Source organism: Cyanistes caeruleus, chromosome 8 (genome assembly GCF_971803275.1).
Source record: "Cyanistes caeruleus chromosome 8, bCyaCae1.hap1.1, whole genome shotgun sequence".
Classification (NCBI taxonomy): Eukaryota; Metazoa; Chordata; class Aves; order Passeriformes; family Paridae; genus Cyanistes; species Cyanistes caeruleus.
Window position 1 is genome coordinate 25,226,684 of NC_141708.1, and position 142,436 is coordinate 25,369,119.

Consider the following 142,436-nt stretch of genomic DNA (forward strand, 5'->3'; position numbering starts at 1 on the left):
GTTTCTAACATGAATCTAGAGTATGTAAAAGCCTAACAAAAGTCCTCAGAACCTTCACAGGAATTCAATTCCACAGACTCACCACACAGAGAAAAAACTTTGAACAGCACTAAAAACTGAAAAAAATTCAAAAAAGCCCCACAAAACACAACAAAGAGGTACAGCTACACTTCTGCCTTTGATAGTTCAATAGTAAATAAAATAAACATTGACCACTTGAAATGTCAAGGTTAGTTTTCTTTAAACCCTGAGATCATCAACATTAAATTCAGTATTTTTAATCATATGTTATTTTTATCAACAGAAAAAAATTAAACTAGAATGTAAATTTTTATATTCAAAAAAGGGCAAACTGAGCAATTCTCGGTATTCTGGTAAAAAAAAAAAAATAACAGGGAAGAAATGCAGATACTTATCATAAGCATTTCATCAAAAAATCAGCTTTCCAACAAAAGATTTTCACTAGAAAGTCTTCAAATACCTGTATTGTGCTGTACATTTTTCCTATTTTAAAGAACCCTTGAGGAGTCCTTGTTGATAACTGCAGTGCTACTGCAATATTAGCAGTGTTCAAATGCATTGTACATCTGTTTTCCTTGTTCTCTGCACAGTTTACTGAAACATCATTAAATATATCTAATATTACTAGTATATCTATATTACTGTGTATCATTAAATATATATAATCTTAGATATAAGACATGCTGGACAGATCTGCATTTTCTGGGGAGATTTTCCTTCATTATTTTTTTTTTCTGTGAATATCTGCAAGATAAACATATGCTTTTAATATGGTTGAAAAGATGAGGGTGCTTTTAGAAGATGTTTGGTCTTATATTTTTAAAGAGATTTCTTGATACTTTCTGGAAAACTGGATGGCAGTAAATTTGCAGCCAATTCCACCTGAAGCCACATTAGATAGGGGAAGAAATTACTCTTTGGTGGTTTGACATCTGTACAACATTGTGTCTCACAGAAACACACGATGTTTTTCAAAGCACCAAGAAACCTGTGCAGCATGACAGACACTGCTGGACTAAGGGAAATGGAGCAGTGACAAAATACAGCTACCAAAAATTAAAAAAAAAATTAAAATAAATGTATTTTTTCATGCATCTGTCTGTGTGCTTTTATTATTATATGGAAAGGAAGAAGTCATGTGTAAGTCTTCAGAGAGTCTGGAGTTTATACCACTACATGACTAAATGATTCAAGATCTGAAAGGAATTCCCAAATGTTATACCCAGGGGATTTTGAAGAATCTGGAGTGAGTAGATGGCATAAACAGTCTTCTATAATATCTTTGGGGAGCACAGGTGATATCTGTAGGTTAATTATTGACAGCTACTTCTTGCTTCTATGGAATCTGGACTTCTCAGTGACAGCCAGCTCTGGGCATTGTACAGACACAAGGCAGTTCTCTGTACACTCAAATAAATAAGCATGTAATTTCTCCTGCTTTGTGCATTAAGAAGGTCTCCATTAAATATAATCAGACATTAAATATAATCAGAACAATTCAAATTTCCACCAGACAAAGATCTGGTTCAGGATCTTTACTTCACATAATACCCTCTAGCAAAATTCACATACGGAAGAGAAATAATCAAGAACACACAAATTAGCCATTTTGTATAAACAGAGGAAACCAAAACTCACAATAAAATTCTATTGCTACAGATAACATCAGAAGCCCAACTCCAGCCTCAGGCACTGGGCCTCATTTTAAGAAATAGCCAAGATTTTCCTGGGTGATAAAATCCTAATGGCATGTCTACACCTCTTGTGCAAAACCACAGAGGGGAAAAGCGGGGCTTGGCCAGGATGTAGGGGTGATCAATTTGCTGTCAGGAGCCAGAGCTATCAGTGAGATGATTGAGATCCATTGCTGATGCTCAGGAAAAAAGAATTTACAGGACAACCCAGAGTTACTTACTGCCAGCCTGTCCTCCTTTGATCTGGAAAATCTCTATCTTCCCTTTGCCATAGGCATCAGGGTTTCCAGTACCCTGTGTGAAGGTCTAGGCTGTTTAAGAAAGTGTAAGCATCACAGCCTTGAAAACACACGGGTAAATCTCAGCTTTCCTCTGACTCTAAAATAAACCTCCCAGGTTGGTACTTTGTATCTCATAGTAGCCAGAGACCCAGCAAGATATCCACATGGTAACTGCGTTTCTCCAGGGCCTGCCAAGTATTTCAGCACCGGAGGAGAATAACATCCATGGGGCTTACAAGAAGGCTGCTGAGGGCCAATAGAGGGTTTGGAAATAAAGGAGGGAATGTGCATAGGAACTAAAAAATTGGTCAAATTCTAAAACAAGAAATAAGATAAAGAGAGGACTGGTAAAGGAAAGAAAACCAAGGGACAAAGCTAAATCTGGGGACTCAGTTGAACTCTCTGCTCTGAGACTTCCCTGTTATTGCCCCAAGATGATGAAAAAATAATGATTAGAGTAGCATAAATTGTGACCAGTTGTCTTTGGAAATAACATCATCCATGTACAATTACCACACTGTATTATGTTATTTTTCCCATGAAACTACATAAGACTACAGGCACTGGATGCAATTATATATAAATTTGACATGGGACATATGCTCCAAGGACAAAACGTGGCTGTCATTTTCTGACTGTGTTACATCAGAAAGAACCCAAACTGGTTTAACCTGATGTAGTTGCCTTCACATTGATGGAGATGTACTCAATTGCATCAGCCATGGACTTGATCTGTAGTAATAAGTTCGTATAGAAGAGTATCAAATTATAAAGTTCTCATTGCTGACCGTTTTATCCTCTGCTGTAAAACCATTCCACCCATTTATGATTTACCCACATAACATGAATACAGACCTGAAAAGCCTTATTACAGCAGAAAGTACAGGCCACCAAATAGGCTCCTAAAACAAATACACTTTTCAGGACATCAAATAGCCCATTGTCCCCCGGCCTCACTTGAGGGAACAGTTGCTGTTGACATAAGGTGTATGTTTATGGTGGATGAATATTTGTTTTCAATAAAATTGAACTAATCTCTGCTGACCATACATAAAGTTTAGCAAATAACTGTCCACTCTTTGCTTAAGCAATTCCATATATTGCATCAGATGATGGAAAGGGGTGGGAGGCGGGGGGGAAATTGGTGACTTTGCCACATACAGCTGCTGGGACCACTAAAAAAAGGCTCTATGATAGGCTACTTGGGGATATTCCTGTCATGGGTGACAGTCTTAGAGCACTCATATGTGCTGGACAGTTTCACAGAGCCCATAATGATATGGAACCTGAGAAGCAAGCAATGCATTCTTATCCGTATGTGAAACTTGAGCCTGTCAGAGATACACTAGTGTCTCCACAGGAATACTGAAAGAAATTTAGATGAAAAGGAAGGAGCAGCAACCAGAAACCTCATTGCCTTCCTCAGCTGAACACACACCCTGCAAAAGCACATAAGCTCCTGTTGGAAGCACTCTAGTTATAGCAGTTCTACAGTCTGTATGGACAAAGTCCTGTAGAAATAAAGTAGGAAAAATGTTACACCTAACTTCTCCAGTGAGATTAACACCAGGTGAATTCCTCTTTAGGCTTTTAAAACACCTCAAATGAAAATATTGTACATTTTGGACTTTTACCAGAGCTGGCTTCTTACCTGGATGTCCTTCTCCCACGGACTCCGACGTGAACATGAAAGCCCCTTCATCATCAAGCGTGTAATCACATAAACCATCCACTGGCCCATTCATGGCTGTGATGCTTTTCCTGGTGGATTATTATAAATGGTGGTTGAAGAGCTCTACCTTTAGTGCCTTCTGTTTAAAAAGGCTCTTTATCAGCAGGACTGTGGCTGTCTTCACTTACTACCTCTTGGGCTAACTGGAATTTCAGTGTGTGAGAGCAGCATGTGCTTGCATCCGTGCCTGCATGCAAGGAGTATGCATGTGCCTGAAGTCTGTATCCCTACCTAGCCTGATCTGTCAGTCCCTGAGCTGCTCCTATATATGGAAAAGTGTAAGTGCCCAGATAATCATGTGAGGAAAATGGAAGAGCCCATTTCTGGGCAGGGGAGTTAGTTAACTTTAGGATACTTCACTAATTAACTCAGTTCTTGGAAACACTCTGGAGCCAACCTGTGCAAGACTGGTTATCTTAGCAGCTCCGCCGAGCATGAAGTAATGCAGGAGTGCTAGTGACAGGTCAGATCAGCTGCTTCTCTCTTTGGCTCTCCCCTGATTCTGGGATCTATGGTGTACTTCCAACTCTGTGTTGTGGTTTTGCAGGGATAGATACAAAATGTGTAAACACACGTCTTTCATAAGGAAAGACTAGAAGAAATTTGCTCTGCATCAGATAATCATATTTTCCTTTTACCTTTTCATTTCTAGAAAACTAGAATTCCCTCGTGATTTGGGTTTTGTTTTTTTCATTTTCATTCATTTTCTCAGGTTTGAGAGACAAAACATCTGATAAGATCTAGCACCACGGCTGCTTCACAGTCTGCTACACAGAGCTCACCCTTCAGCTTTTGCCTTTCTTTTCCCCTGTCCTTTCTTCTATTAATTCAGCTCCCTTTTAATTATATATTTGTATCATATTCCCATATTATATTCCATAACCCTCAGAAATACAGTAACTGCCACATCTCAGAACTCAGTGATCGGTTCTGATGCAGAGAATTTCTTCTAGTCAGATCACTCATGTCTGGAATATGCTGATGGTATGTCAGGAATGAAGGAAGAGGGCATTTAGTGGGTATTTGTGTCTTTAAGTGAGTATATAAAAAACAAATAAACATACCTGTGGGACAGATCCACAAAATGCCCACCACTTCTGCACCATTATCAATAGGTGTAATTTTCCTTATTTACTTTACAAAAACCATTATAGTATCAATTCCTGACCAAAGCACCAGTCTATGAAAAAAGGGAATTCTTTATCACTCTTCAGTTTAAAAACTTAGTTTACTTCAAAACCTTAGCCAATATTATTATTATTATTATTATTATTATTATTGTTGTTGTTGTTGTTGTTGTTGTTGTTGTTGTTACATCCCCAAGATGGTTCCTTGGATTCAAATTTCTGCACTGCTACATATTTATGTAAGAATTCATTAGATTTTTCACTTTCTGCCTACATTCCTGAAAACAATAACCAATGCCTGTGAATGTTCACCAGTAATCTGCTGCCGCATTGGTTCCTCTCTAATTATCATCATCATGGAATCATTCATTTCAAATACCCTCTCTTGCTTTTCTATTGTACAGAATTCATCTCATGGAATGATGAGCACTGGTTGCACCTAAAAAAAAATCCATAAATTCACACATCAGATACACACTACAAGGCACAGCATCATGAGGTGCCACATTACGAGGCACAGTAAACTGTGGTCACCCCACTGACGTGAAGACAGTATCCCAGCTTGAATAAATTACACATTAACACCACCCAGAAAAATACAATTTGTAAAAAAAAATAAATATATCTATAAGACCAAAGAGTAACTAACCATATTAAACCTAGTTAATATGTAACATTCAAAAATTATATTAACTTTTAAAGTAAAATAACACCAGTGATAAGCGCTCATTCTTAAATGTAAATGTTTTCTTCTTCCTTATGGAGGCACCAAAAGACACAGTAGGAATGGATGAAACAAAAAACGCTTTTTGTATGTATTTTCTTTCTGATTCTACAAACAAATCATTCAACAAAAGCAAACAAGACCCCATTTCATCAGCCTGTGAGCTCCACTCTCCCTTGCTTCTGGTTATGCTTTTTCTTGGTTTTCCATGCCACTTAAGAGAGAAATTGTATTTTGGGAGTCAGCACTCATGGTTTTAAGGTAACACTTCAGGAGAATGCAGGCCTCTCACATAATCCTCTTATCACATATAAAAATAAAAAACCCACAAGCTCTCAAAATGCTGAAGAGCACAAGTATTTGACATACATGAGGAATGAGTTTGCAGGACCATTGTTTATTTTGCTTTCACAGTTCTTTTTGGACTTGCTTCTGTCTAGTTAAATACACTGGGCCTTGTGACCTTTGGAGTCATTTTTATTTCATTAAAAACCTCCCTAGTACTAGTACTCCAGAATTATTGCCCAGCTGCATTTCACATTAACTTGTGTAAAAAATCCAATCTGAACTTCTTCCAGCTGTGATTTTACTATCAAGAGCAGTACATTTGCTTTATGACCATGAAGCACCTCAGCATGTTCTCTGCTGGGACATCTGTGACCAATGCTAAAGCATTGTAGGGTTATGTAATGTTTAATCTGGCTTCTCTTCCCAGACAATTTGACTTTTTAAATATTTGTCAAAAGGTAAGATAGTGCTTTACCATCATGGCTTTTTGGCACAGCACTTCTATCTATGAAAAAAAAAAAAAAAAAGGATGATACTTAGAGAATGAATGATATCAGCATTTTTCCTTATTCCATTTTATTGATAATGACTCATCACTCAGTGTAACAGGATTCCAAATTTTCTGTTAACTTTATTGCCATACTCACCTGGACTGAACCCTAAGGAAGTTTCTCTGTAAATATTTTTATAATTCATATATTGTATTATCATTGTGTTATCTTTTGACCATATTCTACAATCTTTAGTCAGAATATACCTACTGATAAAATATTCTAAATCAGTATGACTCCTGTGCTTTAAAATGAGGCTAAAGACAGAAAAAAACTTGAAGTAAAAACAACACTGCCCCTCTGTACTTCTCTGTATTGTCCATAATGTCAATTGAAACCACTGTTTCAATTGGAATAGCAATGCAAATCTTTCTACTGACTGTAAGAGTCTTCATGTTTGACACCATCTGATAGTTTTGCTGCTTTTGCTCACAACAGTTCTGCAAGACCACCCTTCTTCTAGTTCATATAACGAAGATCAACAAGAAGGCAGAGATTTACTGCAGCCTTGAGAAAGCTCTGGAAATCAGTGAACAAGGCTTAACTGACAAAAACTTTTATAATTATTGCTATTGATGGTGCTGATTCTCTAGAAAGATGACTGATGAATTGTCTTGACCCTAGACCTCTCATTCTCATCACATTGTTTTACCTGCTCATTTTCTCCTTTTCTACATTTATTTGCCTTTCTCCCCCTCCCTCATTTTGTCTCACATTCATTTAGTTAAAACACATTTCCTTTTCTTCCTTTTTTTTTATTTTCTCCTTTTATTTGTGCATTTCCATCTTGCTTCTTGTCACTACTGATATCCCATTCAGGTTATAAGCCACTGAAAATGGAGCTTACATGGCTGAATGATATCTGTAGAAGTGAGAAAACAAGTTTGAGCTAATAAATTACAGACAAAACACTAGGACAGTAGAAGAGGAAAGAAGAAAGCAGGTATCTCTAAGACTTAGGCATCCTCACTTCAGCTGCAGAAGAATCAAGCTTTCCCCAACAAGCAGTACAGGCTCCTTCACTCACACAGTTTCACCACCGTGGTAATTTTACTGTGACTTCTTTTGAGTGAGGGTTCTATCAATAGAATCAGTTATGGGAAGACCATTTCTTAAGCTCTATTATCATATCTTTCAAATATTAAGGATAATGACTTGATATGTAGAGATCACACACTTTTACTACATTAACTTAAAATTACAATTCCACTACATTCAAGAACCAAAATTTGCTTAAATGTAGTAATATACAGAAATACTGCATAGATACAAATAATATGTAGGAAGGTGTTTTTCTAAATGCTTCTGTTTTGTTCTCTCACCTTTATTTTCAGACATGATTTTACCAAGTTATCTGTTTAACAGGCTAATGGTTTATATTTCTTATTTGGCTATTTTATTCTCACTTCATGCAAGGAATTTACTCCTAATTAATGCCTGTGAAACAATTTTTCAGGTGTTTACAAAAACTACTTTAATACTAATTTCACTTTTGCTATTTACTATTAGTAGTTTGTATGATACAAATAATGTGTTTTCAAGGAGTTACTGCAGTCCATCTTTTTTTTCCTATTGGAAATGAGCAATAAATTACGCAAGCCTCGTGGGAATATCCTTGAGGGCTTTTTGGTTGGTTGGTGAAAAGCCTTGACTGAGCCTGTACATTTTGGTTAGGGGGAAGTAGCTGTTTTGGTTTGTTTCTAGAGTTAACATAAGGAAGATTTGTTAAGATGTCTTTATTTCCTTTGCATGAAGAATGACAAACCTGATCAAAGCAAGAGTTTGAACATGGGGAATTCAAAAGTCACTTCCCACCTGCTACAACAACACTCTCACCTCTATCTAGTATTATCTGAAAATGAGAGTGGCTCAAGGCCTCTCAAATGTGCAGGTGTAGATTTCACTGGTCCATAAACATTCAGGGTAAAATAAATATTGCAGAACAGAAAAAAAAGGTTGTGACTGTAGAAGGAAAGAAGGTAGTGTGTGCCCTGCCCAAATCACCCAGCATTTATTCTTTCATCTCACCTTTCACCTTCTCCAGACTGGACTATTGGACCTCCTGCACATGACCATGAGCAACTTTTTCATTCTGGAGGGCTTTTATGACTTTTTGAGTAAATACCAATTCCAGTCAGAGCAATTTCTTGGTGTGCATTCTGTGTAACTCATTCCACAGTAACTTCATCTTCAGAGAGATCCTCTGCTGCATCTCCCATCTGCTATCCCCACCATTTCCTAAGTAGTCTTTCCAGGTTCTTCCATTACTAATATCAGAGAAAATAATTAATTTTGCTTTTCTCCTCTGTGCTTGTCCTTTTTGCATCTGTTTGACTTCAAATTCTCTGTTCCAATACCTCACTGAACCACGATGTTTGAAGCTGGACAATCTCAACTCTCCAACCTTCTGCTCCAAGCAGGACCACCTTGAACAGGTTGCTCATGGCCATGTTATAAAGCAATATGTACCAAATCTTTATACATGAAGCATCAACTTTTAGCTTCTTATGAAATAATTAAAGCTACACTGGGACCAAATTAGACTTACATTAAAATATATCTTGGTGTTATTTTCACTGGGAGCATTATTTCTTTAAAACTAAGCAGAAATTAATATAAAATATTTTTTTTTATTTATTCACTAGTATTAGCAGTTCATTCCTCAACCCTGAAATAATAATAAATTAAAAATTCCTTTTTTCTAATCACTCTTCACAAATAACCCTTGCTGTATCAGAAATGGTGCAAAAATAGATAGATTAGTTGAAGTTTAAAGTTTTCCACTGATTGGTTACTGTTGCTTCATTTAAACAATATTAAACCATACTGGTATATAATTAGTTCTGCCTTTAAGTTATAATCTCTGTAGAGCAATGTACAAGTATTTGTTTGTGTTAGATACTTATATGAAGTATTACAACAGAATCACAAGTTCTTTGTACCCTTCACAAATGATGAGAGGGTAGAAGGGAAATAATAGAGCCCTGTTCCATAGTCACCTCACAAATTAAAATTTTCAGTTTGCAAAGGTAGCAGTATACAACATAAAGATTTAGCATTTTACTCATAAGCCACTATAATAAATTTAGTAAATTCATTGTTAAAATTATGCCTTAGATAGGTATGGAAAAGTCTTCAATTAGAAATGGTCTCCCTTTAACCTTACAAAAAAATCTATATATTGTACTGGAAGCTTTTTTTCCAGCTGCTATGGTCAGTTGTTTGGCTAGGGAAAGATTGTCATCTGACATGTAACAAAGTACAACTCTTAATTTCAATTGCATGGGGTGTGACCACACACGAGGTCCACAGGCAGCCACCATTCCTTTCTGTGGGAGTAGTCACAGGGCTCTTTGCTGTGAATGACAGGTCTGATCACCTGCCCAGACTAAACCCCACTGCAGCCATAGATATCTCAGTTTGTATCTCAGCTTGGCCAGGGAACTTCAGCTGGCTTCCAGCAGCTTGGGCTCTGTACGATCTTCTGCTTTCCCATGTCTTGTGACATTATTAGTGTATATATGTAAGCCATTAGGATTTCCTCAGTACCTTAGGAAAGAGACTGGTGCATTTAAACAGCTATTACCCAAGAGGTTTTGCTGCAGTGTTTCATAGATGTTTAGAGTACAGGTGGTCTTTGGACTTTGAAACAAATATTGACTTTAGTACATGAAGTCAGGTTTCAGAAACCTATCTGCAAGAACAGTTGTGGAATTCATTAATTCTGGCTTCCTGACAAGGAACATTAGGTTAAATTCAGACACATTTGACTTTTTCAAGATATAATACCAGAAGATACTTCTCCTTCATCTGGTATAAAACTGTAGTTACTTCTCTGGACCAAAACCCTTTACAAGTCTTCCCTTTATGTATAGTATATATGAAACAATAACCAATATTTGCAGATGTACCTCTTCTATGCTTGCAATGAAAATATTTACATACTTAAACTGCTTGATACAGGCAAACATCTACTCAAACACTCACTACTAATCTAGTAAATAATGCATAGCATAATTTTACATGCATTTTGCATGACTGAAAATAACTACATGATGCTGTGATCTCAAGAATTAGGCTTGTATGGCTATCAGGAGAAAAAGATACTGCACACATCCAATATCCATTTTATCCATGATTCCCATCCATGGTTATTCACAGCCTTTTCAGAAATTCTCCCACTGTCACTGCTACAGAGCTCAAATGCTCTACTGGTGCTGTGAGGTCCGCAGGAAACTCTTAACTGAATCAACTGATTTGTGACATCTTCCAAAAATCCTCCAGCCTGACCTTGTTACTACAGTTGATCCAGACTGGGAAGGTTGCCACTTAAGTAGCAATTTCACATACCTCACCTGGACAAATACATTAGCAAAGATTATCATCTTTCATCTCTGTCTGAAAGATTTCACTGCAGTTGGTCATTTAGCAATTTCAGAGGGGCAGGTCTGAACTAAAACATGGCCAAAAATATTCATAGATTTCTGTCTAAACAGGGGATATTAAATAATGGATGAAGGGTATGTAGGATCAACTAACACAAGTATATAAACAGGACTACACAAAAATTCATACAGCAATCACAACACACCAATATTTTTAGATTCCTGTTAACAGGTTGAATATGGAATGGAAAAGGGATCTCACCAAAAGATCCTTAGACTTATAGACATAATTACCTTCTCACAGTTTCATTATGAAACTCTCCCTCTTTTTTTTTCTTCCAAGTCCTTTACCCTGAAACAAATTTAAAAGCTCAAGACTTGTGCTGTGTTACAATCTTGCTTTGACCCATAGCAACAAGAACATTTTTAGCAATGAGAAATATCAGTACCTGGAATGTCACATCTTACCCGCTGTAATAAAACATGCAAAATTATTCAAATGACCAAAAAAAGCCCCCAAAAAACCTCCTGGATATGATCATTATTTGCAATGTGAATTAAGACCATAAACTTCAAAATTTTATTCTTAAGGTTTAACTTTTTCATTCTTGCAATGGAGAGTATTTAAGTTACACACAAATCTCAGTACTCCAGAAATTAAGCCAGCAACACTAAATCATCTCAAGGAAGACAGTTTTAGTCCTTTAAGTGGAAACTGAAGCTCTACTAGGCAGGGAAAGAGAAGAACAAACCTATGCTCTTTACCATCTTAAACCCTACCCTACATAGGTATATAGGCTCCCCACAGGTAAAGCTCATAGCTAAACATGTGGAAGAGCTGCTCTTAGGGTGTATCTCTATCTTCTCCTCCAATATTTTCTTACCCCTTGATTCTTCTTTTTTTCCCTCTTCCAGGTTTTCCTACTAATCGATTTAAGGAGCACCTAAATTTCCTACATTTATACCTATACCAATCACTGATTCAACTTCTCTGCAGAGGATTCTTTCCTGTTTCTTGACAGAAGGTTGACAGCTTACAGGTTTCCTGCTACTGCTTCTTTTTTATGTCCACGATCTTTGTTGCTTGTAATTAAACACCAGTGTTGCCTTTGGCCTCTCAACAGTTTGATAATTCAGCCAGAAAACAGAGATTAGAGCAGACCTGCCACAATCAAAACCTATCAACTACTCCTATTGACTCTGAGAAGAAAAAATGTTTGACTCACACATATTAGAAGGTTTATCCAGTGAAGTGAAGCATCTCAATTCTCTGCTTTTGAAAATTGGTATTGAAATCGGCACCTAGCATAAGCCAGCTCCTCTCAGGTATCCTCTTTTCTGTGTTTTTAGAAATCCTGGCTAATGAGAAAACTAATGGCAAGTTTATACTGCAGCTTATTGTTAAATTCTTCCCAGTTGCTACCAATGGCTTAGAATCCCAAGAGCAGCAGTCAGAGGTTTTGGGTAATCAGTTCTAGTTTGTTCCCTCTCCACCTCTGCAGTACCATAAAACATGTCACTGGGATTTGTAAGTCTTTACAGGCAAGGTCAGCAAGGTGACTTCAATGTGTAATTATTTTTAAGACACATACAGATATTCCCACGCAGTTGACATCAGTGTTTTACTAGGACTCGAGTGGGATTCCTGCCAGCAAATTCAGTAAGCACAGACCTGATCTCCTTAGAAACTAAAATATGAAATTCTTTACCAGATTTTGAGTTCAAAAATATGTGAACCTATTGAAAGCTGTAGGTTTCATTTTTATGGTGTTTATAACTATGAAATACTGTAAGCAATAAAAAATTATTTTACTTAAAACTAGGAATTCACTTATCCTACCAAACAAAGCACAACTGAGGGAAGTCAATGGACTTTTCTCTCAAGGTTAGATGGCCCTTTCATTTAAAGAAGTATGAAAAGGAATACTGTTGTATTTCTGCCAGCTGCATGTGCTTACCACACACAAAAGTGGTGACTTTCTTGTAGTCACAGAATAATGAAAGAGTTGTAGCTGCTGGAGAGACTTTTGAAGAAACTGCACCAAAATAAAGAAGCCTGCCTTTGTCAAGAGACAGGCTAAATGTATAAAAATAGAAATATATAGGTCTGGCTGTATTTCCTGATTTTTTGTACCATGCAAAGCTTGGAAAAATTAATAGACAGATAAACACATTGTAGCTATGCTGAGTTTCTAAGCAATAGCTAAAAGAAAACAACCTAGAAAAGTCATATAAGGAGTGCAAGGAGAAAACATGCTACAGGTAACAGTGACCTACATGTGAGCAGTGGAAAAACCATTTATCCTAAAGATACTAAGAGGCAGGTGTCCATAAATACAAACTTTTGAGGTAAGAGAATACTTAAGTGTTTCAGTATAGTGCTTTAGTATATCATCAGTGGTAGTTTTTGTAGGATTCATAATTCTTAACAATGAATCTGACTCAATAGTTTTAAAATAAAAGTAAATACAATAATACTCAACCCAAGTTCAAATGAGAAACAAAATACTGGTGCATTTTCACTAGAGGCTCCACTTAGACACATATGCCCACAGGAAAAAATGTTGAAGAACAGCTGTCTCAGAACTGCACCACAGCCCCAGCCCTAGAAATTTTCAGCTGTCAGGGCCTGAGGGTAACTTTTCAGTGCAGCCTGGCTTACAATGAAACAAACAGATCCTGTTTCCAGGGTTACAATTATCAGCTAAATAAATAGAATTTTTTTAACTTATCTACTAAACACATCAGTGGCAAAACCGCAATTGCTTAAGATAATGAACCAAATACAGGTGTGTCAGTGTGCAGCCAGTCATTTCTGGAAGAAAGTATATCCAAGAGGTGGAGTAGAAATTAAGCAGAATGATTGGAGAAGCCTAACACACTCCCAGGAATGTGACTTGAAACAGAGCAAAAGAGAGCTGCAGTGCCCCTCTGCTGAAATGGGAATGATTTATTATTTTATTATTTCCTCTCTCCAACCCTCCCCACAATTAAGATCTTTTTATTTCTGTGGTATTTGCCTCGCATACAATTTGAGGCAATTAATTCTCTCCTGTTGCAATATTAAGTATGTTAAAAGTCTAATACTAGGAGATGGCTTCTCACAGGTAGAACTCCATGTTAGTTGAGAGCTCAATCCTCTTACGGTTTCAACCACAACTTTTGCAGCAACTTCAATGAGACCAAGACTCTCAGTCTTGGAACACATCTTCAGTGTGCCAAAAAAGGGTTTGCCTCAATTTTTTTTTTAAATAAAACAACAACAATCAGCTCTATAATAGAGCTGAAAATGTGACTCAGCTCATTAAGAAAAATAGACTAACCAAAATACTGATCAAGTTCAAACACACATCCTCCTCCTCCACCAGGAAAAGCCGATTCCTTTATCTGGCATCAACTAGATAACATCTAAATTATGGAGGAACCACTAAATAAAAGAATTTACTGAACCCAAACACCAGTTGATTCTTGCATCAAACTAAAGTCACATTTTTCATAAGTACTTTCCCCAGATTTTTGGAAGAAAAAACAAAAACTTTCATGATGTTGTCCTGGGGTGACCCTTAAACCAGGACAGACATCAACTTCTATTGAGATCCATGAATGACTACATAGAGAAAATGGCAGAATTCCCAAAAGGAGTTCGTTAAAAAATTCCTAAACCTTCTAAATGCCCTTAGAGAAGCTAGGACTATTCAGATAACTTTGGAATGATATGCCTAAATATCAATTTTTATTTCTAAATCAAATCCAAGCTTCATATCATCATTTAAAGTACATTGAAATTTTAAATTGTCATGGATGAAAGTAATGGGGGAAATTTGGAATTTTTAGTGAAGCATGTATTTCTGTAGCAGTATAGAAATGTCAATACAGCCTTTGAAATAGGTAACTCAAAAAAGGTGAATCAACAGGAACCAAATGGCAACCTTCTCTGCTCATTACATCAATTGACAGTATCAATGTGCATTTACTTTCAGGTGATAAAAAAACATGTCCAGTATTAATAATAAAATTATTTGAATTTTTGGGCATTGATTTTGGATGACCTATACCTAAAGAAATAATGGAAGAAATTTTCCAGTATCTTCAGACAGGCTCTGATGAATTTAATTTTTCATGATGTAGTATCTTCTAATATATTTAAAATAAAAAATAGCATAATTACAAAAATTCTTATCTAAGTTAGACACTGATTGTGGTTAATGATGATGGTTCCATGATGTACAAGTTAACAGGGAAGACCCACAGGATTGAAGTTGCACATACATCAGAGAACCCTCAAATTCTGGGCACGAGTCTTCTGCTTAGCTTCCCAAAACTGCTACACTGACACAGCTCAAAAAAAGGGCATCTTCCTATACCCAGCCTTTCTTCCATTCCTATTAGCCCAATGCCTGTACAAATGCTTCTAACAGTGTAACTTCTTCCATTGTATGAACTATAACAAATACACAAGTATAAAACACAATGCCTGCATGAAGGTTTATAATGGCAGTGCCAGAAAACAAACAAAAGCAACAAAACTAAGCAAACAAACTCCTCCACAAAAAAAAACCTCAAACAAAACCCCCCCAAAAAACAACACCTCACAAACAAAACTGAAAAAGCAAACAAGTGTACTGGTAAGTTATTTTAAAAAGTACATCAGTCCTTATCAGCAAATAACAGGCTTAGACTCTTTTCTAGCTGTAGTCAATAGACAACACTGCTCTTTTTCTAACCTAAGTACAGGAAAGTCTTCAAAGAAGTAAAGCAATTAATAACTGGCTTCAAACATGAGTAAGCTGTATTAGCAAAGTTCAGAGGAATTCAATTTAACATTTAATCCAGACTAATTCATCTGGCTCCCATTACAATTAGCAAATTACTGTATAAAACTTTTGCTTACAAAAAGATAACTTAGTTTCTTTAGACTATGAAGGAAAGCCATTCATCATAAAGGGGACTGTAAACTTAATAAAACTTATTTTATTAAAACTTGAAAAGGAAACTTTTAAAACGTGCCTTTTGCAACACATATTTCTCCATGCAAGAGAAGGTTCTCACACTGCTGAGCTGTTTTCACCTCTGTGAGCAGACTGATAGTTAATCTGAATAATTTTGTCCTATTCTGGGCTTCCTATCTGTTTTCATCCTTGTGTTTCAGTATTGCTGGAATGAGAGCAGCTGTGAATGGGCATGTTACTACCAGCATGTTTTCTGAAGGATCTGGACGTGGCCTGCTCACAGCCTAAACAAGACTGCTCTTACTATGAAAAAAAGGAAAAATAACAATTTCATAACTATTCTGTCAGTATTTAGCACCTTATTTTCAGTGACAATTTTCATCATTTGTCTATGAGTTTATCTTCTTCATTCCATAAAGGTTTATTCAAAGGGAGTGTAAACTGCAGATGAAGTTACATTTTATAATTGCTTTTTTTTCCTTCCAACGTACAATTTTACATTTTTTGCGGAGGCTAAATTTTGTTAACACTTCTGAAATCACATCATGTGCAGTAACTAAAATAGCCATCTGTCCTCCTCCAGACTCTAGCTTGCTATACTCCAAAGAAGGTGAAAGTTCAGGAAGAGAAGGCAAAAATTATTTTAAGCTGTCTTAATTTCCTTCCAGGTTTAGACAACCAAGGAGAACTCATCTTTGTTGTGAACTACATTTTTGAGTAGCCTACAGGCAGGTTTGCATCTCAAGAAAGCACTGAGACAAGAACTGTTTACCTCTTGTCCCATATCCAAGATAAGAATTTCTATAAAGCTGTAGAAGGGGAATAATGCACCAGGTCTGTGCACATCAGATCCTGAAAAATATGTGAATTTCTATGAATAATTTTTTAACAACAAATGTTTTCTGTACCTAACAATAAAGAAACAGGTAAATTGGAATCTACCACTTTATTTTGACCTTTGTTCAGTAATTTTCTGATAAAATTTTCCATCCAAAACTTCCTGCCTTGAAATAAATGAGGAATATAGACTGCAGTATCACAAAGAGAAAGTCATAGTTAAAAATAAGCTGAAACAAAATGACAAACAGAAGTTGTAGTTTTCATGGGCTATAATTGACAGAGTTCCCAGTGTGTTTATTTAGGATGCACTCTAGTGGACACACGTATAACAAAATCAAACAAAGATACAAACAGTATGAAATGATAAGAAAATGAAAGCAACATGTCATTAGAATTAATTTCTAGTATATTTTAAAATAGTACCTTACATTTTGAAGGCTCTATGAAAGTTGAAATTTTCATGGTCAACATGACTGGACATTAAATGTAAACGGACAAAGAGTTACCAGTTTTTGGAAGTGTTAATCTAAATATTAAGAATCATATACATATTGGTTTAAAAGACAAACTCCATCTTTTTATCCATTTACTCCTTTGAGATTGGCCCAAGAGGCTGCTGGGAATGCAGTGTTAACAGGTGTAATTAGAACTGTGGTGTCAACGTGTGTCCTTAAATTATTCCATTTTAACTGTTACTAACAAACATAATCGTAAACTGTCAAAATCTGTCTACTAAAACATCAACCACAAGAGTGTATTAATGCCACAGGAAAGGTTTTGATGATCACAAAAACTGCAAACCAATCAGAATTATTGTAGATAACAAAGCCTGAATACTTAGACACAAAAGCAGTTCCATTTTTTCATGACACCAAAAGTTACACAAACATTTCTAAGTACTTATACCTAGTAAGTGACATTTTCCTCTTTTGACTTTAAAGATGCTCATATAGATGTGGTTATTAGCATCCAAAAAACAATGTAGTAATAAAATGAGCACAGGATTCTTTTAATAAAGGTACTTTATCTTTAAGGAAAAAAATAATATATTACTATATGAAAAATCAATAGTGTTCATGTTTTTAAAATTTGGTAAGATTATTCTTAGACTGATCTACATGATCAAAACAAGTTATTCAGAGCAGGAAAATATTTATTATGTGATTGACCCTTGTCTGTTGGGTGAATAGATATTTTTAACAGTTTGCCAAGCACAGCAAACCCCTTAGACTCAGCTATACTATTAAAAAATTGAAGTGAAATTATGAGAAAAATCTCTTTCATCCCAAGACTGAAGAATGCAGTGAATGCATTAACCATGTACTGATTTTGTAATGAAAGGTATTTTCAATATTGGCCATGACCATCTAACCTGTAGCAGAAGACAGAGATGTAAAGGCACATGTTATTGAAGAAGCACAGGATTTCTTAATGTTGATGTCTTTTCCATTTGTCATGAAGAGACACAGAACATTCTTAATAACCTATACCAAGATATCAGTGATTACAAACATCTGTTCTTGTAAAAATGCATTTTTAAGGATTATAGAACTTATTTTTATGGATAACCATGGATCGAGCTAAATATTCTTCTAAATTTTTAGAAATTAAGTTTTGAGAAATTATAATGGTACTTAGTAGAGAACATAGATTTGATTTCTTGGTTTACAAATTCAAGCAAAATGCAGAAAAGATTAAAAATGTTACTAATCAAAACTAATATGCAGACACAGTTTACCTTGTACCACACAATACCTAATAATAACTATAATATTAAATATATTTATCTAATAATAAAGCCTAGAGCAAACACCTCATGTTACAAAGACCACCTCGCTTCTAGGAGACAAGATCTTCTAGTATATACTGAGTCAGAGTGAAATTTACCTCTTTCAAATACATTTGGGAAATCTGATTGGATTTTTGCACCAGGTTTGATGTCCAGAATACTCTCTCCATCTTTTAATCTGTGGAGCATCCCCTTTTTCTATCAGAAACCATGCAAATTTTTGGAAAATCATTTTCAGTAAGATTTTATTCTTTTGATTCAAATTACCATATTGTAGCATCTATCCTCAAATCATATTGACATATTAGTTATATCTGTATTTATTATGGTTACTTTGATATGCAATAAGTAGAAAATATATTTGCTGCAGTTTTCTTCCTGCAAGTCAGCCATGCTAGCTACAATGGTTTAAAAACAAAAAGAATTAGTGTCAGAATTAAGAGACTTTATACAAACACCTTAGAAACAGACACTGGAAAAACAGGCATGTTACTCAGTTCTATTTATAAAATATATAAATCAAGATACTACACTTGAGGATCAGCAAGTAATGAGCAGAAAATATATTTACTGCTTTCAGGTCAGTTCTAACTTTCTTCTTCTTCTTCTATTACTGTTGGGAGATCTGTTTGACTCTGAAAAACAACAACAAAAGAATTCTATCACTTACCAGCATTCACTGAACTTTGTAAAAAGGAACATGGGAAAAAACTGCCCATAATAGACAAGTTGTTACTTATCAGTATAAGCATGTATTCTTCCATTCAATAGAATGAATAAAATGAATGTTATCACCAGATTTCTATTATAAAATCCAGCAAATTTGGATGAAGCATTGTGATTCTGAGGGCAGAATCAATAGTACAAGCCTATATGTCTTATTTTATCAATCTGTTCTTAATTTGTAACAAATGTATCACTGTAAAACGTGAAATAACATCCCCAAAGGCCAATGTAGTCTAATGCCTTTAGGCATGAAAACTTGGCACATGTAGGAAGCAGCAGGTACTACTGACGACTCATTTTCACTTCTGGTTTTGCAATTTTCTCAATAAGAACCCATAAAATAGGCCCAAAGCCTCAAGAATATTTTTAAATATGTAATTATCAGAAAATTATAAAAATTTGGGCTATATGAGATATTGCATACACATCTGATTTACCTCAGTGGAAAAAACACCTGTGAGAAGCTGACCCTAAGAACAGTCACAAGCATTTTCAAAAATCTATTGAGAGAACACTTCTGAAACAGGCTGCTATTAAACCAACCTTAAGAATAAAACATATTAATAGAACAACATAAATTCTGAGCTAGAATTTCACTACTGATACCAGAATTATTTAGTACTCATTGTACATAACTGTTCATACAGCACAGAAAGGCTGCTTCCTCCTTAAAGATATTCATGCTTTAGTCAGTAACACATTTGAATACAAAAGGGTATTTTAAATCTTGAGGATTTAGTAAGCTAATACCACAGAGTCTTCTAGAATGGCTGAACTCCTTTACCAGAATGCAGCTATGGGCAGTTGTGGCCAAAATACCATCCCTTAAACAGTTTTAACCTCTTGATAGGTCAGCAGAGAAAAGCAAATCTGTAACAATCAATCATTAATAATCTCTTTCTAAATACTGACCAGTTCACTTGCATCTGGCCCCTCAGAAGTAGGTGTTCCAGGTCTATCTGTAATTTCAGATATTGTGTTTTCATCTTCCTGTGGCAATGAAAACCAGTTTTCAGTTAAAATGTCCCATGTTATGAAATCACATTTCAGGTGTGTTAAAATGACATTATGTATTAATATAAAGAGAATACTTTAGATAAGTGCTATACAAATTTAGTAGTATGGGAATACAGTCTTTGTATGCTTAGCCCTACTTTTTATATATTTTTTTTAATTAACAGCAATTTAATTCTTTTCATATTCATTGTTTCTGTCGCATTCATACTCTCATCATCCTACAATAACATTCTGTCAGTATTATAAGAGAGTTTTCTAAAAACTTAGTATTTATAAAATACTCTGTGGTCCACAGAGTACTTGAAAGCTTTAGGGAGATAAACATGCCAATTACCCATGTATGTTTTTAAGGAAGCAGCATTTAAAGACCACAAACACAAATATCTGTATATGCATTCTTCTGTTAGTATAAATTCCCATACACCACTAAGATATAGGAATCCAGAGGCACTGTAAATCCAAAGCACAGATCTTTTTCCAGGTACAGTAAATGGATTTTGTGCTAACACCCTGTGAAACATTACTGTCTTGATACTTAAATTAGACATGCTTATTTTATAAAACTTTCTAATAAATACCATCAAGGAATGTGGAAGAATCAGGAAGGAAATAAACTGACCTTATGCTGGATTTTTGCAATAAATTTATGTTTTCTTCTGACCAAAATTCAAGTATAAAACCCAGACTGCAAAAGCCAAGCATAGGACATTTCCCCCTATCTACACTCTTGTTTCTTTAATTATGTGTTAATTCAACACCCATGGGCTTCTGCTTTCTGCTTTGTAACTGATGACTGTATCAGGAAAAAGTGGCTGATAAATGGCATTTTCAAACCACCAACTAAACATTGGGTTAAACCTCTTGATCCTCCTGCTCCAACTGCTTTTCAGCTTCTTCAATCTGTGCTTCCAACTCTGCACGTTCTTTCTCCAACTGAGCCTGCAATCAGTTTAAGAATGGTCAAATTAGAAAGAAAAAAACCCCACATTTATCTTTTTCACCACTTTGTTTACAATGAATTTATTATTGAAATAATAAATAAAAAGTAAGCATAAAACATAGCTGCTATGTTAATAACAAAGTCCTTTCAGTACCATCTGGTTTAACATTTTCAAAGGTTTGAGACTCTTATGGATAAAAAGGCTTCACTACCAAGAGGAAGAATAAACAGTTAACTGAAGTTAGTGTACACCCTTCAGATCCTGTCTTATTACACACACTCTGTATCAGTTATCTCCTATCCTTTGGATTAAGCTCTTTGATACTTTGTGAAGTACCAAGCACAGACGGATGAATCAATATAGAATCAAAACTATAGAAAAATTTGGCAAGCAGTGTCATTAATGTTAATCATGTCCATCATTCAACCTTTTCTATTTACAACAGGAAACATCTAACAGGAAGTGTTTATTAATTGTGAAAGTAAGTCCTATCACATCAAAACTTCAGAAACTGCATAATCTAAGTATCTACATTTACAACTCTAGAAAATACTGTTTGCTCTTACATTTTGTGAGCAGTTACACAATGTAACTGCTTTTCCTTTCTGTTTCTGTTCCTTTTTGGTACATAAAAGCAAAACTTACCTCACTATTTGACAGCCAAAAAAGAGATTAAAAAAATATGCATCTAATTGTATTGTTCAACATCTTTCCCACAGCTTACATAATTTATTTAATCCTCAGTGAATTATCTCTACACACAATCTCTATTTTCATTTACTATTTTACATCACTCATGAAACCCTTAAGCACATTATGTTTTGTTTGCAAATTATTAAACTCCAAATTTTAAAACTGCAAACGAAATAAAATGAATGCATCTTACACTAGAGCTGGGCATAATGTGATCAGCATAAATTTAAAATTAAGCTTTTGATTTTAACATAGTGAAAGTCATCCATACAAAAAAATCCAGTTAGGTCACATCAACATCACCACAGCAACACTGAGTTCACACGACTCTTTTATAAAGAATGGCTAGAAACATAGATACTGTATTTATTTCTCGTATTATAAGCTCAAACAGTATTTTCAGTTACTTCTCACATAAATCCTAAATTGGCTGCTTTTTACCTTAATAGTCATCATTTTTTAATAATATTTTACTACACAGTATGTAAGTTTTCCTACCCATGTGCTGATTAGTAATTTCAGAAAAGTGATATAAAAGTGAGCATTGCCTAGAATTATCTCTTATTAAGTATTCATAACCTGACGTTGTTCTTCAAGTTTCCGCTGCTCTTCCTCCTGGATTCTCAACCTTTCAAGTTCTGCTAGAGCTGCCTCCCGTTCTTTTTCCAGCTCAGCTCTCTCCAGCACTCTCTATTTCAGAGGTAATAGAGAATCAATTGAACATAAAAATGAAAGATATATTAAATAGCGTCAACTATATTGCCGCGATCTTTTTATGCCTAAGTTGGACCTTTTTTTCTTCATCTAAGCTTCTTCTGTAATTGTAAATCCAGTGTGCAAGATACTCGATGGGATCTGCTGGCCGATGCTCTACAACCTCTGCCAGCCCCTTCTTCAAGCAACTTCCCAGGCATTGCTTCAGATACTGAGACTCCATCCAAATCTACAGACAATAAGCAGACAGATATTGGACATCAATATCAGAATTAAGTTAGGGGGTTTAAAAATTCTTGCTTCAGGCACCAAACACTGACTCTGATATTACTTTTACTAAGCTTGCAATTTATACAGGTTATTTTAATAGTGGTTTAGTTCTTAAAAGTTCCAGTGACAGGTCAGTTATATCAATCATTGCAGAAAAAAAAAAATGCTCAAACCCCACCTTACAGTTTAGACATGAATAATTCATAAACTACTTGGAAACATGCTGCTAATTCTAGGTCTGCATGACAACAAAAACAAATAAATTGAGAACCACAACAGGACAGAGAAAACTTTTACACAGATACTCGAAGAACAGGGGAGTAGTTCTAAGGACGACTAAAGGGTTTTTTAGTTTGAACTGTCAAAACAACTTTTAAGATTTGTCTGCAAGGCGAGGGCCTGAAGCACTCACTCTACAGTTCCAAAAAGCACAGATCTCCGTGCACACACTTTATTAGCCCAGTTTAAGTAAACACGAGCCCTCCTTTGCTGTCAAGGGGGCTGAATCCGTGTAGGGCAGCCGTAGCAGAGAGCCCGGGCACTTGGCACAGCAGCGGATCCTGTCCCATCCTCCCCCTTCACGGCGGCCCCGGGTGACCTTAATGGTGCCCACCCCCTTAACCCAGAGCCCTCTTGCCCGGGCTCCACATGAGCACAGGCTGGGCCTCTCCCCTTCCCCTTCCCCTTCGCTCCGGGAGGGGCGGGCCCGCTCCTTATCCCTACGCCTGGTGTTGGGAATCCTTCCAGGGCCCTCTCCTTATCCCTACGCCTGGTGCTGGGGATCCGGGCAGGGCCCGCTCCTTATCCCTACGCCTGCTGTTGGGAATCCTTCCAGGGCCCTCTCCTTATCCCTACGCCTGCTGTTGGGGATCCGGGGAGGATCCGCTCCTTATCCCTACGCCTGGTGTTGGGAATCCGGCCAGGGCCCTCTCCTTATCCCTACGCCTGCTGTTGGGGATCCGGGCAGGGCCTGGCCGGTCAGCCCGTCTCGCCCCGCGCTCCGTGCCAGTCAGTGGCAGCCGGTGCTGCCGCTGCCCTGCTTCTGCCGCCGCGGGGCTGCGCTGTAGCCGCTCGCCTTCGCTCGGAGAGCAGCCCCTCTGCGGCTCCTTGCCGGCAGCAGCTCCCAGAGCCCCGGGACGCAGCCCTCGGCACGGCCCGCTCCCACCGCCCGGCCCCGGCCCCGGAGGCGCGGGGTTGCTCCGCAACAGCGCCGCCCGCGGGAGCTGATGGGCGGGTGAAGGGCCTATCGGAAAGGTCACCGATGGCACAGAACCGGGAGGAGGGGCCGAGACCCCAGAGGGTGTTGTGGCCCTTGAGAGACCTCGTCAGGCTGGAGGGATGGGCAGAAGAAGAACCCGGAATTCAACAACGGCAGATGCAGGGCTCTGCACCTGGGGAGGAACAACCCCGAGCACCGGGAGACGCTGGGGACTCGGCTGCTGGAGAGCAGCTCTGCGGAGAGGAACCTGGGGTCCTGGTGGACAAGATCTCCATCGGCCAGCAGTGCCCTTGTGGCCAAGAAGGCCAGTGGTATCCTGAGATGCATTAGGAAGAGCATTGCCAGCAGGTCAAGGGAAGTGATCCTGCCCCTCTGCTCAGCCCTGGTGAGGCTCTGCCCGGAGCGCTGGGTCCGGTTTTGGGCTCCCCAGTGAGAGAGAGAGATGGAGACATGGAGTGGGTCCAGCAGAGGGCTATGAAGATGATGAAGGGACTGGAGCATCTCTCGTACAAGGAAAGGCTGAGAGGGCTGAGCCTGTTCAGCCTTGAGAAGAGATGATTGATAGGGAGCGTCATTAATATGCATAAATATCTAGAGGGGAGGTGCTAAGCTCTGCTCCGAGGTACCCACCACTAGGACATCAGGCAATGGTCAGAAACTGATGCATAGGAAGTTCCATCTAAACAGGAGGCAGAACTTTATTTTGTGCAGATGACCATACACACTGGAATGGATTGCCCAGAGAGGTTGTGGAATCTCTCTGTCTGGAGGTACTGAGAACTGTCTGGACGCAGTTCTGTGCATGTGCTTTAGAACGACTCTGTTTAAGCGGGGGGGGATGGAGCAGATGACCCACTGGGATCCTTTCCACCTGTTTTAGTGCCATCTCTTCTGTGAGCAGATTCCCCTCACAACTGACCTGATCTTTTCTGCTCCCTGCCACACTCATCGGCTGACGTTCACCTCAAATTTGACCAGCTATTTGTTTTACTGTCAGCTTCTAATCGGGTATTAAAAAGCCCTGAAAACAACTGCAGCTGGAAGAATTAACTCCGTGTGTTTATTAATTCCCACGCATAGGTGCACCGACATTATCTTGGCCGCTCCTTGGCAGAAATGGAAGGCGGGCTGCTTCCCTGAAGGAAAGGCAGCTGGCGGAGGAGCCGAGAGCGGTGTGGAGCCGGCTCCGGCACTCTGGGATGGAACGGGTTGGGCACGGCAGTTGCGGCCGGGGCCGTGCCGGCCGGGGGGTGTCGCTGGCGGCCCGCGAACGCTCCGTGCAGGCCGCAGAGCGCAGCCGCCCGCAGAGCGCAGCCGCGCGGCCCGGCCTGAGGGGCCCTGCGCCGGCGCGGCCATGGCGGCGGAGCGCGGCACGGCGGCCGAGGCCCTCGTGGGGCAGGTGGTGCTGCCCGGGGACCTGCTGCTGCTCCCCGCGCACTACGACGAGGACGCGGAGGGCGAGCGGCTGCGACTGAGCGCGGGCGCGGCGCCGCAGGGGCGGCTGCTGTGCGGGCCGGGGCTGCGGCGCAGCGGGGCCGGGCTGCTGGTGACCAAGTGCGGGCTGCTGCGGCACCGGCCCGCGGGCGGCGGCGCCTACTGGGTGGACTCGCAGCAGAAGCGGGTAGGGGCGCGGTGGGAGCCGGGTGTCCGTGTCCGTGTGTGTTAGCCCCGGTCTCGCCTATCTCCCCTGACCCTCTGTCCCCCTCCCCCGCTGCAGTACGTGCCGGTGAAGGGCGACCACGTCATAGGGATCGTGACGGTCAAAGCGGGGGACGTGTTCAGACTGGACGTGGGCGGCAGCGAGCCGGCGTCCCTGTCCTACCTGGCCTTCGAAGGCGCCACGAAGAGGAACAGGCCGAACGTGCAGGTGGGTGCCCTGGGTAGCTGGCGGTAGCGCTCCAGCCGCCTCGTTTGGTGGCGCTTCTGTTGCGTTCCAGTCGCTTTTCTGTGGAGAAGTGTTTCCACAAGCCCACGTTACAGGAGGTGTGCGGGTCTAGTTGTAATGGTTTCGCCTTGGTCCTCTTCGGAGGGTTTTGCACCATTAGGCCGCGGCCTTTCTGGGGTTTCTTGGGAGGACAAACTGGCGTGGTGTGCCCTCTCTCAGGTGGCTGGGTGCTTCACTCTCATGCTTTCGTTTGCTCACAGTGCTGCCAGGAGCAGTGCAGTTCACAAGTAAGGTGCATCCGAAAGCACACTCCGATGTTAAGGTTTTAAAAGATGCGATGGTAGAAAATGTTAGTTGTGTGAGTTTTTTAACAGCACTATTATGAATGATAGTGTTGCACATGCGTGCCACAGTTTCTGCTCTTGGATGAAATGCCTTTACCAGAATGGAAAAGGAGCTGTAAAGAAAAACAAAATAGACCAGTGTGGTATTTGTTATTGATGTCCTGCTAAATGATTATAAGAGGTTATACTTTTGTTTTTTGATGCTGTTTTGTTTAGGTGGGAGATCTTATTTATGGTCAGTTTGTTGTAGCAAATAAAGACATGGAGCCAGAGATGGTTTGTATAGACAGCAGTGGAAAATCAAGTGGAATGGGAATAATTGGACAAGACGGCTTCCTCTTTAAAGTCTCCTTAGGTCTAATAAGAAAGTAAGTACTGAAGAACATCAGTGGTCGCTCTCACGTGTAAGATTCCCACACCTGTTTCTTCTGAGCAGTGTGGACAGTTTGGTAAATCAGACTGTATAATTCTTGTAGTGCATTTAAACCAGTTTTACTGAATAGAATATGGATTGATCTAGAAGGAAAGTTTACTTTTCCTCTTAAGAGGCTTAGAAGGTCATTTGTATAGTGTTGCATGACTTGTTTAAAAAAAGTGATGTGGTTGCCAAGGCAGTATAGGAAACAGAAGTAGTGACCTGGGGAAGTCAAACATTCGGGATAGTGTTTCAGGTGTATGTATGTAGTACCTTGGAGTTTAAAACTTGTCCATGCTTATTGCCCTTTTTCTGTTTAATGGGGTAGTGAGGGGGTGTATGTTTTGCTGACAGCTGATTAAAGGGATCTTTACATTATTTTCTGATTTCCAAAGAAAAATAAATAGCATTGAAATAAGGATACAGATGAAAATAAATGTAGGATTTTAGTTTAAAACTGACACATTAATCCAGGAACTGTTTCCTAAGATTTTAAATGTGTTATGAATTTGAGAGTTGCTTATGCTGATGTAAATGTAAGACTTTTTTATGACTGTCAAAGAATACCAGATTAGATGGATAAACAGCAGTCAAACTTTGTTGTTGCTTTTTGGGTGGAGTTTTTTTGTTTGTTGTTCTTTGGATAAGCAATCAGGCAATGCAGAGCAGCTTTTCCCTACCTGTAATTGTCTGATTTATATGTCCCGTCAGAAATCAGTGTGAGTTGATACAAAAACTTTTCGCAGCCATTCTGTTTTCCAAATTTTGTCTGAATGAAAGTTAAGGAGTAACAGCATATTACAAGTAGACTGCTAAATCCTGATATGCTTTTAGTTTTTGTGAATACTTGTTCAAGCTTGATTTAATCCTAGACATATTATAGTATTTAGTATGCTGTCATCTAATAAAAATGAAGTAGTCTGTTTATTGCTGTTAATATTGTTTTCTGAAATAGAAGGGTAGTCCTGTTTTGAAAGACATCTCTGGGGCATCAAATTTATAAATAGCACTTAAAAAATGTCATTTTGTTGAACAATGTACTTTTAGAATTTATTAGATCATAGAATTGTTGTAAAAGTATCAACTCACTTAAAACTTGCTAGGGATTGCTTCTGAATCTAGTGAGAAAAAACCTAAATTTACAATGGTTTTATTTTTTAGGTGCATGTATTTTGTATGATAGAAACCTTGAAAATCTGATACTGTATTGCTATTTTGGATGTATATACAGCTTTTAAGTGTTTCTTAAATAGCTCCTATAATAACAGTACTGCTGGAGTTACTGGTCAATAATAATGTGGTGTCTGTAAGTGTGAGCTTACTTCTTCCTCTGACTTTTTTTTTTTTTGTCTTGTTCACAGGCTCTTGGCTCCCAAATGTGAAATAATTCAAGAGCTGTCACAGTTGTACCCATTTGAGCTGGTGCTGGGAATGAATGGAAGAATATGGGTAAAAGCAAAAACAGTTCAACAGACTTTAATTATAGTAAATATTTTGGAAGCCTGTGAGTATATGACTGCAGAGCAGAGAAAACAAGCGCTTGCCAAACTGTCAGGGAACTGATAAGAGAAAACCTTGGGGATTTGTTTGTGATTACTGTAGGATGTTTTGGTTATTTTTGTATTCAGATTTATATTAAAAGCCTTTTTTTTAAGTAAAGTACTAGACTTTGGTTGTTCTTCTTTCCCTTCTTTATCCATTCAACTTGTGTTAAGGAGTTTGTTTCAACTTATCTTTATAGTTATGAAGCCCTGCTTATGTTCATGAATTTTCTGACTAATGGGAAGATGGTCTCTACAAGCTTTCATTAGCTCTGAATTCTGAAGCCTAACAACTTAGGTCTTCTTTAAAAAACTGTTCATTTTTTTTGAGCTGCATGTATTTGTTTTAATAGTTACTAAAATTTCAAACAATCCATGTTTACTTGGGGTATCAAAAAGTATCCCATGAGTCATTAATTTTGGTTGGGCGCTCTATTTATACAGTGACATGAAGTAATGATTAATATATTATGAAATTTGGGAATAGAAATGCAGGTAGAGAATACCAGAAAATAATTGCAGGGTGTAGCATAAAAGAATCACAGGGTGCTTAAGGCAGATGATCAGATAAGACCAAAAATACGTTCAAAGGGACATTATCACTTTCCCTAAGAGATGACCTGCCTAGTAGCAGTAAGGACATAGTGATTAGGATGTCACAATAGTAGCCACGTGTTTCTTGATTCAAGACACTGATTTGTTTAGTAATGGCATAAAGATGCCATAGAGCTTTGCTAATATTTAACAAAATCAGCATTTCTGAGAAAAAGCTATGTTTGGCTTCTTTGTGTATATATGTGCTTTCTCTGATGCATATAGAGGAGATGCTGTCCTAGGAAGGGTAAGCTCTCAGTGAATTTTAGTATGTAATTTGCTACTGTTCTGAGAGAGAAAAAGAGCCCTGGATTAATGGAAGGGTAGTTACTGATACCTTCTTCCTGTGGGAGAAAAGCTTGATTGTAGGTACCTAATGAACTGCTTGCAGCTGTTAGGCAGTCATTTAGATCTGTGATGTTCTGTGGTTCTTAATTAGCTGAATGGCTTAATAGCAATAGTTAAAGGAAATTACTAAAAATGAACTAATTAAGGTAAGCCTGAATACCATCTTAATTAAATTGGAAACATATTTTTTCCTGTTTATTCTTTATTTCATCCAAAGCTCAACCTGTGGCATTTGATGATAGGGTTGTCTTTAGCATTTCTGTCATTTAGAAGTTGGCTTCAGTTCAGAGCCAACTCCTCTGAGTCATCTGTAATGTGCTTACCTAGGGCTTCCCCTGGTTCCACAAGAACACAACTCTGATGGTTTCCATGTGAGTCAAATGGCTACAATTCAGAGTTCTTTGTGAATTTCAGTGGTCTCCCTGTTGAGCATCTAGGGCGTTGCTCATCTGGCTTGGTAGGTCTTTAGTCATCTTTTTTCACCTGTCATCTCCCAGGTGAAGTGACTTTCATTCCTATCCCATAAACCTTTTCAGGTAGTAGTCTATCTCTTGCTACACATGAGAAGCTGTAAATTAATCAGGTTTTCCATACCTGTTCTTCTTCAGAGTTTTTTCAATTTCAGCTAACCAGAGCCTCTGCAGGTTGTCTGTTATTGGAACAATAGCTGACATAGGCAAAAAAGCACTTGCCAAATTATCTCAGGGTGCTACCTTTTTTTCTGTGAATTGTTCTTGGATCATAATAGTGAAACCACAGGAATGCACAATGACATGGATCATTTAATGGATAGTTGTGGTTTGAAATGGAATTAACCTTACCACTGCCCTTTACCTAAGCAAACTCCTTTCCCTTCCAAAAGCCTGTGTTTCAAGCTTAACCTGCAAGATAGAAATGAACAATCCCTGTTAAAATGCCAGCTTGGTAGTGCAGCACACCAAATGGCAACCTTGAAAGTTCTCAACATAATCAGCACACTATTTCATATCACACATCATGCTGTCCCACTGTCACCCACTTATCACCCAAATACAAATTTAGTTACATCAAGAACAGGATACAAAATGCATTAAAGTTTTTCTTGTTATTAATTTAGAAAAATTAAATAACCAAAAAGCTTTTGGGTTTTACCCCCTACACAATAATTTTAAGTATGTTCCACACTTAAGTTGGTTTGACAGTTTATACAGTGGAAAAAAATTACAGGGGATGTGACCAAAATGGGTGTGGGGAAAAACACTTGAAAGAAAGTACGCTTAAACACATTACTAACAGAAGATGATATTCACATTTTGTTTTTGTTTTTTTTTAACTTGGACAAAAAAAAAGCTTATCAACATTCTTCAAACCAATTACAATTTGACAGGCTTTATCTAACAAACCAAACATTCAGGCAAAATCTAAACAGTATCTTTGCAAACTTTTAATCCTATGTTGGTGACTAAACCAGTCACGAGGAAGGGTTCTGAAGTATAATTTGGTTCTAGGAAGAAAGGCTGTTCATGATTTAGTTATGTATTAGGCTGGAAGTCTTCCACATTCCTGTTAAAGGCACATAAACCCATATGTTCTTGGAAACAGGACTTGCAGAAGAGATGCTGTGGACTTGAAATGTACCTTGCTGAGTAAGTAGAATGTCTTTTCTGTTGGATTTCTCCATGATGTTCACCTTTATTAAGTTAAGTTATTATTTAGATTTGTTCATTTCAGATACTCAATGATTGTGCTTTGGATACTTTGTTATATTGCTTTTCTTTCAAGCTGTTGCGATCAAGTTAGGTAAAAATGGTAGATATCAACATGAAAATTTTTCATATGCCCATGAAAGATGAGCTTAACCTTTTAAAAAGGAAGTTCACCAAGAATTAAACAGAAACCATGCATTGAAAATATAAAATACATAGTTTGTGGTCCTTCCTAGGTTGATGTAGAAAGACCAAGAAGAAATAATATCACAAAATACAGAAATGCGATGTTGAAATTCAGTTTGATAGCAGTGCATTTGTGTTTTGCTCTAGCAGAAGAAAGTTACACAGACAAATAGCTCAGTGTAATAAGAGGATTAAGAGCTCAACTCTAAGGCTGTGGTTAGAGTGTGGCTGTAACTCTGCTAGATTAGAAGTTTACCGTGCCTAGCTACTCATTACAACCTTGCCACCAGGAGTTGGAACTGAGGCTTGCAGGCATGTGTATTTGATTCCTAGCCAAGTTCTGTTAAAATGACCCACATTGGCATTACACTTCTAATACCAGGGTTATTTTGGTTTTATCACATGGATGTTCTTTAGCAAAAGAGGTCATATAATTTTTCTCCCAGATTTTAAATATAAAAAGTAGTTCTACTGGAGAATGCCAAATTTGTTAGAGAAAGCCCAGTTTTCTGCCTTAGAACTTGGACAAATACTTCTGAGCAACAGCTAAATCAACAGGTTGTTTTAAACCTTAAAATTGTTCACCTCCAATGCTTACCTGAAAAGTATTTACATCAGATTTTCTAGCTACATAAAACCACCCTGGTGTGATATGTTATTTGACTGAGTACAGAAACTTGTCTTAAAGACAGTGTAGGGCATTCCACTTGCATTAACACAAGCAGGCTTGTCCTTACTCATGACTTCTATAGATTGTAAAATGCATAGCTACCCTTGAAGGCCATAGTAAGAAATTAAACATGCCAGTTTTATCTCAACAACTTGTAAGAGAAATAGCCTAGAAACATACTGAGTACATGGATTTTAATAGAAACTATAGAGTAGTTGCAGGTTAACACCAGGATCACTGTAGAATGACCGTTTTCCTCTGATATCCTGATTTTACAGAAGTGCTATTACTGCCTTTTCAGTGCTATCTTTGTGGGTAATTTGGGATGTTCAAGAACCTGGTTTTGCTTGCAGAGCCTGAAGCTTGATCACTGTTCTAGTGGCTTGAATAGTCATTAAAAATACCTTTTTTTTACTGGTCTTCAGTGTCCTACATAATATGAGAATACTAAAAAAAATCAAAATACTTTATTTGTAACACTGCAGTAAACAGGAGACAAACTATAGACCACAGATTCTATTTTGCTTACACTTAGTAATTACACTCATCTGACACAAGGATATTTAAAGACTGAAGGACAGTGGGAGGACTAATGACCTCATCTGCACTTTCCAAATGCCTTGGTTATCTTTTGTCTTGTAAATGATAGGCTTTTCTGTGATTCACTGTTTGTTAAGCTATTGCAAAAGAGATTTGTTGTAAGAAACTGTATACCCACTGAAAAGACTTACTAATTCTTTCTTCCTGTTCTTGTTCAGATGGAAGGTATTGCACCAATCTCTTCTTGGTGTCCCACTGTGAACTTCTTATGTGAATAACTCATTTCAAAAGACCTGTATTTCCTTTGTCTTCTGTGACTACTGCACTTTACTACTGTCATCTTAGCTAAGATAAATCTGAGATTCTGTGTCTAGGCTGACTGATGTGTTTATTTTCTGGGAATCAGGATGAGGTTGAGAACACCCCTACAAGGGTACATGTCACTGTACAGCCTCCAAGCAAGAGACAGCTTCTGCCTGGCCTAGTGGAGAGCTATGTCAGTATGCTTCTGTGTGGCTTTGCCTTTAGCAGCATGTAGGTGAAAAGTTCAAGCTATATTTTTTTTTATATCTACATCTGATCTTATTGGCTTGGTGTTGAAAGTCTTAGTCTGGATGTGCTTTTACAGACATAGGGCCTAGACCCCACCACTGTCTTTCTTTGTTGCCTTAGAGGTCTCCTGTTTCCTCATAGAAAAGACAGATTCTTTAACAGAAGCCATTTGTCTAACCATGCCCTTGGTCTAAGGCTGATCTATAGAAGCATGATCCAACAAGAAGAAAAAAAATTCTTGAAATAAAGCACAGCTTTGTCATTCTGTACATGAATTGAAAGTTTCATAATAGTAGATCATGTTTTAGCATAGCTACTGATGCAGTGCATTCTGACTTACAGGCATGCCAGGGAAATTTAATTAACTGATGTGCAAGCAATTTACAGACTGATTCTCCTCATTCACTGCTATGAAACTGAATTATGATGGCAGGAAGAGAAGGGCTGAATGTATTTTTTAAGAACACTGTTCAAAGCCTGGGAACTTGAAGATTAAATACTGGTGTCTGTTGCTTTGTGAAGTGTGTGTGTATATGTGTTAGAGAGTTTATTAGTCTCTTTTTTTAAGAGGAAAAATATAGGAATGACATGTGAATAGGTGCATGGAAAAACTCAGCTATAATAGATCAATTTTAATAAGATTTTATCAAGAGGAAAAAGCAGAAAACCAAAGAAGTCAAATTTCCATTCAGCTTTCCTGCCAAAATTTCACTACTTTTCTGAACCAATGAAGGGAAAGATATCCTAATAAAGACAAAGTAATTGTTGCTGCACCTCCACTTAATGCAAGGAAAGCAAGCTTTTGTGGAGGTGTGGGTAGGGAAGGTTCGATTCCACTATTTTCATGACACCATATTTCTTTAAATTCCGTGTCTATTAGATATGTGCATGCATTCAAAGGATTTTGCTGCTTTCTAGAATTGGAGGGTATTCCTGGATGGAATCCAGATGTGTGGGCTGAGATTTTGCTGCATTTTTTTTGCAACATTTTTACAATAGGGACAGATGAAATCAGTATCAATTGTGAGATGAAGTGCTTGTTATTCTCACCTGGTGCCTTGTCGTGGACTCCTGCCCAGGGCAAAGAATAAATAAATATTTTCATTTTGTGATAGGTGGGGTTTTTTTCCTCCTCAGCAATACTGGCTACCTTGGAATTGTGATAGGCCAGCTGCCAGGTTGTTAGAGGTATAATGTGCAGAAGTATCATTAAGAAAAAGTTCATTTTGTGTGTTTACCATGGAAACAAAAATAATGGAGCTGCCATTTTACCATTGCCAAATATTGTCAGCTCAGTCAACAACTATGGTAAAATTCAGAAGAAAGGAATCTTGACAGCCTGCAGAAATTAGGGTTTTAATTATATAATGATGGTTGACAACATTTGCCAATCTTTTTTTTTGCTCATAATGTTTTTCTAAAGATTGCTGTGTCAGCATGGCAGATACATATATTCCAATGCTGATTGAATTTTAAAAAAATTACAAAGTCACTTCAGCATAGTATGTTTGGTGTTGACAGACAACTGAGCCACGCTGATTAAGGAGAAAAAACAGAGATAATGTTTCATGTAGTTCCCAGGAAAAAAAAAGAACCACAAATTCTTAATAATTCCAAATTCCCCATCTCTTTCAGGCAGTCTGGTAACGCTGTTTCTGCTATGAGGTTTGCTTAGGTTATTTTTTTTTATTGCTGCTATGACTTTAGTGCTTTTTATAATCCATTTGATTTCTAAAAGAATGTGTGTAGATAAAAACATAACTACCACAATTTTGGGCGAAAAGACTCAAAATCTTTTCTTTGCAATTCCCTGAGCCCATGCCATTCTGTCATGTGCAATGCAACATGGTACACGAATGCAATAGGCTCTTTCTTGCAGAACTTGCAGCTCCCTGTGGCTTTCTGGCAGCACACGGCTGCTGCTGTGCTCTGCTGTAGGAGCAGAGTGATAAGAAAAGGCCATTTTGTGTAGTTAAGTTTGGAACTTAAGTGGTGAAAAACAGTGGTTGGTGGAATGTAGACATGCCAGTACCATGGAAAGGGTTATGTTCATTATCCTGAGTTACTGTTGTGTTACAGACCAGGCTGTTCTGAGACCTCAGGAAATAGTCCCAAGGTAGTAAAGTCGAGTTCTCTGAGTCTGTGGTTGGAATGGCGCCTAAGGACCACAAGCATCTGAAGAGCGTGTTTGTTAAACGGTGTTGTGACATGTTATTGGCTGGCTTATCTGAGCAAGTATATTCTTGAATGCAATATATATGCAAACATTTTAAGTGCCCCATTAATCAGATTAGTTGAATGATAAACTCACTACATTCTTGGACTCAGGTCGTTGTGGGTTGGGTGCTTTTCTTGCCTTGCATATTTAAGCAGTGTATCCCATAATGGGTTTCGTTTCTTTCTTTACTTAGCCAGAAGCAACACTAGCCCCCGAGAGGGGGCGGAAGGCTTCCACCCGTTCCGGCCGCTAACGGCGGGGTTAATCCCGCTGGCCGCACCGGCGCAGAGCCGCAGGACCGAAGGGCACCGAGCGCTGCCGGCAGCGGTGCGTGCGCGGAGAGCGCCGGGGGCGGGCCCGGAGCCGCGGCGGGCCCGGAGCGGCGGCGCTGTGAGTGCGGGGCCGAGGGGCCGGGGGGCTGCGGGGAGAGTGCGGGTGCGGTGTGTGAGTGCGGGTGCGGTGTGAGTGCGGGTGCGGTGTGTGAGTGCGGGTGCGGTGTGAGTGCGGGTGTGAGTGCGGGTGCGGGTGTGAGTGCGGGTGCGGTGTGTGAGTGCGGGTGCGGTGTGAGTGCGGGTGCGGTGTGTGAGTGCGGGTGCGGTGTGTGAGTGCGGGTGCGGGGTGTGAGTGCGGGTGCGGGGTGTGAGTGCGGGTGCGGTGTGTGAGTGCGGGTGCGCTGTGTGAGTGCGGGTGCGGTGTGAGTGCGGGTGCGGTGTGTGAGTGCGGGTGCGGTGTGAGTGCGGGTGCGGTGTGTGAGTGCGGGTGCGCTGTGTGAGTGCGGGTGCGGTGTGAGTGCGGGTGCGGTGTGTGAGTGCGGGTGCGGTGTGAGTGCGGGTGCGGTGTGTGAGTGCGGGTGCGGGTGTGAGTGCGGGTGCGGTGTGAGTGCGGGTGCGGTGTGTGAGTGCGGGTGCGGTGTGAGTGCGGGTGCGGTGTGTGAGTGCGGGTGCGGGTGTGAGTGCGGGTGCGGGGTGTGAGTGCGGGTGCGGTGTGAGTGCGGGTGCGCTGTGTGAGTGCGGGTGCGGTGTGAGTGCGGGTGCGGTGTGTGAGTGCGGGTGCGGTGTGAGTGCGGGTGCGGTGTGTGAGTGCGGGTGCGGGTGTGAGTGCGGGTGCGGTGTGAGTGCGGGTGCGGTGTGTGAGTGCGGGTGCGGGGTGTGAGTGCGGGTGCGGGTGTGAGTGCGGGTGCGCTGTGAGTGTGGGTGCGGTGTGTGAGTGCGGGTGCGGGTGTGAGTGCGGGTGCGGGGCCGCGTGTACGTGCGGGACGGGTGTGAGATTGGCGCTGTGAGAGGGGTCGCAGAGCGCTCACCCGACGGGTGGGAGGGCCACGGGCCCGGGCTGTCCCTCCCGTGGGCTGTCCCTCCCGTGGGCTGTCCCCCACGGGCTGTCCCCCACGGGCTGTCCCCCACGGGGCGCTGCTCTCTCCCTGCCTGCTCCCGCTCGCTGCCGAGGGAGGCGGTAGCGATCGCCGCTGCTGAGCACCGGGGGGCGGCCGGGGACCTCGCCGCTCTCGCCAGCGGACCTCTGCTGCCCATCCCGAGCTGTCCAGGTTTGAAATCCTGCTTCTGCCTGCCCTCGTGCTTTAACGCTTTGAGAGATCCCTGCTTGCTAGGCAAATTTACCCCGTATGTAAGTAGGCACAGCAGGATCCGTGAAGGACGAAAAGACTCCGTGTTTCTCATTTCATTCGTGATGCGCTGGTTGGGTCCTGGGTGCAATCGCTCAGCTCAGGAAATCCACCTTTGAGCTGCTCGAAGGACCAGCTTGGAGCCCTCCCAGCCTTTTCTTTTATAACCGTGGGGGCACTGTTCCCATCAGACCTGGTTCATAGCAGGCGATGAAAGGGGAAACCAAGTTGTGGGGAAATTATTCTGCACTGGGTGGGTGCATGGCAATGTGTTACAGCCTTGTTTATGCATAGAGCTCCTCTGCCCTATGGGGTGGAGTTGAAACGTGTCCCATTTTCTTGCGTCTTTGCTCTTAGTATCAATTTTGCTGTTAAGAAATGTACAGTGTAAGAAATGAGAAAGTTAAAATAATAAGCAAGGCCTAAGAACTCAAAAAGGCTGGAAAATCTTATTTTAGGCTTGAATCTGCAGGACTTAGAGTTCTTGGATCTGCTGGGTGAGAACAGGAGGGATCACTTGCTGCCTAGCACCTGCTGTGCTTTCAGTAAATGCTGATTTGTATTATTAGTGGGTCTGCTGGTATTCCCTTTCTTCTGCCACCTCTGCAGACTGACACAGGCTGCAGCTTTCCTGCTCTGGATCACCAGCAGACCAAGCAGTGAGTTCATCCTGTATTGTCTTCAGATAGGTACTTTTTGCAGTTTTGTGCTTCGTGAAATACCTCACATCTCTGTAGTATCCATTCACTGACAGATCAGAGATCTGAATCTTTCCATACACAGTGTCTAGCTGCCTGTTCCCTCTCAATAAACCAAGAGAGCTGGAAGATTTCCAAGGTGATGTGCCAAAGCTCTTGGCTCTCCCTTGCTCAAAATAAAAGGCTTGTTGAGATGTTTGGTTTCTTTAAAACAGTCTGGGAATGGGGGTAACAGCTAACTTCCTTTCAAAGGGAGGAGTATGGTTTGTTTGCTTGACACAGCAACCTTTCCTACAGCTACAGCCAAGAGCATGGAATTCAGTAGTGAACTGTGCACGGATTGGGAAGAAACCTAAAAAGATGATTGTTATTCTTGACACAATGTGTGGTTTGTTAAGTCTTTACAATGGTATAAAGAAAGGAAAATAATCCCTTGTGTTGTGAAAATTACATTTATGCCACAAGAAATGCTAGGAGGTTTCTCTGTGCATTGATTTTGGTGTTTACAGGCCAATTTAAGTTGGAAGAGTCCTCCTAGGTTTCTCCAGTCAGATCCCTGCTTCAAGCAGGGTTAAGTTTGAAGGTCTGTCAGAATGCTGTATTTTGTAATCCTTAATGGTATTTAAACGCTCATGAAATCTTGATGAGCATGTTACCAGGTTATTGTGAATTGTAAATTTTCTTTATAGGAGTTAGCTTACAAAGGTATTTGTAATCATGACTCATTTTGGGGAGGGGGGGAATGTCTCATAAAAAATCATCTCAACTTGTTTGGGATACGCAAGTTCTGACAAAGCTCTGAGACATTTTTAGGCTTGATATGGAATGTCTTGGGGAAGCTGGAGCGGGAGAGAAGTGAAGAACAAGCAATAGTCAAAGATACTTTAGGCTAGAGAGTATTTACTAGTGCAGTCCAACTTTGTTGCAAGACAGTTTTCTTTTTAGGAAAAGTATGTAAGGAAATCTGTTTGCTACTCTGAGTCTTACTGGCATCTTGAAAACAGCAGCTTTCTCCTATTTTTTAGGTTTTATTTGGACACAGCTGTAATGAGTCCTGTTTACACTGTTAAAATAAATGTTTAAGGATAGCTGTCTTCTGAATGACAAGTTCTTTTTTGGTTGTGGGTGGGAGGGAAATGAGACATCTAGAAAACAATGGCTTTAACTGGTCTTGATAAAAGTGAAGGTCATGCACTGGCACTTACAACAGGATTAAGATTAAATTTGTTGAAATTCTAGTTAACTGAGTACTGACAGGCCATAAAATAACTCACTGTTATTTTGTAGATCTCTTTTTGGGTCACCACAAAAACATACACACAAAAAGACGTGTTTTTTCCTTTTTTCTCTGGCCTGTACCGTTTAAAGAGGAGTGTTCATTATTTTCTGGAAATTTTTACGGAGTTCAGAGATTGAAGTCCCAGAGAAAATAATACTTTTTAGCAAAGGGATGTTGCCACTAAAGCAGGTAGCTGAACATAGAAACACTGGGTTAATTCTGTAGTACAGGCTCTATACTAATAATTTTTTTCCTAATGTTGTGTATTGAGATGACTTTTACATTTTTTCCAGGGTTATTTGTGTGTATATATATATATACATAAATATATATATACAGTATATATACGGTGTGCATGTGTGAAGGGGTTAGATGTAGAACAGGCTGATACACAGGGAAAACGTGACTTGTAAAAATGCCCGGCTCTACAGAAGAGCAAGGCTCAGGATGCAGATCTAAATGTTTTGTGCTGCCTTCCCAGCTTCAGAAAAGCTTTCTGTAATTCCTGTTCCCTGTGCCTACCCACCCCATAAAAAGGGTAAGCGTGTGTTGAGTTTAAAAAAAGAAAAAAACGAAGGGTTGGGTGATTAGGATGCCTTTAAATGAGCCGTGGCCTGGATTGGCCAGGCGTGCTGGCTTTTATCGCTGCGGGGCGGCTGGGGCCGGGCTTGGCAGAGGCTCCTCCCCAGCCCTGCCCCGGCCGGGCCGTGCTGGGCCGTGCTGGGCCGTGCCGTGCCGGGCCCTCCTGTCCCGGCCCTCCTGTCCCGGCCCTCCCCTCCTGTCCCGGCCCTCCCCTCCTGTCCCGGCCCTCCCCTCCTGTCCCGGCTCTCCTGTCCCGGCCCTCCCCTCCTGTCCCGGCCCTCCCCTCCTGTCCCGGCCCTCCCCTCCTGTCCCGGCCCTCCCCTCCTGTCCCGGCTCTCCTGTCCCGGCCCTCCCCTCCTGTCCCGGCTCTCCTGTCCCGGCTCTCCTGTCCCGGCCCTCCTGTCCCGGCCCTCCTGTCCCGGCCCTCCTGTCCCGGCCCTCCCCTCCTGTCCCGGCCCTCCTGTCCCGGCCCTCCCCTCCTGTCCCGGCTCTCCTGTCCCGGCTCTCCTGTCCCGGCTCTCCGATGCTCAGCAGCCCGCATGGGTTCGGGTGAGTGCCGCGCCCCTGCTGAAGGCTTGCGGGATGCTCTCCTGTCTCTTCTCCTGCATTAGGGCTCGGGGGATGCTTGCTCGTGTCTTCCTACGCTGCTCGGTGCTTAAAAACTTGATCACAAGGCGGCTGTGTTTGTATTTCAGGGTTGGGGGGAGGGTTGTGAAGTCCTTTTGGGCTTCAGATGTCCTTCATAAACAGCAGCTAAGCAGAAATGAAGCTGCCAGCTGCAAATGCTCAGCTGTTTTCCAGTCAGTCTCGCCACTTGGGGTTCAATGACAGGGCTCAGCCTGTCTTGTTAGCAAATGTTTTAATAATCCTGCCTGCTGCTTCCCATGCATATTTTTTAAAGTGGCTCATTATGATGTTTGCTTAGCAGGGGAGGAATTTAGGTATCAACCTGCAAAGCTGCGTTTTCCTTTTTCCTATTTATATAAATATCAAAAAAATCCCATATTTGAATGAGGTTAGGTTTTTTGTCACTGTGTGGAGATCAGAGTCCAACTAATCTGCAAGGTGTGTTGACTACAGTTTATGGTGTCCTAGATCAATAACTACTGATTGGAAGCTGACCTTTAGAGATGCTGTTTGTGCTAATAAAAATGAAAAGCTATGTGAGAACTCACATTTATAGCATTATTGTACACAAATGATTTGCACAAGGGATTAAAACTTGGGTCCCTCTCCACTGTCCATAACTATAAGTTAAAAAAAAAAAACCCCAAAAAACCCTTTTTGACCTGATTAAATTGAAATCCATATAGTTGGGTAATCAAACTCTGTGAGGGAGCAGGGCTTTAGCCTTTCGGCCACAAAAATTTTAAGTCGTAGCGCAAGGATATTGCTGCATTACATATGTTTGGACTTATATTTGCATGATTCCACAGGCTGGGGCCAGGATGGTCTCTGATAGGTGTCAGAGGCCGATATAAAGAAATATCATTACAATGTGACTTCATGTTTGAAAGAAGTATGTAAAGAAAGCAGATACGGTCAAGGAAGTTTTGCCATAGTTAGAAATAAGTGGTGAAACAGGGTAGGATCTGTTCTCTTATCTGCATGATGTTTGTGTAAACTGGCCTTGTTTCTTGCTCAGCATCATGGATTACTTAAGTTTTTAGATACCCTTGAAACTAAGTATGCTGTTAAAAGAACAATGATCTTTTTGTTTGTTTGTTTGTTTCCCAATGTTGGATTTGTTTCTCAGTAGTATTCTAGAGCTGGCTTTAAGGATGGAAAGGGGTTTTCCTCACAGAAGATTCTGGTCACAGAAGTGAGGAGCTACTCCTAATTGTTTCTGAATTCTGGCAACAGCTAGCTGTGGGGATAAAGATGATGTGTATGTCTGGTTTATTGTCAGTCACAGTTCAAAAGAGTAATATGTTCTTAGATTTATTGAGGTGGGAACCTCACCCACACAAAAGTATATACAGACAGCAATACTTACTAAAATATTCTACCAGGAAATGGGGTTTTTGTGAAAAAAAAACTTGATTCTCCATAATGTGTAATGCTACAGTTGCGTGAGTACAAATATACTGCCCTTGTGATGTAAGTGTACAGTGACTTCTTATACTGCCAAAACTCCAGTGACTCTTGTACCACTTATTACTCAGAGCTGGATCTTGAACTTTGTCCATGAGGCAGGGCTGTTGTGATTTCCAGCATCCTCATTAACTGATACTGCATCACTGGAAGCCCTTTCCAGGCTTGTGAAATACTTGCAAGGGTCAGGATTGGGCTGTGGAGGGTTTGTGGAGGGAAGGTGGTTAAACAAAATTGCCTCCTAACTTGAGCCACCAGTAACCACGAGCAGGGTTTGTATTTTAGCACTGCAATATTTGTGTGGTTCCCATTGCAATGCTGTCAGTCCCAGGTGGTGGGTGTGAGTTTAGGCTGTTTGTTCCTGCTGTCCTTTCTGCCTTAGCATAGAGGAAGAAGGTGCTGTCCCAGGCATGTTTGTAGTGTTGGGTCACTGGGTAATAAAATGGTTGCAAGTCTACATTTTTCTATCTGCAGGCATGAGCTCTAAGTTTGGCTTTGTGCCTGCTTTGGTTCTCAGTGGGGAACTGTAAGGAATGTGAAAGGTTACCAGTTATGATGAACCAGATATAGAAGGTTTAGATTCATTTTTTTTTCCAAGTCTTTTTGGAATATTTGTAAAGTTCACAGTTTAATATAGATTAGTGTGTGTAAAACATTTAATTTACAAATGCTTCTTTTTTTTTAAGAAAAAACCTGCTGTCTTACTATAATAATTTAGGTTACTGGATAACGTATAGGTCGTATTGTTAGAGGCTCTTTATTACACACATACACTTTGATCATCTTTCTCCTCATTGCATTTGAGCAATTAATTATTAATGTTTTTGTCTGGTGGCAGGGAAGGGTAAAAACTTCTTATTAATATCCAGTTTTGATGTGGGTCAGGCACAGAACTGGAATGTAATCTCTATGTCTTAAAACCCATTTCAGTACATTAATAAATATACAGATTATCTTCATTAAACCAAAAATACCTGCATGAGCTTTTAGTTGTTTTAACCCAATTCCTCCTCCTCTGGCATCATGCATGTCCAATGTCAGAGCTGTTCTTTCTTTCTCTTTCCAGAAATGTCCTTCCTGCCTGACTTGGGGGCCTTCACCATGGGCATGTGGTCTGTTGGCCTTGGAGCCATTGGCGCAGCTGTGACAGGGATTGTCCTTGCTAACACTGACTTATTTTTGTCCAAGCCAGAAAAGGCCACACTGGAGTTTTTAGAGGAGATAGAGCTAAAAACTTTGGGACCAGGTAAGAATCTGGCTATTTCAGACCATGTTCAAAAATTGGACTTTTATAAGAACCTTTCTAAGGCTAGGGCTGGAAGCAGTTTCCTCAGTCTTCCCTAATGTACTTGAGTGTCCTTGATATCCAATACTTGTGGTGAAGGAAAAGCAACCAAAGCTGTTAATTCTGGATGAAACAAGACACACTTCCAAAAATCAATAATGCACTGATCTTATGCATACAGATTTTTGTTTTTTTTCTGTTAGAACTCTCTTTGAATGTGGAATTTTCTGTAGTGCTTTGTGTTGGTCCATAAAGTATTAATTGTTATAAACAAAAATGGCTGATATTGTTGGTGTTGTTTCTCCTGTACAAACAGAACAAAGGACATTCAAAGCAGGTGAACTATGGAAGGAGAATGGTGCAGTGATCATGGCTGTACGAAGACCTGGATGATTTTTGTGCAGAGAGGTACTTGCTGGGCTTGGGGATTAATTAAGAAAAGTTGAGGTCTGGTTGCATAGATAGTCTGTAAATAAAGGGAGGGGATGAACAGGACAGTCATCAAATACATCTAAAATAACTGCAAGGTTTTGTTTTATGGTTCAAACAGGTCACCAGCTACCAGCATACTTAGTTTCCTTTGTAGCTGTTTTGTATGGTCCAGGTCCTGAGCATTTTCCTTCTGAAGGTGATAGTTACATGAGTTTTACATCTGCCAGGGACCTAGCCCATGGTAATTGGAAAGGGAGATTGCACAAGATTCAGTTGGTAATGAGTCTTATGAGCTATTTATATATATATAGTCCAAAATAAGTCTCTTTGAGCCAGGTAGTCTCTGGTCAAATGCAGCCCAAGACTGGACTGGCAGAAAGCCATCAGATAAAGCTCAACTGCAAAAGCAGAGGTGTGCATAGAGTGAATATCTCTCTGTTCTGGGTGCTAAATGTTAGGCAGGAGGGTACAGAGTCTGGAGATAAGGAGTTCCTGTTCCTTAACAAGGTGGGCTGGAAAACAAATTTTGATCCTTAACTTAACATTGGGCTCCTTGGGTGGAGCTCCTTGGAAGCAGACACCTAAAATATAATTTGAATGTACCAAGTGCCTGGGAACAGCTATAGCTTACACCTAGGACATTATGTTTCTCATAGCTATAGGGAAAAATAGTTATTATATTGTTACTCACTGGTCTGTAACATGGAGTAATTAATATTATAACCTCTTCATTAAGGCATCTGCTCCCATCCCAGTAGCAACTGCTTAACTAGGTGTAGCATTCATGGAAGGTTTAAGAGCTTTGCTCTCTGAACAGGTGTAGCGTAGGTGGGAGGAGAATGCACTTACATGCCTGACTGTAACTTTCACACAGTCAGGAATCCAAGAGTGATTTTTTTATTAGTAGTAGTAGTATTACTGAAAGTTTCAATTTTTTCTGTCTGTTCATCACTGTTTCTCCTTGGTACTCAGTGTATATTCTAGATGTCCTGCAAGCCTTTCAGCTAAGGTATTTCACTTAGGTGACTGAGAGTGATCATGTAAAGTGTGTCCATGTTTTTAAAGCATGGAGTTAAGTGTTTTTGTGGGAATTCTGTCCAGTAGAAATGACCTTTCTCTATGGAAGATAGGAAACATATTTTCAGTGCACACTCTGATCAAAACCTCAGGGATTCTTGTACAAACTGTGGGAATTTGGATTCCTTTAGGAGAACAAAAAACCCACCAGATGAGTGGTGGCACCTTAGACACCAGAAAAAGCAGTTTTGCATCTGGGATACTGAAAGTCTATGAAGAAATACCCTGATTTTTTTGTTACTGGGGGATTTAGGAAGGAGAGTCTATCTTCATTACTTACTTGAAGCTTGTATAGACTGCTCCTGCACAGAGTCTTCAAAATACTTTGCAGAAGGACTGATAATGATGGATGTCAACTTGGAAAAAGGATTTAAAATCTGAAAAAGTTAAATGATGTGCAGGCATTATTTTTATATCATTCTAAAATACTTCAAAAGATAATTGAAGCCCTATTACAGGCAAGGTATATCTACAGCTCTAATTTAAAAATATGTTTTATCCAGTAAATGCTCAGAAGAATCTTCTTCCTCCATGTTTAACAAAGGAAATTGTAGTAAATCTGATGAAGAGCTGCCTAAGAGTACAGCTAGCTTAAATGTTACAAGTCTATTTCTAGTCTGAATTCTCAAGCTAGAATTTGTGTGTTTGTGATGGTCTTGAAATTCAAGGTGAAGCTTTCCAACCTCCATTTATTGACTGAAATGTTTGGGGCTTTTTCCTTTGCTTAGGAGGCTTCTGAGCTCTCCTCTCTGAAACCCCAGCTGTCCAAGCTGGGTGTCCCTCTCTATGCTGTTGTGAAAGAGAAGATAGGGACCGAAGTGGAGGATTTTCAGCATTATTTCAAAGGAGAAATCTTTCTGGATGAAAAGGTATAGTGAAGCTGGTGTTCTCCTTTTGTTTAAAATGAAATCTATGAATGCCCTCTTTGAGGAGCTTGTATAAATAAGTAGAACGTAGTCTGAATAAAAAGGGATTTAGTAGCACTGTAGTTTAAGAAGTTAATTGGCTTTGTTTTTCTATATTTATACATCCTGCTGAGCTTACAAACTGCAGTGTAACTATGCACTGATAATGCACTCTTGCAGGATTATTCCTCCCCTTTAACAGGTAAACAATATGGCCTGTTAATATTGATTCCTTTCTTTCACTGGCTGTGTGACTTGCTGATGTTTATGATGTGTGAATCAAGGTTTGAAGGTGACACATATAATTAATTCATGATGTACAGGCCAGATTACAGTGATATGGTTTATCCTGGGACACTGGCACATGCTGGATTGCTAATCTCATGTCCTGCAGAGCCACCGCCCTGCTTTCTCCCTAAACCAAGAGATACATTTAAAAATCATTTGGGTTCTGAAGAAAAAAAAATATGTAATACTCAGAATCTACTAGACAGTCTTTTATTTTCTCTCTCCCCACTGCCTGTGTGAAAGAATCTGGCTGAATTTAAAAAAACGCCAACAATCAACCGACCAAAAAATATATTTATCACAAAGGACTGCTGTTGTTTGCACTATGGATGTAGGTGCACATGAGGCTTAAGCACTTGTGGATGAGCTTAAAATCCACATGAATGAAAGGTCCTTTTCCCTCTGTTTGCTGACATATTTTCTGTTCCCCTGCAGAAAGGCTTTTATGGTCCACGCAGACGAAAAATGATGTTGTCAGGCTTTTTCCGCTTGGGAGTTTGGCAAAATTTCTTCCGTGCTTGGAGAAGTGGATATAGTGGAAATCTGGAAGGAGAAGGATTCACGCTGGGAGGTGTATATGTGATTGGGGCAGGAAGACAGGTACTGCAGGCCGTCTAGGAGGCTTTTATCTCTCGTATCAGATCAGAAGTTCGTTTCCTGGGATTGTTCGGTTGGGCAGTGGATCTTTTGCAGGGAGATGTGTCTGAATTTGTCTTTTGTGTCTTTGACTAGGGTGTTTTACTGGAGCATCGTGAGAAAGAATTTGGAGACAAAGTCAGCCTTCCATCTGTCCTTGAAGCTGCTGAGAAGATAAAAACACAAGCTTCATAAGTGGAAAAACAGTTGCACATGTTTCTGATTAGAGCTTGAAATGTAGAATGTATCCATGTCTTGAATGTATGGTGTAATTGCTCAACTATTTAGGGATCAATGCACATGAAAGGCTCTCTATTCAAACACAGAAAATTATGAAAATCCTCTTGGATTGTTTTTGGTTCCTTTGCAGTCCTCCAGGTGGCCAGGATTTTGACTGGTCCTTTGTATCTGACTGTATTAATGAAAGGCTGGGTCTAAATTCTGACCTAGCCTAGATGTTTTCAGTCAGAGACAGTCAGTTGAAAACCTGTCTACTAAGGAAGCAAAACTCTGCTAAGGCTGTAGTAATGGAGTACCAGCTGAGGGGAAAATATAATAAAACTTTATGTAAATGAAATGCCTTTGATTTTTGCTTTTTCATTAACATGTAAATACATCTGTGTTTCTAGAAGGCTACACCCTGTCAGCCTAACTGAGATATTGCATTCAAGGCATGCCACTATGTCTGCACAGTGAATTTCTTTTTAGTTCACTACTGGCTCTAGATCCTCTAAGTCCATGTGATTCCCTGCAAGGAAGATAATTGTAGCTCAAGGGCAAGTTCCTTTTTGTATTTAAGATTATTTTAAAAAAAATGTGCATCCTTATGGATGAAATTCTGACATTTTTTCGTAGTATTTATGTCCAGTTGAAACTAATTTTAAGAAAAATATTTATATGTTCTTCAGAGTTTGTTCTTCACAATTCTCAGAAACAACACTAGAAGTGAGGATTTTGAGTGATTCATACGTTTCATTTGGAAACTAAATAGAAATTGGTCTCGTGTATGCTACTGTCAGCTGAAATTTGTGTTTGACCATTTTGAGGGATGGAGAAAGGAACAGGATTTGGAGATTTCAGCAGCAAATTGACTCTGTGATATGGACTTCCTCTATAAAGACTCTCCTCGGATCCATGGACAGACACACAGAATCATGAAATAAAGAATTGTGCCTGAGGGATTCTTTTCCTGGGTTTTACTGCTGAAAGGCAGTACTGGTATCGTGTGCTGCCACAAGGGCCCTAAAAAGTTCAAAGCGTTGTGACAGTGTCCACTTGTCTGCAGTCAGCATATGGATACTTGGGAGTGCAAGTGGGAGGAAACACAAGAGATGCTAAAAACAATGGATGTGAGCTACAGTGTCCTACAGTTGCAAGAGATTATGAATAACAAAGATCTTACGGCAGGAGTATTCTGGCTTCTGTAGAGTTCTGAGTTTTCTTTCTCATGGGAAATAGAAAGCTTTGCCATTTGCAGAGAATATATCTTGCACAAAGACCAGCAAAGGAGGTACTGATCTTAGACTTAGACCTGCATTTCAGGCCTTGTCCCAAGGTCTGTTTGTGCATTTCACATAAACATGAAATGAGAAAGGCATAAACAGTCCTTGGAGTATGGGATGGAAGCCAGACAAATTCCAAGAAATTGAAGATAAAGTGGAGTGCCTGTAGAACCTGCAGAATCTGGGAGTATCTTCTCAAAATTTTGTGTACAGGCAACTGCATTCTGCCCACTCTGTCAGACTGGCTGCCCAGTCAGACTGCAGGGAGCCTTAGATAATGACAAGGATGCCATGGGGCTCCAGCCCTGCTCTCAGCATACCCAAAGGGAATGGAAACAGAAGTTATGGAAACAGAAGCAGGAAGCTATGCTGTCCAGCATCTGGAGTGTTCATTTGAAGTGTAATGGCTGCCAAACATATAAATCACTAACACTATGACATAAACTAACACTAACTAATCACTAACACTACGACGCTACGACTAAAGTGTTCCTGTAGTGTAAAAACATTTTTAGACCCACAAAGTCTTTTCAAGTTTATTAAGGTACTCATGGAAACTGAAAGTTCTCTGCCCTGGTAGGTTCCCCAGAGGGATCTATACAGAAACCACATCAGACCAAGATATTTTCCTGCTCTAAACAGCTTTATTTCCCGTAAACAGTTAATGCACGTCTTGATTTGAAAGTTACATAAGCTTACCTGCATTTCAAAGTTTTATAACCCTGTCTTTCAGAAATCAAGTCAAAATTTGGAGCTCTAGAAGGTCAAAATGACATTTGAAATAGTTATGAAAAATTCTTATTGGTAAATCTGATTTTTTTTTCAAGCCAACCCTGGGATTATTTGGAGGTGACTCATCCTTTCTGAACCCCAGACTGACAAAATAAAAATGGGAAGGATAGAAAATAAGTGGTACATAGGAGCTAGAAACAGATAATTACCATTGGAAATGGGCTAACCCAAACAACTAAAATTAGAGTAAAATAGTAAAGGAGGAACAAATTAAATCTAACTGAATTTCCAATACTGCAGTCTGAATTTAGAATACATACTAAAAAAAATTTACAGTTGTTGATTTTTGTTGTGCTAACAGCTACCTCTGCTGGCCCAATTCCTTGTATGCATTTAATATTTTGATTTTTTTTTTCTTTTAACACTACATGTACCCAAAATCTAAATCACTTCTCAGCACATCGAATATCTCATCATACTTCAACACTCATCTGGCTACTGGAAACTAATAACTAATGGTTTGTTTGTTATTCTGAGATGTGCATTTTGCACCCATGCAGTATGATATTCTATTTATTTTCATCTTTAAGGCTGAAGATGGGTCAGTAGGAAAGTGCACAAGGTGCAAGGGTAGGGCTTGAGAAACAAAACATTGCTGTCTTAATTTCTCTTTGATTAACTTTTCCTTGTTTTTCAGCCCATTTATCTTTTTTTTCAGCACATAATCGGGATTAATGAAAATATTTCAAGAATGAAAATGCTGTGAAGTCAACTATGTAGGTGTAATATCGGAAAGTGTTTTATTTCAACTTTAGGGATCACCAGTTGTGTTTTCTATTTGCAGTGTCCTTTTGGGGCCATGATAAAAATGGTCTGTCCCAGAGGGTGTTTCTGGTTCTGCATTTTTGTTTCCCAGTGCAGATTACCTGTTCCCACGGCTGTCAAATTGCCTGCCTTTGGTGCCATCGGCGAATATCCACAACGGGGCGGGAATGCTAAGGGTTCCCTGCCATTTTCTGATGCGTTTCCTGTGATGCACTGTGGTAAAAAAAAAAAAGAAGAAAAAAAAGAGCAAGTTTCTCTCCGCACCGCTGGATGTCACTGCTACCCAGCCAAAGTGCAGGTGAGCGGTGAACCCGAGGGGTTTTCTGCAGTAGGAGATTTGCTTAACAGGTTCCAGGAACAGACCACTGTAGGGTCCGATGCTGCTGGAGGAAAGCTGTTGGAAAAGACATCTATTCCTGCCATCTTTTTCACCTGTATGGACGTTTTCCTTTTAAGAAGAAGAGATTTGGAAGAAGGATCGACTGCACTGACTGACACAGTCCGTGGTATATAGATATTTCTAATTGGAGGGAATAAATTATTAGCAGACTCACTGTAATACTTAGAAAATTGACCCTATTGCTCTTTTGTGGTACTGATTTCGGCTCCTGCACGGGCTGTCTGGGGCAGATCGAGGGGACCGGAGCAGAGAGGTGCGACAGTCTCTGGGGAAATGCTGTGGGACTGAGGACAAATCTAAATCACTGATTCAGCCTGATCCCCTCGAATTTTATTTGGTATCTGACCAGTTCCATCCTAGTTTATTACTCTTCTAGTTGTTCTCAAATGTGTTATAAAGGCTTTCCCTAAAATATTTCTGCTTTCTCATTTAGATCCAGATACTGATTTCTTTGTATTTGAAGTTGCTTAAGGTCTCTCAGTAGCTTCTGTGGGCTTTGCTTCCTTGCACATCCCTCTCTCTTAACCTCATAATTATCAAAACCACATGACAATTCCAACTCTAACTCTGGTTTCCAGATGCCTCCCTCCATAAATAGATTTTTTTTTTTTTTTACACTAAAATATGGTATTTGGTGATAATGTTGAACATACACAGTGGTAAACAGTTCTGGTCAGACCATTTTCCACCAGCTACTCCTCATGATGATTTCATTAATTTTAGAAAACGTTTTGCAGTAGTCAGAGGAAACCAGTATTGACAAACCATACATTGGCCTGTACACGTTAACTTAAAAAATCAGATTTCCTATTTCCATTCCTGCCAGATTATTACACCTCTTACTACTGAAGTGTCTGTCTTTTAAAAGTGTTCCAATTTGCCCTAGCACTTAGTTAATGGTTTCTGTGATGGATGAGATTTTTACTCCAATTTTCTTGGCAACACAGTGAAGCACTGTGCGGAGATAGTGTCAAAGGCAAATAAATGGGGCACAGAGAGGCTGTTCAAACCAGCTCCATGCTAACAGTGAACACAGTCAATTCAACTATGCTGTGAACTGCTAACACTAACCATTTTACAAATGGCAAATTGCAAGAGAACCTTATTTTATCGACAAATGCCCTACCTAATTCCACAGTCCTTATATCCTAAAGCTGCTGAATTTCCCTGAAATTTCCCATTTTCCCTGTTGAATTTTAGCAGTTACTATTACACCATCTTCCTGTCTCTTACAGAATTGGCATACTAGATCTTTCTGCCTTGGCTCTGGAACTCCTGAAGATGTGACTCAACACTCTGAGATTACTTGAGTACTTCTGAGATGGAGAAAGGATCTCTTCTAGTTCTTCTTACCGTATGATAATCCAGTGATCTTTCTCAGCTCCCCTTCCCCTCTTAGATTCTGCTCAAAATTCCAGTAGTTCTTCTACCATCTCCTGTCAGCTTTAACACTCAGTTCAATTTCGCTTTGGTTTCTAAGAAGTCTTGAGCAAGCTTGGGGGAGGCTGCCAAATACTCTCCCTCCCTTTAAAACAACAATAAGCAAAAACCCAAACCAAACCCCCCATTTATTTTATTTAAATAACTGCATGTGGGAAATGAGAAAGAATCTTGATCATGTGAGCGGCAAGTGGGTGACACACTGGTGTGTATCTGCTTTCTCAGACATCAGAAGAGCATGGGCGAGGGGAACTCTGCATTTACTATTAATTCCAGCACGCTTTTATAGTTGTCAGCTTTGATGAGTGGAGAATTAGCACACTAGAGAAGTGCTAAGCTCACACCATTTGATTGCTCAACAGTTCCTTTCACTTCAGTGCGATTGCTGTTCCTTGGTGAACGGGTTTTTTTTCTTGATCCGGGGGGAATAAGGAATTCCTCAAAGTCCAAGGAGCTGGTGAAGAAAATGTAGACAATGTAAGGCAGCCTGTACGAACACGTGTGGTGCTGCATTACCTCCCTTGGCCTTTCCTTCCTGCACACCAATGTATTTTCATAGTACCGGAGACATTAGTTTTGCTTTCTACATGAGGAAGGGAATGAAGGTGACAGAAATGTTTCCTTGTGTCAAGAGAGATCACAAGGTGTGGAAAGGGAACAGAAGGAAGGCGTGAAGGTTGGGAGCCGAGCGAGACGGCAGGGGAGCATTTCCCACCTGCCAGGCGGTGGCTGCCTCAGCTGGGAGCTATCACTCGCTAACTACACGGGTTAAACAGCTCAGCTCCCCCTTCCCCTCCCTCCTCTCTTCTCAGCGTCTTTCCCGAGAGGTGTAAAAGCTCTGGGACGCCTGAAGACTCGAAATACTCTTCGGGGCCATTTTATTTCATGTCTTTCCTTCGCCTTCCGGCTCTCCAGGTAGGCTCGACCGTGCGTTCAGTACCACTCAGCGTGTCCCTGACACGCCGGCTCCTGTTCGGGAGCCCTGCGGGGCTGAGGCGTGGCTGAGGGGCGCTGAGGGCTGTGCCGCGCTCCGCAGCCGGGCCGGGCTGGCCTGAGCCCCGGCCGCAGGGCCGGCCCGGGGGACGCGGCCTCGCCGGCCACGGAACGAGTCCAAGACAACAAAGCCGAGGGCCTCGCCGAGGGGCCGCGCTCCCCGGGCTGCGGGGTCGGCACCGTGAGGGGTGGGGTCAGCCTCCGCCCGGCCCCGGGCTGCTCGGGGGGAACGCCTGCCAGGGGGTCACAGCGGGCGAAGCCGGCGGCTGCGGCGGGGTCCGGAGGCAGAGCTGGGCTTCCTGCACGCCCCCTTTGTGTGGAGCACGGCTGCGTGCGGAGCGGGCGTGGCCGGGCCGTTCATTTCCGCGCTGCCTCGGCCCGGCGGGAGAGCGGCGGGGCGGCCCGGCACAAGGGCACGCCTGGCGGGCACGCCTGGCGCACCGGCCGAGCTGACGCGGGGAGGAGGCTCCGGGAGCGCCGCCGTGTCCATGGACTAGCTGAGGCACCGGAGGGACCCCCGCCTACGCCGTCCGCCGCCTCGCCGTCCGCCCAGCTCGGCAAAACTTAGCGAGCAGGCTGCTGCCCCGGTGAGTCCCGGCCCAGGCGTCCGCCCGCCGTCTGCCCCGGGGGTCGCCCTGTCCGGAGTGCCCCTTTCTCCCTCCGTCTTGTGGCACCGGCATTTCTATCCTGTCTCCCTGGAGCGGTCTGCTCCCTGCAGCATCCCGGGGGGCTGGCGGCCAGCGGGCCGGGCGGGGAGCAGCCCTCCGGCTGCCGAAGTTTCCCGGCAGCGCGGGGCTATGGCGAGCCCCTGCCATTGTCCTTGTCCATTAAAGGAAGCCGGAGAGGCCGGGTGAGGCTTCCTCTGGGAGTTCACGCTAGCTTGTCTCGTTGAGGTGCCACGAGGGAAAAAAATAATAGTAATAAAAAAAATTAAAATAATAGAAAAAGGCCTTTCGGAGTGCTGCAGCCGGAGTTTGCCCGCTCCGTTCTCAGCCGTCGCCCCGGCTGCTGGCGGACCCTGCCCTGAGCCCAAGCTGCTTAGGGGAAGCAACGGCGCAGTGAGTGTAAGGATTGAGGCACCTAACTAATTTTAAAAATATTTTAACTTTAATTGCCTGTAGGCTGTGGTAGTGAGCGACCTCTCTTGACGCCCTTTCAGCCTCCTGCCGTAACAGGCCCGTCCGTGGAGCGCGGGGGTACCAGAGGTGATGCTCCACGGTCAGATCTGTTTTGACTCTTGTTTCACCTTCCGTGCTCTTTGTAGACTTAGCGGTTTCATTTTGAGACATTCTGAATTAACAAAAAAGTAAGAACTAAAATTCCCAAAGAAACCTTAACTCATGCTGTAAAATAAGGCGCTTGCTTGGGTGTTTTTTCCTTTCTTTAGTGGATCTTCCAAGGAGGTGAAGAATATTTTAAAATAATTGGCAGGACAAAAATCTTCCAGCACTGCTTTTTAGTTTAGTTGGGTTTTTGTTTGTTTGTTACAGTGACGTGTTGTGACCTGGAACTCTGGATAAAATGGAAGGAAAGCATTTCTTAGGGAATGGAAACACGGGGTGTGTTGTTCCTAAGTGCACTCTGTTGAGATGATCCATCTCTGGCTGTCTCCATCAGGGAGTAAGGCATCAGTACTTTATACTCACAATAAATGTCTGAAACTTGAAATGCTTTGGTGTGGACGGCTGAGGTGTTAGCACTATCTCCTTGACAGAAGAATTGTGTGCAGAGACAGGGGATCAGGTAGGAATTCAAGTCTAGTCATTGGTGTGAAGTAGGAATGAGCTGTAGCAGAAACTACTTAGTAGCGTTTGGTTTGTGTTTTTTGTTGGTTTTTTTTTAAAGGAATTCAGGACACTTGTGTTGGTAGAGTGGTGTTCTTTATCCTTTGGTTAATGACACTGGGAGAAAGTACTTTTAGGGTGTGATATCCTTTTAGCTCTGCTCTTGTAGGATATAGTCTGTTGTTGCCTGTCCTTAGAAGGTTGTCTTGTTCAAAATTATAATGCCACTGAAACAGCAATTTTTAGAAATAGCTTCCCAAAAGTCTGGAAAAGTGCGTTTATATTGAAAAAACAATGTGCAAGTAACTTACATGGTTGGCGTTTTGTTTTATGTTTGTTGATCTTGTTCTCAGATGGACTTGCTGAAGGTGCAGTCTAGGTCTAAATTGCAATCATGGAAAGCTGATTTTCTGGGTGGTGTGTTCTCTGTGTGATTTTTTTTTTTTTTTAAATGTAAGTTGATCCAGTTAGCTTCCTTTGTATTTGTAGCATTATCTCCAGTCCCCAAATCAGAAGAAAACTCAAGTCTTGCTCTTGTTTCTGGGCACAGGCTTTGCCTGACAGTGCGCTGTAGATAAACTAATCTTGCTGTTTCCTGTTTAAAGCCTCTTTCCTGTCATTCCTGCCTCCTTGTGGGGAGCAGGTGGCAGAAAAGAAGGAAAAAGTGTGATCTCCTGCTAGAAGCAGTGTCTGTGCTCACCTTCATATAGGTGACATACATAACAGGACTGTGAGGGGGTGTGTTCTGGGCTGCCTTTTACTAGCATTAGGCCTTGTAATACTTAATGAAAGGACCATAAAAAGCCCTTGTTCTGAGCCCTAAGATGCTGTTTAATTGGGGTGCTTTCCTTGGTATTGAAGGCATAACTTTTTGCTCTTGGGTGCAGCAAGAAAATTGTTGCCGCGGTGTCTTGTGAATTTGGTTATATCTGGATGATGAATGAGTTTATTGTATGCTTCTAATGAATAACTGAGGAATATTGGATTGCTTTGTTTTGAGGCTTGTTGCATATACGTAAAACCTTACAAAAGAAGGGCCTTGTAAAACACGGTTTAGGGCTTGCTAAGCTAGCCTGATAAGTTCCCATGAGAATAGAATCCTGTAACAGTAGGAGTTAGCACAACAGTCTGTTCTTGTAAAATTACAGTTCGCACCTGTGAAGAGGAGGATCCTACCCTTGAGAATCCTTGAAGAAAATATGTAAACTTCTGGGTAAAGAGAGAGCCTTAGCACATATGCTAAGGCACCTTCAAACCGATAAATGGAGTAGCAAGAAACTTAGGAAACAATTAGGATTAAACACGATGACTTTGAGAACTGTATAAAAATAGGCTGTAACATCAAAGTATGGCTTTTGCCTCTGAAATTTTGGAGTGTTGTGCCCTTCATTGCCTGATTCTCACAGTGAGAGGCTGACCTCTGATTTTCTTAGAGGGTATTTTTATTTAGTTTATGAAGCTTTAGTGTGTGGCTGTTAGTGTACCTACCTGTTAATGGGTGTTTGGAAAAAAGAGGAATTTTTCTGCTGATGAGCTGCTACAATTGATTGTCACAGTCTATCAAGTTTCTCATTGTGGATTAGGTGTGGCACAGTTTGAGCACTGATAAGTGTGTTTTGATCTCCCTGTGTTAGTTCAGAATTCTCACTGGGGTGTATGCAAGGGGAAGTGGAGTTGACTGAGCAATTGTCAAAACCGTTCCACAGATCCTCCCTTTATTCTTTTTTGTTTTTACAAAATGTTTCACCTGGGTGGGGTATGGAAAAATCTGTGGATTTCAGTCAAACTTTAGTTGTAAGCTCTCTGTGCCATGTTGCTTTGCACTGTGGCTTCTTATGTCAAAACTTCCTCTTTTTTGGTAGAACAGACTTTCATACTTTGCCACCTGTGTTGCTTTTCTAGGCCTAAGATGGTTGCAATTCACAAAATCCATGACCATGCTGTGGTTCTCATTTTTGCTTCAAGGTGAAGTAGCTCAGATAAAGTAAATCAGATGCTCAAACAGTAAATGGTGCAGGCTGTTACTAAAGGGGCATTAAGCAGAAGTTATTTCTAGATACAAAGATTATATTCTAGATCCAAAGGATGGTTGTGTGTCTTCCTCTCTGTTATTGCCTAAAGTCTCTGGCTCTTCCAAAGCTGTGCTGTTGGTGGTTTGGGTGGAGCTACTGATGCTGCCTTCAGCCCGCCCCCCAGCACAGGCTGGGCAGGAACAGGATCCTTCTTGATCCTTTGGCTCAATCTCAGACAAAAGTGTCTTGTAAAGGTCGAGAACAATGTCAGAGGTAGTCAGACTAAAGCTTATCAAGGTTAGAGATGTGTGGATTTTAAAGAGTAATAGTTTGGATCTTCTCAAGAATACAGGAATCTGAATTTTGATTTAGCAATCTAAAAAGAAGGGGTGGGGCTGAAATGTCTAAGCTCTGATGAATTAATTTGAAATGCAAATTTAACTACTTAACTGTAGCTGAATGTCATATTTGAAATTGTATTGTAAAACAACTTTATTCTGGATAAAATCTGCTTTCAGATGGTCAGTCAGCTGAAAAATCATTGTTGAGCAAATTCTTCTATTTTGGGAATGTCACACATGAGGATAATAGCAAAGTGCAGGTGTTGAGGATCACCTGCAAAAGTGATCCTAAAAAATTGGATGCATAAGAGATTGCGGTGTTTGCGGTTAAAACCACTGCCTTGAATGGCCAGGCTTTTGCTAAATTTTTTGACCAATCTGACATAAATCTTGTAATTGAAGCCCTTGGAGAGAAGAACCACTCTGCTTGATTATTCACATGTGAATTCTGTTACCACTTGTGCAGAAAACCTTTAACAAATGAAAATAAAATATGCTGGCCCCGATAGGAACTATATCCAAACCTAGGGCTCTTAACTGGGTTTAAAAATAAATTTATTTTCTTTTCTGGTTCAAAGTGTGCCTCAGCCCATTTGGCAGGGGGGAAAGGGATCAGCGCTTGTTTTGCTTCAGTGTTTCCTGTCTTTCTTCAACTCTTTGGGAGCCAAACAGTGTTTGTCCTTTTCATTGCAGCACAATTTAAGTATGATACATGTGAGTGGAATTTCTGCTCTTATCTAGGGTGAATGTTTACCTGTGTTTCTTCTGAGAGCTCTTTCTATGTCATTGTCTTTAGAAGTTGTGTAAACTTCTAAAGAAGTTGGAAAATCTTAGGCCTGTCTTCATCCTTAATCTGAACCTGAGTGAGAAAGGCAAACGTGTAATAAACACAGGACTCTGCTTCTCTTTGATCCTTGTAGTAAGCTTTGTTGAATATTGTCTTGGTATTGTAAAAGAGCTTCTGTGGTATTAGAAAAGAGCTGCTCTCCATTTTATACTCCTGAGCTAGAGAACAGGCATTTATAAAAAAACTGATAAAGGTCTTCCATGGGAAGACCTGTCCTGAAACCCCCTGATGTAGTTGGGGCTCTTTGGCACTAATTGGCTCAGGCATTTGATGAGCCTGTTGTGTGCACATGAGCTTTTGGCTTTAGGGCTTGTTTTATTTTGGCATTCTTGTACTATTTCAGGCAGGTTGTTAGTGTACAACCCCAAATATGTTCAATTGACCCAACAGCCCTTTCCAGAAAGCTCTTTTCCTCTTTTAGCAGTTTTTGTTTCCTGCTCAAAGACTAAATAATTGATACTTGAGTCTCTCTGGAAAGGAGCTTTAAATAATTGATGAACTTGAAGGTAGCAAAATCAGGTGTTTGAGTTGCTGCACTTGGAGCTACAGGATAAAGCAGAGTATTTGGAGGCATCTGAATGCTGTGAATCTTAATATTTTAAAAAAACTCGTTTGTTCAGCTTGACAAATTGTGTACTCGTTTTGGGGCATAAAATAGGCACTGAAACACCTTCATTGACATCTAGAAACTTCTGGAATAGAAAATAAAGGGAATAACCTCAAGTAACTTGGATCTGGAGACACCTGAGAGGTTGGACTTTGGTCTTTATGTGACAGCAGCCTTCTCACTGGCAGGGTATGGAGTTGATTCTTTTGATGCATATTAGGCTTCATGGGGCTGAAATACACCTGCAGTGGTGTGGCTGTATCTAATAAAGGGTAAAAACAGCAAAGCTTTCTACCCTGCCCTGGGTGCTAAGTTACTTTAAGTTTGGCTGCATGGCAAGCCTGTGGAGCAGGAAGGTTGGTAAAAAAAATTGTCTGACTTGAAACTAATAGAAGGCAACTGGTGAGGTGACTCTTGGAAAGCGACAACAAGGTGGCTTTCTTTGCTAGGTGTCCGCCGTGGTGAGCTTGCAAAGGATATGTGGCCAAAGTGGTCATAGCAGTGATCTGCTCCTGCAAAAACAGAGCCTGTCCAGCTGGGGCAAGTGAGAAGGGAAGGTACAGTTCAGCTCTGTGGTGTTGTTTTATCTGAGCTGTGCTGCTTGTGTGGCTAGTCTCACTGTACTGTCAGCCCATTCAGATGGCAGTTTCCTGTGTTGTCACGTTTTTTCCATCAGGAGGTGTGTTTCTCGTTTTACTGAAGGCACGGGTTAGGAAATGTTTGTGTCTAAGCTCTGCACCTTCTAATTCTGCTGGCGTGCTTGTAATGAGCTGTTGCAGAGACTGAGGTCTGTGTTGGAAGGAGCACTGACTGCGTCCCTTCACAGCCTTTGTTGCTGTGATCTCGAAATGGCACAGTGTTGTTCTTGGCATCATCTTGAGAGGTGGAAAGCCTGTTTCTCCTCCCTCCCCAGGGGCGGATGCAGACTCTGGGCGAGACAGTCAAGGCTTTCTCACGACCTGCCGGAGAACTGGCTTTTGGGGGAAGGACTGGAGCTGTTCAAGCACGGGCTTGTCCTGAAGCACCATTGGTTTTTGTCTTTTTAAATCTTTTTCCCTGTGATGTGGTAGCATGTGCAGTGTGCTCTGTGAACCTACTTGCTATAACTCCTGAAGCATTAGCTTGTTCCTGGGTGTTTGGGCTGAGACATTTATTCTGCTGAAGTGCTGTCAGTGCCTAGGATTGTGAGACATTTGCGAGGGCTGTTTTGTCGCATTTTTAAGACTCTCCAGCGCTGCCTTAGAGGTTTATCTTTTAGTTGGGTTTTGCAAGTTTCACGAGTGTGTTTCTTTACCAGAAAGGAGGTGAAGAGATGAATTACATGGTGGTTGAGCTGTCTACGTGGCTGCAAAGAGCCATTTTCTCTTGTGGCTTGTAAGCTGGTGATTGTCATCCTTGGCAAGTAAAATGAGGCTGTCCTGGTTGTGTTCTGAATGCAGTTGCTGAGAGCATTGTCCCTAAACCCTGCATGCCTTTCCCCAAAAAGTAGTGTTCCCTGGTGCCTCATTTGAAATGAGTGCTCCTCTGGTGTTGAAAGCAGAGGTCCTGGTAATTGGGGTGGGAGGGGAGGAAAAAAAAGAGGTTTCATGGATTGAACTCCACATCTTGTTTCCGTGATATGGAGTCAGCATTGTTTAACCAGAATTAGTGGTGAATGTTACTACTATTATCCAGCTACTGCAGTCATTTCTTAGCATTTTAATTTCTTTCTTATTACTGGAGATCAGGTTTCAACCCTGGAATTTTTCATTTTTTAACTAAGAAATACCTTGATCTGATTTAAACTGTTAAAATAAATGCCTGTTTTATTGTATGTAATATATATATGTTTATATAGATAAATTCATATATAGGAATATTCAGTATGAAGGCTAAGAAATATGGTGTGAGTGTAGACAGACTGCACATAATATCCAAAGCAGGGAACATTTATAAGAAAGCAAACCACAAAACCCAAAGCAAATTATATGCTCATCACTTCTTTGTTGTATATTGCTATAATCAGTCTCAGGGGTTTTTTTTCTCATGAAAAAGGAAAATAAAGGTATATTCTTTTAGACTGAAGTGTAACTGGGGACCGAACAAGTGGCATTCCTGGAAAAGGAGAAAAATCACAGTATGTATAAAAGTTTAGGGTGTTCTCTGAAGGAAGAGCGTATTTGTTAGCAAAGTTGGTGACTTTCTGTCCTTTTTTTTTAATGATATGATATGAAGTGCTATAGCAAACGAAGGGACCGTTTCTGTTCTTGAAATCTTTTGGTCTGTGTGGAGGTATGGGAGGGAGCAGAGAGTAGGAAAAAAGTTCTGTTACTGTTGGATTACTAAATAGAAGTAAAAATATTCCCCAAACTGGAAGTTCTGGCTTCTCAGATAAGATATTTACTTTGTAAGGCTTCCAAAACCTTTTGTTAGAAGGGGAAAAAAATCAAATTACATGCTTCTTTTAAATAAAGACTGAGTTTTGCCATGCAGCTGTTGATGTTGCAGAGAATGGGTGTGTATCTGCTCTCAGGAGAGGTAGTAGAAAGCAACTGAGAAGTTTGGGTCAGCTAAGATTGTTCTGGTTACTTGTTCTGACAGGTTGTGCACCCTGGGGTGTATAAATTCCTGCTCAGAATGACTAATCAGCTTCTAGGTGCTTCCCAATACTTGAACTTTCTGTGAAGTAAAAGGAAAGCATGACTTGTAGCTTCCTGTGTATAGTGAATAAATTGCAGCACAGGCAAGGTCCTATTCAGATGAAACTGATCAATAGCTTTATTAAAGAAAGTTTTCATAGATACACAATATTTTTCTAAACTTTTCTAATATGTTAATGAGGCATCTATTAAGCTGTAGTGATGGTATCTAGTGTTGTTTTCACTTACTTTGGTGTAATCCAACTGAGTTTTAACTCCAGAGGTTTATTTAATAGTGCTTTTGATAAGATCAGTGAAGGCCCTACATCCTGTGCTCCTGCTCTTCTCTTTATTTCGTAAATATTAGTAGAGATCCTTACATAATGATCTGTCTCTCTTCTACTTTGTTCTCCTTATGTTTGGAAAATTGCTGGCTTTTAGATGAGGTTTACATGTAACATTTCCTTTTCTGTTTCCTGTGCTATCTCTTTAAGTCAAAATGCAGAGTATATGCTTTGTTTGCAGTCAGCTACTTTGAGCAGATTTTCCTTGAGCTAGGTAAGAGATCCTTGCCTTTTAGTTGACACCTTTGTCAAGCACCTCTGTATGTTGAAGCAGAAACTACCTTATCTGTTCAGTTACTATTTCAATGATTCCAGGGTCAATGGGGCAGAACTAGCATAAATGCACTAAAATTCTGTGGATAATTGAGTTGTGCCTCTCCTCTGTGTCAATAACTAAAAATACTAGTTTGAATGTACATTGTCAAGACTTCCATTGTACGGTGTCCTCAGCTGGCATTCTGACTGGCTTGTGTAAATGAAAATACAGGATCTTTGGAAGTTTTATTTTGTGGATTACATTGTTAATATTAGTAGTAGCTTTTATTTTGCTGAATAGGAATAAATACTTCTTCACATGGAAGCAAGGCCAGCCAACTGTATCTTTTGTAGCTTCTGTATGAAAACAGTGAAAAGTGAAATTGATAGAACTGCTGTTGGTTGTCCTCTTACAACTTTTGAATTGCTGTGGGAGCAGTACTGAATTCTACTTGCCTTTTACAAGTCTTTAGTGTAGTTCTGTTAGTTTAAGAAATCAAATGACCTGAAAATATTCCATGAATCATAGCTTGAATAGCTCCTTGAATTACAGTTGTGCAGTGTAGAGCCTTTATGCCAAAGGATTAGTGATGTAAGTCAAGTGGGCAGTTCAGAAGAGGTTCTTGATGACCATGTAGCTTATTCCCAAAAATATGGAGTATCCACTTTATGAATGTTACTGAGTTCTGAACACTTACATGGTATTTTGGGTGCAACTCATCCTCACAGAAGTAGTGGCTTGGCCAAAAGTGCAGCATAACAAGTGTGAGGTATAGAGACCTGGAGCGGAGCTCTTTTGAATTCTCCTTCCTTGTTTGGGGTTTGGAAACACTGGTGTATGTTTCTGACAAGTTTTCCTAAGTTGTAGTTTGTGATGCAGTAATAGAATAAACCCTGGCGACTGAAACATGAAACCCTTCCCAATAGGTTGGGGGTTTGTTCTTCTCTGAGGGATTGTTTTTTAGTGCTTACAGTGGAGCAACTTCTGCTTGAAATATTCTTTGAGGTCTTTGAGTCTTCAGCACAGTACAAAATAAGGGTCTCAAAAGATGATGTCTTAAGAATTGTCTGGCTTTGGCCACATTTTCCATTGAGTTCTGAGATTTTTTACTTGCCATTATTTTTCTGGTGAAACAGGGATAACCTACTAATGATATGTCTTTCATAATAAGTCTTTCAGGTTAAAAAAACCCCCAACTTGTTATTGATTAATCCCCAAGTTTCCTCTAAGAATGAGCGAATATTTCTCTGCTCATTCACACTGCAGCAGAACTAAATAAACTGTACTTGTATTCCTTAAGAGATGATTGCCTGTTCTTTTTGAGGCCCTAGTCTGAATTCCTTGGAGACAGAATTGCAAAATGATGTGTTGACTTGGAGTTTGAGTCATCAGCAGGACTACTGTCTGTTTCCAGGAGCAGATTAGCCTGTAAGAGCATCAAGTCCTGACAGTTTATCTTGCTTTTTTGCTGTACCAGCTCAGCCCCTTCACATGAAGATTTGTTGACTGGTACTCAGATACTGTTCTGAACATTAGGACCCCTTTGGTGGTCAGCTTCTCTCTAGTATGTGGAAAGAGCAGTCTGTAGGTGGCTCTTAATTGATCTGTTTTTAGAAGGCCCTAAGAACATCTCTGAATTTTGCCTGATCAGGGATTAGGCTGCCTTTTACCTTCACAAAAACCCCTAATGATTGAGCACCTTCAAAGAATGACAATTCTTTTTAATGGCACCATGTCTTGAATGGACTGATACTTTTCGATTTAGATTTGGTCTTGATGGAATGGAATTGAGTCATATCAAAACAAGTCATAGACCAAAGTACATCTTTTGCTGTATTTTAAAAATTCTTGCTTCTCAGCATATTCTTCTTTGTCCATTTGTTTCACATAGATGTAATGTTTTGTATTGATGAACAGTGGTGAAGAAGCCAATAGCTTGACAAATGACTTTTTTTTTTCTCTTGCCTCAGTCGTGCCCCTGTTCCCCCAGCTTTATATGTTTCAGCATGTTGGCTTCAGGTGTGCTGCTGGTATAGGCTGGCACTAGAGGAGTGCTGTGTTTCCATGGACACACTCAAGTACCACTGCTTTTGCTTTCCCATCCTTGTTCTCCTGCCAGCTCCTGACTGCCCCCACACTGGCATATGTATATGCTCTGGCAAGGTATTTTGGAAGGCTTAAAACTATTTACTTCTTGGTGTATGATACAAGATTACAGGATTGACCTGAAGATTTGCTAGTGGTTTGCTGTGTGGCTGTTTGCACCACTGAGCAGGTGGATTAATGGTTGTGGATTTTAGGAGGAGCAGGGAAAGGGATCAAGACTCTCTCTAGTATTGACTGAACTTGGAACTTCAGTGTGACTTAGGCCTGTCCTGTAAAGTAAATGTCTCTGGAGGATTAAAAGACTTTTTAGACCTAAATCTAGAAACATACTTTGTTTCAGTTGTTTTAGACTTAACGTCTTATCCATGAGGATTTCTCTGCATATCTGCATTAGGTTAGTTAATAGGTCACATCGGCTGTTTTATGAGAGTTAGGAATATACATTAGGAATATCACTGCTGTAGCATTTTGAGGGTAAGAGTAGAATTGTGGGTGTCGAAAAGCTTTGGAAATTGCAGTAGCCTCTCGATGAATGACTACATTTTTTTCCCCTCTGACTAAAGCTGTAAACACCAAGACAAAATTATATTCTACCAAAGCATCAGTGCTCTGTATTTAATTTTTAGGAATTCCTTTTGCTGTGAGTGGGTGATAACTGTCAGCTGACAGAATGTGACTTGCTTTGTCTGAAACACAGTAGAGAACGTTATTAGTCTGTGCTGCCCACATACTGCTTTAATCTTCCAAGTGTTTTTAGTATTGCCTAACTGTAGCTATGCAGCCTGTGCTGTGAACAAAGTGAATTACTGACATAGCAGATTTCTAGACTGCTAACAGATGCCTTCTGTGTTAGGAAACATGACTGCTTTTAGTATAAACACAGGGAAGGTGGCTGTGTAATCTTGAGTGGACTGCTTCATTTGTTTGTAGTGTTAGGGAAAAAAAAAATATCACATAACTGCACTTCAGATTTATTCAGATGAACATAAGCATAGAGCAAGCCAAATCAGATCTTAATATAGGCAGGTGCTTTGGAAGCTATTATCTTATCTGTCTGAGGAGCTGTGTGCTGTTACAGGACAGCTTCTTACTAGTAGTGGTAATACACCCCTCCACCCCCCACCCCCCTATATCATCTCCAAGCATTTAGAGGTGTGTATGTTGAAAAAAGTATTTTGCTTTTTTATTCTGCTAAAATACTGGGATTGGTATTGACTGGGGCATCTTAGGAGTTGTGTGAAGCATGGAGGCATGTCTTGCAAGCTGGTGGTCAAAATGGTGAGGTAGGTGGGGAGCAGTGCTTATTAATAAGGATATTTTTAATGCTCTTATTCCTGTGAGTAGCAGGGGTGAAGCTGGGGCTGAACAGTTGAGAATAAGTCCAGTGCCAGGGAGGGTAACTGGACAAAAAGTAAATCTTCAGATGATGTTTGTACTTTAGGTCCTGAAATGATGTGCTTGCCTTTTTGCCTCAGGTTATATTTTAAGCCTCTTTGTCTAGCAGCACCTGATTTTTGTGAAGTTTAATGATGTGCTAGCTAAATGCAGCCCGCTGCTTTCTCTTTTGTAGATACAGCAGCACCAAAAGCAATGCTCCTTATGTGCATTTTGCAGCTGCTGCTCTGGTCTTTTATCAGGTTCCTGATTTTCACAGGGAGGAGGCAGAACAGTGATGAAGGTCTTGGAGTGTCTGCATCTGGAGAATATATTTACACTGGCAGACAGTGTATTGCTGTAAAATGGGATTACACTCATGCAAGTGGAGTCTTGGACTCTTGCTCAGATTAGTGGGCTTTTGTTCTTGCACCCTCTCTTGCCCAGGCACATCAGACTGACTGACTTGGACAAGTCTATGCATAGTGATTGTTGAAATATAAATTGCTGTTTGGAGCTAGAAACTGAAATTAATTTGGGAAAACCAAGCTTTGTTCCTTCTCTTATATTCACTCAGCTGTGGACTTAATAAACAGGAGAATAGTGCTTAAGCAAGAGTTCTTTGCTATGATTCATAACAGTTGTAAAAGTTCCAAAATTTTGTCTGTAACATTGGAGGGTTGCAAAGGTCAAACTAAATTACAAAACTCATTTTATGTGGTATTACTGGGCCACATATAGGAAGGTCCTTTGTATATTGCCATGAAGTACAATTTCCTTTGTTTCAGCAAAAGTTAAATGTTTTTTTTCTATAAATGGACTGTGTGCATTAGAAGTTATAAGGTGAAGGAAGAAAACTTGTTTTCAGTGTTTAATATTATATGGATGTCAACATCTGAACTCTAGAAAAACCAAGCTCAAGTATTAATTCACACTCTAGTCTGTATTGGATGGGTTTCTTAAAGCCAATTTCTGTTTCTTCTGTAAGTGGGAGTGTATTTTATACTCAGGGGCAGATTCCTTTCTAGGGAAAAAAACCACCAAAACAAACAACCCCAAAAAACCTAGTTTACCTTCTCATGATTGTGGATGTGGTGCATTTCACTTCCCCATTCCATAGTCTGGATTTCAGACTTACTGGGTAGGCTTGGTTTTCGCATGCTGTCTGTGAGTGACCAGGGTGGCACAATACGTTTTCTTAGCTAGGAGGTGCTTGAAAATTCTGCATTCTTGTTTCCTTGCTTTTGCAAACCTTCCACTGACATTTACCTCAAGGAAGTGGAGGATTGAAATGCTGCTCATCTGTCTTGGGCAGCACTCAGCTGTCCAGACTGTGAGGACTGTGCAAGTGCTCACTCTTGCTCTGAATTTACTGCTTGTTCTCTGTTTTTCTTATTTCTGCATTTCTGCAGAGGTGGGAGTTGCGGTTGTACCTTATCTCTGTCTGGTGCGTGTAAGGAAGCAAACCAAAATCCACAGAGCAGGTGGGCTTGAAATGGGGAGACTTTGGTTCTTGAGAATAAAACCTCTTACAGGAGATGATCTGGTAAAGGAACACACAAATATGGAAGAGCTGAGTACAACTACCTTTTGTATTTAGCAATCCATGGACACCAAGATATTCCAGGCAACCACTTTGGATATCCTGCTAACTGGATTGCTGGATGTGCAATCCACAGGGTTTTGTGGATAAGTCCAAGCAGCCATCTGCAGAAGTAAAATAGTTTTGAAAGAGTGAGAGGGCAGATGAGTGTCAACTTGCTGATGTAGATCTTCCTAGACTAACTGTATAGTGAGTTCCCTTTGTGGGTGTGACCACCCAGTTACAACATTAGAGTGCTTACAGATAAGATTATTAAGCAACAGATACTGAAAGGAAGTGTAGGGTTGAAAAGAAGTTTGAGCTTGATTTTGAAAATACCTCTGGATGGCATATGGTGCAGATTACTGTATTCCCTTTCTTAAGAGCAAGAGGGACTTGGGAAAAAACCTTTATTCATGAAATCTTTACCTAATCCTGTCATTCTTTCTCTTCTTTGCAGACGCTGTGCTATAGAAGATGCACTATTACCGATATTCTAATGCAGAAGTCAGCTGTTGGTACAAATACTTGCTCTTCAGCTACAACATTGTCTTTTGGGTGAGTACAAAATTGAGAGGCTGAAATAGGTTAGGCATAGCTAAGTTTTATTAACTTCATTGCTCTGTTTAGAGAGTACAAGCTGAAATAGTTGCCTAAAAGCAGGAAACGGATGTATAGTATGCCCCAGGTGTTTTGTAATTGAAGCAGCTTATCCTATATGAGAAATTATTATTGAAAGTGTGAGGACTCAATATCCATATTACCCATGTTAAGTTGCTTCCCTGTTAAAAGAATCCTCTTAAAATGTTTCATTTCAGATCATCTTTGATCTTTGGGTGGTGTTGCTCTAAATACACTATGCAGGGAAGAAGCAAGGTTCCTCAGAGATGTGTCAACAGCTGGCAGCACATATCATGCTCTCTGGGCAGACGAATTGTCTGATATACTCTTGAAATACTTAGCTATGGACTAACCAGCCTGTAATGTTTGTTTGGAATTGTGACTGGGAAAAGGTACAATAATAGATGAGTAGTTTTAGATGTGTATGATGGTTAATGAAGCACCTGCCTTGGAAAAGATGGCGCTTTAAAGGTTAGTGCATAGTGTTGCTCTAGAAAGAGTTAAGATGCCTGTGAGGGGAAGGTGAGGAAGCAATTTGGATATACTGAGTAATTCCTTTTGGAACTTTCAGGTCAAATGTTAAGAGTTTGCACCTGAAGTCCTAGGAACTGCAGTCAGGGAAAGGCATGAATAGTCCTGGAAAAATGCAGATCCATTGACTTGTCCAGTGCTAGCAGCAAAGTTGCTGAAAACCACAGAATTTTTTGCTACTGTCACCACCATTTGTTTACTAGTGCAATGCTTTAATATGATACTGTAGCATTAAGCCAGGGGAGTTATCCTTGTGTGGATACCACAAAAGATGTGTAGAAACTTCTGTTCCATTAATTGTTAATTTGCCACAATATTGCATAGTGCAAGTGTTCATTAGGGATGATATTTTCTGTGTTGCAGCTGAAGATGCCTTCAGCAGGTCAAAAATCATGCTTACAAGCCATCAGCTCTACAGGTCCTTTCTTCTGTACTGTACAGTTTCCATATCCCTGTAGAGGAGTGTGGCATAGTGAGAAGTAAGGCTTGCCAAACTGTTCTGGTTTTTAGAGAAATCACTTCATAACTATGTGGATGCTCTTCAGCAGCTCTTCATGGTGGGATATGTGAGAAATCGACACTCTTGTTCATGAACATCTTAAGATTCTTCTAGATCTGTTTTTTTTCTAGTGAGTGTCTCATGAAGTGGGGTCTATGACTGACTGTTTCTGACAACCTTTTAAAAACAGATTTATTTTTTTTTTTTTGTCTTCACTGTAAGGGGAAGACTGTCAAGAGTTTGCCTCTTTTTTCACAGGAATCAATTTTGTATCTTTTTTCTTCTCTGCAGTCATTAGACTTTTTTAAAAACTGTATTCTCTTGAGATGAATGATGAAGATCTGAAGATTTTTCAGTTCTTTAAAAAAAACTTCCTTTTAAAGAGATGCCAAAGCATTGAGGAGAATTCATAATACACACTGTGTGTTTCAGCTGATCCGTTGGCTGGAGGCATTAGCTTTCTGTACAGGTACTTGTAGTCTTGGTTGCTTCCTCAGCAAAGGGGTCTGATGCTTCTCTTGATGTTATCAGGCTGACCTAGTAAATGATTCGAAGCTACAGCTCTTCTGATAAGATTTTTGGCACCTTTAGTTGTAGAACAAGCTATGTAAATGTTGAAGGCAGACACCCCTGTAGGCAATCCATGAATCATTTAGCTGACACAAGGATTCAGGAGCCTGTGAAATCCCTCTGGCTGGGATGACTACAAATTCACCATCTGTGAAACAGTAAATTTTCTGTGTGCCTGAAGTGAACTGAAGGACTATAAAGCCAGAAGGAGAAATGTAACCGTAACAAGCAGCATTTAAGGAGGGAATGCTAGTTTTGATTCACTTTGCTTGGGCTGCAGGAGAGGTGCTTCTGGGAACTTGTTTGTGAACGTTTGTTAGTGTGGTTTTAGAGGTGGATGAGGGGATGAGTTTAGCTAGATGTCAGAGGGCCTTTTGCACATACCAGCTGTTATACCTCTCCTGTGTTTCAACTCAGGACAGTTTATGCACAAACCATGTGCATGTAAATAGTTGCATTTGTTCTTCTGTCATACTTATTAAAGGTAAATGTTGACTTTCCCATTGTAGCTCTAAAGATATCATAGAGTGTATAAACTTTAAAACATGTGGTGATGTAAAATCCCAGGTTTTTTTAACTTTTCACTGAGTGTTTACTGCAGTTTGTGTCATGCATCAAATACAGCTCATATAGATTGGGATGAAACAAACTACTGAACTCAAAGAGGGCAAATATGACTAATAATGGCAAGCTCAGTGTAATCTCCCTGTAGAAATCTGTAAATCTTCATTCTTTGGAAGTCACTTTTTTTTTCAGTTTTTTTTTCAGTGTCTTGGGAATAGAAAGTTCTGGCTTTCAGTTGTGCACTGCTGGCTTGTAATATCACTTCCCTGTTCTTTTAAGAGAGGGAATAGAGGCCATTGGAAGGCTCTGCCTAGGCATGATTTTGTTGTGTGATTACTTTGTTTCCATCTTGCATTTTAAGCATGCTCACAAAACTTAGCTTGTCCAAGTACACTCTTGTTAATGAGTGGTGATAAGGCAGTAAAGCCATTAAGATAGCCCTGCAGAGAGCAAGATAAGAAGGCTGGATCTTTTTGTGTTTGAAAGTTGTTTTTTTTTTTTTGTTTTTTGTTGGGTTTTTTTTGTGTCAAATAACTTAAATAACTTCATTTTTCATGGTGCAATTTAAAGACTGCAACAATGCCAAGTGAAGAGCTTGGTTTTGGCACCTTTCTGTTCTGAGTCATTCTGCAATTGAGTGAGCTCTTCTGTGAAAGCTCTGGTGCTTGCTGCTTTGCCTACAGTTGGAAGGCTTTTTTGGGGGTAGGCTGAGAATTGCACCTCAGCTGGGCCATGGCTGTTTCAGTGAAGTGAAGGGATTGCATGTGGGCTCTACCAAAGCCTTTTAGGTTGCATATGAGTTTACTGTCTCTCAAATGAATTGAGAGGAGAGGGTAAAAGAAGCTTTTAGGTACTGTCATCTGGATTTATCTTCTAAAGGTCTGTAGTTGTGTTTGACTCTTAAGGGTTATTGGAGACAACACCGGAACTTGTCAGTCATCGTATAGGAGATGGGGCATTTTGCCCTGAACGTGGTGATGAAGGGCAAAAATTCTCTTCAGCTCTGGAAGAGAATTCTGAGTTCATCTCTTTGAAAAATAAGAGAAGACCCAGGTTAGCATAAGATTTTCTTGGCTTTAGCTATGTATGTTGTTCTCCAGGAACTTCTGAAACAGCAGCAATGTTGTGCCCGGAAGAGGAGAGAATGTACCACCAGGTGGTTTCCTGACCCTGAGAGGAAGAGCCTCTGAAGAGACAAGGATAGGAAGGAAGGGCTGCAGGCTGCTGATTGCTCTAGCATGGTTGGAGCTGCAGTCTAAAATAGGATTATCCAAGGAGTGGGGAATTTGTTCTCTGTAAGAGTATACAAAAACTGCATGCAATTCTTATTGCTGCTGATCAGACCTAGGGACAGACTGACCCACAATCAGTTTGTATGCAAAGAGTTGTCTTGCAAGAGTTACTTAACTGCTGCCTACAATTGAGAAACAAATTAGCTGTTTTCTCAGTTGATTGATAGTGTGATTCTGACAGCGTAGGAATCATAGGAATTAAAAGTGTGATTGGGAATGGATAAATGAGTAATGCTTAAAAGCGGTAATTTGGTTACAGTGTCTCTGAGCTGGCATCAGTTTTGTACATCTGAGCAGAGCCTAGTTTGATGCCCTGTGTTAAGAAAGTGGATTTATCAGTTCTAAAGCAGAAAATAAGCAAACACTGGTAATAGTGTTTCAGTTTCCTATTCAAAGGGGCACAATTGAGCTGCTTTGTGTATGTTTCCATCTAACCTTTCAGGCAGTATAAGGACTTAAAGGACTTTTAGCACAGTAGTGAATTGGGAAGTCAAGTTTGTTCTTGTTTACATGTCATTCAGATTCTAGTGAAAGACAAATTTCAAAATGCTGTGCTTTTCTTTGAAACAGCTAACTAGTTTGCTCTCACCCTGGGAACACTTTTGATTGTCCTTGCTTTCTTCTCAGCTGCCTGTTGTCCCATTCACTCGGCCATTTAGTTCAGTGAGCTGAGGAAAGTTGAAACTTGCCCTTTAATTTAGTTCAGTTCCCTGGTCTGCCTCGTAGGCATCACATGGATGCCTCTGTGGAAATGTGTTAGAGAGGATATTTTCCTGGGGCTAATTCTCTGTAGAACTCTGGGCATGCTCAATCACACAACTTCTAAGCTAGTAAGATCACAGTGTATTTTACAATGGTTTTCAGTGAGATACTTCAAAGTATCTTGCAGGTGGTCTTTAAAGCAAAAGGATTTAATTTCATTTTTTATTTCACTACTATTTTACTTTGTTGCAAATTGGTTATTTTGGTGATTGCACCTATCAATGTAGTGGCTGATGACTTTGTTTATTCTGCAAGTACATAGTACTTTAATGGATTTTTCCTAAAGAAACTTGATGTATCTGGTTTGGTTGCTTCTAGTGAAAAATATTAATTGCTTGTCTTACTTGAATTAAGTTATAGATTTATCTACATTGGTTTAATTAGAAAAAGTTTTTTTTTCTGATAAACTATTTTCCTTTTAGATAGTTTACATAGATGCTTATGGAAATAACTTTGCTAAAATAGTAGAGTTTCTTGAAATGGAACATTTTATAAAAACATGAGAGCAGTGAAGTTCATGTTCAAAGGTGAGAATAATGCATGCTAGTGAAAAATCTACTTAATCAAAAATCCATTGCAATTTAATTAAGAAGGTAATTATAATGAAAGGCAGAGAATTTGAAGAGGTCATCCTATTTCCAAATTCAATAGAACAATATTAGTATTCTAGTATCCTTTATTTATATATAGAGAGTGGAATATGTGTTCCCAATTATTTTTTCCACCTGGTTTTCTGTAGAAAAAGTTTTCAAAGATCCAGCTTTCTGTGTAATTTACCTTGATTACTGCAAATTATACCATCTGTCTTCATCTGTCTCCCAGCATTCCTGCAGCATTTGGAATGAAAAGGATGAAGGATGCATCAATTACATGCACTTTGCAATTTAGTGACATACAAGTTTGATTACTGACTGTTTTCCCTGCTTTTTTTGATCAGAAGATCACTGGGTTAAGATTTAGGGTTAATCTGGATCAATATTCTCTTTACATTGATGTGGTTTTTAATGGTATTTTTCAAGTTATGTTTTGATCCAGATGATCACTTTACATGTTCTTAGCTGATTCAGAGTCCGAGGTGAGTAGTCATTGTGCTATTGCTTATTGAGCAACATCTGGGAATTTATTTAGCACTGCTTTGTCCAGTTGTACCTCTGTGTATCTCAGTGGTGGTTTTGGTTGCTTAATCTTTAAGACCCAGAATATGGCATATAATAATTCCTGCCTGGACAGAAGTGTTTAGCATAATTTGACTAATTTTTACAGAGTAACATGGGTGATACTTGCAGCCCTTTCTGGCTTTGCTTCCCCCCAGGCTCCCCAGCGGAGTAAGTCCAGAACAACTTCACTTGCCCTGAGTGATCTTAAAGCAAGCAGCCCATGAGCCCAGCAGTATTTTACACTCTCACATCTGTTTTCTTGTGTGACTGTAAGAGGGTTCCATTCTTGCTTCTTGCCTGTGCTGTAGAAAATTGCCTGGGAGTCCCATTTAGTTCATGGGGCTGCTGTATTTCCTAGAGAAAAGCATTCCTTTTCCAAAGCGTTTTTTCAGTTGTTGGGATTCACTCTTCAGCGCCTGTAAGACTTGGCACTGGGGAGGCAACTTCAGTCCTTTTTACAGGATTATCAAATCATTTAGGCTAAAAAGATTTCTTAAGATTCAATTCAGCCATGGACAACAGCCAGGTAGTCCATGTCCCTAAGTGCAATATGTCCTTTAAATATGTCTAGGAATGGTGACTAAGCCACTTGCTCCAATGCATGATAACCCTTTCAGAGAACAAATATTTCCTAATATCCAATTTAAACTTCTGCTGGTGCAAGTTGAGGCTATTTCCTCTTGTGCTGTTGCTTGTTATGTGGGCGGAAAGACTGATACCCACCTCACTTCACCCTCCTTTCAGGTAGTTGTGGAGAGCTGTAGGGGCCCCTTACAGCTTTTGAATGCTTTTTAATGAGGAAGAGCTGCCCTTTTGTTATGGAGAGGTCATTTTAGTTTGATTATTGAAATGGATATTAAAAACAAGATGCCTGTGCATTGAAGAAAGGGAATAAAATATTAGAACAATGAACTCTTGTTCTAATTGAACAAGATTGAACTTCTAATTGAAGTTGCTTCATTTGAGTGACTATAATTCAGAAGTATTTGTTATACAAGCATATGAGTTAGTGGAGGGTTTGTAGCAAGTTAAATTTGGTGCTTGTGGAAAGTAGGCAAATGGCCCATTAATCTAGCTTGATTCAGATGGACTTAAATGAAGTAAGGATTCAGAAGACAAACTGTATCTAATCAGAGAAGAGGCTAATATAGAGAGCCTTGATGCAGAGAAGTTCCAGGGAGCAAGCATGGCTACTGTCATAGCCATAATATTGGTACTATTAAGTGACTAAACAAGGAATAACCTCGAAGGACATTAAATATTCTGACATCTTCATTAGTGGGCAGGCAGACATTTTATAGCAAGTCATTGGGACAAGGATAACTCCCACTTGCATGCTGCTCTGTGGGATCATCTATTAAGTACCATGTGCTTCTTGAGTAATCATAAAGAATCAAATTAAAATACTTTTTAAAAAAAGAAATTTATGAAATGCATTGATATTGTGGAATAAATGCCCTTCAAATAATCTTTGTAAGAGATTGACTCATGGGAAGGAAGGTCCCATTACTATTGTCTCAAATTACAGGCAATATTTGATTTATTTGAGCAATAGTGCTACTAGCTGAAGTTTTTTGAGAATGTGGTTGCTTAGTACATCTAATTAATTTTTCTTTTTTTTTTTTTTAGCTAGCTGGAGTGGCCTTTCTTGCAGCTGGTCTGTGGGCATGGAGTGAAAAGGTAAGGAATGACTGGTCTTACTTCAGTGGCTGCCCACTCCTGCTCCAGTAAAACTACTTCCTCAGGAAGCAGCAAAAGTTAAATGCAGCATCTGAGCTCAGGAACACATTCAAATAATCTAAACAGATTTTAGTTGGAATTTGCTTCTTGTCCCTGGTCAGGAGTTAAGCTGTGACCCTTGATATTCAGAGCTTTATTTATAAACTTGTTAGAGCAGGACATTAGGGAGAATTTAGTCTTTGTGACCAGGTTCTCTTTCAAGAGCATGTTTTCTGAAATCTATATTTCTCTACCTCTCTTCCTTTTATTACAAACAAATATTTGTGAGGTGTATGAGCCGTCTTTATATTTAAAAAAGCACCACTAAATCTAACTGTGCATCTCTGAAATACTTCAGAAAGATACTCCCAGTCTGTTTGCCGTCTGTTATCCACTTTATTCCCTATGGAGTGCTTAAGTGGTTGTGTTTCCATGTAGAGGAGCAAAACTGGGCAACATAATTTAGCTGAATCACTCTTATTTTTAGCAAAGGTTTCTTGCAGCTAAGGAGCTTCCTCATCTGAAGGAAGTTAAATGCACATGTACTCAGAGTTCTCCTGTTACAAGAGAACAGAATGATACAGGTATAGAAATGAATGGTTCCCCCATTGAATGGCTGTAAAAGTATGGGTTTAATGAATTCCAGCAGTAGGAGAAAGTGACCATCACTAGATTCCCTGACCTGCATCTCAGTCAGGAGTGGAGAGCAGGTGCCCTTGCAGTTCAGTTGTGCCACTAAGTAGTAAGACTTCAATTACCATCATGTGTTCAGTTTTCCTTAATTGAAGTAGTTTACACACAGCAGCTATCCACATGCAGAGAGGTTCTGAGATTCCTCTGCTTTTTGGAAATGAGCTTAAGGGCAATTTTAATTCTGAGGTATTTATTCTTCTCTTTCCTCCTCCCTGTGTGCTTGTACACATTCTCATAACCAGATTAGTGCTGCTATTATAGTGAGCAACCTATCTCAACACACAAATGCATTTGCCTCCTGTTTTGTTGTTGCAACAGAATTTTCTTTCCAACCCTTTAAGGAGAATATTAAACTTGCCTTGAATTTGTGTTCTCTGATGTTCATTCTTCTGTTTTGTAGACAAGCACATAGGATCTGTGTGGTTGGACACTAGTATCTTCATTTGCCAAATTGGCTTTGTGGTACATTGAAATTACTTAAAGGCAAAGGCATATTCTATCTTTATTTTTTAAACTTTGCCTGAGCTCTTTCTGCTCTCTGTGCTATCTTGCAAATAAATGCTTCAAAGCCTTCCCTGTGGTTTTGAACTTCTGAATGGCTCATGAAATCTGTTGGTTATTTTTTATGTCAGCTGTTCTGTGCTATGTTTTCAGTCTTTCAGAGTAGTGCTATTCTTCAGCCAACAGTGCCTGTATTTTACAGATAAACATCTTGGTGAACAATAGATGGGAAGTAAGAGAAAAACATTGCAGAAACTGTGCTGCAGTGGTAAACCCAAAGATAAACTACAGGTGGGGGAAGAGTTCTGAACATCCTGTCTCTTACCACAACATGAAGTACATTAGGTCCATTGCATCTCTCTGATTTTGTCTCTTTTCTTTGTGCATTAGGATTACACTTTAGATTAATTCCTCAGCATTTTTTTTTTTTTCTCTGTTTATAAATCCCATGCTTCTCTTTGGGCTGATAATATATTGAAATGAGACTGCTGTTTTGTGAGAAGTGTTGAAAATGCTACTTGGAAATATGTTACCATCCTGACTCCTCTTATTTGATTAAGATCCAGTCTCTCTAACTGGTGTATCTAATTGGCTTGTCCTTATGATTTTGTAACTGGCTTCAGTTATCTTGAACAGTTATGTAAAAGTTAACTTGCATAAAATTTTAAGAGTCAATATCTATCAAACAAAAGATACTGCAAAAATCATGACTAGTGAATTATTGTAAAGTGTTGGTAGAAACAAGGTGAGTAACACTGTGCCCTCTTATCAGGAAAACAGTTTTTTTTGTTAGAATGGTTTCAAGGAGGACACAAAGGGAGGTCTGGGAAACTAGAGGCTAATCAGCCTAACTTAATTCCAGCAAGTTCATGGCCAATAAAAAATGGAGAGGGAACAGTCAGTTTTCATAGCAAGACTCCTGCTTAGAGGGACTTGAAGAGCATAGAGAAATAAGTCACTGTTTTGTGTAACTGAAAGAAAGATTTAAAGTGTGAGTTATGTTTCAGAATGTCTGACACTGACTGCAGGTATCAGGCTGCACTCTTGTGTACCTGAGGAACTCCGTGCTGGAAAGGGCAGCCTGTTTGTACAGGAAAAGTGCAGATGGCACAGGCAGGAGTGTGTTTAGTGAAATGGGTGTGGTGGGATGAGAGTTTTCTGAATTAATTCTCTGTTTTCTTCCTTCAGGATTTTTGACTTAACATATTTTCTTAGGCAAAATCCCTATAACCTTCTTTTTAAGAGCATGTAAACATTAAGCATGAACATGAAGAAAGTGTTGTGAACCAGTGACATCGGAGGGTAGCCCAGTTCCTGCCAACTTCTATTTGTAACATGCTTTGATCAGAGGAAATTGTCTTCCAAAAAATGTTGCTTGAGTAAGCAAGATTGTCTGAAAACAAAAAGCTTGAGTTTGGGTGTGGGAAGGAGGTGGCTGGCAATAGTTATGCATGTTTCAGCATCCTGGTCACACAGTTTGTTTCACAGCATGTTGCTTCTACAAGGATGCTGCATTAGCCCATCTGATCTTGACATGTTTCTTGATTGTGGAGTCTGAGCCAAGGTTTGGTTAAGTGGGACTCTCATAATTAGCCAGGTAGACCAAGTTTGTTAGTTAGCTGTGAAATGTAACAGTTTTTAAAAATGAAATTGTGTGACTGGTAAACACATTATCAACAAACTAGGACCATTTTCTAATAGCCTGTTTCAGCTGTTAGTCACCAGCTGTTGCAAGGCAATTCTGAATTCTACAACTCAATTATTTTTTTTTCTTTTCATCCCATCAGCAAGTTTTAATAAAAACAACTCTGTCTTGCTGTTACCAAATTAACAGCTCTGACAGAATCTGTTATGGAACATGCTATGAAAGAGGATGGAGCCCTGTGGATCACTGTAGTACTGTTAATCAATGTCTTCAGCTGATGGAGTTTCTCCAAGGGCACATTTTCTTCTAATGCCGTATTTTGAAGGTTTTATCTTTGTTAAGTAATCAGTTGAATAAAAAACAATAGGGATTTTTCCAGGGTGTTGTCTTAGGATGTATATCCTTTGCACTGAACTCTAGAACACAAACCTGGGTAGAAAGATGGAAATCTGCATTTTATTGAAAGAATTAGGCAGCTTATCTCTAGTCTTTGTTATTTTTCTCTTACGCTAAATGTGGTTAGCTTGAGAATATACTTTATAAAGAAAACAAATAGTGAACATGTGATAATGGGATATTTATTGTGCTGTGCTGATTTTATTTCTTTGTTTCAAAAGTGAAAATATTTCCTTATTAAAATGTAATGAGTGTTGTTGATGATTGTATGATGAACACTCAGATTTCTGCAAGTGTTGGGTGTCCCTACAAATCATTCTCATGAGGAGTTTCTGTTGTTTGTCCCTTCTGCTTCTGTGTGTTCCATCTTGTTCTTGCACATCACATGAGAAACCTGTTATGTGTATTTGATGGAATTTTAATGGTAGCTGGTGTAGTAACTTTTTAAAACCTGATCTAGAAAGTTTAAGGAAGGTTTTCACTGTGCTAGCATTACATTCACACAGATTTAGCAATCTAGGCAGGCTTCATAGTAAAGATTGTCAAGATAAGTGGTTTCTGGATAGTGAACAAAAAAGAAAATATTACTTCTATGTTAGGCAAATTGAAAATACAGAGAATGGATAACTCCTTGTAATGTAAGAATTTTTACCAGGAGTGAAAAGAGGGAGTGTTTAGACTATAATTTTATATTTCTGAAAGAGTTTGGAGGAGCACTACTAAGACTCTTTGACACTAGAAGGGTTGTAACTAAATGAGAGGAAAAATCTTCTTCCCTTGAAAGCCAAAAAAAGATTATTTCCCTCTTTAAAATGTCATCCATAAGGTGCTTTGTCCTTGGAATGTCTTTCCCTTTCTTCCACGTAAACATTAGGATTAGAAAAATTTTCTTAATTTATTTTTTAGGCCATTTTTTAGGATTGCCCTTCTGATTGATGCATTTCAAGTTAATACAAAACATTAATTCTTTTGCCTTGAAACTAAATGAACATTCGGTAATAGAATTGTGCTTTTGGCACCATCTTGTGGAGTTCTCTTTGGCAAATAGACCTAGGAGGATGTAATCTGAGAAACTGACTTATTAAGAGAATTGCTAGCTATAACTTTATTAATTCTTCTTCTGGGGTGAAGAAAGCTGGTACTGTCAATGACCATTTTACAGCAAGACTTTTTTTTTTGTTGGTGTCACTGTTGGTAAGTTCAAGGGTTTGCAACCAGTTCATTCTGAATCATGTGGAAATCATCCAGAAGGAATGCTGAGTGAAATAACATGCTTACGAGTAGTCACATTCTGTTCTGGTTTTTTCTTTCAGGGTGTATTGTCTGATCTGACAAAGGTGACTGGTCTTCACGGTCTGGACCCAGTGGTGCTTGTCTTAGTGGTGGGAATAGTGATGTTTACTTTGGGATTTGCTGGTTGTGTGGGAGCACTGAGAGAAAACATCTGCCTGCTGAAGTTTGTAAGTAACATCATGATATGAGGGAATTAATATATGTGTGAAACTGGCAAATGATGACGAACTGGGCGCAAACCCAGATAATAAATGATAGAATTTGGTTTGTGACAAAGTATATGGTAAGCTTGCTGCTTTGACAAACCTCTGAGTAACAGTACTGAAAGCAGGGGTGGTTCCAGCTTATCTGTTTTCCTCTTTGTGGAACATGTTCTTCCTTGTCTTTTTTAATTTGTTCTGCTCTGCAGTGATGTTATAGTAGGTATATCAGAATCTAAAATTGTGATGTTATGGAACATGCGCGTCAGGAATTACTGAGAGAATATAGTACAGTGGAACAAAATCCCTTAAAAGCTTCAAAGTTTCTTGTATGTGTTTCCAAAACTTTGGGACTTCAGTGACTGCCCTAAAATTTCTGAAATGATTGTTTTTATACTAAGGCTGCTTCTTTGCTTTAGATCTGAAAACAGCCAAGCTGGACAAAAAATTAAAAAGAAAAGTAATCATAAAATTAGAAACAATCCAAGAGGTAATAACAAGACTTCTTTAACCCTGTGTTTTACAGATTCTCATTTATTATTGTTTTCACTGCTGTGTGTGATGCTTTTTACTGTCAAGTTCAGGTGACAAAAACAAAAGGATAACTCTGCGTCCTGGGGGTTTCTTTACCTTGTATTCTCACTGTGCTCAGTGTCTGTACTGATTCAAAATTTGAACCCTATTCTGTCTGTTTTTGGTGATATAGGGGTGCATTCAAAATTAATGCATATTTTCTAATTTAGGACTTTTTTTTTACAGTTCTGTGGAACAATTGTGTTTATATTCCTGTTGGAGCTGGCAGTAGCAGTTATGGCTTTCCTGTTCCAAGACTGGGTGAGGGACAGGGTGAAAGAATTCTTTGAGAATAACATTAAATCCTACCGAGATGACATTGATCTCCAGAACATCATTGATTCACTACAGAGAATTGTAAGTTCATATCCTGTCACTTCTTTGATGCCTTCTAGGAGAATATAGATTTAGAAGCTGTCAGAATGATAAGATTTTGTAGCTAATAGTACTGTGTTACAGATGTGACAGTTTTCTCCCTTCTGTGTTGAAAACAGCAGGAAGGAAAGATATTCTGAGATCTAGGCTTGTTCTAATGTCCTTTGTGGAAGCTCTCTCAGACATGCATATGCCTTTTGACCTTTCTCATTTGCTCCTCTTTCCCTTGCTCCCTAAGAAAAATCTTTCTCTTAAAAAAATTTTACAATGGAACTAATTGTATCTGACAATTACATCTGAAGTGATATTTTTTATGATTTTGCTTGACATGCTGACACCTGTTTCCAGGAGCAGTATTCCAGATGTATTGCTTTGATTTCACAGAGCCCTGTTAGTTTACTCTGCTATTGCATTAATTCTTCACAGCCTTAGGGAGGGCAAAGATTTGTAAGCGAACACTCACTGGTTGGAGGTATTTTAGAGATAATTTATCCACTGAACAAACTTCTAGCATGTATTTATCTGTTGCAGAACCATTGCTGTGGTGCTCAAGGTCCAGAAGACTGGGATTTTAACATATATTTTGACTGCAAGAGTGAAAGCAAAAGTCGTGAGAAGTGCGGAGTTCCTTTTTCCTGTTGTATACCTGATCCTGCTGTAAGTTGTTTCCTGGCTTTGTTCTTGCTCTGAGACTGTAAAGTTATGACAGGAAGTACTTCCTGAATAAGGTGTTGAAGTGCTTTGAGGTGTCCTAAATGACCAGAAATTAGTGTTGTGCAGACAAACTTTTTTTCAGTATCTGTTGTATTCTTTTTAGAGTCTAAACGTGGCAACCTGGTAGCTGAAAATGTATTGTCACCAGGAATTCAAGCTATTTTAGTATGGTTTGGATCTGAAGCACTGGTGGCTGGCATTTTTTTATTCCCTGTGTGGTGTATCCTTGGACTCCTGGCCTTTATTCCTGGCTTGTAAGGAGCTGAGAGCTCTGTCTTAGCAGTGTGTTTGCCCCAGTAGGAATTAATGTTTCACCACCCCTCTGCCAGACAGGCAGGAGTAACTCCATTTGCTGCTTTTTTGTCAGTAATTAGTAAAGTACTCATGTATGAAGTTTAAAACTTCTGAGTCAATCCTTGGTTTTGGCAAGGTTTAGGTGCTTACTGGTTAATTTGCTTTTCTAAACTTTTTGTGAGCCTTACAGAAGATGCCAAAATGTGGAGGTAGGAGCTAACATGTAGTGCTTTATGGTATTACTGGGAATACTTACAGCTCAAAATCCATCTGGGAATCCTTGTGCAGAGAGTGAGCCACTGGTAAGTTATATTTAATACCTGGTAGGCTTCTGATTGTATTGGAAATCAGCCAAGGAAAGCCTTTGTCAGGGACATATTCCATGTTCAGATTCTCCAGTAATTATTTTCTAGTTTAGTTTGGAGCAGTACTGTTTAACTGCACATTTTTCTGGTTTTGTATTTAAGGAGGCAGGAGGATGCTTAAATCTGTTTAATGTGAGATTCTATTATTATTTCAATATAACTTACTATGCATTTTGTAAATGCAAATGTCTTCCTTGTGTGCTGGCAGCACAGTTTTCACATTAAAAAGTTGCATGCCAAGTGATAGAAGCAGCTGAGATTTCTGCTGTAGGGTATCATCTTGCTAGTACACACCTTTGCTTTGTCATTAGTTTTCCTGTATTTTGCTAGGGCATTGCTTGTTTTTTCTAAAAATACTTTTCAAAACAATTGGCTCTGACATTTCTGATACGTTTATGAATATAAAAGAAAAACTTGCTGTGAGCAGAAGTCATTGATTGGTTTATTTAAAATCTCTTTTGCTTTGCAGCAAAAAGTTGTGAATACACAATGTGGCTATGATATCAGAAAGAAGGTAAGGTGCTGTCTGTTGTGTTCTGTGCCTGCATAGACAAAACTGTAAAAGTGATGGGGTTGCTGATAGATTTGTCAGCTCAGAATTCCAGGAACTAACAACTGTGCTACATCATACTGCAGGTAGAGCAAGGTAGACACTGTCCTTTGTTTAAAGTAACCTTCTACTGTGGGAGGGTTGAGAAAATAAGTAGGAACAGGTGAGGGGAAAGGTGTGTTTCAAAAAGGGGTAGGACTTGGATTTCAAGTGTGTGTTTCAGTTATCAGTTGTAGCAGTCTAACTCTATTGCTCTATTATCTGCTAATTTGACCACCTATTATCTGCTAATTCTATAGTGTTTCTAATAACAGGATTTTCAGGAAGATACAAATATCAATCTCTGGCAGTCCCTGATTCAGATGTGTGTTTTGAAGTGTGGTTAAAAATTTTACTGCAGAAGTGACAAAACATAAGCTTAGCTAGATCATATGATTTATCTTATAATAAACTTGTGAAGAAAACTAATTCTTATTCTTCCTTTCTACATTCAGAGCAAAAGTCAATGGGATGATCAGATTTTTGTCAAAGGATGTATTCATGCACTTGAAGCTTGGTTACCCCGAAATATCTACATTGTTGCAGGTGTCTTCATAGCTATCTCACTGCTCCAGGTTAGTTGTCATTTTGATTATTTGAAAAATATTCCATGTTTGCAGATAAAAACCTGCTGAAGGTAAAAGTGGTTATGGACAGAGGTAAAATAAATATTTTGAATGTGGCTTGTCTAGGTATGATAAGAGGATGGCAGGAACACCAAGTATAGTAAAGGGGAGTTAGTGTGAAAATACCTGTTGCAGAAAGCAATGAGAGTCATTCTAAATGTATACTGCAGTAATAATGGTGTGTGATAATTAGTATATATATTGTAATATTAATATAGTCATATAAACTATATAATTATCATCTAGAATATTCCTTGTGTTTCTGTGCCATTGAGGGGGGATCTGCTGTCTGCTCCAGTAGATCTGAGCTCCAGCCTTCTATCCCAAACTGAAATGACTAAGGTAAAACCTTGTCCTTCATGCTGAGGTTGCCTCAGCCAGCTGTTTGTATCATAGCATGCTGCTCAAAAAGGTTGGGAACGTAAGAGCAGGGAAATAGGTGAACAGGTTGCAAATGTGATCTTGGCAGAATCAGATGGAAGATGCTGGCTTCTATTGCCTTATCAGTGCCTGATTCATCAAAGAGAGAGCTGAAATTCTCAATAAATCATATTAGATTGCTGTTTTCAATGTGGATCCTGCTTTCATTGTGGCAGTTCTTTGCACTGTGTTAATTTCTATGGTGTGAAATTCCTTCACTTCAGTGGGAAATAATAAACTTGTAAATCTGCTACAGAAAGTATTTTCAGTGTAATTGACAATAGTTGAGTATTGAGTGCTAGCAAAAGACCTTTATTCAGCCCTGGTAATACTGTCTTCTGTAGCTTAGGGTTTGATACACTTTTATCACCATCTGGTGATGATGCTTCCATGGGTTTGAGAAATGCTGTGCTAAGAACAGCACCTCTTGCTAGGAAGATGGTCAAGACACAAAGTTTAATCTTCTGGCAGTGTGTTGATTGACAATAAGTCGACAATGTTGTTCTTTATTCATGTCCCAAGGCTTTGTGAAACCTCTTTGTTCTTTGTATTTTCCAATTGGGTCTTTCTTGTGCATTAAGCTATTTCACAGTGAGACTGAGATGTGACCTGACTACATTTAAATGAAATCTTTTAGCTTTCCAAAACTTCACCCCAGTTTTATGTTATTTCTAAGAATGTTTCAGGAAATTTGCTGAGTTACAAATTTATCCTCAATTTTTAAAGGAATATTTCCCTGAGAACTTACATGAATATTAAAATTTGAAATGTCTCTGAATAATCTGGGACTGACAAACTGTTGTCTGTGACAAGAATTTCACTTTAGTACAGATAATTGTACATTCTGTCTGTGTTTAAAAAATTGATCTGAAAACTGGATGGGCTGTTATTCAAAGTTGTGCAATGAATGCAAGTGTCTGCTTTGTAGCAATAGGTAAGCATGGGTGTTTATGACACTCAAACTTGGGTAAGTGGATTTCTTCTAGCTCTAAGGCATCTGGAAGCTTATTATTTTGAATGCTGTGGAAGTTTTACATGAAAGCATCTTTCTCATGAGTTTTATTACCTGCAGGATTCTGTTGCCTTTATTACTTTTTAGTAATAGCTATGCTTTGATGGATGATCCTGGCTATGAAATGATATCTGAGCCTGCCACCAAGCATCTTGCAGACTGGTGCATTACAAGTGTTTTATCTCACAAATGGTATGTTTTTTATCTTTTTAGATTTTTGGGATTTTCCTTGCCAGGACATTGATTTCTGATATTGAAGCTGTAAAGGCAAGTAATGCCTTCTGAATATGAAAGCAGATGCATGTTGCAAGACAATGTATGTTAAGATTATTGATTGGACACCAAGGTGGAAGAAATCCACGGGCCATGAAATACTTCTGTTGTTAAAAGCCTTATATGGGTATTTTTTTCCCTGCTCATGCTTTTTGTTAGAAGCTGTTACAAAAAAAAAAAAATCGCCAAACACATATACTATCTACCTTTTTTCTAACAAGACAACTTGGTGCACCAGCGTTGATCTCTGAGGAAGAAATGGAATTTCCCAAGACATCGGCAGAACAGATTTTAAAGACTGTAGCAGGGAGACATGAAACTGCTGTAAACACTTTCCTTGAAGGAATGCTATGAAAATTGTTCTGTCTTCACTCCTCTCTTCTGTCTTAAAATGTAATCTTTTCAAATGTTGCATGCTGATTTCTTTAGAACCTTGCAATCGTATTAATCTCTACAGTAATTTTTGGATACATATCCAGCAACCATAATTGGAAATTGGGGGGGGGAGGAATAAATCACAAACTCTCTAGATCTTGAATTGATTTTAGGCTGTGCAAACCCCATGCTGTTTTGAAAAATGCAAGCTGGTTCCCAGAATGGGATAAATCTGAGTATCTGTAGCATTAAGTCTTACAAATCTCCATTTCAGGCAAGAGGGTGTAAAGCCCTGATGCTTCCTGTCTGAGAAAAATGTAAATATTCTTTTTTTATAGAAGAAAAACCTCTTTAAAAATGCTTATCCTTTCAATGATCAGTAATACCTTTACAAAGTGCTGTCTGCATACACTTCAGAATGCAGCTTGTTTTCAGTAGGTAGCAAGCATGCTGGGCTAGCTGTTGATGGCTTTTGTTATTCCTCTAGTTTCTCTCAACTGCTATGTTGATTTTCACAAGTCTGAACTGCCACTACCAGGACTGATGAAAGACTTACAAATTCAGTGTTAATCCTTATTGGAAAATGTTTTTAAATAAGGAAGCACAGATTTAGCAAAAGATTCAAGTTGTTGAACTTTAAAATCTTGTATAAAGCAATTGAGCCATCAGTTCTGCCTGGTTCATGGTTCAAATGTGAATCAAAATACAGTGAACCTGAATGATTTCTTCAGTCATTTTCTACATGAAACTGAACTAGTCCTTCTTATGGCAGGGTTTTTATTTTAATAAAGAGAAAAGTAAATTCTTCTTTCAGTCCTCCCTTTGCGGGGGGAGGGTTAGTAGATGGATCTGTAGTTCAGTAGGAGTTCCAGTCTCTTCTGTAAGACTTTGGTGTTGTATCCTTAGCTGTAAGGTAAAAGTATACGGCTGAAAAGTTCTTGGAAGTAGATGTAGCTGTCAGTTTTACTGTGGGCCATAATTAACTGCTTCCAGTGACACCAGGTTTTTCAGGGAGAGCAGGTTCATTTACAGTGCCTAACAGTGTAAATTTTAGTATCTATTTTTATAATGATATTTTACTATCTGTAGTGTGCCTGAAGGATTTAATACTTGTATTTCTAAAGTATATGGCTTTTCTTGGAAGCCAAACTTTTAAATATATTATGTCCTTTTTTTCTGTTATGCATGTATTAACAAACATTTCACTGGCAAAAGTTTATCAACAGTTAGAATCCTTGTGTCTGGTTGATTGTCCAGACATCCTTCTAGCTTGTGATCTGTGAAGCACTTCAGACAGTGCTCAACTAGTTCAGCCTTCATATAGTTCTTTTTCTGGCCAGTGATTGAGACACAACAGGAAAAGGAAGCTTGTCTAAGGATGGCTGATTTCCTTACAGTAGCAGAGAATAGTCTGCTATAAACTCATCTGCAAACCTGAAAGTAAAATGGCTAGAAGTACACCGTGGCTTTTTCAGATTTGGTGTACAAAGAAAGCAACAGCAGTAGATCACTGAGGGGAGAGCAAGAGGCATTTCTTCTGTAAAGCTGTGAATTTGAGGTCTGTATTACTAATTTGTTGAATCTGATCCACAAGGAGCAGCCAGAGATGTGTGATTGTACTACAGCTTGGCAAGCAGCAGAGCAGTGGCCAGCAAACTTTGCTTGAAATTGAGGTGCTTGAAACTTTGCAACACCTTGTCAACCACCTTACTTGGTTAAGGTTATCTGTGATAATCTGATATATGTAAAATTGGAGAAGGATGCTTCCTATTTGGAACTCCTTAGTCATAAAACATTGCATTGAAAATGCCAGGTAGGGACTACGTTTCCCTTTGTCAGTTTTTGACACAGCCAGCTCCTAATGCTGGGAAGGAATTCCAGCAGTTTGGTGAAAATCATTCTGGTGTCAAAGATGGCTGTGGAGTTCATGTACTGAAATTAGCTGCTTTCAAGAGCCAGCATTACAGATTAGAATTCCATGGTCTGTGAATCTTGCCAGGTTACCTGAAGACAAATTAATACTTGTGGGTTTGTTTTTTTTAAGTGCTGTTGTTTGTATGCAAGCCAGAATTTAACTGAAGTATTGTATTTCTACAGTTTGTTCTTAATGGCTTTGGCCATATCACCACCAGCCTTTGTACGAGTGTTTCAGTTATTTGGAACTGAATTTGAGAGAAGCTCAACCTATTTGAGGATCTTTAAATTCATGAAGTGATTTTTCATTTTTGCCACTGTGGATCAAACTTCTCTCTGCTTATTCAGTATCATTTTTAAAATTTGGGGGCTCTAGGTTGTTTTGCCCCTGTTCTGAAGTACATGCATACACGGTTAGTGTAATTTCTGACTTGTAATGGGAATACTTTCTACTTAGTTTTATTTAGCACCTTCTCTGTGGACCTGCAGTGGCTTCATGGCTAAAGATTTAGGTTATGGTCTAAAAAAAGTCTTATCAGCAACAGCAGCTGGGTGTGAGCCTGCCTCTAAAGCCTCAAAGGAAAAGTAATTCAGTGATCTCACAGAGAGGTTTGATACACTGTTGATGTTGAGATTTCAGAGGTTGCATCTGCAACAGCTTCACAAACACTACAGTGGAACCAAGGTTTTTCATGAAGATGTCAAATGAGGTCAGACTTGAAGAACTGGACTGAGAGAAGCAAACTTCAGTGTGGTCGCTTTTATTCCTCAGAAATGAGCACAGTTTATTTCCGTTAAGCAATGTATGTATTTGTCAGTCTGACAGTTCAACTGCCTCTGTTTTTATTAATAAAACTGCATTTGGACACTGTTTCCCTGTACATGAGGAGGAGGATGAATATAAGCACTGAAAAAAGTGCAGTGACCAAAGGACCTCGGGTTGCCCTGTTGTACCTGAATGTTTCTTCCTAAGAGGTCTTTAGCTTTGGTGACCTCATTCAGTGCCATGTGGACAGACTCGTGCTTCCAGTCCATGGAGCTCAATGTGGCCATTGATTTATGTGTAGAATTGCCTTGGGTTTTGTCTCCCCCTTTCCATCCTTCCTTCTTTCTTTCCCATACTTCCTGTGCATTGTCATGCAGCTTGAACATTGTTCAGCCACTGGAAGGGGAGCTCCTGTCTCCTATTCTGAGATGGTCTTTCTGAGTGACTTTCAATATATTTTTTTCTCAAGCCTTAAATTTGATTAAATAAAATTTAATGTTTTCTACTCCTGGAGTTTGATTCCTGATATTTGTTGCTTCCAGTCATTAATATTTCGCGCTCGAAGGTTTAGACTGGCTACTGAGACTGCAGTTTGTGGACAACTCAGAAATGATGAAGGTCCAGGGGTGCTTGTTTTTGTATTTTGCTGAAACTAATTCTTGATAATTTTTCTTTACAGTTTGGGCTGTTGAATAATAGATAAGACTGATGCTTTTCTTTGTATTGTTAATGGTAAGCCATGAACAAGTGAAGAGCTGCAGAATGGTGTAGAGTAACTATTAAAACTCTGGACCCCAAAAAAAAGTTAAAAGTGCTGTTTTTCTTTTCTCCTATTATGTGGTAAAACTTGTTTGTGTGTTACTCAACAAGTGACAGTTCTCTGGGGTGGTTTTATGAAGTTTCTTTCTCAAGCCTACTCCTAAGAATGATATTTGATGATGAGAGTGGTAGGCTAAGTAGTGTTACTGGGTTTTGCAAGTGGGAAAGCTTTTGCAGGAACAAAGTTGTCATGTTTGTTTGCAGACATAAGCCAGTTGTTCTCAAATTGAGAACATGAGGCCTTGTTGACTTCTAAATACAGACTTCTTTATAATGGGTTTCTGAAGATCGGTGCTTGTTTATTTTTTTCTCAATAGCTTTTGTGCTGGCTAAAAAAAAAAAGTAATTGCTCCCAAGCATTTCAGTCTCTACCACTTCATGTTTTTGAATTTGATCTCCTAGGCCTGGAAAACATGACTGCAACATACCTTCAACTGCTTCAAAAAGTTCCCATAGGACCAAGTTGTGGAATAGAATCTATTACCTTCCCATCAAGTGACCTTTTTAAATACAAAAGGATTCCACAGGAATGTTCAGGGACGTTTGTTTTACTATATTATTTTTCCATTATCTAAAGTTAAACCCAGGTTCTCTCATGGGTGATAATGGAATGCTGGCTGCCTCTACATCCTTACCCCTGCTCACTTGTAATTTCTGACTTGTGTCAGAAATTTTCTGACAAGGTTTATTTCTGTGTCTCGTCCAAGCACTGTGTGTTCACTGTCTGTGGTTTCTTGTAAACTTTGCTTCTGCAGTGTCTCATTCCAGTAGGTGCAACTCTGAAATCAGGACAAGACTGTAGCCTCACATATTTGGGAATATAACTTGTGACAGGAGCAGGTACAGCTTCAGAGACAAGTTCTAAAATTGGAGATTGAAGGGGGAGTTATCTTCAAGATAGTTTTGGTTTTAACATGTTCACCTAACAGTTGGGTGCACAGTGTGATCCAGTGTGCAGATGTTGAGTTGGTGCCAGTTAGCCCTTTGAATTGTTTAAGCTACAGCTTTAATCTAGCTCATGTTTCAGGTTGTGTGATAAAAGCTTAAGACTTTTGTATAATTATTTAGAAGTCCCATTGATACAAGAAAAATTGCAAGTGTGTATCCTAATCTCACAAAACGGAGCAGCTGAAAAATGTGTAATGAGTGGTAATTGCCTGATGTTTCTCCCGTGATGTTTCTTAACACCATTTGCTTGACGGGCCTTTTTCCTGCTGCTGTGTGTTAGTGGTTCAGTGAAGAGCAGCAGTGGTGCAAGTATCAGGCCAAGGAGATGTGCTAATGAGGGGTTTTTTATACACAGCTTTCCAAGCAGGAGCTGCATCTGGGCTTCAGCAGTGTTGGTTGTGCAGCAGCATGACAAATGCAAGGGTTGCAGAGCTGGTGGTGTCTGCCTCAGCAGCAGTGCTGGTTTGGCACATGGGAGAAGGGAGCTTAGTGGGGTGTCTCTCCTCTCAAAACCTGTAATGTTGTGATGGCTTCCTGGACCACACTGGCATTGCTGTGACTGCAGAGGCGCTCAAGAGTGTCCTTGATATTGTCCTCTTCTATCTCTTGTCTCAGATCACCTGAATGGGAGATGAAATGATGGCTTTTAGTTACCTGTCATGGCATAGTGGCTTGCAACAATTGTAAGATAAAAGTTTGGAGTACTTGCTGTTCATAATTAGGCGCTTCAATTAAAATATTTTTTTCAATAGATACCCTTTCAGCCATTGGAAGTATTAAGGACAGATTAAGGCTTTTTCCTTCTGCTTGACAGAAATAAAGCAAATTTTGAAATTCTAACATGGGACAGTTTCTAGCACTTTTTTGCCTGTATGCTTTTTGCTACTGTTCCATATTAGTAAGAGTCAACTCTTAGCCTTACTGTTGTTAGTCTGTAAAATGCTAAGTATATACATCTCTGGAAAAAATCTTACAGATTGTATCTGTTATGTCAGTACTTCATAGCAGCACTGAAAGCTGCAAGTTCTTTATCCCTATTCCAATATCCCTATTCCTTTAGCCACACATATGTGGCTACAGGGATAAAACAGAGTATACTGCAAAACCCAGCTTGTCTGTCAATACAAGGTGGTTCCATGATTTGAAAGGCAGCTCACCTTGTGATCCATCCTTGCCTAAGTACAATTGTTCTTTTCAATTTATGTAACTTTTGTGTTAAGATGTGAGAAACTGCCAAGAAATCTTTGGACTCCTGGTTTCAAGGTGCTCATTTTCATTTTGTGCTACACATCTAGGATAGTGCCATCCTGCTTGAAGCATTTGAAGTCTTCCATGACCATGGAGTGAAACTGAAATCGTGCCCTTCACATGCTGTACTGACAGTCACTGTGTGAAGGCAGCATTGCTAAAATGACTGCTTTATCTCAGCTGCGAGTTTGCTCACAGCACAGGCAGAACAAATGTATACCTGCCTATGAGCATGGTACAGACTGTTTCTTTGGACACAAAAATGCTCTGGGACTGCCAGGCATTTGTGCATGGTGAAGTTGGACAAAGATGTCTTTACTCCAAGACTCCAATTTTGCTATTTTGGGACTTGGTTATGCCACTGACTCACTGGAATAAGGCCTTCTTCTCTTTTTTATTTAACTGATGGTTTAATCAGCTTTTCATAGAGAAGGAAACAACTGATTTTTGGTGATCAATACAGAATGAACCTCTAATATCCTTTACTCATTCACTAGAACATTGCAAGCAGCATATTTTGGTAACAGAAACCACTTGTCTTCATCACAAATACTCATCCTTCCATCACAGACAACTTAAAATGAAGTTACCTGAATTAAGAAGCCTGCACAAAAGGCCCATTGAATTGTATTTCACCTCAGGACTTGTGTTATCATCTCGCAGAAGTTTGTGTAAGCTTTGAACTAGCTGTGATTCTTTAAAAGATTCTTCAAGGGTTTCTGGAAAACAAGCAAACAAATAGTAACCCTGAGCTGTTACCTGAAAAGAAATGATAAGGTGAATATGCTTTCTTTTTAAAAAGAAATTCTGGACTGGCTTCATTTCAAGTTGGCTATTCAGGGATGTCTTGGGCATCTGTCTTCTGCACTGAAGAATTTCTGTGCTCTTTTCTCTACAGAATTTCTTTACTGGATTTATTCATGAAGACAGGACCAATCTGCTATTGACTGTATATAGTTAACCTTATAGTAAATTAAAACCTGCAATGTTCAGTGCTAGAAATGTTGATTCTCATTAGCTGCCCAAATGAGTTTGAGAGTTTTAATGGTAGACAAGCAGTAAAATGGGCTTTTCAGTCCTACTTGTTGGTATAGGACATTACAGATTTCAAGTTAATTTTTCTTTTCAATTTACTTTTTGGTGTACCACCCTGTAGATTTGTGGTGTCTCTTTATTATAATAAACTGAGAGCCATTTTCAAGTTATACAGGAAAAATCTGAAAAAAATTTGTACCTAACTGAAAATTAGTTCAGGAAAAGTAGTCTGAATCTTTACAGTTTTCTCGCTTCATTTGCAGCTTCTACAATGCCTTTTTATTTATGCTTCTGCTTTATTCTTTTCTCATGTCTGTCTGAGGATTATTTCTGCTACTTTTAGTCTTCAATGACCATTTGAGTATATAATTTGTCCTTCATTTAACCTTTATTATCTTTTTTTTATCTCCATCACCTTCACTTTCCCTCTTTTTTTTGGTATAGATTTCTAGCATCATAGTATGCTGCTCAAATAGTGCCTGTCCACAGAGCATGATAATTTGACTATATCCTAAATTAAAAAAAAATAAAACTTCAGGCCATTCCCAAAGCTTATTGATTTTATGATTTGAATGGTGACAACCTTTATTTCATGCTGGAGAGTTAAATCTAGACAAGAAACATGCTTTTTTTGTACACATTACCTAGAATTAACAGCATGACAATGTTTCTTAATCACTGAGGATCTTGCACAAATAAGTTCTTTTAGAAGGCAAATACCTAAATCGATGGCAGATGCTATTGCCAGGGCATTCAGAGCCTCATTCTGCATGGCAGCATGTTCACTTGTTGCCATGGAAATGAGATGCTTCACTCCTTGTGCTGCCTGGATGGCTTTGACCACTTCCTGTGAAAGCAAAGGTAGAACAGATGGAAATCTGATGTATGAATACAGCAGAATGAAGGGAGAAATGAGATTGCACTCTTCAGCTTCTGAATAGAGAGAAATTGTTTGTCTGGTGCAGTGCAAACTGCCAGTATTCAAAGACTAGAGATAACATTGCTTTCGGCACAGATCATAATTGTCTGCTTAGGGCTGGTCTAATATAGGTGGAATATCAATACTTAGAATTTATAGATGCATATCTGTAAGATAAATACATGTTTTGTGTTGCATCATTTGTCCTTATTCCACTCCTTCATTTCAGGCCATCAAACTAGCAAGGATTAGTTTTGCTTTTATCAAAGCCTGTGCATAGAGTACCTACTTTTTTAGTCACTACTTCATAGTAGAGCATGACTGGGATGCCTATGTGTAATAGCACAATTTAGAAAAACCAGAAACCTGTTAAAAAATGCCAGCACATAAAGATCATGCCAGATTCATCCATCATGGATAAGTGGGCTCTTTGGAGCTTCCAGAGGACTGACAATTAGGACAGCTCTGCGTTATTTTTACCATTTTAATTTGACATTTGAAACATAATTACCATTTTAATTTGAAACATACCATTTTAATTTAATTTGAAACATCCTTGTGGCCCTAGAAAAGCTTTACCTGCTTACCATTTGTCAAGCCTTACTCAAGCAGGGTCAGTGTTGACAAGTGACAGTAAGAGACCATGGTGCTCGTTTCTGTGAGGCGTCTGTGCTTATGGAGTGCACAGGTTTCCCTCTTTCTGGTATTGAGGCAGAGCACAGGGGTTTTCATTGCAAAGCTGGACTTGCTGTTTAATCCCTAGCTCTGTCTACAGGCTTTAGAAACGTTTGAGAAGGGTGAGGTGGAAATCAATCAGCGGTTCTGGTACCTGGGATCTGTTGTGGTGCAGGATGGATGCCAGCAGCCGGTTTGCCTCTCCGCAGATGCCGCTGTGGTCGCTCACGCTGCACCACTGCACCAGCCTGTTGAGCAGCAGGGGGTCTTGGCCCAGGATTTCAGCTGCATCAGCTGAAGAGAAGCATCACCAAAAGGCATTCAAAATCAGACCCCTCAGTCTGTCACAGGAATGTGAGTGTAGAGGTAACTGGGGCTGTGGTCCTGTGCTCTGCTCAGCAACCTTCAAGAACTCTAATTGAAGCATTTAGCTTTTAAAAGATCTTGGAAATATTTACCAAAGGAATCAGTCAGGGGAAGGACAAAATGTGCTGCTCCAGTAGACCTATCCCTTTAAAGGGGCTGCTGAAGTAGGGCTTAAAATAAGCGACTTTCTGTCTTTGAAAACAAATATTCTGTTTCAATACTTCAGGAGGCCTGTCCCTTTCCCACTTGGCTTTTGGTGCTTGGCCTTTGAGCCCTGCAGAAATGTGCCCATGGGCTCTTGGGAGCCTGTTTGTGCTCTTTTGGTGAGAATTCATTACTGTTGGTAGTGTGGAAAGCCAAGCCTTAGTACAGAATGGCAGCGTGTCAGTAATTGGATGACCTGAGTCTTAGGAATGTGTGTTGAACTATGAATAAGGCATTATCAGAAATTCCCCTTAGTGTGGAAGAGCCTTTTAATTTGCATTCCTCTGTGTTTCGGGAACCCTGTCTCAAGACTTGCTAGAAATATTGGTGTCTGTGGTTGACATTTAAAAAAGACCTCACTAGGTAACTTTTCCTAGCAAGTGGAACTCTAATTATGTTAACATCTCTAACAGAAGGATAGGTTTGATAGAGGCATCACCCTGCTCCTGTTCCTTTACCTGTCCCTTACTCTGTGCGTTGCATTTCTTTTGAGATATGCTGGAAGAATCAGATGGGGCATGCACCAGAAGGTCATTGTCAATAAACCACATGATTGCTCTGGGTATTTTCCAGAAGATGTAAGTCTTGTTTTGGGGGAGGGAGATGGGGAACTACACACACTTGTTTTTTAATTTGTCCAGCATGCTAAGGAACAATCCACAGGTCAGAAGTCCACAGGGAATCTGGAAGCTTATAGCCTAGCTGATAAACTTTGTTTTGGGGTAAGAGTTACTGGGCATTGCACAGCTACCTGTATGTTATCTCCTGCAACACCTGTCAGGAGTTCCTAGTTAGTCTGCAGAGAGTAATCCAGTTTAGCACAGAAAGCTGAAATAAGAGGCTGGAGGGTGGAACCAGTTTAAGAGATTTGTTGTCAAGGCAGGTTCTTTACTCAGTTTGACATCTCTTGGAGCTAAAATTCAGTTAGTTATTCTTAGCACAAAGACCTTTTAACTTACAGTTTATTCAAATTTGTCATTTTACAAGACTGAACTTTCAGTTGTGCTGGAAGTCCTTTGGCTACTGAAGTGCACAAGTTATTCTGCTCCTCTGGAGCCAAATGGTGGAAGAACCAGGAGTTACCTTCTCTTTAGAGTTAGGAAGCTGACAGGTCTGCCTGCAGTTTTCTCTGGTTAGTAAGAAACCTGCCTCTTCTGCTCTGCAAGCCTCAGCATGCCTGCTGATAGTCAGAGTAATGAATTTATACTAGATAAGGCAATTAACTAATTTTGTGTGGACTTCTTAGGAGATGTGTGTTCATAAGAGTTTCAGGCTGAGTTAATTGAGGGCGATGTTAGCTCCTGGGTAAACAGAATAGAAGGTAATTAAAAGTGGGAGAATTGTGTGTTCATAGTTGGGAATGGATAAACATTGAGTCTCCTACATATTTTATTCTACTTTACATTTTGATAATTATGTTGTTTCATAAGAATTCAGAAATTGTACCTTGTGCCAAATTTTAACTTGGTATTAGGGCTGGTAAATAAAATTAAAAAAAGATAACTTGGTGTTTGATAGTTTAGATCTATGTTACTGTGATGTCTCAATTTTACATGTGAAATGCCCTGTCACAATTGAGATATAACTTTGGAGAAATTACCTTGCAGTGACTTCTTCAAAGCCTCAGAACAAGAAGATGCTAGGTTTCTATGTATCTTGCAATGTTCATTTCCTACCATGGTGAAATGTAAGTGAAAGGAGCTTCTCACTGGACTGGAAATAGTACAAATTAATATAAGGACTAGATCTAAGTTTTCTATCATGCATGTTAATTTGATAAAAGATGCAAATAGTTCTCGTATTAAGTTATGTCTGTGGTATGTCATGGAGTGCAGCATGGAATGTAGCAGAGTGATGTTTATCCTCCTCTATGTAACTAATGAAGTGATGTCTGTAATTGTCCTATGTCAGTTATCACTTCCCATCACAAAATGGTCATAACTGTTCTGGTTTTAACTTCTGTTATTCCTGTATGTCAAGGAATCACTATTGATTAGTGCTCTAGAGTAGCTCCTCTGGCAATGTGAAAGTACCAAACCGCACGACACTTGTTTTTGTGTACAGTCTGGTAAGAGCTAAGCCTAAGGATAAAGTAAGATACTGAAGTATATCTTAATGTAATTCCAACATTGTGCATGTTTCTCAAAATGCAATGATGACAGAAAGATTATTGTTGCTTTTGCATATCCCCCCTCTGTTAAACTGAATGAAGTGCAAGTAGATAATCCGATACATTAACATGCAAAGTAAATTCAGCGTTTGAGCCACATGAGCAAGATAAAACTTCAACATGTATAGAAAGACTGGTAGAAATTAATTTCTCTTGCCTTGCTCCACCCCAGCTCCCTTTATTCCTTTTATGTTCTCTAGTTCTTTATTGATTTGCTGTCCTGTGATTTGACACTAAAACCTGGCTCTTTTTCACCACACTCATGCCTTGCTGCTGTATCTCTGGTGAAAAATATCTTTTTAGGCTTTTGCCCATTCTCACCGACTGCTGTGGATTTGTTCCATGTGGTTTGTTGCTCAGCTACCTCTGAGGCTGGCTGGGGCAGGCTGGAAAGCGTGCAGCCTCTGGCAATCATCTCTGCTGGAAGCTCTCCAGACTGAGTGGAATTGGGTTAGCAGGACACTCAGCCCAAGATGTTGTTTTGCAGGGTGAGGGAGGAGGGGAGTTCACAGCCGATCTCAGTGAGCATTGCCTACCTTGACCATCTGCTAACATCCGTAATGTTCCGAGGAGTTTAAACTGCACAGGGGGACTCTCTGACCTCAGGAGCGCCTCGATCCGCTCTGCAACGCCTTCCTCCAGCATCTGAACCTTGCTGACCACTAGAAAATGGAAAAGAGATGTTGACACGAGGCTCAGTAAGGGCACAAACATCTGAAAATGTAGATAGGACTGTTGTGAGTTGTGTGCTGTGTTAGGCTTCTAGTGAAAAGCCCAACTTGTTACAGAGCTCAGAAATTAAATCACGTTTAGATTGTTTAGACTTCTCTTTTGGGCTAAAGCTTTCACAGGAACTGCTCTTGGGTGGTTTTGGTTAATTTTGATCTTAGCCATCCCCAGAACAAAGTACATAAAACACAGCATTGTTGTTTCTCTTCCTTTTTCTAGTTGTAATAGATTATCCATCCACTTGCACAGTCACATGTTCTGTGCTAGCTCATCTTAACTGGGGAGCAGAAGTGATTTACTCAGCCATATTTCTTGAAAATTGATTTTTTTATTTGAGCTCACTGATCCCCTGTTATTCTTGCCTTTGTTTCTGTGCTTTCCTGTCCTCATTTCTGTGTCTTTGCTCCAGTGGTTGGGGCAGTAAATCCCTTGTAACAATCAGAAGCTTGTCTGGAAGGACTCTTAATACTGCTTAACTGTGCTACCAAAAGCTGCTTCCTCCAGAGCAATATTTTCCTATCTTCTGCATATTTTTTGGGGGGAGTGCTGAGGAAGATGGAACAGTGAAATGAGGGAGATAACTGATAAATCCCTTCATCCTTTTATTGGGCAAATTGAGAAGCACACCCTATTAAGTAACTTGCTCTCAATGTCCTTGTTTTTCAGTGGCACAGACTGACTCCTTTTACTAGATCATAATGACTTTTTCAATTTTTTATAAGCATTTGTTCTCTTTCAAGATCAATACTTGAATTGAAGAGTTCCTCTGTGTCTGTTTCCAAGTGTTGACCCATATTTAATTCATGTTTATGGATTTCTACTCAGAGTCTTGTATTTTTCTTTTTCAGGTAGCATATTATATAGTTGAAAGTGATACAATTTGTGTTTCTAGAAGTGTTGTATTTCTGCTAGAGAATATTTAACATACTACAGAAAAAGTACTGATATTTTTATGAATTCATAAGGAAAAGTACATTGTAGGAACAGCATTTTAAATGTACACACTCTTGGAAACATCTAAAATGGTATGTAATAGACTTGAACAGAACACATAATCAAAATGCTCTATATTGATATTTTATAATTGAGTTGAGCCTTTTAAAGTGCAGCTTCAAAAAACATTAAGGTGGTGATATTCATATGAATAAATATGCTTTATACAAGAGAAAGTTTGACATCCCTACCAGGTGTCTGTACCCCATACTCTGTGTTTTAAATTATGAACCCTGTTCTGATTTTTTGGTCTTGAGCTGCTGTGTGCTATTAATACAAAACTATTTCAGCAGCTGGTAATGAGATTACACTTGATGATATTTGAACTCTTTATGTAGATGAGGAAGTCCTGATGAATTATTCAAATATATATATTCCTGCAGGGGAGGGGGGAAAGGTCGATTGCCCCTCAGAACAACCCAGGGGGCTGGTGTTGGTGACTTGGGCAGAGCTGCAGGGATGAGCCATGTGTACAGAGTGGCAGGTGTGTTCAGACTGTGCCTGGAACAGCGAGGCTCTGCAGCGCGCTGAGCGCAGCCTGTTGAACAGAGGTGTCCCCGCTCCGCACGTGCTTCTCCAGGACATCCAGGAGCTGGTGAATGACTCCCAGCTGGAACATCCGCAGGCAGTTGCCGTCTGAAGAGAGAGGCAGAACCAACAGAGAGGTAAGGAACACAGTGATAGAAACAAGTGATGTAAATTCAGAATTCAGGGAGTCCTTGCCTTGACTATTTTCATGGCTTGCTGAGATCAAGGCTATAGCTTTTGCACTGTTTTGCAACCTTCAGGTTGTTAGAGAGGTGAGCATCAGCTACCTGTAAACTGATGCTGAGAGAGACTCCAATGGAGCTTAGCTTGAGAGAGCTTTCAAGGGACAGTCACTGTCAAATTCAAAACCAGAGGTTCTCCCAGTCCCTTTTTCTCCCCATCTCAGTGCTGCTGTATTTTCCACTACACATGTAGTAGAATACCAGTGGAATTTTTGATTTCTCACCAGGATAGCTTTAACACTCCTTTAATTTTGCTATTCTACTGATTTAAGACACTTGTGAAACCAGGGATATTACCTAGCAATGGCAAATCTGATTACTTGTTCTGTACTGCTGTTATTCTTTGTTTTCTATGAAATAAATTGTCATTAACTACTCCTTGAAAGAGTTGGAACAAGGTTTTTCTTGCCTCTTGAGAAACCCACTTTCTGAAATGAGAAGCCTATTTGCGTTGCACTCACACGAAGCTCGGAAAATATGAGTTGACCTGGAGAGATCTGGTTTATTAAATCCCAGTGAAAGAGCAGACTTATACATTCCAAAAAATACCACTTTTCCCAGCAGTGCTCTGCAGGGTTTTGACAGTGCATGTCTGGATCTCTCCTGTCTTTGAGAACTCGCTCTGTACAGGTGGCAGCTTTGTTTTCAGAAGCTGCTTAGCTCACCTTGTTAGGAAATGAGAAAGTTCTGCTAAAGAGCAAAAGGAAACTTTCTATGCTACAGATGGCATCCTTTCTGAAGGAAGTGTTTTGAAGGTGCCATTTGCAAAATAATTTTCTGTATTTTGCTTTATGCAGTTCATTATATCTCAAGAGAAGTGTATGCCTGACACACATGAACATCTCCTTATTCCTGTTTTCTTACATTGTGAAAGCTGTTTGTTAAAACTGGCAAAACAGCGTGCACACTAAATAGAAATACATATTCACCTGGAATAAAGAGTTATCCATGGAACTATACAAACCTCATACATGGTCTGGCCAAAAGTAGCTTTAGTACTTATGGTTCTAACTGAATTTACAGATTGAGGTGTACATACTTCTAATTTTTGTATGTATAGCATGTAAAAATGGCCTTAGTAATTTTAACACCTCTGCTGGTCTTGGTGTTATTTCCACCTCAAAGCTATAGACACTCCTGTTGTCTTTTGAGTGAGTGCCTATTATTCTTTTCATCTCCTAACATTTCATTTAGTAGCCTGGATTTCCCCTGTATTCTTACATAAGTTAGATAAGAATTTGTCAAATGCTTGTAAAATGTAATTGGATATTTTCATGAGAGAACTGTCAGTCTGTGAAATAGTTGGAATTTGACTCACACAAAAATCTTTTGATACTATTTTATGCATACATTCTCTAAAGCTAATGGTTCTGCTTGTCATTCTTCAAGTGTTCTCTTGCCTAGTCCTAATCTTTGGAGATCAGAGTATATGAGGAAAATTGTCCAGTCCCCTTTAGGAACAGGTTCCATAAAAATAGGTCACCTCTTTTGGTCTGATAAAATTCTACAGGGAAAATATTTTGATCTTCATATGGACTAACCTTAATTGAACTTAATTTCTCTCCTCCCCCCACCTCTCAAACTGAAGAATGTCAGAGCACTTTTTTTTTCCTCATGTAGTAAAGTGCAAATAGGCAGAGCCCATTAGTGGTTGCCTTGCTTTGATTGTCACAGAGCTCCAAATTGCTTTTCTCTCCTATGGAGTTTTTGCTTGGATAGCAGCAGAACATTCAATTTAATGGCTCATAGTTAAAGTCTGATAGGAACAGCCACTTTTCATAGCTGCAAAAGCTGTCTGTCATCTTTTCAGTGCCTACAAGTCATTTGATGCTGAGAACAGGTTTCCATAGGATTTTTTTTCTCTCAGATTAAAAGCTGTGCATACATCAGTGGCACATAGTGCAGCATGAGAGGGATTATTCACTTCTTCCACATGAAACATCTAACGCTGTTGTGGGGGGAGAAGAGGGAGTGACAAAGCAAGCCATTCAGCTGAGTAAATTGAAATAGCCAGTTAAAGGCACCAGGGGCACTTGTGTGGCCTTTGTAGAGCCATAAGGCACAATGGCTGATTCAGAACAAGGTATGAGGCAAGGAAGAAAGGGACTCTAGAAAGGTTGTCAGGTGGAGGTGAAGAGATGTGTGGATGACAGCCTGCTTTAAAAAAATCCCAAAAACCAACATTCAGACAGATGTGAGGGAAATTTCTAGTAATTAAGCGCCTATTAAAACAGGAAGTTGAGCAATTTTGTTAATTGAGTTTGAAGCCAGTACAGTAGCCATCAGTGAGAAGAGACAGGAATGTGCTGGGGATCTTCTGCTGATTGATAGAGCACAGCATGCTTTCCAGGAGTCTGCTCATAAGAATCTCTTTCTCTCTGCAGAGTATAAAGGCTCATTGCTTTCTATAATAGGAATTGAAAGATAGAATGGCTCATCTTTTTCTCCCCCCCTCCATATCTGAGCAACCCTCACTTCCTGGAAGCAATTTAAAACCTAAATCTGTGGAGTTACTTTGTTTGCTTGTTTGTTTTTTGTTTAGGGGTATTTCTGTGTGTGTTTTTGTGGGTTTTGGGCGATTTCTTTTCTTTTTTTTTAGTGTGTGTTTTGCTGTTGGTTTCTTTTTTTCGTTTGTTTTCTTTTATTTTTTTATTTCTAAAAGATATATTTGCCATTAAGTATTTCTAGAGTCTCCCCTCTAATAAGGTGTAGTTCAGGAAAAAGAAAAGTGCAAAAGGTTGCATACCTGGATCACTCCTTTCTTCAGGATTATGCCCCTCAAATTATTTTGTTATCACTAGCATCTGTAACTTAAAAGCACACAAGTCTCTAGTCTGCAGACAAGTTTCAGAACCAGGGAACAGTGAAATCTGATAGTGTTGGTTTTCTCTGCACTCACAAACATCTTTGAAGGGTAGAGAATAACCAAGCTTACCATTTCTTCTGTAAAATTAGCAATAAGCCTTGCCCCTGTCTCGGTACCTGCAAGTGCCTGGATGTGGTGTAAGTATCTGTTCTAAGAGACGATGCCACAGGCTGTAGCAAAAACCTTCTGCATGTATTTATTTGTGTTGTGAGAAACAGAGAATATCTCATATCTGGTTATAACTAGCCCCAAACAGAACTGTTCTGTTAGTCAGTGATGACTTCGTTGTTAAGGGTAATAATTAAAGACCTTTGTGTTGATTGCTTTGGGGTTGAGAGTGGTGAGATGCAGTGTAAATGGCCAGTTGTTGACAGTTTATTTTTTAATCTGTAATACCCAAAATACAGCATAGCAGTAATATAATCCAGGCTGCTGTTAGGCACAAGCACTGGGCTATAGGCTATAGAAATGAAAAAGAATTCCTTCAATGATGATAAAAGAGATTGTGGATGGGTCCCTGATAAGTAAAAGAAACCAACAGAGATGGCAACTCCTCTGCTAAAGAGACTTCTGGATGTTGATTCTTTATGTACCTGGCCTGTAATATTTCCTTTTTTACCTCCAAGAAGCAGAGAGACAATGAGATCCGATGCAGCCTTCACAATGCATGTATCTTCAGCTTGTGAACTGCCTTGGAGCCTCAGCAGGATCTCAGACAGCACCTCTGGCACACCTGCATCCACCAACTGCACCTTCAGAGCATCTGTAGAGATGACAGGAAAAGCACATTAAAAGTGTCTTGGCTCTTTGTGGAAGCATTTCAAACTAAAAAGCTAAATCCTTGAACTTTAGCCAGTTGTTTTTCAGGTGCAGTCACTGTTCTGGTTTTGTTTGTAACAGCTATCTGGAGCTAGGATGGCACCAAGGCAGAATGAGCAAAGCTTTCTGCATTGCTCTTTGACATTTCTTGTGTTGCCAGTCATGAGCTTTCACGTCTTTAAAATCTGTGTCAGATATCTAGATATTTTTAGTGGGGCAGTGTTTGTTGCACTGCTGCTAAGAGCACAGAATATTCTGTGCATCTTCACAGATTCACAGAATATTCTGAGCTGGAAGGGATCCTCAATCTGCAGTGAGCCCAGCTCTTAAGTAAATGGCCCAAATTGGGATTTAACTGATTTTTCTGATTTTTTTTTTTTTTTACCCAGTTTTTCTGATTTTTAAAATTAAAAAAAGGATCTGTGTTTCTGCTTTCCTCCTACCCACTGTGGGGAGAATAAGTTTGAATCTGCTGTCTTTTGGATCTACTGAAATGCAGTGGAATGGTGCTCTCTCCCTCCTTTCTTTGTTGTCTCACCTGTCCAGGTGTTATTTGGGCCAGGATCTCATGTGTTCTTGGGGCTTATTTCTCCTGAAAGGGTTGCTGGTTCTGTTAGCAGGGTCCCGTGGCAAACTTGGAACCCAGAGCTTAAACCACTACAATACCCAGTCCCACCCAGACCAAAGGGAGCCTTACCATTTTCTGCAAGTGCCTGCAGGACCTCAAAGACCATTTCTAACCTCTCATGGCTCTCTGCTCTCCTCAGTTGTTCCACCAGCTGTTCAGCAACTTTTGTCATGCTTAGAGCTTCCTTGGCTGAATCTGTGTGTGTGATAAAGTCAGGATTTTGAATTTTTTTTTTTTATTTTATTAAATGTTTAAAGATACCTCTCTATGATCTGAAGTAATTAAACACTGTTTTTGAAGGCTTTCTGTTCTTGTAGAATCTTCTGTTTCTTTGGACAGCACTGAGACAGCAGAACTCTATCCCTTCTCCCCCCAAGTTGTGTTTTTCTGTAATTTCTGTAGATCTCATAGGTGTCAAATTAATCCTGGTTTCATTTCACTGACTTGTACAAGTCCGTCTGTAGTATGATTATTTAATGTAACAATTGGTACATGTCATTTTGCTGTAGTAGTATATTTTTGGCCTTGCTTAGGTGCTTCTAGTCTTGCTGGGATCTTAAACATCTGCAAGATGTATGTTGGCAAAGCTTGACAGTGTTTCACAGAATACATTTCAGTTGAGTACGGTATAAAACAACAATATAATAATACAATATAATAATATAATAGATATAATAAGGAGAATAATGTGACAGTGTGATATCATGTCCCCTGTCCTGCATCTCGCCCTAAATGCTTGAAGCAGTAGATCAAATTTTAGCCAAACCATATATAGAGAGTGGTAATAATTTTGTATTTGGTCTTTTTCTTCCATTACTACTCACAACTTGTGTAAAGTAGGTAAAGAACATTTTAAATTAGTGAAGATGCTTTTGCTTTGAAATTTGTGTAAATTGAAATGGAAGCTGTTTCAGTAAGGTATAGAAACTTAATAATTAAGTAAAAATTAAATTTTAATAAACAAGCTTTTAATGTACCAAATCTGAAGTAGATGAAACTGTCTACTTATCATATGAAGCTATGCTTTCTCTTTATTTGGAGTCAAAATCTGACTGTTAAAACTTAATTGTTTTAATGTAGTGTAAGTGACAGCTGGTATTCCATAAAAGAGTAGTTATTTCTCCAGTCCAGACACTGTGGCCAGTTCTTTATTAGATATCAGTAATGTTTTAAAAACAAAGCCCAAACACCACCCCACCCCAAAAACAAAGGACAAAGCAAGGAAAGCCCACAAACCTCTGGGCATGGAAAGGCAGTGACAGTGTGGAGATGATATTTTGCTCTAAGATGCAAAAACTTTAAAAAAACTTACCAAGGTCTGCCAGGTTGTACAAGGCCAATAGAGCAACGTGGACAAGTGGTTCACTCTCTGCATAGTCAGTTAATATCCGGACCAGTGATGGGATTACTCCAACCCTCACCAGCTCTTCCTGAAGGCCACCTGGTGAGCAAAGCAGAGCTGTTAAAGGTGGTTAAATCAGGAACTAATTGAATCAGTGGAAAGGGTCCAGCTGAGATGCTTATAGCAGCAAGATAGTCTGGTTCTTTCTCACACTATTAGAATTTGTAGAGCTTTTAGTGTGGTGGTTTCAGGCTAATGTGTGTGTGGAGGAAATGCGAGTTTGGAGCAGATTTTTCCTAAATCTGGTTCAGCTTTGACTTAAGGTATTAAGCCACGGCGTCCAACCACATGTGCTTGCTGAGGAAACTGATAACTGTTTTCTTGTTTTTTGTGGTTTGTTTTGTAATGAATGAAAGCTTAATAGCTGAAATGATTTAGAGGATGCCAAGAACTGTAAGATACAAAGTTGTACCATGATGGTTGCTTGAGAGTACAATGGCACTTGCTCTTGCAGCAGTGTCTTGCTGGGAGCTGGACTGCTGCTCGGGTGACAGGGTGCATGGCAGACACCAGGAAGGGTCTGGTGCTATTGTAGAACAGGCAATTGGAATTCAGTCAGGGAATTGGAGAAGTTAATTTTTCTTTTTGATGCATTTATGGCTGTGTTAGTAATAGGATTTATTAAAGCATGCCACCATCATCTTGGCAAAGCTGTGCTGGGGCTGTGCTCTGCCAGGAGGGAAGCAGATGTGCAGGAGGGCCATATGCTGCAGAAATGTTGTGTACAGGAGCTGCATGAGCTGGGAATGTAATTGTAGGGAAAAGCTTTTTTAAACTGCTGTGTCATTCCCTGGCGAATACAGGCAACTCACAGGGAGCTTGGTGGAATCTATACCAGGTACCTATAATGCCTGGATTTCATAAGAACACTGAAGGAGGCAAAACCACAACTTTGTAAGTAAAGTTGTGCAGATCCACACTAGAAGGATTACAGAAGGTAGATTGGAGGCAGAGGGTAATGGATACAAGATACTGGGTGAAAATTTCCATATTACTTTCAGTATACAGTAAATATTTTGGTCGGTCTGGGAGTTAAAGATAAAAAAAAAAAATCTTTAACTCTTCTGGGCAAGTAAATGAAAATTGTTTTAACTTTTGAGACCAGCAAGCAAGTTGGTGACCAGGCAATTTGGAGCACAAAAATCTCCTGCATGCAAGCAGTGGTCCTCAGAGGAAGACCATTCCTTGCATAGATAAATGTCTCATGTTTTTCTGTTTTTTTTTTTTTAATTTCTATTTTTTTCTAACTCACTTTTTAAACAAGTGCCTTGCTTTATAGATGTCCTTATTATTATGGAAGAAGTCCAAGCCATTCAGGATTTGGACCCAAGGCAAGTCTGCAAAATTGGTTAAGATATGTGTGAGGCTCTGCTCTTGTAATTTGAAAGCAGTTGTGACAGAGGTGTGCCACCTTGAAGTCAAAAATGTAGGGGAGAAACCCAGAGTTCAGGCAGTGTTTGGGGTGCATTCAGCCAGGTGACTGAGCTTTGTGAATTGTACACCTAACTGGAGGCTGAAGTGCACGATGTGCTCAGGTCTCATAAAGTTATTTTGAGTTACAGGTTACAATGCCTTTTAAAAGAGTGCCTTAGAGGCAGGGACAAGCAGATTCTCTTCAGTGGATACCTACGATTGTCGTAGCAGATACGGCCAATGGCCCTCCCAGCGTGAAGCAGCATTTCTTGGTCTGTGCTCTCCAGCAAAGGTATCAGTGTTGGAACCAAATCTGCTTCAATACATGGTGTCTTCATTTCCTCTGCGTAGATAAAAGAGAGGGAATTCCAGGCTTTTGCCATTTAGGAATAAAACAACTGCAATAGCAGTAGCTGGTAGCCATGAAACAAAATCCAAGAGTGAAAACATGAAGCTAATGTGCTGTAAAATGCCTTGTAGTAATATTGGAGCACAACTTACCATTTTTGGCTATCTCTGAAAGCACGTGGGCTGCTCTCACTGCACATGGTGGATTGCCCTTCAGGATTTTTGCCAAAGTTGGGAAGATCCCACTCCCTCTGAGTAGGTGGAAGGATCTCTGCTCTGCAATGATAAGGGCGTTAGCAGTACCTGCCGTAGGTTTGCAGCTGCTTTATTCACGTGCTCCTTTGTTTCCCAGGGTTCTGAGTGGGTATCTGTGGGATCCAAGCTTCTCTGGTTTAACAGGGTTCTTAAAGGCTGTCTGAGTCTGAATATATGGGCACAGTCATCTGCTTGAATTGCAGCATGTGTGGTTCCAGCTGATTACTCTGCTTTATGCTGAACTGAAGCAGGGGTGGCAAAGCAAAGAGGAAAACAGTTTCATCTTCTCTGACTATAAAAGGATGCCTGCATAAGGCAGGGGAAGTCAGGGATTAAGATGCTATTCCTGAGGTATGGCCTAGCAATTAATTCTGTAGGTAGGCACAGCATCTTTTATTAGACTGGCAATTAGAGCAGACAATTCCCTTAGCCTTTTTCCATCAAAAATACGGCCAGCTGTCCTGAAGGCAGTAAATCACCATCTGCCAGGAGACTCAAATAAATGCAGGTTTATGTCATTTTAGGAGAATGTGTGAAGGCTTTAGGGACTTTTGAATAAGTAGATTAGAAACTACTTTTAAAATGTCTGACCTGATGGGGTCACCCTAAATTAATCCTAGGAGTTTGTAGTAAATAGAATATTAAACCTGGAATTTCTCTGGAGCTTTTGGTATTTTAGTAACTTTATCTGGTCACAGGTAATTTTGTGAGTTTCATACAGAGAGAAAAGAAAGCAACACAGCCTGAAAACAACTGTAATTCCAGCAGCAATCACTTTTTGAAATACAGATTATCAGTAAGCAAAATCTGCCATGAATTCTTTTGAATTGTGCAAATGGTTAATTGGTAATCCAGAGTGATACTTAACTATCTTCAGTGATAGCCAGGAGAATCCCATTCAAACTCTCAAGGATCTGATCTTCAGCTTCTGTATCATCTCCACAAAGCCCAAGGTATTCCAGGTGCTTGCTCAGGGTTTCTAAACAGAATGGGATAGAAAACTTTGGTGAGCCAGCATGGAAAATGTTGAGTTCCTTGTGGTAGCTCTTTTCAGTGCTGATATCTTATTATAAAATAATTTCCTGAAGGGTCATGATCTAAATATGCTCATTTATTCCAAGAACATGAGGTCAAAGGCTTGGTCACTTCTCAGCACATAGCTCTTGTGCAGGCATAAACATGCAGGGATGAATTCTATCTGGAAACAGAAATTAACATATAATAATTGTGCCAGAGTTTGAGGTGGGGAGGAGAGAGGAATAATTACAGGGCCCAAATCAAGCCTGTCATTTCTAAATACCTGTTTGTGATAAAGACAGTACTTGCAGCTTAACAACTGAGTATCTACCGTGGCAGTGGCCAGGAGCAGGCCCTGAAAGAAGAGATGAGGTAAAACACTTCTTCCTTTGTTTCTGGCAACTTTGGCCTTTAGAAACATACCTAGTATTTACATCAATATATATCTAATACATGTTGATCAACTTTTATTTGGAATTTTTTTACCCATATAAGTTAATTTAGAATTTTTATCTCCGCATCACACAGTAACATTTAGTTCCACAGTTTCACTGTTGTAAGAGGAAAATGCTTCCCATTATTTTAAAATAATTACCAAAAAGGTAAAATTTGATGGCCTTTGAGTTGCTGTAGTATGAGAAAGGAATTATCCATCACTATTTCCTCTTCCATGTCTGTCATGATCAGGTGAATTTTCATTATAGTCCTCCTTTGTTATTCCTCTGCCAGTTTGCTTAGTATTACAGAAATGGTGATAACTTGCCTGAATATTTTTCTGGCTCACTTTCATTCTTTGTGAAGATCTAGAATTTGAAAGTCTTCTCAAGACTCAGGTGGACAGGGATTCAGACAGAGATTGTCATGTTTTGTTTTCTACTCTGGTAATTCTTTGTCTATTTGAGAATGGCTTTTGTGCAGTTAATCAAAATGATCTCTTCCAGGCTGCAGGAGTTAAATCAAACCCCACCATCATTTATATTTTGGCCATCTTTTCCCCATGTAGGTTGTTTAGCATTTGCAGACAAGTGAGCTTGATGTGCCTCTTTATCCCAAGTCACACAGGATGATACAATTTTCCTGCAGTTCTCTAAAGTCAATTTTGAATACTCCAAATAATAAAAAAACTCCTTACCATTCTGCTATTTCTAGGTCATTTATGAATATATTGAATTACACAGGTTCCAGCAAAGGTAACCTCTAATAATTTTGTGTTTCTATTGTAAAAGCAGCCTTTATTCAGCTCGTCAGGATTCATCAGATAATCATCTCTCATATCCCAAGACAACTTAGACAAAGGTTATTGAAAGGTTTGTAGAAATTGAAATGCATTAACAGTATCTCCTTTATTTACCTTCTTACCAGCTCCTTAAAAATGTGTTTAGAGACAGGCTGAGCATTACTTACCTCCACAGAAGTCAAAGAGACTATCCTTTTTCATCATGTCTGTGTTTAGTATCTCTGTGCTTTACTATAATCCTACAATTTACCTGTGCAGACTTCTGCACTTTAATTTCCCACATTCCTTGCAGCTATTTCTGTAAACTCATCCCACTCTTACTGCCTCCAACTTTATTAATGCTGTTGTTGATCTCAGTGATATTCTGTGTCTCACAGTTAATGATTTGATGAATCATCTTTTATAAAGATCTTATAAACTCTGTGGTATAGCATCCAATTCTGACAGGTGGTTACCACTTATTTTATTGATTTGTTCAAAATCTTCTGTCCTTTCAATATGAGGATCCCTCCATCTACTTTCCAAAAACAAAAAGACCTAAAGTGGCTGAAGTTAATGTAAGAAATATTGCTGGAAAACTGATGTCTGAAGTAGTTAATATTTAGTAGGATATAATGCAGGATGTTTCCAAAACTGTAGTAAAATAGCGTTTCTGCTTTCCAAACGGTTTCACTGAAAATGCTGACTTATGGGTCATGCCTCAGAAATTATTTGATGAGCATTAATAATTGATCACTTATCTTTGTTTGGTGGACTAACTGTATTCTCTGTCCCCAATGTATCCATTAATTAATATGAGACTTTTTAAAAATGAAAATGCATTAATTTAGTGCATACACGAATTTACCTCTGAGGAACAGAAGTGTCCTGAGCAGTTTTGGAAAGAGGGTGAGTAAAGGGAGTTGAAGTTGAACATAATTAAAAGCTGCCTATTGAGAAGAAAAATGATTTGGCTTAAAAAAATTAAAAGCAGTTATTTAAAAATAGTTTTGCTTTTGTGCTTTTAAGAAACTAGTATCTCTAGAAAAATGGCTGGGTTCATCAGGTCCAGTTCTCCTGCCAAAATCTGCTGAATAAATAATTTTGTGTAAATGAAGTACAGTAGAATGCAGCTTCTTTTATACAAAAAGCAGAAAATAAACAAACTAGCTGAGCACCTGACAGTTGAATCAGGTTTGATCTTAAACAAAGTCCTAGTGGGAGTGGACAGAAGGCTACAACTGCTGATTGAGCAACCTGAAATAAAGTAGGAGCCTGTGAGATTGAATTATCTACTGAACTCTGCTTTCATCTTATCAAGATCCAAAATGTGTTGGCATTTGACTTCTAGTACTGTGTGTTCTCTAACTAGAGCAACAGTGATGTTTGCAAATATATTTCTAATATGTTTCTAATTAGGTTCTATAAAGCTATGGAAAGAAAACTGGATTTCTTAAAATGGAGGAGGTTGTTTTACAAATGACAGGGGACATGTACTGGTGACTGGTTGGGTCAGTACCGTGATAACTAGAAATCCAGATGCTTTGTCATTTCTCCAGGGAATAGATCAGTAGAATAACACCATATGCATGATGACAAAGTCCTTGTAAAACACCCTTCTGGTTGTAGTATTTTGAAATGAGAAGTATGAGCAGTAGCTGACTGAAGAGTTACTCAATAAAAGCCTCACAGAAAGCAGCATTTAGCTAAAACAGAAAAGGGTTCAGCATTTTAACACTAAGGGACTCAGAATTTTATCCTGCTTGTTATTCATAAAATCTTGATTAACTTAACCAGCTTGGGACTGATTCCTCAGTACTCCTTGTGTTTAAGTCCATGCTTCTGCAGGGACAGTGAAGCTGACACTTAATACAGTTATTTATGGCAGTGAAAAAGCAGTACAGCTTATGCAGATTGTGACTAAAGCAGACCAGAAAAGTGTGTTTATTTCTCTTTTGTGGAAAATTCTGGGGTGTTGACATTTGTTTCATCCCGTGCTGGACTAGACTGTTGACACGGTGGAACTGGAGGCAAAGCAGAAGGATTTGTTCAGGCTTTTTGCAGAAGTGGTTCTTTGCCAGCCAGGGGCTGGAAGGGTGCCAGCCAGGCCAGCCAGCTGGTCAGCCAGCAGGGAGTGCCTGCCTGCCTGGCCTCTGAGCAGCCTTTTAGCAGAATAAACATCTTCCAAAGGAATACTGCTCCTTCTCTTGAATCAGCGTTTTTTTGCTAGACCATTGCTCTCCAGCTTTAGTAATTCACCGTAGAAGAGAGGGAAATGGGCACTCATTGCCTGCAGGGCCTGAGTTTAGAAATCTCTTGAGGCTGAGGTACAAAAGGCTTTTTTCCTGAGCTGAAGGCATAGATTATTAATTCACACGTAGATCTGTACATGATACTGAGTAAGGCTTAGGAACTGGACTTTTGCCGTGGGAGTTGGTTTTTGATCATCCTGATGAGAGCAGAAACAACAGTGCAGAAAATGTGCTGTAGCACAGCAATTTCAGCTGGCTTCTGCTGTGGGGAAAGAGCCACGAGGAGTGAGCTCTTTGGAACCCTTGAATCACTGCTGTGTCAATTCTCAGTGCTACTTTTGACCTATAAAGTCCTCAGGGAGTGAGAGAATCCCACACATCTCCCTCTTTCAGCAACTGATTTTGCCCCCTTCTAAAACAGCAATGACTTCTGATCTTTTTCCTTTTTATAGCTGCTCACATGCGTGGAAACTATTTTCTCTTTTTTTTCTAGAGGAACTGTGGACTCTGTCCTTCAATATGAATGCTACTCTTGATATTGCTTATTGTTGTTTGGGTCCTGAGCAGCGTGAGGTCTGTATGAGCCAAGTTGAGGGCTTGAAACAACTTAATCCAGTCAAATGCCTTGTATTTTGCTGCCTCTTCCTCCAGTAATTTCACATACTGAACTTGTTCTTCTGTCACTTTTCTTTAATATACTTTAGAAGGGTCTTCCATGGATAATTATCACCATCATGATTATTCAAAGCAGAAAAACAAGGTAATGTGTTTTTCCAGAGTATAAAGGTGTGGTAGCTGCTCATAATGGAGGTCTATTTAGCTCTGTCTAATGACTCTGGTAATAGACAATTAAAGAACAGTAAAAGAAGACACTATACAGACTTCCCCAGGTATGCTTTCTTAACTTCTAGTAATCAACTCCACAGGGATTTTCTTTGGTGGAAGTTTCATCTTGTTTAATTGCACTTAAATGCATTGAAGAATTTATTTGAATTTGTTTGTAATTTAGCTCGTAGAACATGGAGATAAGTGCCACAAAATAAGTTTGGACTGAGAAAAAATAACTCAATCTTGTTTTTTCTTGTTGAAATTGTCATCTGGCCTTCTCTTGACTGTAGTATTCTATAAATGTATTGTATCAGCAGGACAGGAAACACAAGTCTCTATTTTGACATATCCTGTGTAACAGCTGAGGGATGAGGGTTAGGGTTGAAAAACTCCTAGTGTTCTGCAGGTCAGGAGTAGCTGAAAAGCATCAGATGCAGCCTGAAGAAACTAAAATTCCAACTCATAATACTGCAAAATAGCTGTTGTGTCTGTCTAGCAATGTAACTAAGAACAAAGCAAAAAGAAAAGGTGACCTGCATTCATGTTAGTGTGGCAGCCTGCAAAATCATGGACCTGTAAGCCTTCATTCTCTCACAGCATTTTTTAATGCTCTTCCCTAAAACAGATAAAACAATTCCTGGTTTGTTGGGGCATGTCCTAAATAAACCTATGGTAATGAGTGTACCTGTATGCTGAGTAGAAGTATTATTGTATCATAGTCGAAATAAAGCTCCAGGTCTCCTTGTCTGGGAATGTGATATTAAATTTGTTTCATATGAAACATAAAGGCGTAAATTGGAGATGGAGAAGTCCAGGAGGGCTGGCAAATGTGTGTGTGTTAAGAGCAAATAAAGCCTGTAAGGTCAAATACATTCCTGCTGGCTGTGAGCGGTGCAGCTACATGATTATAGCATTTTACTGTAACCGAGGGCAGCAAAAGCTGCTGCTTTTGATTTTGTTACCAGGGAAGGGAGGAGAAAGGTGCAATTCAATTCAAGGAAAGATTTTTTTTTTTTTTTTTTTTTTTTAATTTCTCCAGTGGTGAATTATTGTATTTCATCTCTAGAAAGTCATGCAGCTGTTTTGGGACTGGGCTGACTTATATTCTTTCTGATAGAACTATCTTATCTTGGTGCATGAAGTAAAGTATTGGAGGAACAGATCCTCCATCTCTTCAGACTTTCAAACCCATGGCAAGAAAATTGTCCTATAAATCAGATAAGCTATTATCTATGTCTCCATGGAAAGCCACTTACGGCCATGTTAAAAGATACATTTTGTGTCTTTGTCACTGCACTCAAGGGTGATGAGATGTAGGAGAAAAATCATGAGATTAAAAAGGACCCAGGGAGAGAATTTAAAACTAATATCCTGAGGATGAAAGGGATATAATTCTGAACGAATCCTGACCTGGCTGGTTTTTAACTCTTGCTCCTCTGCATTCTTCAGCGACTCTCTTCAAGGAGGAAAGGAGTAGAAATGTATGAGTATAGATTTTCCTGGAAGGCTGGAGCCCTGCCATTATCTGGGAATTGAAATATCTCCTTCCACTCACTTTTGGAATCTGAAAGGCCCATGTTTTCCCCAATATTCTTGCCTCCTGGTCTAGACTATGTGTAATTTTTCTCAATGTTAATGGCCCAAATACATAAGTGTGCACTAAGAATATGTCTTGCCTAGAACTGGAAACCAGAGGAAAGCCCACTGTGTTGTTCCCAAAATACAGACTTTTCTCATTGTTTTTGCAGCCTTTCTGCACTGCACTGGCCCATCCTGAGCTCCTTAAAAGTATTGGTCCTGTGGGATTGACCTTTGAACGTTTTACTGTTCAAGGAACATGAGAAAGCAACAGGTTTTAAAGGAGATTTTCACTGTTTAGCCTGACCCACAGGTGGAAGGGCTGATGAAGGCAGGAATTTAAGCCTGGCTGGCTAGTACTTATATTAATTTTATCTATTAATCACAAGGATTTAAAAAAGACTTTCCATAATCCATGTCTACAATTCTCTTAAATGTCACGAATCAGGTAGAACAGCCACAAATGGTCTTTGATGTGGTGTCAAGCATGGCTTTTATTTTTTTCTTTTTTTTTTTTAATGAGGTAAAGAAATCAGTGGCAAAGGAGAAGAGAAAACTGAGATGAACAGAAGAAGTTTTCAGAAAACTATTAGAGAAATGCAGGCTCAGAAGAGCCCCTGGTAAAAGGAGATACTGATTGTCTTGTGGTAACCCAAATTGATGTATTGTTATGGTGAGGAAAAAAATAGCAATTGATCGTGAAATGGAGATTGTTTGGGAGGGGAAAAGAAACTCTATATTTTTATAATTTTTGGCTTTGTTCTTGTATAATTGAATCCCACCAAGGAGGAGTACAGGAAAAAGTGTGTGTGAGGAAAGCTGTGGGTAGAAAGCAGATCCTATAGGCTTGTGGTTGATATTATGCCCTGTGGAGTCAACAAGAAAAATAGCTTCAAAACCCTGACTGAAAACAGATAAGAGGAAAAATATGATAGCCTGCAACAGGTCAGTGAGATAAGTCAAAATAAAGCCAGCCAAGTGCAGTCAGAGTGAACATATGTCCTGAAGAGCATGAAGAGCTGCTTAATTGTGTTCTGTTAAAGTTATTCCTTTTTTTGAAGGCTGGAGAATAGGGATAAAATTCACCTTAGTGTAAAGATATTAAAATGTTGTAAACTTGTGTACCTGTGTGTGCCTTTTTACATGTCTGATCATTTAAGTGACTTAGTGCTTAGGGAATAGGTCTGTTGGACACACACCAGCTTCACAGGCTGATGCTGAGCCTGAGCTCCCAGATGCTCCAATTCATGGTGCAAGGTAAGGAAATTCTAGATCCAGAGGCTGGACAGGAATAGCCACAAATGTGCTGCACTCAAAAGCAATGAGTAAATGAGTAAAGCACCATCAGCACAATTTGTGTTTGGGTAGTGTTTTCAGGTAGTTTTTTTGGTTTTTTTTATAAACAAGGGGTCAGGAAACTTGATGGTTTAAATCAGAGTTCCACTTCTTTCAAACAACTTCAGTTGTTTGGTCCCAGGAGGTGTTGATTTCTTCATGTATTGTGAAAGAGGAGTAAATTGTCAGTGCAGCAAAGGTACATGTGAGCAGATAAGCAATCAGACAAATTGTGGCAGCTGGGGATAAATTGGCTTCATTTATGGAAATGAATGAAATTTCTGTCTTGCTCACTGGAGATCTAGTTTTCTGCATTTGTTGAGTGATGTTGGTCTCTAAATATACCTTTGATCACGCAGTTAATATACATCTTAAATTTTGCAGCATAAAGTGAATTAAAGGGACCCTTCCCTATGGTTATCATGTATGTATGGGAAGTAGGCCATAGTCTCAGCCAAACAGCATTCAGCCTAATTTTCCTGGCTCCCTAAATTTAGCTTGAAGAGCTGTCAGTGGAGAAAAAACCAATTAGACTCCATGGCAGAGAAAACACTAATTTCCTTTGGCTGACAGCTCCTACAAGGGGCTTTTTAGCCAAGCAAAAGAACAGCTGTGAAAAAAAGGAACCTTTTTGCTGATATGAAAGCATCAGCCCAGTCCTCAGCTCTCCCTGCTAAACACAATCTGTTGGGAGTGTGGGTGGATGTTGGGCATGGCTGGCAGAGCAAGGGGCCCCACCAGGGTGCCCAGTGGCAGGAGAGCTACGTGGAGAGATGACAAATAACAGAGCAAATGCAATTATTGACTCCACCTAAACAGGCACAGCACAAAGCTCCCACTGTCCAGATTAAAGTTCCTGGGCTTCTAGCATTTAATTAATGATTGCTTTCATGCAAATAAATTCACAGGCCTGAGCATTTGTCTGTTCTACCTGTGTGTGACAAATGTTGTTTGAAGAGCTATAGTGCAAAGGTATATTGCCAGCTTTGAAAGGGCATTCATTTATTTTGCTTCTCTGGTACAATGCCCAAAAAGTATATTTTGTCTGCAACTTGTCCTCCACCTGCACCTGTCTTGTTCTTGCTAACTGCTTGTATGACTCCACTCAAGATCTGGAAAAAAAACATTGAGAGAGGAGGATTTTGTTCCTGCACTGTTGAAGATAAGGGTATTGCATGACCTATGGGGTGAGGTACCTTATTAATCTCAGTGATCTCCAGAATGAAGTGGACAGTAATGAGAATTTGCCTAAATTCTGTTAAATGTAAATATTTTTTGTGGCACAGTCTGAAATTTTGTAGTGCTGAGCATTATGACTCTGACCCTGACATGTGTGTTTGACCCACTTTATAGTGAGAGAGATGAGAAGAAGATCCTTGGAAGACAGTATTGAAGTTGGCTGCATAATGGACATGCCAGGAATATTTTTTTCTTGCTTAGTGGGTGTGTTTGGCTATTTTTATGTGGCATAAGAGACTTTGTACTGTAATAAAAGATCATTCTGAATTCTGACACACATTTTAAAAGCTCTGTCCTTATAAGCTCTGTTGGTGCTTAATGCAAGTAACATTCTGCTGTAAGGTGTAACCTACAATTTAGCTCTGCTCCAAACCTGAGTTGCCCAGCAGAATCTGCTTATTGGTGCATCACATTATCAATATCTATAAAGTTAAAGCTTGTTCCCAACAGAGCAAGAAGGATCAGATTTTAAACGTATGCAGATGGACACAGGTGTCTTAACAATTTTGAAAATATGTAATTTTTGCTGGGTAATTTCTTGTTTGCTTTAACTTAATTCATTATGTTGACCTGGTTACCTGTGCTGTGTGAGTAGGTTTGAGCTCTGCTTTACAAGTGGGTTGGTGTTGCCTGGGAACTGAAGTTTGCAGTAAGATTTTCCTGGACAAATTTGTGTTTTCATGATGCTGTGCAAGCTTTTTGGACATTACCCAGAACTACCAGGTTCAAAAATCTTGGCAGGTTTCTCTCATTTTTATTTGTCCAGAAGAAATGATTGCAAGAATTAGAAATTATTGAAATAATGTTATTAATATAAAAATTATCAAAGTTTGTGCAAGAGGCTTTTCTAATGTTTTTAAAAAGAAACATTTAATAAAGGGAGATAGGGACTGTCTGAGCAAGTCATGAGATTCTTCTGCTGAGCTCCTCTTGGCTGAACTACTTTGTGACTAGATTTCTTATTGCTCTACTGTTCTTTGCACAAACAAGACAAAGAATGATAAAATTACTTGGATAAAATAATTTTGGGATGCTAGATATTTCAACATCTGCATTGAACAGCACTGATTCCAAATACTTCTGATATTTCTTATAGTCTTAATATATTCTTAATATATGTAACATGGGCTAATTTCTTTTAAATGGGTATTTGTTTTTTCTTGTCTAGAATTGGTGTTTTTGAAGGAGTTTCTACAGATCTTTCAGTAAAGCTGAGCTGCTTTTATTCCCAGATATTTTTTAGACTGGAAAGGACATAGTTTTACACTCTTAACTACAAAGGACCATAGCAAAGTCCCCATTCCAGTTTATAAACAACAATACACTGTCACTGTCCTTCTCTAGACTGGGCCCTGAATGAAGTACTTTTTCTTTATAGATTTAATTTAAATTGTCTCTCCATTAGAAAATAGCTCCCCCTGAAAATTGGATTTTGATATTAGAATAGTGAAAAGATAATTTAGCTCTTTCCAAGCAGCACTGTATTTTATTCACTTAATTTAGGTTTTTTAATGCATGTGAAAGGATCCCAAAGCACAAAAATGATGGGTTTAGGTGAATGGATATAAGAAGTTACTTGAATTGCAACAGAGCGAGAAGAGGGGGATTGATTTTTACTTTTTGTTATTTTACTCAGATTGTTGGTGACCCTATGATACAAAAAGGTCCTCAGAAATAGAGAAGATGGCAACACATGCAGGATATGAGCCTTCAGACACAATCTCATCCCTCCTCAAGTGCCAGAGCTTTGTTTCACAAAACACCTCAGAAAAGAGGCTGAGAGCCTTTGGTGGGTTGGTTGAAAACTGCTTTTGGGACCCTGTCTCCCCTCCTGCAGCCTCGACAGGTCAGGATGGCTTTACTGCCTCTGCTGCAATCTATTTCTAGCTCTACAGAATAAGAGTGGCTGAATTTTCACTAGGTGCTGGACAGCAATAAGTTTGTTGACTCTGATTTATTTAAGTGCATCTGATACAACGCTTTAAAATCTACAAGGAAAACCAACTTGAATTAAAAGCAGCAGCTGTGGGATTTCCCTATGGTTCTGATGTATTATGGGTTTATAATGCTGTTGAAGCAAATGGCAGGGTGCTGGGGAATGCTGAAAACTGCACACACACAAGGAATTTGTAATATTGTCAAGGCTGGCTTTAGTATTTTTGGTTGTAAGGAAGCTAACAGAGCCTACATCTAAAAATTGCCTGAATTGTTGCATGATTTTACATGAATGGATTTTTTTTTTTGTTGCTGTTGTTTTTAAAGACTGACAAACCTGTAATTAGAAGTGTGTGGGTTTCTGTTTGTCATTTCTTATTATCCTGCCCAGAGTTTTGTACTTGGGCAACAGAAACAGTGCTGTGTGAGAAAAAAACAGGCTGGAAAGAGCAGGAACAAAAGTGGGAATAAAAACTTTGAGCCACTACCAGCAAATATATCAAAAGGATAAGCCTTCTGAGCAGAACATCCAGAAAGTAGGACAGGAACACATAAATGATGTAGGAGTAGAAGAAACAAGCTACCTAGTTCAGCTGTCTCCACCTGCATTGCAATAGGAAGTCAGTCCTACAGAAATGACCTGTACAAATAGAGTAGTTTAGCCAGAAGCAATACCTGTCTGTTACTGGTTTAGTCCACTTACATTTGTGCCCTCTGACTGTTTAAAGTGCTTTTAAATTAAATTTTGACCTGCTTTTTTATCAGTGTCCCAAAACTACTGAGGTGTTAAACTTGAATAATCATTTAATTGACTAGGCAATTACTCTAAATGGCAGCTCAGTTGTCATACTGCTCTTAGAGAGAGATTATTTCACCCTTAAACATATTGAGTATACTCAATACATACTAAGATTAGTTCTGCTGATGTCACAAGGTCCAGCTGTGACGTGAGTTGCCATCATGTGAATGAAGGTGGAAGACTGAACCCTTTGATCCAGTTAACCAATACCTTGGAATGATCTGGAGACTAATGGAAATTAAAGTCTCAAAGGTATATTTTAAATCCAGTATGAAAGGCATTATTTCACGTGGAAAGGTCATAGCTAAGGGCTTGTGCTCCAGCTTTACCTGTGCTGAGGGTTGAGTCATAAAGAAGCACATTCAAAGGCTGGACCACCTAAATGCAGCTGCAGTCCTCCCAGCAGTGCCTGGCAAAGTGCACTATGTGTGCAGAGGCACATGTATGCATATTTGCTTTCATGGGTCTTATACTGTCAATAGAGACTAATGAATTTCAGTTTTCTTTCAAATACTTGAATTTCGTAAGAACTCAGCATTTTCCAGTACTTTAAGTTCCCTTTTCATTGCTGTTCTCATGATTTGCTAATTTTCTTTAAACCAGTCTTAATTTTCGTCTGACAGTGTTAAGTATTGTTTTGAAAAGACACAAGAATTTTAGGTCACCTATAGTATTGCACTTATCATAGAACTATACTTGCATATTTAAATCATCCCAAATTAGTTTTCTATTTCTGTCACGTACATCTGCAATTTCTAGATGAGAGAAAATTAATCACAGACTAGAGATAGTATCTATCTATAGTTAACAAGAGCTTTACTTACCCATAAAAGCTGTAGCTCTCCAGAATGGGGACAATAAAGAACAGCTGATCTGTACTGTGAGCCTGTGTCCTTTACAGCTACCACGCTGTGAATAAGGGGGAATATTTTATAGCTTTCAAGCTGATGAGCAGCCCACAGCATGCTCACTCTTTCCTCCTCCTGCCTTTTTCTGTGACCCTGCTCTTCAAGTGCATCTAATACTCCATAATTACTTAATCCTCCACCACTACTTTTGTTTCCAGTTCTTAGATGTCATTAACAGAAATGGAAACATAGTAATTATCACTCTGGGAGGGATCCTTTCAGATCTTCAAAACAGTTTTTATTTAATGAATTTCCTTCTGCTGTCATTCAGAAGAGTGATTATTGAATCTGATAAGGGACAGAGTTCCAAGAGAGACTAGATTACGATTGGCATCTACTTACAGCCAGATTTAAGAGTGCTCCTAGAAGCTGATTCTACAGTCCAGCCAAATTCTATCCATACCTGGACCTCACCTGGCAGGTGCTAAGCACTTGAGAAATGGTCCAAGCCCTTCACACTCATCTTTCAAGTCTGTGGCTAAAATACAAAAGAGGATTTCTTTTTTTTTTTTTTTTATGTAAAGGAAACTTTAGAGCCTGAAAGTGCCATCTCTGCCTTACTGGTTTTGATCAAGTAGAATGCTTTCTGAAATATACTCAATTATTATTTTGTAATGGTTATTAAAAAAATGCATGGCTTTTAAAAAAAAAGATTATCCAAAAATTGCTGGTTTTGAAGCAATAGTTTGAAAATAATGTACAGATTTGTTGATTTTTTTTTTCTGTTGCCTTCCTAAGCCCACTTTCTGTGAGAGTTGAATCTCTAATAAATAAGAGCCAGTTATAGGACAGCTTACGAAGCATGTGCTGTGCTCTATTCAGGATGCATTACAACCCCCTAGTGTTGCTGCAGCCTGAGCTAGAGGAAATGCTGTCTGCCAGTTAATACTATTTAAAGATTGTTCCAGTAAGCAGATTGAGCTTGCCAGCCTGGTGCTGCTTGGTGGGGGCTGCGTGTTGCAGTCTGTGGTTCTAACAGTGGCTCCAAGTCTGTAGCGTCCTAAAACTTCACTGCGCCACGGAATTATAATCACTGTGGTGATTATAACGCTGGAGGGAGTTTAATTTGCTGACTCTTAAAAAGCAATCTGATAATGAGTTTGGAGCCTGAGGATCCTGTAAAGGAGGTGGAGATGTTTTACTGGCTCTCTTGCTCGATAATTAAAAAGCCGATCCCTTTGGCTGGGCTTATGGAGAGGGAGGATGAGCTGAATTCTTTCTGGCATTATTTGTTTTTCCCAGTTGAAATGACATGTACTGCAAATTGCATATGAACTGGGAAATAAAAGTCCTAAGGTAAAGATTGCTACCTGGAATGGGGGAAATTCTTGTGTGTATTGCATTATGTTTGCATTGTCACATCCAGAAAAATAAAACGTTTTTTACAGATGATGCAGAAATAGAGCACATATGCTTGACTGCTTAAAAGGGACTAAGATCAGTCATGGATTAAGCTGCATGTCACAAAAGGATGAGACCTTGCTGCTGGTTCAGAGATTGACAAGATGAGCTGGTTCTTGTTGGCTTTTGGGTATCAAAGGTACGGCTGTTTATTGAGGTCGGAGTGCAGGCTGAGGCTTAGGCAGGACTGCCACACGCTGTCAGCAGCGCCAGAGATTGGGATATTTCTGAAATGCAAGCAAGGTGGGTAAATGCTAGCATTTTCTTGGCAGATCTGGTAAAGTGTGAAGCCCCAGAAGAGACAAGAACCAGAGAGGATGAGTAGGTGGTGGTACTGCAGCATTAGGCATGCCAGACACATTCATCCTCCACAGGGGCCAGTTCCAGTGTGTTCTCCAACAGGAATTTTTTCAAAGAAGCTGGATCAGGGTCACAGATATGTAGAAAATGGTAATCATGAAAAAAATTAGCAGTTTTCCTTGGTAAAAGACTGAAGACAACAAAGGAAACAAAATGAGGTACATAGTAAATGGGTGAAGACAAGTAAGGAATCACATCAGATAAACACATCTTCGGTGTCATTCATCATCTTGCTGCAGTGAATACTAATGGTGGAACAGAGGTTCATAACACTGCACAAAGCACTGACAAGCAGCCAGGTATGGAAATCCTGTGCCAAATGAACTGTGATTTTATATGCAAACTAATCAGTTTCAAAGATTATGACAAAATAAGATGGTTTGGGAATCCAAATTTACATAACAGCACTGTCAAGCTGAAATGCTCTTTTTATTTGCACATAGTCCCACAAATCTGTTGTAAGAGGCATTGCACAAGGTTCTTGTGACTGTTCCTGTGATTGTGCTGGGTGTGACTGTGTTCTGTTTGTGCTGCTTGTGCTGGGTGCTGTACAAATGCACAGGGAGCAATTTTTGCACTGGGAAAGAAAGTTTACACCAAACTGAAAAATCAAAAGATGTCAGTAACCTGGTAGAGGGGGAGAGGCAGTGAGAGGAGCCAGCAGTGAGGAACAAGCTCAGCTCTGGTGAAGTATTAACTGGCCAGCACTGCTGAGAGAGATGTGCTCAGGTCTCAGGCAGACCCTGTGCCTCTACAGCTTCTGAGGTAAAGCTGGGCCTCCATCTGGAGGGCCTGAGCTGTATTTATGCCTTTTATTCTAGGCACATCCCAGGGCTGATAGACAGGGAGAAGCTATTTTCTCTGCAGATAGCAGTGAAAAAACTTCCTTTCAGCAATAGAAATTATCTAGAATAAATGGATGAGTCTTTCTTCCTTTGTTACTTGATGGATTGCTTGAAGTTAAGTTAATCTAATATTCTGCAGTGTGATGTATCTCTCATCTGAGGGTTAATTTGCTGCTTTAATTTTTTGCAAGGTGAAAATGTGATTCATTTGATTGTGGCTTCAAGTAAACTGTCCTCTTCCCAGGGGAAAAAAAAAGGGGGCAGTGTGTATCTGTGTTGATCTGAGCAGTAAAATACCAGAAAAAGATTTATTGGAAAGGACTTTCTGCACTGGGGAACATACTCTGATTTCATATATAGTACTGTTTATCTTCTCTGCCTTTGAATACTAGTGAAAGTCTGGTTCACAGGTCTGGTAGATGCAGTTATTTTGGGAAACATCAAAAGATTTTTAGAAAAGGACCGATAATTTTACTTGCTCAGCACGAAACTTCTGTAGCTGTGATGAAAATAAACCTAAAGGAACAGAAGGGAGAGTGGAGGAGTTAGAGCAGAGGGTGAGCGTAGCTGAGAGGAGAAGCAAGCTGGAGCCTGTGGTCGTGCTTCAGTAAACTGCTTTGGGGGGAGAACTGGGGATGGGCTGATCTACAGCAGCACATTAAGATGCAGAGTGAGTGCCACCCTTTCCATGGGGACACATCAGCACACAGGGAGCAGTGCCCAGCATCAGATGTGCCTGCACCTCCCTGCGTGCTGCACTGCTGCTCCAGCTGTGTGCAGTCACACATCCCGGCTTTATTGCTCCCTGAAATTCACATTACTCTGAAGCACTCTGATGGGGAATCCGTTTTAGCAAATTCCATTGTTTACTTTAGAGGTGCACTTCTGATTTGTTATGAAAATCATTATATATTCTTAGAGATAAAAACCTGTAATTACAGCTACCAGAGTTCTGACCAAGATTTCCTGAAAAGAAGCACACACATCTAGTGTGCACTGGATTTACTCTACACGTTCTTGTGCATGTTGGATGTGATCTGAGCATGCTGTTTTTCCTGTATTTCTTGGTGTTTTATGATGCTCTTGTAACTCCAGGTCTGAGTTGGCTACAAATATCACCAAATCCAGGACAAATTGCCACTGTGAACATGAGCACTCTGTCCCTATAGAATTCATGCATATCCAGGGACCGTGTTTGGAGTTCTGGCAGTTTGGTCAGGGTTTTTTTAATGGGATGTACCTAATGGTATTCCCTTGGTATTCATATTCCCAAGTTGAAGATTTCCTGATGGTGAAAAAAGACTTGTTCACAAGTGTATGAATTGCTACTGTCACTCTCACTTCCAGGCTGCTTTAGCTTGGTATTCCTAATTAACTCAATGCAGGAATACTCCTAGTGACAGTCAGTAGTACTTCAGGTGTCCTTTTCTACACACCCATAAAGTATCTAGATCCTGAAAATCTATTTCTTTTTCAATAGTTTTGCCTGTCTCTGCTCTCCCCTACTGCAATTTTTATGCACCACTTCTTGCTTTCTGTTTTGTGTGGTGCTGGTGCAATAAAAATATACATACACCCACAGATTTTTATGCTTTTTAGTACAGAATAAAAATACTGCATGGAAAGCATCAGATGCCTGTCAGCCTGAGTACCTTCAGCTGGGGAAAAAGCCACCAGTCTATGCTGCCTTTCCCTTGACTCACATTCCAAAGAAGCTTATCTGGAGATCCCCGTGATGGACAGAGACTTGATGGAATTGAAGTCTGTGGTTTTAGGAACCAGAAAGAAGCCACCCTTTCTAAGAAAAGGGGAAGGTTGAAAACATCAGTCATTTCAGTCCCCATTGCTAAGAGATGCTTCTGGAAAGTGAAGAAATGACTAACAGGAATAGATGTGACAGTTTGTGATCCTGGCAGGATTTAACTTTAGTCTCGAAGCTTGCATGTGAAGATTCAAGTTGTTGGTAACGCTGCAATGCTCTGGTTTCTACTTTGTGTGAGTCACTTTTAGGAGTCCCACATGGTGATGTTTCTCAGAGTTTTCAAAACACTATTCTTAATCTTGTTTGGTGCTGGAAAGGTGTCACAGAAGTTCAGGTCAGCACCATTAGTGTGAGGAGGATGAGAGATCACTTCATGCTGAGGAGTAAGAGCTCTGTGCACAATGGATTCGGATTTACTGTCCTTCACTTCTGCAACACTTTAAGGAGCGCTGGTGGGACAATGGTTTCTGTGAGCTCTGTCCAGAAGGTCATTCCCACTCCTGAGTTCCACCTCTACTTTTCCAGTGTTGCACTTGAGCCCAAGAGGAGCACCACACGCCTCTGCAGCGGTGCAGTCTGCGCCTGGGGCAGCTCCTGGCTCCGGGCAGATGCTGCTGCTGCCCCTGCAGTGCTCAGGCTCTGTGAAAGGCCAGGCACAAACTTGCACAGGTGCAGCTGGGGCTGAGCTACCACGTGGGAACAGCTCTTTCTTTGCAGGTTTTCATTAAAGGGGTTGAAGCAGGGCTAATACTTCCCTTTCTCCCTGGAGTACTGTAGTAATCAGGTGGCAGCCCTTGCAGTGAATTGGAAATCTGTGAATTGCATTGAAGCCTAAGCAATCTCAGTGCACACTCCTGAGCTCTGTGGGGCAGGAGCTGGGGATCTGTGTCACCAAAGGACAGTGTACTCACAAACCATTGCAGCCCTCTTGTACTGGGAATCCTTTATTATCATGGGTACAGGGCAGATTTACACCCCTTGTTTCTCTGGCTGTAGTGTTTAGTGTAATAGAAATCCTGGGCTGTCAGAGCTTAACTCTTGAGAGTTTATTCATGTGAAAAGAGAGAGAAGGGATAGGAACTTTTCTAAAGGTTCCCTAATTTTGTTCAGGATGGGAGATGTCATGTCCTTTCATGATGTAACTTACTTTCAAATACTTTTTTTTTTTTTTTTTTTTTTTTACCTCAGGACCTTGGTAAGAAACGTTCTGAAAGAAAATTAATGAACTTTTTTAGAGACTAAGCAACAGTTAAGGGAGTATCAATGATGATTTGGAGGCCAACTGAGCAAATCCCTTGTTTAGGAGAACTGTTCTGCCACTATGCATTTGGAAAATATTTTAGATATTGTGTGTAGCAGGCAGATTTTAAATTAGCTATAGATTTTTCATTCTTCCTGTCTGGTTCAGTAAAAAGACAATTTACTTCATAGCGTGTCACAATAGAGGCTGGCTACACAACAGAAATTTGGTTTCAGGAAAGTTTTTTGAGGTTTTGACATTTCATTTTCTTCTACGCTGGAAGATTTCAGCTTCACTTTTATGCTTCCACAACCAGAGCTGTACTGGGGTGTCATCTCTGGAACTGAAACCTTGGTATTTCAATTAGAATGCTGCAGAGATACCCAGCCAGGCTCGTAAAGCTGGTTTGGGAATGGGCTGCAATGCACACACCTCTGTTCTGCTTGCTGAGAGCAGGTTTAGATGGGAATTCATTCAGGTGCATCCAAGATTTTAGCATGAGAGCCAAAGCAATGAGAACATCTCATAGATGGACCTAGCCCCAACCAGCCTTTCTTAATAAATGTTTATTTATTATATGTCTCCAAAAGACTTAGGCTTTCACAGAACTTTTTTGAGCCAAAATCCTTCTGCTAATTATGCTAATTATTTCCATCCATGTGTGACAACATGTAGAGCACAAAAGGAAAGCTAGATCCTGCTTTCTGCAATTAGTACATTTATTGCTCAGGGAAAAGGCTTAGAAGCAGGAATTAGATTCACTTATTTGTGCTTTATCTCTGTCAGGCTCAGAGAACTCATGTATTTGACTGCAGAATTCAAACAACACTCTAAGAACTAACATTAGTGAAATACTCAGTATCTTCTATGCCACTGTCTAATTATGTATTGTTATATAAATCCTGCTGTTCTTTTTCAGTTTATAATGGAGATCAGAGGAACTTCTTCACTGCTGAGATTAATTTTTGGTATCAATTCTTTCCAAGGCCCTCTGAGTATTTGAGGGTTTGCTTCCAATGGTTTTCACTAATAGCTGGAGGTTTTTTCAGGCTGGTTCTCCTTTATCTGCACATGCTGAGGCTCAAGAGACAGATTCAAAGCCCAGTGAACGAATTCTGACTTGAGGTGCTTTATTTCCAGCTCTCTGTCTCCTGAGGCAGTGAAAATTGTAATATCAAGAGAAAGAAGAAGCAGGTAGATCCTCCATCTCAGCTGTATAAAACATGACTGGAGTCCTCAGGGATATTGGAAGATCATTCCAGCTGACCTTTGGAGAGGCTCTAGAAGATACAGAGAACCAAACCATGCTTGTTCCTTGTGACAGATTCCTGAAATGAAATACCTTCTTTCTTCAGAGAAAAGGGCTTGTGTATTTTGCTTATGGTATTAAAAAAAATTGCTTGGAAGGTAAAAAAATTCCTTCAATATTTTTTTTCTGTAAGAAAACCAGAAATGATTGAAACTACCTGAACTTCTGACTTTATAGGGGAGAGAAGAGCCTGTAAAATCCACAAAAAAGATTTGTTGCTGATACACATGAACTCAAAAAGAGAAATGGCAAGGGAAGGATATGTGCGAGTATTTATGACACTCAGAACTGAGTGTGCTCTTCTGAGATTGTTGTGGATTTTCTTAATCTCATTCCATTTTGGTGATGACAATATATAATTAAAAATAAAAAAGTTATGAAATTAGGGTTGTTCTTTTGAGTGGAGTTGCATATATAATTTTTTACAATCCTTGTGTGATAAAGGAGTGTGTAAATACAGAAATATATCCTGACATATGATTTTGTTTATTGAATATTTAGAAAAAAAATACAAATCTCTGTTCACTAGATCACATATGATTAATGGTACAAACTGTTTTCTTGATGTATAAGAGCTGCAAGATACAGTGATATACCAGTAGCAGAGAACCACCTTTGTGTTCAGCCTACTACTCAATTAAAAAACAAAAAGGGAAAATTTGTTCATAATGAAAAACACATTATAGTAAGTCCAGAAGCTGATGAATTTCTGGGAGGCAAACATCATGGAAATCTGGACTTGGTTGCAATGTTACAATCTCTACCTGTCCAGCATAGTTTCTGACTGAAGATCTAGATTACAATGAAATATTAATGGTTAAAATATGGGCTCTTGCTTTATTGAGATAGTTTAGTTAGTTTATTTTATTTTTAGTTCATAGCAGTTTTCCTTTCTTCTTCTATTTTAAATTCAGCTCTGACCTCAAATTCAGCTGTGACCTTATACTGACTTCCTCTATCAACCATCTGCATCCTCCTGCAGCTTGTTTTTTTTTTTCCTAGGCATTTAGTCCCTGTTCCACATACTGAATGTCTGCAGTATGCCTCCTAAAGAATGCAAATATTGACCATCTTGCTCTACAGTGGATTTCATTTCCAGAAAATGAGTTTTAATGCAGCATTTTTGTAATGGAACAACAACAGCAACTAAAGAAATACGGTCTCTGAGGATTTCTGTAGAATCATAGGAAGAGAGACTAAATAGGAAGGGAGAAAATGCAGTAAAATACAATCTCCAGGCCCAGTTTTCTGTTTAGCTGAGCCAAACTTTGCACAGCTTTGGGGTCTGTGGGAAGGGCCTGGAGTGGAGTTGGGGCAGTTCAAACTCCTGTGCAGCCCAGAGAAGCCTCAAGGTTGTTAGAGTGCTCTACCTACTTTTTTTGGCCCAAAGGGACCTGCATGTGTGCATCTTTTCTCCAAATAACCCCCCTGTTCTAGAGGGCCTTTTTAGCTTTTTGTCCTTTCAGCTGAATGTTTGCTTGGTTTTGTGAGCTTCCCAAGGGTTCTTTCTGGGATAAGAATTAGGCCTGTATTACCTTATTCCCACATATATCACACAGTAGTCCCTGATAGTTACTGTGCTTTATCAGGGAAAATGCAATGTCTGAACCCATTTCTTCAGTGATCTACAAAACCCTTTAATATTGCACAGTCTAGATAATCCCATTTTTTATTTTTGATTTTACTAAAGTTGACTATACAGCATAAAGTTAAATGCTTACTTCAGTCTGTATTTTCTTTAACAGCTGGGCCAACAAAGTAGGATCTCTGCTGGTGACAAATCTGCAGCCAATTCCAATAAAATTTAGAGAAGGATAGACAACTCTCTTGTTTCGTTTTCCATAATAATTATGCTTTTAAGGATTATTACTTCAAATGAAGAAATTAAAGACAAAAAACAAACTTTTCGGTAGAATTCCAGCATCACTCCAGTGCATTCTGGCATTTATACTTTTCAAGTGCTGACTTCTTTGGTCTGCTTGCTGACACTTAGGAGCAGTCTGTCTCACTCTTGGGTGAGTTTATAGATAAATAGCAGTAAATAAGCCAGCAGGGATTATTGGATCATTCTGATAATCACAAGCCATTATACCTTCACCCAGTTATCCCTGTAGCTTTTGCTCTTAAGGCTGAACATAACAGACCTGTGACCTTTCTGAATTTCACAGGAGAAAATGGGGAGGCCTTGTGTGGTTCTCTGGAGCACTCTAGGGCTCAGAACTGATGGTTAATTTATTTGGCAAAGAACTGTTGGTGGTGAAGTGGTGTAGTGAAAAATGTGAAAGTTCTCAGTAACCTGTTTCATGTCAGTGTATGACTCATCTCACTGAGATACTGATGATTATCAATTTAATTTAATCAAAGAAACTGCTTGTATCCAGCACATGTAACCCACCGGATGAGTGAGTTGAAACTCCTGAGAGTGTTAATGCAAAAACTCCCACCTCTGCTAAATAAATCACATTTTACCAGTCAAATCAGAGGGACCAGGTTTTCCCTCACACTTGGAGCCACAGTGCAGTTTATAGTGACTGTGAGATGAATTCCCTGAGCCTCACCTTTACTTTCAGAAGCTGACCTGCTTGCTGGCCCTCATGAGGAATAAATGATCTTTTCTTGCTGCAGGTCTAGCAGGGAGGTAGCAGCACCCTCCAGGGCACCAGCTCCTCTGGAAGATTTGTGAGGAGCACGGAGAGCTGGGCCACAGACAGTGCCCCTGGGACTGTGTGCCAGCCTGGCCTGGCTCTGGGGGTGTGAGGACTGTGAGAAAGAAGGCTGAGGACAAAGAACAGTGAGCTGCTCTGAGTCTGAACCCTGCTCAAGGTTTCTGAGGGCAGCTGACAGCAGTTTCTGTCTTCCAGTGCTCTGCAGGGAATGGAAGAGATCCCTGCTGGTGATGATCCGTATGGGTAGCAGTGAGAGAGTAGAAAAATTGCAAAACAGTGGTAGTGGTCCAACACTTGCCCCCTGGGCTGCTCACTCATTGCACCATGGTAAAATAAGGAGGTACTTAGAGAATTCTAAGATGAACACACGAAAACGATGCCTGTTTGACAATTAGAAATATTTTTTTTAAACTGAAGGCATGGAGGTGGCTTAAGATAACTTACTAAAAGGATAGAAAGACCTGGAGCAGTAGCCATAACCTGATTGAATCCATTGTTACTCAGGAGTGGCTGAAATATTTATTTGCCCAATTCATATAATGTCTCTTTGCATGAACTAGCTTGTATGGTGTTGTGCCTGTTACACCAATGCAAGAGTTTCTGTAGGAAGAAATTCCTCCATGAACTCTGAGTAGGACCATTTTGTGGTCATACTGTATAATATATTTAATAGAATGGAGTTTATTGCCTCTACATATTTGGGGAATGGGGAAGGGCTCATCTTCCTGTTGGGAGAGGGGAAAGTTGGGATGCCACAAAACCACTGCAGTCCTCTGTTCAGTGAGAGGAGCAGGGGTGAAATTGCTTGAGCTGGTCATCCTTCTCAGGCAGGAGCTGCTGATGGTGGGCAGAGGCTTAGTGCAGGAAACAACAGGAGAAATCTATAAAGAAGAGACCTAGGAGAAAATGAAAGCCTGGAGAAGTGCAGTGTGTGGCACTGTTGGAAAAGAGTGAGGAGATGAGGACTCTCATGGCTGAGGATATGAGAAGGGCAGAGAGAATGAAATAGAGCTGCTCTTACTTCCTAAGTCTGCCCTAAGGGATTGACAGGGACACATCCCTATTGTGAAACTTGGATCTGCCATAATTTTGCAAATAGCATTGAAGAGGGTATTTTCTGTCAGGTGAATGGAGTGCAGACATGAATGCCAAAGATATGCAGGCTTGTATTGTGAAAATGAGCCAGTGGGCTTAATCCAGGTTTTGTGGTTTGAAACTGTGAAGATGATTAGAGTTTTTTTTAAAAAAACAAGTAAGTTTCAGGAATGTCCTGAGCTGCTCTTTGTTCCATGGAATGTGACAGCAGTGGAGAAGGTCTTAATAAGACTTCAAGTAAAAAGGAAGGATTTTCAGAATCCTTTAGGTACTGCTTTTTAAACTTTTGAGCAGAACCTCAGTGTCAAGACATGGAAATGGCTGAATGTGCTCTGCAGCAGTAAGTTAGGCACTTTTTTTGCAGCAGAGGTTTTGCTACCTTAGCAGATGGGCAGCAAGTGCAGATGAAAATAAAAGAACAATATGATACCAAAAGTGTTTGTGGATCTTTCCATCTGACTCTTGAATATAAAGAAAAGACTGGCTTCTTATGGTGAGTTTAAATTAAAGTTAAAAAAAAAAAAAAGAACAACAGACCCACAAAAACTCCCATCAGAAAGAAAGCTACTTTTGTCTAGATGGATTTTGATTAGGTACTGTGAACAGGAGTCTGATAGTCAGAAGAAATCCTTTTTTAGTCAACATTCAGTTTATGCTCTGCCTTTTGTACATCTGTAGGATTGTACTGCCAATGAAGATGACAAAAATAAAAAGTGGCTTAAGTGGGCAAAAATGCTATGGCCTGAGAGTATGTCACTTGCACGGTGCCACTAAAGCAAGACATTTTCTATATAAAGCTGATTAGTCACTAAAATGATTAAAAATTTTCCTGTCAGTGCCCTTCAATTACACAAGTAATCAATTCAGCTGCCATAATGCAGTGTCTGATACGATGTGAAGTTGATATGCTACGACTGCTGCATTATGTATAATGCAGCTGAATGGTACCAGGGAGTATATTAAAGAAAATTAGCTCTTACATGATATGTTCTGATGCACTTATGGTGAGATGGAAAAAAGTGAGCTTACTGAGCATTTTCATAAGTTAATATATATCTGAGAGAAGAAACTCATATAATGTAGAGCATGATATCTCTTGGGTAGCTTGTTGTAATGAACTTCACTAAAAACATACCAAATGCTGGAATAATTTCATGTAGCAATTAGGTCATGGAATTCAAAGGTCCCTTTGGGCTTTGCTGATGCACAAAGCAAGTAATTTGTGTGAAGGAGAACACTGAATTCTTGCTTGAAGTGTGCTGTTATGGAGGCAGCTGGCTCTGGAAAGGTGTGTGCTGAGGGGCAGGGAAAGAAGAGCAGACCACAGCAATATTCTTAAGGCAGCTGTCTGCACTTAGAGTTTCCTCCTTGGTTAACAGATCATTATAAAGATCAGATAGAGGTCAATTAATAAAAATAAAAGGTATATAGACCCTTAAGAAAAGCCTATTGCTCCAGAGTTAAAATGCAACCATTTCTGCTTTGAAGGGTCCTGGATGGCCTCCTTCAGTCTCCACTGGAGACTTCTGCTGAGAGACAGATGGACTGATGTATTTTGTACTTAGCACAAAGCTGGCCAGCAGTGTGCAGTGTAAGCTGTGTTTTGTGCAGTGCAATACAACAGCCTGATGTGAGCAAGGAAGTGTAAACAGGAGAGCAGAAGCCAGGGCATTCTGTCTATCTTTTTGAGCAAAAAAAGGCTGTGTGCCTTTGATCTGATCAGGTTAGATCCCTACAGACATTTAGTGAGCTGTCATTGCTTCCTAAGCAGAGCCTGCTGACTGCCAACCAAGTGCACCCCATTTGTAGCTGAGGGCCCAGCCTGAAGAGCTTGATTACTCTTTTGTAAATGAGATACACACCAATTGAATTAGACAGCACAATCCCAGCGAGAGGTTGGTGAAGTACCAAGAACTCTGTTCTAGTTAACTGCAGTGTATGGCAGTGTTCTGTCATCATCTTCTGCCCTTCCTCTGCAGTCTCTCTCTTTAGTACCTGGCTTAGGAACACTAATTGTAGCCTTTTTACCATGTTTTCTCAGATGAACTGTGTCAAGGAACCTTGGCCTTTTTTTTCTGGTGTTCTTTTTGTTTTGTTTTGTTTGGTTTTTTTCCCCTTTTTATTTGCTTTTGCTCTGAATTATTTTAATAGTGGATGCTTATTCTTCATTTGTAAAATTACGATGGGACTTTCCAGTTTGTTGTTGTGCCTTACACAGTGTATTAGTGTATTAGTAGCAATAAAGATCAGGTATGTGTTCTTCTACATACTTCTCAGATCTTTCTAATGCAGGTCAGAATTTGAAATATCTATTATGAACTTGAAGAAAACTCCAAGGGCTTCCCTTTCCACTCAGCTTCCCAAATCTCTAATAAATTGTGCTGAACCTTGAAGGCATCACAGGCTCCAGTGTAATTGTGTGTGTGACAGCTGTGGCACAGAACACAAAGGGATAGCCCTAAAGTAATCTTGCTGGGTAGGATTGCCACAGTGCCAGGCAAAAATAATCACTGATGGGACTTCTTCTGAAGGGCAGGTAGTGTTGCAGAGTACAGAGCTAACCTTGGGAGACTGGAGTAATGACAGATGGCTCTACTCTCTGCAGCCCTGGACTGCACATACTGCTCCCATCTCTTTGCTTTCCCTACTGTCAGTGCTCTCTCTATTTGTGATTGTCTGATTTCTGTGTGGGACTGAGGAATAACAGATTCAAATTAAAATAAAACCAGGCAAAACCCATCTATCTGATGAGACTCCTGCCACTGTAAATTGTCATTGCACCATTAAAACCCCCAGTTAGCATCGTTTCACTTGCAGCTGTAAGACTGACAGTATAAGACATATTTTCTCATGGATTGGTTTGTAGCTCTCTTGCTGCATTTCATTTCGCTGAGGTTTTAATCGATTTAATTCTTATTTTGCCATACATATCTCAGTTTTCTTTAAAATTTTCCTTTTCTTTGTAGTTAACACAGTGCCTTGTAGAAATAGCAATCTTGAACGAGTACAGACAAGATGATGAGCATGCCAAGCCTGCCCATGTTCCAAAACCTGCTGCAGTCTGATTTACTGATGCTAGAGCTCTATGGAAAAGGAAGGTCTGGAAAAACATATCCTCATTTTTCCTTTATGTGGTGCTTTGTAATGGAATAGCAGCTTCGGGGAAGCAATTGTTCCTACCCAGCTGCAGATTGTGCTGCTGAGAAACTCATTTCAGCCCTTAGAGGGAGCCACAGACTTGACTATGGGAATGGAGTAAAACCAGGCAGGTTTTGTTGCACCCATCTGTGAAAGAGGAGGTGGGGAAGGGATGGCTCTCAATTGGTTTTGGTTTTTTTCCTAGCTTTTAATTAACAGCAACTTGCAAATCAGACATAAGGCTAGTTCATGGGGAGTGCCAAAGCACGTTTGTTTTTGTAGTGACAGATTTGTAGGGTTTTGGAGACCTCAACCAAATGTTAATTTTACCTTTCCCCTTTTACATGGTCAGCTCCCTCCTGCACCATTCAGTTCCAGGTTCTACTGTTTTCCTTTTGATGCTGACATAGCAGGACTTGAAAAATTAAGATACTGCATGCTGCTTCCTCTTAAAAAGTAAAAAATACAAAGACACAAACCACAAGAAATTGATTAAGACCATGGAGTTTACAGTCTGGAAAACATGATTACCACATTTTTTTTTTTTTTACTGAGTTTTTTTTCTTGATCATATCCCTTTCTTTAAGGGGAGAGATGCATTACAGCTCTCTCTTCTCCTGTAATGTGTAGGTTATAGCACAATATTTTTATGTAAATTACGTGGCTAAAGTAGATTATATGGCCGTGTCATAAAATGCAAATGCTGCTCTCCTGGCTCAGCAATCATCAGCATTGCCAGTGAGCTGTTCAGTTCGGGGAATGGAAGATGCACATGCTCAGAGGAGAAATGGATGAAGAGATTTGCAGCCCTTAGTCAATAAAGGACTTGCCTTTTCTTAAAAAATGAAATGAAAATGTTTTTCTGTACCTTTTTCCTCTCCCTCCCTCCCCTCCCCAGCAGATGGATTCTAGTGGCACAGTTGAGGAGTGCTTAGCCAGAAAGATGCTACATCAGAGGTGGGACAGAGTGTGTCTAGTCCCAGAAGATGCTATTTAAGATTAAAGGAAACTCCAAGCTTAAATTTTAAACAGCTCTGGGCTCCTTGCAGAGACTGCTACTAATTAGAGCATCAAGTTGTGCAGCAATTATTGTAAGGTAATGACTGCCAACAAAGAACTCCATTAATAGTCACTTTTATTTTGTGTATAGGCGGTTGAGTTGTAATGTTTCTGTAATGATTTTAGCTTAGCCTGGGCTGTTGAACTAGGGGTAACCAAGGTAGAAAAGCAATGGAGAGTTCATTGTCCTTCTAAACTCTTCAAAATGCTTCCCAGGAAGGCTGGAAAGATGATGGATGACCACAACCAGGAAGTAGGCATCCTTACTAAAAATTTCCCTGCTCTTCTGAGTCATTAATTTATCCATGTATTAATTTGGCGTGGGAAAGGAAGGGAAAAGAGAGAATAATTATATTGCAATAAAAGTTTTATTTTTCATTTTCCCGAGTTATTTGCTGTCCCTCAGTTTTCTGACTCTGTGTCAGTTGGAGCTGCAAAGCTCATCACAAAATATGAGCTAATCCTAGAAATAGCAAGAGTTGTTATAGTAGGTTTAGTGTTCCTTCAGAGTTCTTTTGGATCTCACAGATTTGCTTAATTTTCTGAGCAATCAGGAGAGATCATTTGTGCTAATTCCATTTATGTATATGGAATATTTGTGGAAACATGAACTGCAATGAGAATCGGTATCCAATAGGTTAAAAATTAATGGCAAAATTTATGATGTTTGTTTCTACTTCTGTTAGATGTTGGCTGATGTCAGATGGGATGTTTCTTTATCTTCCTTACTTCTCCTCCTTACTTCTTTCCAGTTTTTTATTTTGGGATTGCTGCAACCTGAAGAGAATCTACAACAAGGAAGTTGGTCAGATTTTGCTGCTGTGATTAGATGATAACTCTTCCACACATGACTTTTTATTTTGCTAAAGAAAAAGACAATTCCCACACAGATTAATTCCACTTGGTCATTTGGCTACCATCCTCAAATATTTTTAGTGAATAATCTTCAGGGAACGAGTTGTTCGTGAAATGTCATTTCATCTCTTTGCTCTTGCTGTTTTTCTTGTGTGGTTTCTCACTGAACATTACAAGCAGTTTCCTGAATATTTGTTTGCATTCTGTCTTGTATCTCCATCCTGAGCTACTTCTGCAGCTGAATGCTGTTCAGAAATGGTGCTACTTATCGTGCTCAAATACACATAACCCATGATGAAGAGTTTGTTCTTTGCACTGTGATAGCTTCTGATCAGGATTTAATTTCTGGTCTGTGAAGTCAAGCAAAATAAAGCAGGAATGATGACAAATGAGTAAAATGGTGAAACTGCTCGCCCTGAAGCCCTTGCAAAGGCGAGTCTTTTTCAATTAGTGCCAAAATGTGGAGCCACAACTCTAATATAATTGAATAGAAGTGGAGAAACAAAAGCCAACCCCCTCAGGGTTTCCCCTTTCTATACCTGACTAAGTAAAATAGAGAAGCATAACAAAATCTTTCTTACAGCTTGGCAAGAAAAAACCTAGAGTATTTCTTAAAAAATAACAGTAATAATAAAGACATTTTGTTTTAGGAGACAAAATCTGTAGATAAGACTGATCCTGAATCGCAGAGTAGCATGTGGAGTATGCTCATTACAGCCCATACATGATGGGCTCTGAAATCCTGTTCCAGCTGAAAGCACCATTCCAGCATCTTTGGCATCGTGTTACCAGGAGATTGAATGTCATCACCAGAATTTTGGTTTATATCTGTTTGATTTTCCACCTAAATTAGGGCAATATTATTTTTCATACCTCAAAAGGAGGACATAAGAATAGGTGCATTAGCAGGATGTTTTTGACTATGAGGTCATGGAAGTCATATAAGACTTTGATAGCTCCTTATCTATAAAGCGGGCTTCTCATGAGGAAACATAGCCTGCTCTTCCTCTTCCTTCTTGTGTAAAAATCAGGCAGTGGGATGTGGCTCAGCCTGCAGATGTGATCTGTGTTTTGTTATGCCTCTGAGTGGCCACACTTTGGTTTGTCTTACCAAGTGGCCCCCTCCCACAGTGTGCCATCCCTCTCCAGAGAAGCTGAGCCCCTGCCCAGTGAAAACAGGCTCCCAAATCCAGAGGGTTTGCTTTTTAGTGTGTTGGGCTTTGGTTCAGTTTGGGTTTTTTATATAACTAAGTGGCTGTTGGCCCTAGTGCTGAAATGTTATTTTTGCTGATTTTGGTAAAACTGTTACATAGCAAAGAGCTATAATCTCCTGGAAGAGCAGTGTTGTCACTTTCTTCAGTCACCAAGTGGAAAATGAATTAACATCAGGGCTTGCATAATCTGTGTGAATTGCTGAGAACTTATTCTTGTTTAATTCTTATTAATTTATTTATAAAGTGATAACAAGATTCTTGTGTCTTTTGTAACATCTGCTTTTAATTTTAGAAGCATTTTAGTCAATTTGCTGCATGACAGTATTTGTCAACACCAGATTACTATGACCACTAACATGCCTTACTCTGCTGAGACTGGTTAACAGGCTAGACTGAGAAATAATATGCAAACTCCTCTCTTATCAGGAGAGATCAGTTCCCAAAGTGACATGGATATTGTTGGTGTAGGTGATACCTTTAACCATGACATCACTTTAAACCCCTGGGCAACGCTCATGCCCTTGGGAGTGTATTGCTGCTGAAGGGGACTGCTTGACCTGAAACTCTGAGACTCTCTATGTTGAATTTCCTTCTGCTCAAGGGAGCAAAGCTGCTGGGTTCAGTCAAGAATCCCTTATTTTTACTGGCTTGCAGTCAGGAGAACTGAAGTGACTTTTTACTTTTTTTTTCTCACAGCCTTTTCATTTTATGTTTTCTCCCTAGCCTTTTCTGTTCATTTTTTCTTACATTCACTTGACACCTGTCCCTACCTTTGGAGGATGAGATAAGTGAAGAACTCTGTCCCTGTCAAGACAAGGAGCAGAATATGCCTGCACAAAGAGGGCCAGAGCAGGAATCAAACCTCTCCTGGGCAGGCAGGGGTGGGAGAGCTCCTTTGCAGCAGTTTGCATTCTGGAGTGCCATCAGTGGGGTTTTGTCACTGTAGTGGGTAGCAGGTTTCTCTCTCGCTTTTGTTTTTCCTTGTCTTTTTTATTTCTATTTTTTTGGAGTCATCATGCTGCAGCAAATTTTGCGTGATATGTATATTGACCCTGAGCTCCTGGCAGAGCTGAACGAAGAGCAGAAGCAGATCTTGTTCTACAAGATGAGAGAAGAGCAGCTGAGGCGCTGGAGGGAAAGGGAAGAAAAAGCCCGAATGGAGGAGGCTGTGCTGAGAAAGACAGCGAGGCGCAACCAGAGTAAGATCTGTGACCTCCTTCTATGCTTCAGAGCTGGGGATGGTGGGCTTGCAACCGGCTGTGGTGCAGCAGGCATCTGGAAGAGATTCCAAAGATGAGTGCCAGCTGTTCCCATGGGCAAAGTGACAGTCTGGGACAGCAAAAGCACCATGTTCCTGCTCCTTGTATCTCCAGGCTGGTCCTTTCTTTTGGGTGTATCCTAGTGGTGGAGTAAGGGGAATCATTTTGAAGTGCCTGTTTCAGTCGGGAGTGACTGCTGATGTTCTGTCAGTGGTGACTGATGTATCGTGGCCAAGTTTCTACTCTGCTCCTAAGGCTTTTTTTTCACCTGCCATCCTCACTGTAGGTCAGGCAACACCCTGTGCTATTGCAGTTTCTTGACTTGGCATTAAATATTTCCATCTGGCTGGAGAGGGAAATAATTTTGTGAATTTGAGCTTGTTATGAAGGGCTCTTTGTGAAAGAAAGAGCCATACCGTAATGAGACATATGAGACTTTCCAGCTGTATTAGTAAATAGCCTCCAAGAGATTGTTTAGGGAACAGGATAATAGTGTGGCAAGCCAATGACCAAAACCAAAGAGAAGAAACCAGAAATGTGCTTTTATGCAATATGTAGTTAAACCATGGGGCTCCTCCCAGAGGCTGCTATGAATGCTGAATGTGTGGGTTGACTTGAAAAGCAAATAGGAGAATGATGGAAGAAACATCAGACAATAACTTATCCAAATGTCCATTCCACCTGACTGGCCCTGGGTCCAAGTGGTTTCAGATAAACAGAAATAGTTAATTCCTTGCTCTTTTCTTTGTTTAAGTGGCTTTCCAGCTCTTTCCCCCATTCACAGGATGAAGCTGTTTGGCTGGTGTAAGATAGAAAACATTTTCATCTGGGGAATGTAACTACAGTGATTCCTCACTCAACAAGGAGATGTCAGAGATCTATCAAACGCTCATTTCCCTGTCAAAGATCTTAAATCTTTCAATCTATTAAAGCTTGAATATTCAAAATTTCTAATAACTTTTGGTAGCTGATTTGGAGAAAGCTCTTTAATGGTTTTGGGACTGCAATCAGTATTTCAGGTGTTGCTTATTTGAACACAGCCATGGTAGAAACACCCCAATACAGAGACATTGTTGGATTCAGTTGTCAGACATGAAATATCTAGAGCTTCTGAACCTTACAAAGTGCCCCTTAGATAGTTATCAATTCAAAGACTATTATTAGAAATGTGCTTCAAAGCAAAACAATTTTCCAATACTCACTTGGAGCACATGAAATGACTGGATTGTTTCAATGGTAGCCTTGAAATGAGGGGGGATGTCCAGAACACCCTAGCCAGCCACAGTAGGAGTTTAAAATGTCCCCTCACAGATGGCAAGGTGGATGTTGAAAACCCCATTCTGTTTAATTTTATTTTTTTTTTCCATGTTAGTTAGCTCTCCCTGTGAATGTGCCTCTGAAAAGGATGGCATCAGAACAGCTTCTCTCATACAGCACAAAAACCTTGTTCATTTTGATTGATTTGTAGAGAAAAAATTAAAAATGCAGTTCAGCTCCACATACCCAGACAACATCATATCATTGAGATAATCTGTATCATGCTCATTCTTTGAGGGAGACAAATACAGAAAACTCTAACTGCAAAAATATTTATCTGATGAATTGTCACAGTGTTGACACCAACATTTCCATATATAAATTATACATTAAACCTGTTCAACTTCCTACTACAGGAGACCATTTTCTGGGTAATTAATTTTCTGATTTATAAGGAATAGGAGAAAGGAGAGCAGCAGAGTACCCTATAGATTATGTTTGCTCTGACAAAGGTAGTCACAAATACACATTGGGTTAAATTCCACAAAAACCCATTTCCATTTTACCTTCTTAAATTGCCAATTAAAGGTATTGCTTAGGTTTGACTTTTGCCCGCTGTTAGGGAATTTCTACTTTCTTCAGAACTGCAGTGAAGAACTATTGGAATCAGATTTGCATGTCAGGCATCTGGTTCTGCTGGAAATACTTTTTTTGCATTCATGAACTGATGTGCACCAGAGTTAGAAAATATAACTTCTTTCAGGTGTGCTGGCCATTAACTGTACAGATGTAATTGATTTCTACTGCACAGTTTCACAATGTGATGTTAAATGGTCTCTCAGTGAAGATGGTTTCTTGTTTAAAACAGGAAAGATAAAAAGCCAACTGCAAATTTTGGATATAAAATTGTAATTACTATTTAATAGTCTTGCCTATAGACTCAAGGGGTCAGAGTAGATGCCAATAATATTTTTTTATCTTAAAATATTTTTTTCCTAGAAGACAATTGACATCATCCTTTTTTGGATCTTGAAGCTGCTTAATTTTCAGTTTCCCTTAATATAAAAGTGAATTTCCAGACCTTCTTTCCCTGCTGCACACTATAGAATGTGGAGTGGTTTTATTCCTGTTTTAAATTAGTGGCTACCAAGAAATGTAAAGCTACCACAATTACATGTTCTTTATTCCCTTGAAATTGAGGGGTTTGAGGTTTTTCATCTGCAGATTTTGTTTTTGACTCTTGCATGACACATTTTATGTTCATGCTACTTTCTTTAGGGCAGGAGTTCCTCTGAGTTTATAGATATCTTCATAGCCTGAAAGAGTAGATGGGAGACTTCAATTCTCTAATGTTGTGCCGAGTTTCTAAAAGTTTATAGTTGACAGGAAAACGTGGTTGCTGTTTGTGAATACAACATAGCATTTGTATAAAGTAATTTTATACTAATTTAACTGGAATTATCTTTATAGCGCTACCTTTCAAATCCTTCTGTTTTCCTCAAAGTTTGAGTGGCCACATATGAAAACTTTTCTCTGCACCTCTTTGGGATGGGATACAGTGAGGCTGAACAAAAGCTGTTCATGACAATGAACTTCTCTAAATAAAAGTGCTTTGAAAGATGACTTCTGCTTCATCTGGAGTTCTATATCCCAGCTGCTGCAGTTCCCCATGGATTCAAGAGCTTGGCTACCGTGGGATGTGTGCACCCAGCAGCTCAGCCAAAGGCTTGGGTTTTTCAAAACAAAGCAGTAATTGTGAGTTCAGTTTCGGTTTCCTATGGTGTCTTGAGGATGAAGTGTTCTTGTGTTTTAAGTGTGCTGTCCTATGGAAATCACAAGTGCAGAGCTGGGGACAGGTCAGAAAGGCTTTGTGCTAGAGTTAAAATCATCAACAGACTTAGGGAATACTCACTGATCATTTTTTAATTGTTTGGAAACTAGCTACTGAGGGCCCCAAATCTGCACTGATTCTTAAAGCAGTGCCACTGAGTGCAGGTTGTCCATAAATGCCCTATTCAGTACTATGAAATTTGGTGTTTAGAAAGCAAACAAGTCCATGCAAACCATGAAGTAAGATGTAAGTTGTTGAAAGTGTTTAGCAAGCCAAATAGTGTACCCATCTGTGTAGTTTTACTCTTAATTTCTAAAGAAAATAATATTAGTCACCTGCAGTAAGTGCTAAATGGTGCCTGCTTCTGTATTTGGATTGTTTGGCTCCATGTGTCTTGAGAAAAGGTTAAAGCTGAAATTAGTATCAGAATGAGTCAATGTTGAAGGAATTATTTCACTTTGCGGGTGAATGAAATGTGTTCAGATTATTCAACAGTTTTAATTTCTTTGCCATTTAAAAAAAAAACAGATTGATGTCTAAAGGGAAGCAATGTATAAACATCACTTCTGAATGAAGTACTTCCTTTAGAAGATACTGAATAAATTGTTCCAATTTTTTGTTGCTATTTGTACCTTGCCTAAAATTTTTAGTAGAATTTGGGCATCACATGTCCTCACAAATGATGGCATTTAGCGAGCTTATTCAACATAAAGGAAATTTTTTGTAGCTTTAATTAAATAATGACTGCTGGCTGGTGCTGAAATAACATCACAGGTGAGCTGAATTCTTGGAGGTACATCCTTAGCTCACTAACAAATTGCTCCTGGGCAGATGTTTCAGGAACATATCTTCATTGCAATGAAACAGTTTCCTTGTTCCTACTGTGCTAAAATCACTGAGAGAGGTCTCCTCAAAATTTCAAGATCCCTTTGGGATTTTTCTGAGAATTGACTGACAGGCAGCTTTGCAATTTGCAAAGAAACATATTTATGTGATTAGGCAGGAGCCCTTTAGCCACTACAGCTGAGCTGGGAGGAAGTGGAGGACCCTGCCAATTTGGGTTTTGACACTGATGCAGTACCCAGAACTGTCAGCATTCCCAAAATGAGATCTCAAAAACTATTGAGCATTAGGTAGCTGAAGGACAGTCATGTAGGAGGGGGCACCATGCTGGTCTGCTGCTTTTATTTCTGACATTTATTCATTGTGAGCTGCAGCTTGTGGTGCTTAGACAGGAGCTATTTGTAAATGCTCTTATTTACCTGTCCTTAACAAGAGTAGCTGCGAGAAAATAGGGTAGGCTTATCACAGCATGGCTAGAAAATAATTTATCTATCTAAATTACATTTGTGTTAGAAAATCATTAGAGAATAGATGATGCTATTTGGAAGCAAGTATTTCAAGTATCCCAAGTGGATGGTTGAAGAGTACATCAGTGTCAGAGGAAGGTCAGTGAGTGAGCATGTGCTTCTGTGGGTGGACATGCAGTGACATTTTTTCTGACTTTGAACTTGGAAATGTATTCCTTATTTATGCTCAGGCCTCTACAGACCCTGGTTAACACTTATTTAAGATTTTTATCTCCTATGGAGACAAGCTCCTGACAGTGACCAGTGTCTCTTTCTCTTTATTACTGAATATGGGTCTAACCAGAGACATCAGACCTCAGCATTTCTGAAATTTCTGGCATTATGTGGTCTTGAATTCTGTAGAGTCCTGTCCTTTGTTTCCAATTCAGTTATGGATGGAAAAGTAACAAGAGAACCTGAGTAAGAACATTAAACCAATTTTTGTTAGGGGACTGAGCCACCTAATTTGAAGTAATTGGATAAGTTTCAATGTAACACAATGTAGAGCAGCTTGAGTTATGCTGTAGCTTTGTTAGTGCTCTTGGGCCAGAACTGAGCTGCTCAAGGCCCGTGCCTGGTGTGGCTGGGCACTGGGTTAAACATCAGCTTCTAAACTCAATTCTCTGAACCTGGGGCTACCAAGAGACCTCTAACTACTGGATGACCTAGGTATGCACCAGATGCAGCAAATCCAGAGGGTCTCTCTCACCTCCCATGATCAGCCACAAGTCTGCTTTTTGGTCTTGTATCTTGTCCTGCAGCTGTTTGTTTTGCAGAAAAGTGCCAGGAGAATATTGCAGCCTACCTGGGGCCCCCTCCTGCCCACGAGCAACCCCCAGTGCTCCTGTTCCCTGAGACACCTGGCATCTGGCACTCTCTGAGAGAGGCTGCTGGGTTTGTGAGCCTCTGGCATGGAGGGCATTGCTGTGCTCCTCTGCAGCCTCGTGTTCCTCTGCCCGTCTGGACACAGCAGTGTTGGACTTCCTCCCACACACTGTGCCCCACTAATGACATGAGGTAGTGACCGTCTGCAAACTCGTGAATACTTGGTATGGAAAGAGGGCAGAACTGTAGCCAAGGGGAGAATGGGATTTGCCCAAGATAATTCAATATTTTCTTGCTAGTTTTGCAATTTTTTAATGTAAATTACTAAAATATTCAAGGACAAAGGAACCAGATTTCGCGAGCAGGATTTGGAAGGTACAGGAAAGCTCAATGTGTTCAAGTCAGCAGTGGATTTAACCAGACACTGATGGCAGCTCAATAATTTTTGAGTCCACTTGTTTGCTGTGGTGCTGAAGAGCCTCACTGTAGGGTACAGTTCTCCCTGCTTCCATGGTCCTGTATGCCTGGCAAAAGGAGTCAGTGCAAACCTGCCCCACTGCATTAATCAGGAGAGCCTGGTACACAAAATGATCCACAGTTCCCTGTTCATTCTGTGATCCAGAACCCTTATCCTCCTGCTTTGCATTTCCAGCAGACCCTGAAGCAGCCATGCAGACTTGGTTTGATTTCATTCTCAAAGGGAAAACCTGGAAGCTTTGTGAAAGGTCTGTGTGAGAAACCAAGCCCTGTAACTAGCTTCTACACTTTGCAAGGTTCAGTTTGGATGAAGAATCAGAAAATACAAAGATATGTTCTTGACATTTTTTAATGAAGAAAAAGAAATCTCAGATGAGCAATACTGGTGGAAATGATTTTAAAACCTCCAATTTTCCTCTGATGCTTACCTATATTTTTATGCTGT

At 39.9% G+C, this 142,436-nt stretch overlaps 6 protein-coding genes and 1 long non-coding RNA gene across 19 annotated transcripts in view; 3 read left to right on the forward strand and 4 right to left on the reverse strand.

Moving 5' to 3' along the window:
• MAT1A (methionine adenosyltransferase 1A) overlaps positions 1-4,024 on the reverse strand; it is a 17,169-nt gene extending 13,145 nt beyond the window's left edge. The window contains exon 1 of the mRNA XM_023929312.2: positions 3,648-4,024. Within this exon, the coding sequence (XP_023785080.1) occupies positions 3,648-3,741 (94 nt within the window). The 5' untranslated portion in view covers positions 3,742-4,024. The remainder of the gene's footprint in view (positions 1-3,647) is intronic.
• A 12,819-nt stretch (positions 4,025-16,843) lies between these two features.
• Positions 16,844-25,249, reverse strand: DYDC1 (DPY30 domain containing 1). Of its 9 annotated transcripts, none has more exons than XM_086899827.1 (6): positions 24,881-25,249; positions 22,549-22,701; positions 22,338-22,448; positions 20,983-21,063; positions 20,020-20,097; positions 16,844-19,016 (listed from the first exon to the last, which is right to left on the reverse strand). In XM_086899827.1, the coding sequence occupies exons 1-6, from the start codon at positions 24,908-24,910 to the stop codon at positions 18,969-18,971; spliced, it is 501 nt and encodes a 166-aa protein (XP_086755953.1). In that variant the 5' UTR covers positions 24,911-25,249; the 3' UTR covers positions 16,844-18,968. The 9 variants fall into 9 exon arrangements, with proteins under 9 accessions (XP_086755953.1, XP_086755952.1, XP_086755955.1 ...); XM_086899826.1 differs by lacking the exon at positions 24,881-25,249 and adding an exon at positions 24,064-24,632; XM_086899829.1 differs by lacking the exon at positions 24,881-25,249 and adding an exon at positions 23,818-23,955.
• A 31-nt stretch (positions 25,250-25,280) lies between these two features.
• On the forward strand, positions 25,281-28,264 carry EXOSC3 (exosome component 3). Its single transcript, XM_023929307.2, has 4 exons — positions 25,281-25,582; positions 25,679-25,828; positions 26,407-26,558; positions 27,967-28,264. Exons 1-4 carry the CDS (start codon positions 25,316-25,318, stop codon positions 28,166-28,168), a joined length of 771 nt encoding a protein of 256 aa, XP_023785075.2. The 5' UTR covers positions 25,281-25,315; the 3' UTR covers positions 28,169-28,264.
• A 6,955-nt stretch (positions 28,265-35,219) lies between these two features.
• Positions 35,220-46,410, forward strand: PRXL2A (peroxiredoxin like 2A). Of its 3 annotated transcripts, none has more exons than XM_086899825.1 (6): positions 35,220-35,329; positions 42,277-42,456; positions 42,812-42,903; positions 44,733-44,873; positions 45,633-45,797; positions 45,930-46,410. In XM_086899825.1, the coding sequence occupies exons 2-6, from the start codon at positions 42,279-42,281 to the stop codon at positions 46,026-46,028; spliced, it is 675 nt and encodes a 224-aa protein (XP_086755951.1). In that variant the 5' UTR covers positions 35,220-35,329; positions 42,277-42,278; the 3' UTR covers positions 46,029-46,410. The 3 variants fall into 3 exon arrangements, with proteins under 3 accessions (XP_086755951.1, XP_023785073.1, XP_023785072.1); XM_023929305.2 differs by lacking the exon at positions 35,220-35,329 and adding an exon at positions 36,150-36,479; XM_023929304.2 differs by lacking the exon at positions 35,220-35,329 and adding an exon at positions 39,165-39,665.
• A 1,433-nt stretch (positions 46,411-47,843) lies between these two features.
• Positions 47,844-52,090, reverse strand: LOC111931009 (uncharacterized). Its single transcript, XR_002865397.2, has 2 exons — positions 50,646-52,090; positions 47,844-49,105 (listed from the first exon to the last, which is right to left on the reverse strand). It is a non-coding gene; the product is annotated as an uncharacterized LOC111931009 (long non-coding RNA).
• TSPAN14 (tetraspanin 14) lies at positions 51,364-86,840 on the forward strand. Of its 2 annotated transcripts, none has more exons than XM_023929303.2 (9): positions 51,364-51,647; positions 66,057-66,154; positions 73,222-73,272; positions 77,860-78,006; positions 78,799-78,969; positions 79,519-79,644; positions 80,830-80,874; positions 81,405-81,524; positions 83,221-86,840. In XM_023929303.2, the coding sequence occupies exons 2-9, from the start codon at positions 66,074-66,076 to the stop codon at positions 83,290-83,292; spliced, it is 813 nt and encodes a 270-aa protein (XP_023785071.1). In that variant the 5' UTR covers positions 51,364-51,647; positions 66,057-66,073; the 3' UTR covers positions 83,293-86,840. The 2 variants fall into 2 exon arrangements, with proteins under 2 accessions (XP_023785071.1, XP_023785070.1); XM_023929302.2 differs by lacking the exon at positions 51,364-51,647 and adding an exon at positions 51,879-52,312.
• Positions 86,841-87,044: 204 nt separating this feature from the next.
• On the reverse strand, positions 87,045-118,125 carry LOC111931008 (rap1 GTPase-GDP dissociation stimulator 1-like). Of its 2 annotated transcripts, XM_023929306.2 has the most exons (13): positions 117,966-118,125; positions 105,811-105,921; positions 104,841-104,963; positions 104,557-104,682; positions 102,837-102,965; positions 101,594-101,719; positions 100,697-100,840; positions 96,943-97,077; positions 95,256-95,381; positions 92,134-92,273; positions 91,106-91,232; positions 89,941-90,069; positions 87,045-88,722 (listed from the first exon to the last, which is right to left on the reverse strand). In XM_023929306.2, the coding sequence occupies exons 1-13, from the start codon at positions 117,967-117,969 to the stop codon at positions 88,589-88,591; spliced, it is 1,554 nt and encodes a 517-aa protein (XP_023785074.2). In that variant the 5' UTR covers positions 117,970-118,125; the 3' UTR covers positions 87,045-88,588. The 2 variants fall into 2 exon arrangements, with proteins under 2 accessions (XP_023785074.2, XP_086755950.1); XM_086899824.1 differs by lacking the exons at positions 104,841-104,963; positions 105,811-105,921; positions 117,966-118,125 and having other exon boundaries at positions 88,542-88,722; positions 104,557-104,722.
• Positions 118,126-142,436: the final 24,311 nt, after the last annotated feature.

Bases quoted from the DNA above. Each gene is read 5' to 3' on its own strand.
- DYDC1 (XM_086899826.1), bottom strand. From the start codon at position 24,546: ATGCATATTAATGACGCTCCCTATCAATCATCTCTTCTCAAGGCTGAA. The intron at 20,098-20,982 runs GTTTAACCCAAT...TCATTGCCACAG, and splicing joins TGGAGCAGGAGGATCAAGAG to GAAGATGAAAACACAATATC. The intron at 19,017-20,019 runs GTCAGTATTTAG...GTTGTTTTTCAG, and splicing joins GGCCAGATGCAAGTGAACTG to AGTCAAACAGATCTCCCAAC.
- EXOSC3 (XM_023929307.2), top strand. From the start codon at position 25,316: ATGGCGGCGGAGCGCGGCACGGCGGCCGAGGCCCTCGTGGGGCAGGTG. The intron at 25,583-25,678 runs GTAGGGGCGCGG...CCCCCGCTGCAG, and splicing joins TGGACTCGCAGCAGAAGCGG to TACGTGCCGGTGAAGGGCGA. The intron at 25,829-26,406 runs GTGGGTGCCCTG...TGTTTTGTTTAG, and splicing joins GGAACAGGCCGAACGTGCAG to GTGGGAGATCTTATTTATGG.
- TSPAN14 (XM_023929303.2), top strand. From the start codon at position 66,074: ATGCACTATTACCGATATTCTAATGCAGAAGTCAGCTGTTGGTACAAA. The intron at 66,155-73,221 runs GTGAGTACAAAA...TTTTTTTTTTAG, and splicing joins GCTACAACATTGTCTTTTGG to CTAGCTGGAGTGGCCTTTCT. The intron at 79,645-80,829 runs GTAAGTTGTTTC...TTTGCTTTGCAG, and splicing joins GTTGTATACCTGATCCTGCT to CAAAAAGTTGTGAATACACA.
- LOC111931008 (XM_023929306.2), bottom strand. The intron at 104,683-104,840 runs GTAAGTTGTGCT...TTATCTACGCAG, and splicing joins TTCAGAGATAGCCAAAAATG to AGGAAATGAAGACACCATGT. The intron at 88,723-89,940 runs GTAACTTCATTT...TCTCCCATTCAG, and splicing joins GTGCAGGCTTCTTAATTCAG to GTGATCTGAGACAAGAGATA.